Here is a 144,179-nt window from a genome sequence, read left to right as displayed (position 1 = left end):
ACCTAGAGCACACTTTTCCACATGACAGAGAACAGACAGCATCCAAGACTTCAGCTGAGTGTTAAAAGAGCAGCAGGCCACTTTCAGAAACACCCCACAGCAGCGCACATGCTGTGCTCGATGACACCACCGTCCGCTGTGGAATGTGCCACTCCAGGAGCACATATGCACAATGTGCAGTAAATCCTCTTGCTCCTCCTTGCACCTGTGACTTTGATGACCAGTACAGAAAGTCAAGCTTCATATTTTTCATAATAACTTCAAAATAAGCACGTGTGTCAGCTTAGCCAGCAAGCTACCTAGATATCTCCACCTCCTATCTCTGGCTTTCGATGAGCTGTCAGGAAATTCAGGATAGCAGTCAGTTCCCTCATTTCTAGCTAGAGCCTAAGGCCAGTTTTGCAGACACTCATTTAACCTCCCACTTTAAACCTCTTGCTGAGTGTGCCATGTTTTATATCATCAGCCACCTTTCCATAGCTATCATCTTAGCTCCCACAGCAAGAAAATTCAGCAGCTTTCCCAGCACAGGAGCCCTCTTGGAAGGTTTTCTGGACAAAGCGATACTAGAGGCCCACGACTCCCCCAACCCCTTATTCTCGTGTCCTTGCACCTATTCACACTTTCATATGCATCAAGCCAATTCACTGCCTTCTTTTCAAATCACCATCCAAATGCAAAGTCTCATCTGTTGCCTGAAAGGTTTTCAGATTATGTAACTGATAGAAAAAAAGCTTAATATTCCTCCAGTTTGTTTTGTCAATGTTACGTATAGCACGTGCTGTTATAAAAGAAACTGGGGAGTCAAAGCAAGCTTACAACTTGCTCCTTCAGGGGTTGTGGGTCCCCCAGGGCAAAGGAAAGACTGTGTCTCTCCTGAGAATAGCTGAATAAAGTAGACTTGGTTTCCAGAGGGTGGGATGGGTCCAGCTAACCCTGTAAGCACAAAGGGAAGCTGGCAGACTCCTGAGAGGAGCAGGAACTTGCCTACAGCAAAGACCTTAAAAAAAAAAAAAAAAAAAAAAAGGGCTTCAACATTTGTGAAAAGATGCAGAATAGTCAAAGGCTCCATAGACACTGCATGGAATTAGCTGCAACCTGAACAGTTACCAGTAACTATTAGACACAAAGCAAGACTGATGCAAGTGCATAGAATGTGACTGATTACAGAGACAATGGATAATAATTCTATCTGTCCCCAAAATTTTTAATGACATTTGGAAATTAGATGTCTGTTTCATCTTTGTTATTCCCGATTTTTTTAAGCAAAGCAAGCTGAAATACCTCTGTTGTTCTAATTCAGAGAGAATTTCCATATTGCTATCATAGGTTTATGAATATGTATATATATACAGCTGTTCATGCAAGCAAGAGCATGGAAAAACTTTACATCCAACTAAGAAAACTTTTTTCACAAAAGTGGAAAATTAAACTTTCAATCTTTGAACGACCCTTTTGGTTTTATTCTTTCTTCCCATCTCCATGTTATGACTAAGCAGAAAACGATGAAGGGTGATAGTAAAAAAAGAAAATAAGAAAGAAAAAAAATCAGGAAAGGAACAAAGCTTGCAAACTTGAAATCAAAACTCAAAAGTTCTACTGGTAATTCTTCTAAGTATAAGAATTCCTTTCTTCTTCAAGAAGTTTAGAGAAAAGTACATTGATTTATCTTAATTTTGAAAAACCTTCTCTATGTCTGAGTCTGAACTATTAGTACTATTATTATCGTGCTTGTTACACCACCAGATATCACCAAGGACTCCTCAGGTGTAAGTATACACACATGCACATACTTACTAACAAGACAGCATTTTTTTAGTATAACAGGGTGTGTGATCATTTATACCTAACTAATGCATGGTTTTGAAATTTACAGATTTTGAAAATGAAAGAGAACAAGAAGATTCTACAAAAAGCACATTGGTTTTGTACAAAAAAATTATAAAGAGTCAGTCACAGAATTCTTCATCCCTGAGATAAAAGTGCAATTTATAATACTTCCTCTGCTCTTTGCTCATACATACCATTTGCACTCTAGAGGACTGAACAATGTGATGAATTTTGAAATTAGAGACACCAGTACCTCTAATGTTTTTTAAACCTAAGCTTACTTTTTTGGCAGAAATATAAGATAGCCCCATTCCTCCTGATTAATGATCAAAAGACAGTTAGAGAAAGAATGTTGTTTTAAGTGCAAAGTCTAAACTTCATGGATTTACAGAATAACTTTTCCTGTCATTCTGGAGAAGAAAGGAAGTAAACCCAAGCCACTGAACTCTCTGGATTGCAGAGGCCTGCAATGATGACCAGAATCTCATCACTGGCTTGAAATGAACACCAGAATCATGATGAAATCACATATCCAACACGGACATTTTTGAAAGGGTGCTCTTTAGGTTAAGGCCAAAGCTCACAGGTATCACAGATAAACATCATTAACTATGAGGAAAAAAAATCCTCTATTTTCTCTCTAAAACTGTTCGTTCAACACCCAAGCAACAGACAGGCCTAGATGCATGCACTTGCTTCTTTTATGCTGTTGGGAATTTTGCCAGCATGTAGGATTAAACCACATTTCCATATCATACCCAGATGTGCAATCAAGAGAACATCCTAGAGCACCACCTCCACAGTCTGTGCTAGGAATCAAAGCCCTTCTTTATCCCACCCACCATTAACATCTCTTCATAATTTCATCAACTAGTGAAAAAGGGCAGCACTTATACTGAAATACTGCGCCAACTTACAGTCCTGATTAATTTAATGGGTATTGTGACTACAAGACCTGCCTCTAATTTACCATATTGTAAACTAACTGCTCAGAAGCAGTGCAAGTTTTCCCAGGCTTCAGCTACACTGTTTGAGATGATCCATTCCCTGCAGTAATTTCCACTAAGAAAAGGGAGGCGAAGGGATGCAGCTGTGCGGTGTCTGCCCATGTCTGACCCTGGGTCAGCAGTGAGCCATGCAGGCAGCAGCAATAGCCCAGGAGGTGCTGGAATCCCTCTTAACCTTCTGGAGGATTTTCACAGCGTCGCATTTTTGCGGTACGACTCTTCTCCCCCACCCCTGACAGCCCCATCCCTAGCATAGCTTGAGAACAATACACAAATGTGATTTCAATTAGGTCAATAACAAATTCATGAAGGTTCAGCCCTCACCATCTGTCCAAAGGGAGCAAGGCTCTGTTTGGTTTGGGGCTTGGGCTTTTTTCCCCTCCTCCCATCCTCCTCTCTTATGAATACTATTTGACAAAGCCATCTACATAACAGAGAGATTTAATGGGGCTTATGGCAAAAAACAAAAGAGCAAATTAAGGCAGTTCCACTATTAATTCCCACCACATTGGAGCATTACATAATTTATCACTTAACATGTACATAATTTAGCATGATTCAACATTCAAACACATTAAACAAAGACAGAAAGACAATAGTGAAAGCCTCCTAATAACTACTAATTCTTCCTTTAGAGGAGTTACGTCTGTCTGAAATAGCAGTCCCACTATAAACTTCAGTTTCAAAAATTTGGGTGCGCTTTGCATTAGAAGTGAAAAAATTGATCATTGCAGCTGAAGCCAGCATAACTAAACAGGAGGAATTTTAGTTTGTTACATGACTGTCTCAAAATCCTTACTTCCTCTACACATATCATCAGTAAATTTAGGTTTTAAAAGTAACGTAAATCTCAATATATCCTGTCAGATACTTACCTTGTGCTGCAAAGTGCTTTCCAGAGGAAAAGGTCATGCATAGGTCTACATGCCCCACCCTACAGATATTTTACATGTGGTAACTTCCACAACACTGTGTTTCTGAATTAACTTGGATGGTTTGTGGCCCTGGGCCTTCACCCAGAAAGTATGTTCAGACCTCATTTCTTCCATGAAGGGAAGAAAAAAAACCCAAAGGTGACATAAACCTGAATGCAGCAAGAAGTGTCAGTGCATACTTCTAGTGAGGTATGTAGGAAAGTGCTGAGATACAAATGTATAATAGATCCAAGTCCAAACACCTGGCACCAGGTGTGTTTTAGGATGCTTTGCAGAGCCTGGGCCATTACAGAAACTGCATCAAAAACATGTGGGTGAAGAGGGTGGGGAAGAAGATAGGAGGAGTAAGATCTTTTTTCTAACATACTGAAACAATTTATTGGAGCAGATTTAATCATTTCACTCATGTTGAAGGGAGTAAATTCATGCTAAACTTGCCACACTGAAGATAATGGAACAAGTCATGGGAAGGAAGAAGTTACTGAGTTAAAGAGCAACAAGGGAGAAAGCAGCAAAATTATTTGCTTTGTTTTAAGATACTCTGTAAGCTTATGTCATCACACTGAGATGCAGGGATGAGTAATTCATTCAGATCATGGATTTTCCACCCAGAATTTTTCTAGCTTTGCCTCAGTTGATACAAATTTAACAGTTCAACATCATGGTTTTCAAAGATATGGTGATTTCCTATATTAAGAAACTGCTTAACTTTTGTACTCGAAAATCTAGTATTTTTCTACATGTCAACCTAAACACAATTCATTTACCTATATTGCTCAATATCTGAAGCCTGAAAGGCATCTTTGCACACTGACATCGCTATCAAGAAAGTGGGAATATACCAGGCAATAGAACTCTTATAAATTATCTCCCATGTGTGGAAAAGTAAGTTGACATCACCTTTTCCCTTTCATCCCCTAAAATGATGGTTACACATAATCACAAATGGTGACAGATTAAGAAGGTGAAGGAGCAGGGAGAAGCAGAAATCAATTCTTTCACAAATAACTATGACATAAGAGGAGAGGCTGATTTTATTTCTAATTATATGATTAACCCCAAGTTGTAGTTATACCATTTGATGCGAACATAAGTGACAAAAAAAAAAAAAAAAAAAAAAGGTTTAAACAGAATTAGAAAAGATGGAATATCTAAAAGTATTCAGCATTGGTTGAAATGAGTATAAGGGAGCTTTAGTATGGGCTTCAAATGAGTCACAACTGGGTGAAAAATGGGTTTGAAAACTTGTTTCTAGATCTGTATTTCAGCAATTTAGTAAGAGTCAGGGACATCCATTCCAAAGTCTGCTCTAAAATCCATCTCCCTGACAATCCAGCACTGGTGAGTCATCCTGTTTTGGACGACTATGAGACTGAGCACCAGAAGAGCTGCAGCTCTGTGGTTTAGTAACCTATTCATGGATTGACCATTTCTGGCACTGTGGAAAGCAAAGACCAAAGGATGCAATCATAGCCTATCCCTCTAGTTACTGGCAGATCATGAAAATCTTACCCAGACCTGCCCAGGAAGAGGAAGCTGGTACCTCAAAGTTAACCTAATGCTTCCTTTGTGGGAATGGGAAACTCACCTCTGGTGTCTCTCACCAGTGCACTTATTCCACACTTACTCGATGACTACAGAAGATAACTTTGGACCTTCAGAGAAGCCTGCAGCCATAGCAATGCAAAAAGGTGTTCCTAAAAACCAAATTCACAGTTTCATCTTTAAGCTTTTCTAATTGACTGTTTCTCCCTCTGAACTCTTTACATACTGAATATTAACTAAGGAGTTGATTGATTTGAAAGGAGAGAAATATTTTTATTTTTAAATTTGTGTACTAGTGTCAATGGAAGTTTTATCTCTGAATTTAGAGAAAGCAGAACAATGATCATACTAAAACTTTAGGTATCTTAATCTCAGATCTCAGTGATATTTCATGTTCTGGCTACTGACAAACTTTATCAGACATGTCCGTCATTCATGGGTTCTACAGTCTGCAGATATCTTTTGTAATGAATAAACCTGTTTACATAAAGTGGAAGATAATTCAGTCCACGGCACCACTTGAGTGACACATTTATGACACCGTAAGAAATTGTTTCACTACATTTTTTTGTCAGATGAGATCCTTATGCACAAAAAAGCAAATTCAATTCAGCATTGTATTTGTTGGAAGGCACAGAAGTCTGAACAACACCTGCAGTACTTAGAGCAAGGCTAAGAGGAGAGGTCAAGTCTGATGCATTGGAGACAAGGCCAACAGTATATCTTTTCACAATTTTATTTCTTATCAGCAAAGTCAGCAGGGCTAAATCAGACAGTCTGTGGGATCAACATCCAATTTTCTAAGGGAATTTTGGAAGCTTCATAAGTTCTTATCTAAAATATTTAAGTCTGCTGAGCTTAAATCTAATGGCATTTGGATTGCATGATACATCTTCCTTCTGGTAAGGCCAGAAAGTTAAATTCTTCAGCAAAATGCTTTTTACACCATTTTTACCAAATGGAGAACACACAGATACATGAAAACATGAAACAGAGCTGCTCTCTCCTCAGATATTATTCAAATTATTCAAAGAGTTCAGCTAAGTTCACTGCAAGAAATGAATGAGGTTTTTTCTATAATTGCCCTTTTCTTTAAGATTAATTATACCATTACCATCCTCCATTTAATACTGTTTAATAAAATTGCCTACAAACAGAATTTGCTTATGTGGAAACAGATTTCAAATGACACTCAAAGACTGTGTTTTAAGAGTGCCTGACACCCAGAAGCTTCTGGAATGAAATTGAACATAAGTTTTTCAAAGGAAGATTAGCACTCAAAACAGCACTTTTTAAAAAACAAGCCATATTTGAGCCTTGCTGGAAGTCTGTCCTTGATTACAGAAACTCAGTAAGATCAGTTCTGAGAATGGAGACACATCACTGCTCGCAAAACACTTTGCTGCCTTACTGTATCAGGATTTGGCAAGAACAGCATATATTTTTCACTGTCAGTTTCAATCAGGACTAATCACAGCCAAGACTTTCAGTTAAGGTAAATCATGAATTTTTAATATTTAATAAAAACACTCCATTCCTATGAACCCATTATCTAATAAAAAATAGCTCTGCCTTCAGAGTAAGAAGATAAAGAAGAGGAGTTTAAACTTTAAAGGGAATAACAGAGTAAATTATTACATTCAAGGATTATGTCCTTAACTGGTGTAAATTGGCACAACTTCAACAGAGACCTGTTGATTAACATCCATACATGATCCTGTCTAACCTGTTTAGCACTCCTGTGGTACTAGCCTCAGAATATCTAACATTTGCTTTCAGCTGCCGGCAGGTACTCGTCAAAGAGATAATTCTTCACTTTAAGTTTTCCTTCCCTGTTTTGTACAAACTCAAAAAATCTATTTTCTTTTATTGTACTTTGGTTATATTTTCTCATTGAGGCTTTGAGACAGCAGCAGTGGAAACCGAAGCTGTCTGGTTAATCTGAGGTCAAATTTTGTGTAGGCAGCTGCAATCCAAACTTCCCCACCCTGCCCTACCACTAACCCAAACTGACCTGCTGGGACCACCCCCTCACTCCTACAACAACTCAGTCCACATTTCTACTTAGTGAACACAGACAGTTAGCTAAAATGCCAAAGTATCTATGTGTGAAAACATATACACTCACTGTCAGGTCTCTGACTTTTTCTGTTGGACAATAACCAAGACCACCAAATGCATCTGGCAGCCTGGAATCTACTGATGAAACAAGTCATTTAGTGCATGTACTTTGTCCTTGTGAACAAGTTACATTTTGAACTGAAGCATTGGTTTAAGGGAAAAAGAAAACGCACACACAGAGTCACCGCCACCCTGAAATCTCATGCATCTACAGCAAGGCTCCTAAACCCATCCTTAAATCTGTGACAACTGCAAAAATATTGGGCATCCTAAATTCACATCTACTGTATTCATGGCAAACTGCTGGGTGTTAAGCACTTACGTGAGTGACAAGCCACTGATTCAGAGATTCAAATATGGATTTAAAACTTGAATTTCATAGCTTATGTAAGTGATCAATCTGATAAATCTCCTTGACATATGGATATGATCTTCAGGAACTTTGAAAATCCGATCCTAGAAACCTGCAGTAAATTCTTTGTTCTGAACATTTATGTAGTTTTAACCCTTAAGCTCACAACCAAGGTCAACCTCATCGATTTCAGTGCTGTAGAGCCTTACAGAGTTCATTAGCTTTGGAGAGCTGACCACCTGAATAGTTAAGACAGATCAAGGGTGAGAGGAAGTTTTACCATCCTCATTTCACAGGTGGGAGACTGAAGCACAAGGAAGGGAAGAAGGAGCAGGAAAGAAGGGAAAGATGTAACTGATATGTTCAAGGCCACCCAGGAAGACTGTTGCAGAGTGAGAAAATTAATCCACATTTCTCACTCCACCCCCCTTTCCCTCCTCTTCTCTGCACACAAGGCCTCAGAGCTGCATGAGAGTTTACATGGGTCAGTGTTATTGCATATGGTGGTTACCAAGAGGAGCCCACATCTTCACAGGTGTAGAACAGCAGAACTCAATTTGCAGCTCTTGAATCAGTCCGGCAGAGAAAGGAACACTGTATGAACAAGCACTCACATCCTGCTCCCAAGGTTCAAGGAAGGAGACAGAGCTGGTAACTGAATCCTCAGTAAGGACCACAGTGAAGAATCCCAAGGAAGCATCGTAGCTGAGCACTACCTGATCAGCGCTGACTACTAAAGAACTGGGAGGAAAGGAGGTAGCCTAAATAAGTGCTTAAAGTCCAATTCTGCCAAATTTAGATAGAGAAAGCAGAACACAGACCAACATGAAGAGAGTGGAACTAAGAGCCAGAAAATGTAGGATCTAAGTCTAACTGGGCTGATGACTAGACGTGTTACTTTTGTGCAAGGCTTCCCCACCCCCCCCACACCCCGCCCCTTCTCATTGACTAGTTTCAAACTATAAATGCCTTAAAGCAAGGATTATGACTGCATCTGCCTTCATTTCACACTGACCTGTGGGCAGTCACTACATGAGTGTGAACCCTCTTACTACTCAGAAAGTTTACAATGCAATTCTGAAAGCTTTTTATGCCCATTATAGCTTATGCAGATAGAGGCTCAGTTTATTGTCTAAGCATTGCTTTTAAATAGGTTAAAAAAATCAACCACAAGGACAGGTGGGTTGGGAGGGAGAAGGGTCACTGAAGTACTTGCCATCCTCCTTTTCTTAAATCCTTTCAAATGAGAAAGAAGTTCTCCCCTGGTTGACAAAAAAAGAGCCCAAGCATAGGATGTCCCCAGTCACACACAGGCAGAGGCAGGTCCAGAAAGCAGCACCACAGGTAGGGCTCTGCTGGCATAAATGGACCTGGGTCTTGGTTGTGTAGGATCCCTGTACAGGGTAGACACACCCTGTGGGTCTGCATGATGAAGACCCAACAACTGGGGCTTTTAGGAATTAATATTAAGGGATTTTAAAACCCCTAGGAAAAGACCTGGCTTGACTGTCTCCCAACCAGCAAAACATGGCCCAGTGCGATGAATTTAAGACATCCCACCAAGCTTTAGGTAACACCTGTAGTGCCACTGATAGCCCAGTTGGCTGACAGTTCCTTGTCTCTGACATAAGCAAGGTTGGATTTCCTTTTAGATTTTTATAGGAAGCATTTGATACACACAGACCAGTAAAACCGAGAAGATCATTGGTTAGCTATAGTCTGGTTTCCAGGATGTACAGAACACTATATCCACCACTAGGCTTTAGTCTACACACCACAGACTGTATTTGTGAGAACCAAACATTGCATCCATTTCAGCATTCCTGTTCAGAGCAACAGTGTAATTTTGAAGCAGACTCATCAACTGACCCCACTGATCACATCCAGGCTTGCTTTAGTGTAGTTTAGTGTAGTTTAGTGTCCAAAACTCTGAAAAGTTTTGGACCACGGGTATGGGGATATATTCAGTCCAAAGTACAGCCCCCCTACCCAGCACTGACATACAGCAGAGGCTCAAGGGGATCAGCACTGACTGCTTTGAGCCACAGATACACACCTACTGCACCAGATTACTCACTAACAAAGCCAAAAAACCTTGGAAATTACTGAGAATTAATTGCTCTGTTTATGTGAGCATTTTAATAAGAAATAATTACCACAAGCAAAGAGATAAAAGTGAAAAGCAAACTATAGAAAAATTCCTGCAGTAAGAGCAACATGGAAACATGTGCAAATTGAAAATGCAGGAATCAATTCACAGCACACAGGTCTTGTCTGTACTACTACAAAAATTATTTTCACCAAGAAGATAGTCCTTTGAGAAGAGTTCTGTTCACAGAATTATTCTCACTCTGAAAAAAATTAGGTTGTAAGAGGACATGTTTCCTCCAGAAATATGAATTTCCATTTTTTTTGTGCTTCTTCAAAAATAGAAGAAACACTGAAAAATAGAAGTATGCCAAGTCAGCAGTTCAACAATTAAATTAAGTTTTCATTTTATCTAGATTGAATGTCACACTGCTTGAATTTTTGCTTTACTAACATTGCAAGTTTTTGTTCTGACTTACGGGCAAAATAGCCTTTAAGATAATAAACCTCTTGCAGAAGAAAGATTATCACCTACACTCTTAAACAAGAAACAGAGATTAAGTATTTTTACCTTATAGAGGTGTCAGCTGGTTCAAAACCTGGCAATAAGCACAAGATCCCCTCCACATACATTTTTCCACTATGTAATTGACCCAAAACCTGGAAAAAATCAAATAAATGCACACCTTAATTACCTCATCATTTTCCCAGCCAGCAGTTTGTCAATATTAACCCCTTAATAATAATTAGTCCCACAGAAAGCAACATTATGAGAAATTTTGACTTTCTACTGATGTCATAGTTATGAAGAAGGTATTTCAATTTCAGAAAAAATAAAAATAAAAAAATCTCAGCATCACACTCCATCAACACACTTTAGCCCAGGAGATGGGAGGGTTTGGCATCCTGTTGCCCAGTCATCCCGGATTTCATTGAATACTGTAAACATACTCATCATAAAAATCTCTATTTCAAAACTTGCCGGGTAGGGTACATATATGTGGTAGGACATGATAGCACTCTCGAGGTTTTCAGTCCAAGATGTTTACAGGCTGTAATAAAAACCAAAAGTTTCTTCCATTGCCCCAATCGATACACATTCCTTTTAACCCACTGGCAAATAGGAGATTGAGGAGAGATTCACAGTGATTAGTTAGTTTTTTTCCTGATAGTTTAATGGGATTCTAGGAGAGCCGTATTAGCCAGCAGAATACCAACACAGCCTTTTCACCAGTGAGAAGTTTGCACAGGTTTGGGGTTAACATAGATACACAAGTAATTCTAACACCACTCAATGGAAGGATACCTCTGCATTTTTAAGCTGAATGGGAGTTTCAAAACAGAAAAGAAACAGCAAACATTAGAACACCACCAACTTGATCTGAGTTAATATAACTGCCATGACATTATCCTGTTTCTCAGGAAGGGGAAAGAGTTATTTCTCTCAGGGTCCATTAATCTTCTTGGAAAGCCCAGTCCAGAGGTGACGAGGAGCAAAATGAGTAACACTCAGCTATATGAAGCAGAACATCCAGCCAAAATCTGCTTGCTTAGAGACAGATGGCAAATACAACCAGTGCTGTGAAACTACAGCTGCATGCCTGAGATCTCTCAGATCTATGTGTGTGATCATTAAAGATTTTCAAATTATCTAATAGAGCAGAGTCTCTTGGAGGTTTGGGTTTCCAGACTTTTGTTTTCTTTACAGAGGACAACATTAAACTTACCCAGAACAAAGTCAAAAGAAAACAGTTCTCAAGCTTTTCTATTTAGAAGTATTATGCACACACAAGCACTCTGAGTGGGCTTAATTTTCTCCTGTGAGTGCAATTTGCTTATGCTCTGTATCAGCAGGAACAGTTGAGAACAAATCATGTCAGGAAGGCTGAAGAGCTTTCACTCCACCTTTTCAGTTTGGACACCTGCCAGGTGTTCATCATCCTCTTCCTTCTCCATTTGCTCCAGAGGACAGCTATGGCTTTCCTTGGTACCCAAAGGCTCAGCACACGAACACCTACATGCCTGCATGTTTGGAGCACTCCATATGGAGTCTATGACCAGGTACCAAGTCTGTGGCAGATACACACATTGCTAGTCCGATCTCTCTAGCCAAGTGCAGATGCCAACATATTGTGTACAAGTGCAGAAAGTATACACTGGCAGGGCTCACAATAACAGTACTCCACTGAGACTGAGAAAGCATTTATCTTGTGCTTGTTCAGTAGTAGAGGGGATTTCTTATACTCTTCCCTAAATATAATTTGTCCTTCTCTTTTGATTTTTTTTTTTAGCTATCACAGAATCACAAAATGGTTTGGGTTGGAAGGGACCTTAAAGATCATCTAATCCCAGCCCCCCTGCCACAGGCAGGGACACCTTCCACTAGCCTAGGTTGCTCAAAGCTCCATCCAACTCAGCCTTGAACACTTGCAGGTAGGGGCAGCCACAGCTTCTCTGGGTAACGTCTTTCAACGTTCCCTTCCCTCCAGTGTGTCAACTGCACCACACAGCTCAGTGTTGTCGGCAAACTTGCTGAGGGTGCACTCGATCCCACTGTCCGTGCCACCAACAAAGATGTTAAACAGCGCTGTTAAATATCTGTCCTCCCAATATAGGCGGCTTATTCATCATTAGCAATACTGCAGACTGTTCAGACTGAAGTGAAGGAAGAGGTCACCCAGTGACACGCTGTATCTTACATCACTACCTCTTCCCAATACACATGAGCTCAGTCCTAGATGCCTGGCCAGCATTCAGTTCCCAAGGCTGGAGGACACCACCATAGTTCATTATTACAACTGGTATTAAAACCAAGTTGGCAAGAACCTGGCAATATACCAGGCTAGGACTGAACATTTGCTATTAGCACTCATCAAGTATCTCAGCAAGAAATTGCTCTCTAGAAAAAAAGCTTTACTCTTTTGGGGTGGGAGGTATCTGTTTTGGCAACATTTAATATCAGAAAGTCCAAATGTCTTATTTCAGTAGTATCCTCCTGACTTTTTATTTCATGGTATTTTTCCAGTAAGTCAAACCTAACTTTGGCTTTGCCTTTTAGTTGTACTAAACAAAGCAAAATTACTTATCCAAATTAAAAGTTTCTGCACTTCTGAATGAATATTTTTACTGAAACATGCTTGGCAAGAGTTAAAAAAAGTATTGATATAGAAGGATAATTTTTTTTTAAAAAAAGAGTCTATATTAACCACAGTATCAAAATCCCATTTTCTGTATAGCTAAGCATGTTTCTATTTCTTATTACTGGTTACAGGTGTGAGGTATTTTTTTTTATTTGTTTGCCTTAAAGTGCACAAAATCCTCATGAAGGCTGTTAGAGGTACGTTTTTAAAATGGCCCGAGACCCTAAAATACCACCACCAAAACCTTGCCTCAAAACATGTTCTGTATAAAATACTACAGACAAATGCAAATATGGACCTTGTTACCTGATTTGTGACTGTGATTAATTCTCTGAAGTCACAAGTATCCAGCCTGTAAGCCAAATTTTCCAGGTAGAAGCAGCATGCAAACAGTACAAAAACAGTAGTTCAGTCTGATATCTGGACAACTGATTTGTCAGCCTGAAAAAAATCAAAATAATTCATTTTCAAAGGATGATGACATCTAGCTCTGTGAAGTCCATTATAATCCTGCCATCTGATAGACTAGCAAACAAATAAACTGAGAGATATGTATATATACATTACCACAAACTAAAAAGGTGCTGAGTCAGTGAGTACCACACAATGAAAGTCTTGGGCAAGAAGTCCCTAGGAAAAGGTGTGTTTACTTCACAGAAAGAGAACAAGTATGCTAGATTGCAAAGAAACTTTTCTTTCTGGCTGTGATTGATAAAACTCATATGCATGCAAATGGAGGGAAAACAACAACAACAAAAACTTTTGCCAAGCTGCATTAACCTGTTTATTTAGAAAGCTCGTCTCCAGATTCAGAGCAACACTTCATTAGATAGCTCTGTTCTACAGAATTTCTTGACTATGTAAACTACAGACACCTTATCATATTGACTTGCAAAGTAAATCACTTGTATGTAAAGTTTATGCAAAGAAGAAAACCAATCCATGTCATTATTTTCTTCAGCCAATTACATCAAATACAAACAAACAAAGATATCACTTATGTGCAGAGAACAGACCGAAGCTGGTTTCACAGAGGAGTGACCGACTCCAGTAAATTAAATGCCATGGGCTTCAGAGGCTTCATCTGGTCCTAATTTTCAATCGGCAGTAAAATGATATGCTTTTTTCACTTTCATTGTAGCTTGTTTTCATCTAGTTTATGTTCCAAGATTCCTGTTTTTCAAGTTCTGATCTGTCACATTAAAAAAAATGGACTTGAAAAATGCACAATAGCCGACGTAGTGGCACCACTAAAGCAGCTGAGCTCCTGCATTCAGCTGACTGCAGAATCTCTCTTCCTTAAGCCAATAAAAGTTGGGAGCAGAGAGAGGTGTATGAGTTACACGGTGGACTCCACATAAGTGGAAATTACCTAACTGCTTTACCTTCCAGAAAGAGGGTGGAAACACCACCTCCTCCTCCAGTTCTCTGCAGGACCCATTTGCCTGAAGGACTGGACTCCCCTGCACTGTATTTTGGCCTCTCTGAGCTATGCCTAACATTTATGAACTGCAAAGTGTCTTTAGATCTATTCTGGGCTCTACCAACTGAGTAGGAGAGGAAAGGAAGAGAGAAAAATGAAGTTCTTAACACCACCATGCCTTCCTTCTCAACCACCTTCCCTAGTACCAGCCGCCTACAGGAATCAATTCACTAAAAGCTTGTGGAGAAGAGTCCATAACAGCAATTAACAACATACATTTGGAGTAACTCTAATGCCATGTACAACGTAAATGACAGTAATTTGCATAAGGACAGTTAGTCCTCTCATATAACCAAGAATGACAAGGCTTAGCCAACTTCCCAGACAAAACATTAATAGATGATAAGGCTATATGTGCTCAGGCTACAACTGTGGCACATGCTGAACTACAGCTGCAAAATGGAGCTTGAAGTCAACTGCAAAACCTTCCCAAGAAAGATAAATACATGGTGATTAGGCTGTGCTGAGCTCCATGCTGCTTCAGGATCATTATCATCAGTGCCAGAGGGAGATAGAGTTACATACTCACAGCACCATTTTTGACTGCAGCAGAGAAGTATTCCAAGGATCAATTTGTTACCCATAAAACGAAACCACAGTTTTACTGGTCCCATCCAGATTAAATTAGAACATTTCTAAAAGTTAATTTTGCAGATGTTTCCAAAGTACCCCATCTCTGTGCAACAGGCCAGCCATGAGGACACTCATCTGGAAGATAGTATACCAACATTTCCCAAGAGATCTAAACACTCTCCTGAACACCTGATTAATTGAAAAGTGTTCATTGAAATAGATGTATACAAACCATGTGCGCATATATTTCGTATGAAAGATTCCACTAAATCAAATAAACACTATTCTACTTCAGCTTTCCCACCTCCCTCTTAAAATAAGAGTCTAACTTCACATCCTCCAGCCTGAAATAACAAATAATTAAGAAAGCAGCTTGCAGCCCCTCAGACAGATTTCCCAGGGTAGGATTGCTCAGCTTCAGCACTCCCATCACAGCTTTGCCTCCCACCCTGTTTCTGTCTAAATCCTTCTGCCAAAATCTCTCTCACTGTCCCTTCATATATTTCTAGTTTTCTTTCTTCACTTGCGGGATCACATATCTGCAGCTCTCTCAAGACCCTGCAGGACCTTTCTTGGCTGGTGTAAATCAGAAGGAACTTCTATTATGAAAGTAACAGCAATTCCAGCCTACAACAGCAGAGACTTTGGCCTCTCCCTCAGCCCCTCTATCTCCATGTTCTTTTCATAAGCCCATGTCTCTCTTTCCCTATAGGAATTCAGTATCAGGACTCAGGTTTTCCTCATTCACCATAGATTTGATCCAGAACACACTGAAATTAACTGTGATGTTTGCAGCTAACTCTGTTTCCAAGAGCCATGTTTTGGTTCATTTACTCTGGCTACCTTTACACTCTTCATCACCAGACTATAATGGACAAGATAAGCTTCACAGAAAGATGCTGGCACACCTGCCCTTACTTGTAACTATCTATTAATTGGTACATTGAGACTGAAAAGAAAATCCAGGCCATGATACCTGGCACTAAGATAATCTTTCTACTGCCTCTAAAGGGATCTTCACTTTTTAAGAAGGTTCTCTTTCTCATCTAAAGATATGTCCTTCCCTTTATCTAAGTCTACAGGGATTTTCATGGGGACAACTTAATTTTTGAGGAGTTAGGCATTTGCCAAGGTCCCTTTAAAATACCAATGGTTGCTATAGGTTCACTTAATCCTGTTTTGTCTCAGCTCCCACAGCTAAAACTTTGATGTTCATTTTAATAGTAACTAAAGAGGCAAATCAAAAAGGCTTTTGCATCCCCAGTTTTCAATACTGCATGTAGACTGGAGTAGGACAAAAAAAAAAAAAAAAAATGTTACTTGAATTTTCCCAAGAATTCACAACATAAAACTGTAAGAATGAGTTGCCTCATCTTTAAGGGTGCAATGCATTAGCCATTTAGAAATACTTAGCTTTGTTTTTTTTCAAGGACTACCCTGTATATTGATGGGTACACCTACTTAAAGGTGTTAAGTTTTGTCTTTTAAAAAGGAATGCAAGAACAGCAGCTTCATTTGTACCATATTCTTCCTCTCTTGCATACAATCAGATGGGTAAAAGAGACAGGGGGTGGGGAAGAATTCCACAACATAATCATTTGGCAACTTACATTATTTTTTTTCAAAGGGCATTACAATACACTTCTCTCACTTGGGGAACTTCAAGAGAAGATAATTATTCTTGTCTGCCTTGTAATATATATTAAAAATGTTCAAATGTGGCTTTCCAGGGAATTCTGCCAAATATTTTTAGGCACCAGACCCAGCTTTACTTAATTTTATATTGCCTTCTTGGTCTATTATAAAATACCCTTCCATGCAGTTTGAATTTGGTAAAAAGGCTGAAGCATACTCATTTATATTAGAAACATAAAAATGCTTCTTTCCTTGAAATAGAGATCTATAATTCCTAATGTGACAGCCATTCAGCTGTACAGTAATTAAAGTGTCTCTACAGAGCTTAACACACATCAGTGAGTTTTTATTGCCACAAGAAACAAGCAGAAAGAGAGGGATGGTTTGGGGGTTTTGTTTTTGTTGTTTGGTTGGTTGTTTTTTTGGTTTGTTTTTTGTTTTTTTTTAGAAGACAACATACCAAGAACGGAGAGTAGCTTTAAACATTTCTGTTTTATAAGCACTTTATTAGTAGTATAACAGTAGCACCTTGAGACTCCGAAGACCATATATAATGCATGAGGCATTATAAAAGCTTCAGAAATGCAAATCCTAAACCTTTAAGTGATGTCATGAACTACAGTAAAGTATGGGATTACACTACAGGGTTTTGGGTTTGGGGTTTTTTGGTTTGGTTTTTTTTTAAAAAAAAAAAAAAAAAAGCAGCTATCTTCTGAGGTAACAATCATCTCTTATTATTAGCAATAATGTTTATTACAAGGGATAAAACAATGGCAGTGGGCAAACCAATCTGCTCCAAGGAGTTTACAGCCTAAGCAAACAAGAATGCCAAGCCTGGACACACAGACAGAGCTCATTATACAAGAGTAGAATATTCAGAGTTGGAAAAGATAAGCTAAGTAACAGGGAGGGAGGGATAAAACAGATGTGGAGTGAATTTGAAGAGACTATGGCCACAGTACCGCAAGGCAAATAAGTAGTCCAGAGCAGGCAGCCTCGGGACAAAGAGCAAGTGGGAAACAGAGAAGCACAGAGACTTGCTCTAAATCAATCACACTGCAGAGCAACTAGCAGCGAGAAGCCTGACCACAGACCCTCAATTTAACATCCACCCAGTGACTTCTGGTGTTTCACTTTTTAAAAATTCAAGTCTACCCTAATATAGCCCGGTGAGAAAGGCCAGGCAACCCTCATCCTGAACTTCTAAAGAGTCAGAAATTATTTACACAGCAAGATCAGGGTAAGGCCCACAGTGTTCCCATCAGTATGCTTTCTGGATATTTCACTGTCTTCCCCCCCAATCTTTTAAAAGCCAGCATTAGAAACTGTGGATAATTAGCACAAAATTCCATGTGAAATGTTGTATTTGTTTAAGTGTTTATTTTGGCTTCCTTAAACGGGCTGGAATCGAGTTCTTGTGCTCAGCCCCACCTTAGTTATATTTGTCCTGTTATGCACAACAAACTTGGAGCCACATTTAAATATGAAACGCTTTGAAACTATATTAATGCTATCTCTTTATCATTAATATACACACATTAACTCCCTTCACAACCGACCCCTAGGTGGATTGGTTGACCTAGCCAGTTTTAAAGACTATTTTTTCAGAGAGTAGCAACACTGTTTCGTTTTTCTCAGCTCTCCCTGATAATCAAAAGGAAGCCAGCCCAGACTGCACGCTGAAAATTGAAACAGCTGAGTGGACTCCTCCTACCTCCTCTCCTGCGTTTTCATCTTTTATGGTGGCAGGCTTAGTCTGCGCCAGACAAAGTCAGATTTCTTATATTCTTCAGTAACTTGGCTGTTCTTTTCCATAGATATTCCAACAGCAGATTAATGTCAAGGCATGCTGAGCCAAAGACATGAATCTCTGTGAAGATTTCAGTCAAGCAGGAATGCTGCTGGATAGTCTTTTTCACTGTTAAACCACAAGATTGCAACCGAACCTGGTCTTGTGTGTGCAAGTAAAGAGTAACTCTCACCAGTGTCAACTAACATGGGTGTATGGGAGGTCAAAAACAGGTCCCTTAAATAGTGTCTGAAGAAACACAGTTGCATAGGGAAGTGAAGTGTGTTCCCTCTTTAGCATGCAGCTGCATACGCCGCCCGCAGTTTCAAAGCGCTGGACTTCACAGACGCAAGGAAACAAACAACTGCTCCACTCCCAGCAAAGTCAAGGGCAGGAGATGCTGCCTCCCCAGTGCCCCAAGTACCATGCCTTTCCCCCCCTAGAAAGCACACCCAGAGACACTGTATGCAGTGCATGTACTCCAAGGATGGACACAGTCCACAAAAGGAACACCCGAACCCACAAGCAGGTGAAAAGCCTGCAGCATCCTCATTTAGGGCCTTGCATTGCTCAGGTACCACACCTAGTGAATTCCTTGGGTCAGGCCTGCAAGACACACAAAGGCTTGCATCCCTTAGGGCAGGATCAGCAGCCTGTGACACAAGGGCCCAAGCAGACATCACTATTTTGGATAGCAGACCCAAGGACGTCAGAGAGGAAGCAGTGGTTCAGGAGAATGCTCCCATTCCCACCAGCTCTAAACTCAGTGGGACACACTGGAAATAACATGTTGGCATGTTCTCACCCCTGGGAGGGGCAGCAGCTCCTGCTGCGTTTCCACCCTCATGCCTAGTCTCTAATATGGGAAGGAAAACACATTTCTGAGTCTCCCCTTGCCCCCTCAAAGCAATGATAATCTCTTGTTCAAACACTTCTGTAAGTCCTTCACAGACACAGATGAGGGAACAGAGCGGAATCTTCCCTCCTCGTGACAGGTACAGAGGAATAACACAAAGGGAGAATAACTAAAAAGAAGTAAAGATGGGCAAGTTAGACAAACACGAAGTTGTTCTTAACAGTTTCTTGCCTAGAGCACATGGGAATTAAGCAGTCATTCAGCCCCTGTTGCACCCTTTTGCAACAAAATCCCAATATCTCCTTTAAAGCGAGCAAAAGCCTGTTAACATCTAAGCATTCTTATCAAGGCCATTTACCTGGAATCATGTACACTGCACTAGCCCGACCATGTAGCAATACTTTGACCTCACTAGGCTGTATACAGTCTGCAGATCTGCTCACAATGTCACTCACAGGAGAACGCAGATCCCATTAAAAAGTCAGGGTCACAAGGATTCCCTGACTCCAGAAAGTCATCCCAAGCCCAGCAAGAAATCCAAGCTTTGGAAAAGGTACAGAAGACCATCTCCTTGCAGTTAGAGACCAAGCTGATGTCAGCCTGCTGATAGCCACTGCTCCAGGTCTACCCTAGCCTGCCTCGTCACAACTCAGCCCTCCAGCCATCACATAACCCATAACCCTACAATTTCTGGGTATCCACTTCAGTGCAAACCACACGAGGAAAAAAGAAGAAAACCAAACAACCACACACAAAACCACAAAATAATTAATCCTCAGCAACTCCAAACACAATACATACACGCTTTCAATTTCTCTCCCTCACAGGTCAGTGAAACTGTAAGATGTTTTCCATGTATACCAGCTGTGGAAACCATTGCCTCACATAGATGCATCTTAATACAACCTAGTTTTTCAATAAAATATCAAGCTAAAAACTACTAACCTAGAACAGCCTCTTTCCTGTGCCAGACTTGTTCCTAAAACACAACCCAAACCTCTTCTTAAAGGAGCAACTCTGGAGCAACTCGTCTTAGAGGAGCAACTTTTCCAGGAGAGAAAAGCCAAGTCTTCTGGCTTGTGCTCCTATGTAAACTGTTAGAAGCTCCAGGTTTTGCCTCTTTCCACTGACTGAGCCCCTCTGTCCCTCCCCAGTGGTTCCTGACAACTCTGTTTGCCAGTTTAGGGTTTAATTCATCTCAGTGCATCTCTTGAACCAAGACTCCACACATGGAGAAGCTGATGTGTGTCCAAGTTAGGCCGGTGTGTAAATCCAGATTGCCCCTTGGATTCTAGCAGTCTTTGTCATGTTTGCTGTTATGGTGACAAAAACTGCTAGATATTTGTGCTGCCTGCAGAAAACAGGTGTCAGCAGCTCCAAAACCATCACTCTGAGATGAAGGACAACACTTTGATCATTACTTGAACAGACAGACTTCAGTCTTCAGCAGTATATATCCATCTCCCATACTATTCCAGGAAAACAGAATCATCATTTGAGGGGAAATTACATGTACAGCCATGATTATACAAATGTACAAGCCTAAATGAGAATAAATCATAATTTTCTTCAGGAGAAAAGGTCAGTCTACCATTGAAGTAAACGATGTAGCTCTGTCAGCTGATAAGCAACTGATGGAAGAGATATAATGTTTTTTTCCAGAAGGAGATACTGGAATCCACTAGCAGTTAATCATTATTAACAGAAAGATATGAGTTAATTGTGTGATCAGGAAGGGGGAAAAGAACCTCCAAGCTGATATAGCTGAAACTATGGAATACTAATGCTTGACTAGTTCTGTGATCAGCTCACAAAAAATGTACAAAAATAAATAATCTATAAATTCATTTCTATGCAGTTGTGCATGGGGTCTGCAAGATGGATCAAAGGTTGACAGAGGTTTGCTCTCCCAAACGTTTGGAATCCAGGACTCCAAACAGTACAGCTTATGCTCTTCATCTACCAGCAGCTTATATTTCTAAAAAAAATATCAGAAAATTTAAATGCCAAACTGCAAACTTCTCAAAAGGCATTCTTAAAGAGCTAAAGTAGAATTGGATACCAATGTTTTGCAGTTAAAAGTGCTGGCACTTTATAAAGAGAAGCCTTTTGTTAGAGACAGGAAGTTTAGTTTATTGCCTGGTGTATACAGTTCGCCCACCACATTATTTTGGGCTATTTTCATTCCTCACACAGTAAAGAGGAAATTCTAAGAACATTTCATTGCTTTTCTTTGTTTGATGAACAGCAAAGGTTTGCAGTTTACTGACCACTGTATTTCTTTGCTAGTTTTGACATACAATTTCACTTCACATAGATCCTCTGGAGGATAAAACATTTGTTCTTTATAAAAATAGTTTGTTTCTGCCCCATTCATTTTAAGTCCATCTCTCACCCTCATCTTTTATTACTTCACAGAAAGAATTCTTAAATACCAAACTAGGAAAAAAAAACCATAAATTGACACCTTTTTTTTTTTCCCTATGAGCAAAACTTCAGGCTCAGAGTCTACCAACAGGCACACTATGAAAACTTCTCTTACCCTTGCCATTTCCCCAGATTTTTTTCAGTAGGAAACAATCTGAAGCAAAGTAATAACACCACAGCTATTGTACAGCACTATTACTTAATAGTAAAATTGCTATTCTGAAGGGCATTCATTTTCATCAAAATAGATACTGCATCTTACTGACTGTTACAATTCTGTTGTCTGCACAATGTGGTCCTGTGCAGCTGAAATTATATAGCAAAGAGCTAGAATACATGCCTGTTCATTTACTTTTTTACTATTCATCAATTCACAAGGTTATCCCAAATGATTTTATACCATTCTTGCCTAACAGAGAAAAAGGATTCCTCATAAAAGGCTTGGTTTCTAAAAAATGTTAAGCATTTAAACATTTATTAGAAACACTTTTAGTTCCTCATTAATCTGAAGATGAAGTATTATTGATTTACAATGAGCAATTCATCCGATATCCATCAGCAGCATATAAAAACAGAGTCTGAGAATTAAAAAATGGGTGATGCCTGTTTGGCAGCAGCTTGCTATGTCCTGCCAATGGCATAACCTGTCCAACTGGATGGGAAACAGCCCTGCTCTTTCTGTGTGTTCTGCATGCTTGACTGTGTATGTCCCACAGATCATACGCTAACCTACATTTATTTTTGTATTACAGGATCAGCAAGTATATATTAGATCAAGGCTTTGGGGACTTTACATATTGCTTAACCTCAGTCACCCAGGCTCTTAGTCACTTCAGTGAAGAGCATGGTAAAAATAGATAAATTGCACAGATAGATTGACACAGAGACATATACAGATCTGTGCACATAGACATATATATCCCTAGGGCCTGATGGAACAACTCCAGTTGAGTACAGTGAGCTTTGGATCAGGCCCAACATTACTATATGATACAGACTAACTGCCTCTGATCTTTGAAACCAGTTTTAAAGGGCTAATATAGAAGGTGAGCCTCCATTGTGTGACCCTGGTTTTCCACCAGTGTAACTCTATTGGCCTTAGTGGCATGTAAAACCAACGTAATGAAGTGGAGAATTATGCTCACATTATGTTTTTTAAGTAGCTTATTAACCTGCATATTACACCCTTTTTAGTGAGTTGGCAGCTGCGCAAAAGACTCTAAGGACCTAATTCACTCAAGCTGATATGACTCTTCCCACTGGCTTTGGGTCAGGGCCCTAGATTATTCTGAAAATTCTGGGGAGAGGATATTATAAAGTGGTACAGTAAAGGTAAAGGGTGTTAATGAAAGTCTCCTGAGGAGGTCATGGCTTTTATTAGTTTGGAGGAGCTTTACACGAGTTTAAAAAGTTTAAAAAAAAAAGATTTTAAAGTGTGCCAAATGTTTCTGAACATGATGATTTCTTCCTTGCTACCATTAAAAGAAGAATCAAACCCAAGCAAATTTCAGGATAGGAGGGAAAAAAAAAAAATAAATCTATTTTCCAGCGTAAATAGTTTTATTTACACTTTGTATTATGCAGTAAGTGTATGGGGTGGGGGTGGAAAGTAGGGGGCAGAGAGATAAGAGAGAAACATGTCTGTGCCACCCCCATCTCCTTTGCTATGTGCTTGGCCCTCAGGGTGAATCGCCTGCCAATGTTGCTTGCTCTTAACTCCTCTCTCACTCCTTTCAAGGTTGCCTACCTCTCAGGTGTGCCAGAGTCCCATCGCTCAGCCTTTAGGGCTGCACCTGCTTTTCCCCTCTCTGCTGCCATTGGCCATGCATGTCTCTTCTGGCGGCTTCCTGTCACAGCCAGCCCTACTGCCCGCCCCAGCTTCCCACACACATGCACTTAATGAGCAGGTAGAGTAATTGCTTTCATAACATTTTTCCCACAATGACATTTCTCAGTTTGCTCAGGCAGGATTTAGTGTTATTGTGCCAGTTCCTCGAGTCCTCTCTCAGCCCAAGATCCCTCAACACTATTAATAACAAAAATGGGTGCTTTGTCCAAGGAAGGACTACTGGACCCACAGCATAAAGGCCTGGAATCTATAGAGCTATCAAAGACTGGGTGCAAAACCCAGATCCTCCACAATCCCCTGCCACCTCTTTGCCCCTCAGCTTTTGCAGAAAGGAAATTAACAACAGAGATTTACCCTGCAGAAGAATTATGAGAGAAAATTTATTAAAGAGATGGTGGTGACCAAATTTCAGGTCTGCACAAGCACCTGAAACACAGCTAAAATGCAAAAGAGTCTAACTGAGAACTTTCTGAAATTATGCCAGTCCTTGGCCAGGGTTTAGAATCAAATCCTTCAAAAGAAGATAGGCCAAGTTTCATTCATCTGATATATCAGTATAAATGCGAAGGCCAAGGGGAAACTACGGATTTCAAATAAGATATACCCAGAGCCTGTAAAGCATAAAATATTGTTGTTATTGTCCAGACTTCTTTGCAATGGAGCCTGAAGATTCGGTGATGTTTATTTGACTTTTACCTTCTGGAATTGGGTCAGGGCCCTAAGTTACCGTGAGAAACCGATGAAGGGCTTCTTAAGTATGAAGAGGTGAAGTATGACAAATGAGTAATAATGAAGGTTTTAATTAGTATTGAAATGACTGTAGCTCCTGGAAACTCCCAACAGATGTCATGGTCCAAAAAAGCAGGCATGCACAGAGTAGGCAGATGTAGTTCTCCATAAAACTTGGAGAAGAGTGCAGGTGGGCTGAAGTTTATACAACAGATGAGAGTGAGAAAGTTAAAAATAAACCCCAAGTCTCAGGTACTACAGTGCTATATCCGTTGTAACACGCTGTCCAGTGTGTTCACCAATATTTCTTGTGACCATGTTTCTCTGATTTTTGTTCAGCAGTACCCAAACAACTTTTCTTTGACCATGGGTATGCTGCACAAGGATCAGGCAACATTCAGAAGTATACCTTGCAGAAACATTTTAAGAGCTAATAGCAGCTAGCCAGCAGCACAAGCAGCTCTTGGTAATATTTGGAATAATGTAACCTAGAGCAGTAGTAGGCAAGCAAAATCCAGCTTGGGACACTGCCCCTCACTGCTCTTCATATCTGAAACTAAAGTCAGCTCAAATTTTGCTACATTTGCTAAAATTTTCCTCCTGGAAGAAGAATAAGTTTGCACTGAAAATCTCCTCTTTTCTCAACCACTTTTCATTTTCTATTATTTTCTTCCATTTAATTTTTCCTATTACTTATTTTTTAAGATCTTAACTCCTTCATTAAAAAATGATATGCCAATAAACACACATCATTTTTCTTTCAAAGGATTATGAGAATCTACTACTCAATTATCATACCTCAGTAACTCACAATATTTTGCAAATGTTTAGAATTTCAACTGTATGATTTTGAGCAGAGATGAATTGAAGGAATAACTATCCACATTTTTTTTCCCAGAATATTTATCAGATTCACCAGAGGAAAATATTTTCAAAATTAAAAGATCCAGCCCAGAAATACCAAAATATTTCATTTAGCCATACTAATGGAAAAATGAAGTAATGAAATTTCAATATACTTTCATTTCAAAACACTACCTTTTGTTTCAAAATATCCTGAGAACAAAAATGAAGTGCAGGGTAAAGTCATACTGTAATCCAAAATATATATTTCATGTCATGCCAAAATATGCATGTAACTTGGGAGGTTTGCATTTTCTTGAAGGACAGAAAGTGTCTGCCTCAGTTCCTGTTTAATCAAATTATTTTCTAATAGTTTGATTCGGTTAGAAAAATACGAAGAAGAAACACATCAATTACTCCATCTCTACAAAAAATATTTCTTGTGATGCATCATGACTATAAGATGTCATATCCCCAGAAAGTGATGACACAAGAGTAGCAACTTTATGATTTCAAGAGCTAAAGAGGGACTTTGGTTCCACCCTGTATGATGTAACAAAGGGAAGCAAATCTACCCTAATTTACAGAAATGGAGTAGGCAACTTTGCTGAGGAGAAGTTATGCAGGATCCTACCTCTTTGCATAGTCTTTAACATTTTTTCTTTGCAAGACTACATGGTCGCCATATGCATGTATCTTTTTTTATGGAAATCTCAGAAAGGAAATCAAATCGCAGAAGCATCATGAGTGATACAGTCTCCTCGGCCACTTCAGAAAAGTAGTAAGCAACACAGTTTACTGATAGTTGTGAACCTTCTGTGGGTGCAGTGAGAGTATTGCACACAATAGACGAGTTCTGACAGCACCCACTTACAGGGTATTCTTATGTGGAGGTGATAAAAGTGAATTATTAGATGTTTCTATTAATAACAGTCAACGCTTGTTTTATATCACCAATGCCATCTAAATCATTGACCATACGCCCATTTTTTTAAATGAAGATACCCTTACGGGTGGAGAATTTTCTCTCTTTGTTATTTTATTGGACTGAAAAAACCCCCAATCCATTTCATATCAAAATACTTAACAAAACCCTTTACAGTTCTCAAGATGATGTCCTAAAAATCAGAGGGAAAAATTGCGCTCGGAATGCAAAACCCTCAATTGTTATATTTTGAAGTTTTCTTGATGATTCTTCAGGAGTGCAAATAAAATGTCCAAGAAATATTTCTTGATAACAACTCATGCTTGCAATTTTAGAATTCTCTGCAATTTTAGGTGAAATTTATCTTAATGAAAAAGTTCCTACACAAGCTTTTATACGTCAACATGTGAGTCCTGCTCCTTCCAGATATATGTCACTCTTTGCATGAGAAAAAGCAAAGCACAATGTGCTTAGCTGTACTGGTAACATACGAAGCAATTGGTGAATGAAAATGTTGTACTTCTGATTTGGTATTCTGAATCAACTGCTGCTATTACTCACTCACCCAATAATAACATTGCATCAGAGCCTTAGTGAAGACAAGAGGAAGGAATTTATCATTGAAAAGGTGAGTCTGAAACACTGCCAGTCCTCACAGAATTTTCTTGACTTGGTGATATACATACCATAACATGTCTCGACCATGCCACAGACAACTTTCCCTGTAACACAAACATCTAATCAGCGTCACCGGATTCTGTGACTTACGTCAATGTGACTACTTGTATGAATGCAGATTACTCATATGAATAAGGGATTGAGGCTTCAGTCAGCACACTGTCTGGAGACCCTGTTGATGCAAGACACAATGTGGAAGTGAAGCCATTAAAAAGTCAGCAGTGGGCTACATACAATTAGCACACTGGCATTTGAAATAGTATTGGATGGGGGGCAAAATTTTCCAGTTAGGGTGGGAAGGAAACACATTGTCTGTAATACAGCTGAGTTTCAACTATGAAAACACCAGGGTTTCTTGAAAATGACCCCTGGACTGTGCTGCTGCAGCAGGGTGAAGCTTAATGCAATGCAAAATTTGAATTGGCCATGATAATTACAAAGCAGGCCCAGAGGTCAGTTACGCTATTTTCACAAAAAAAAAGGATTATGCATTTTTCTAGTGGACCCAAGGTTTGGCATCAGGCTATTACTATTAAAATTATTATTAAGTTTGAACCTACAGGCCAAACCCAAGATCCGCTGTATTTATTTCTGCCTGTGGGAATCACTAGATTTTCTACAAGAGTTTTCAAACTAAATCAGAAGAAAAACTGGCTGAAGGAAATCTGTTGCAGAGCTATATACTGCATCTTTCCATTCCCATCTATTGAATCAGCCCAGATTTTTGTTTTAAGATGCATTTCCCAGTGGTACTGCACTGTTTCACAGGTCTGTGATTTAGGGAGTCTAATGAGCTCTTTGCTTCTAAATTATGCCCTGCTAAGAACTCCATTCCCTTTAGGCAGTAAATTCTGTAGGTAAAAGCATACTTCTTTTTCTGCACATTGTTGCTGTCCTACTAACCCTATCTTCCATCATAATAAGTAAAAAGGGATTCTGTAACAAACTAAGACAAACAGAATAAAGACTCCAGTTATCATAAAATTAAATCCTTAAATCCTGCTTAATCCTTGACCACAGAAACATAATCAGAAAAGAAAATGAAAATTCTTTACATATTGACTGGTACTGAAGCAAAACAACATCCTCTACTATTCTGTTTTTACTTTGAACAGCGTAACTTGGAGATATGTCAGTTCTTCGGCAATAGTAATAGAAGTGTGTTGGGTACTGTGTAACATGAGAATATACATTCCCTACTGCTAGTCTTATCTAGCATCCACTTTGTTTCTGTTAGCTCATTCGTTTCTCACAGGGAACACCAAAGAAGTGGTACTTGAACAGGATTCAGCAGCTGTGGACTCTAGACTTGGGCTCACGTTCACATTCATTGCCAATTACATTTTAAATTGAGACCCCGAGTGACCCAGTTTGCTTTCAGTGTTCTCAGCGGGTCTGCCAGAATATTTCCACTCTCCCACATTCATCTGAAATTCCCAAATGGCTCTCAAAGTTTGAGGCACTGGCAGCAGTCGATCCCTGACTGTCCACTGCGAGGGACAGGGCAGGCAGTAGCAGTGCAAGCGCTTTTCCCTATGCAGTATTTTCTCCTCTGCTCACTGAGAGACTCCAGCTTTCCCCACCAATGTTACGTGCATACCAGTGGGCCAGAACATGGGCACCAGCGTGCTCTAAGTTATTCTCCATGAGGACCAATGGTCTGTACCCCCAAAACATTTCTAATTTTTTTGTTGTGACTAAAAATGAACAGTTCCAGGCCTGAAAGCTAAGCAGTTTACTCACTATACCATGTAATTCTTTTATTTCCTGACTAATATAATCCATAAGGGCCACAATTTGTTAATTTTGCACTTAATCTTTTTTCCTTGTTTAGACTTATATTGCAGACGTAAATTTTACATAACAAACAGTGATGGGACCTTTGCTTTACTTCAAATATTCTGGATAAAAGTGTGTCTCAGCAAGGCGATTTTCTCTTACTATTATGAAGTTGAGAAACTTTTTTTTTCTTTTGGCAACATTAACTAATTACTTTAAAATGAAACAGACTAACCAGTTTCCTGTTCAGTGTTGACTATTCTTTTCATGATCTATAGCATTTTCTGCTATCGATTCTTCCTGCCTGCTGAAATCCTTTGCTTGCAAGACTGTGCATATGCAGGCAAGAATTGTAAGATTTGTCTATACAGTGCTTTTTCTATCTTAAACTAGCTGCTTGCCCATTAGGCAATTAGGGCAAACAGTAAATATTTGCAGCTTTGAACAAGCGTCTGGGGAGTAGCCATTATGGCTGTCTAAATTACCTCAAATTGATTGGCAATCAATTAACTTGAGGGAAAATTATCTAGCACAGAGTAGCCAAAGAGGAAGAACTGAACTCCCTAATGGCCCGAAGTGGTATAGTAGTCAACAATCACAACTACTCAGGAAAACAATGGGAATCAGACCTGCACAGTCTGCTGAAGCTTATTCAGCACTCAGCCTCTTACAGAGCTGGGCCAGCCTTTAACGTCTTTAAAATCCTTGTGACAATTTCAGATATTATGATACAGACATTTTTTTGAAAGATGAGTCAGTTCTTCTGTTGAGAGAGTTGCTAATAACATAAAGACCACAAGTTTCTGAGTCATGCATATGCATATGCAATAACGTTCTTTACCGGAAACATAGCATAGATGTATGCAGATAAAGCTAGATATAGCTGCAGACAAATGATGGCATGTGATGGTATAAAGGCTTCATTGGCAAACGTTTGAGAAAGCTGAATTGCTCACAATTAGTAAATTATGCAAAATGTCCTCGAGGAGTGATGATGCTATATATTTCAGAAAAATTGTTATACACTTACTTCAGACCTCTACTTTTTTCTTAACCTCTGCCTTTTAAGCCAAGTGGATACTTGACAGATAAGCAATGAAGTTCAAACTCTTCCTACCATAATCTCAGGGCTTGTTCCTGAACAATCACGATTCTTGAAAACTCCTCAAGCAACATCAGCAGATTGTTTATTTTTTTAAAAATTAGAAGTAAGTTTTAGAAATACTGGTACAATTTGGTGGCCAAAATAAGAAGAGATAATTCCACGAACAGCAAGTGCTCTTTGGATGAAAACGAATTGAAGAACACAGATTCTCCCTGAAGTCAGTTGCTGGAAAACCGAGTGGGCTCAGTGCTACTGTAAATCTCACAACCTAATTTTCAACATTGAAAAACCAACCATTTGCCAAAAATCTTTCTATAGACTTGCAGAGGATTAAGAATAATCACAGCCGTATTGTTAAGAGGGTTCCCATTAAATGCAATCAATTTGATTAGTTTATGTCTTAACCTCACCATCATTTTACCATCAGTTTTTATGTCCTGCAGATTCTAGATGCTGATAGGTCGTCTCAGTTCCCCATTTTTTCCATTACCAAGGTTTCATTATGCATGTTAAGCATGTTTCCATTTGCCTGAGGTACACCAGGGGCAGGGAAGCATTTTTCAAAGATAACTCATTTAATATTAAATGTCAAAATATTACTCACTTCTTTAGCAAGATCATGCAGCTGCAACCTGGAGAATTAATTTGGGATGGTGTCTCTGTGGAGTTCAGGGCGTTGGTCTAAGCATACCTTTTGCTAAACAAAAAAACATTGACTTATCCAGAATTTAAAACATTGTATGGAATGAACTAAAGGGCAATAATGAACAGCTAAACATATAAAGGAAGTGTTTTCTAAGCCAGAAACACTGCGATTAATTATGGATAAAACAACCAGGGGAACTTCTCATTACATAAAGTAATGAAATAAGTCCATTATCATGATAACAAAAAAGTGGAAATGACTGTAGGCTTTGTTTTGAAGATTATCACCATAGCATTTCCCTTCTGCACAAGCAATCAGGAATCCACTGAAGAAAAGAATCATGAATACCCTCAACTTTACAGAGAGAAAACGGATGTAGGAGGAAAAAAAAAAAAAAATGCTGGCTGGTTATACACCACTTGCTTTCTGTGTTTCATTGGAGGCAATTTACATTCATGTAAATCAGGTTACAGACAGCCCTTAAATGATATGACCAAGGATCTGTGTCAACAGAGTGAACCGTCACCTGATCTCTCTATCTCAGCTCTGAGAATCTGTAACAAAGCCTTCCTCTTCGTGGGAAGGCCGAAATTATACTCTGACTTCCAAGAAGAGAGGTTTCCCACTGCCTGCACGGGTAATTGTTTCAGGAGCAACAGACATTGTCCATCACTGAAATCTGTGCATATTTGTCAAAAGAATAAAAGAAATATAATAACTGATCAGTCCTTATGTGGACTTCATTGTTTATGTTGCTATTTGGGGGATGAAGCTTGAGTGTTATGGGTTTTATTTCTAATTTTTTTATTATGTATTTAGTGAATTCCTTTCTTCTGTATAGTATCAAACTAGGAAACAAATCTGGCTTGCTTTTTTTTTTTGGACTCGCATGCTTTTAGAGACCTTCTACACACAAAAGCTATTTCAGAGAAAAGGCAGAGAGAGAATTTAAAATAGAATAGCTTTACTGGTGAACAAAACCATATGCAGATTCTTTGATTTTATATCAAGAATGTCTGAAGTGATTGTCAGTCAGAAGCAGTACTTCTGCTTCCAAATTACATGCCTTCTTATCTTGAAAACTTTCAAAAGTTTTTAAACCCAAAATGACCAAGCTCTCCATATCTTAATACACATTTCACAGTAGGCAAAACACAGTCACCTTTACTGATTTGCTCCAGCTCATTCATTACAGAAGCCATATGAAAATTGCTTTACTAAAAAAGCATATGAAGAGAAGAGAAATTGAGTTATTCCATCTTTCTTAAAAATTACATTTGAATGTGATAACAGACACTTTTCTGGTTATAAAACAAGACAAAGCCAAAGCACTCTTTAAAATGATATGCCAACCCGTAAGCCTGAGAACCATTTTAGTCCCTCTTTTTACTTCTGTTATTTAGCAAAACAGTTAACTAGGTTTATTCACAGGACCTAAAGTTTCTTCCTTGAAATCCAAGACTTGAAGTAAAGCCTTTTTAAATGCTCTTCTCTTAAGTATTCTTTCTCTGTTCCCTGTAAGTGTCTTCTACCAGATCATCTTTCTGCTTGGCTTAGAGAGCCCTTTCCTTAACGCCACAATTTCCTCTCAGGACCTTTACTTTGAAAATTGTTGCCTTTGAGCCATCAGGTAATTTTTGGTGCCCCAAACCAGCCTTCAACGTGTTCTTTTAGGTTCCCATGTCTTTTTTTATTTCACCCTCTGCCTGCAAAGGAAAATAAACACCTCAAGAATGCTCTTGAGGTTTGCTCTACAGCTCCCCTCTAGTGTTGGCTACAAGCCAGACTTCTAGGTGGGGCCTTATAACCCCAGGATGAACTAAGAAATCTCCAGCTCTAGTAAGAAGAAGCTGGGAATGCAATAGTTGCTTCTAATTCAGAAAATGTCAAGTGAAAACAAAAATGGCTTTCTCATGGCTATATGCAAATCTGAGATTTGAAGCTATACCTAATAACTGCCCAGTGCCAGTTGCTGTAACTGACACAGTTCTACATGTTAAGATACTTAGAGAACACAGTGATAGATACAGTATAAATACATTGCTTTTCCCATAAAAATTAAAAATTTTGGGGTGCACTTCATGGCACAGAGACTAGTATACAAGAAATTAGTTTCCTGCTTCTGACAGGTCTTTGTTTTGTCCTTCCCCATGATTCGGCTCTCTGATTAGATGCCCCAAGCAAAAATGTTCAATTTCCAGAGAATCCCTTTTCCTAATACACAGTAATGATGAAATATAGACACTCCTCTAGTCCCTATGTAAAGACTAGGAAAGAAAGTGAGCAGGGAAGAACTGCTCTTAACCAAGTAGAAATATTTCCACAATCTCCTTTCCTCTGTCCAACTGGCAATGTTTTCATCTTTGTCCAAGCCACACAGATGCTTCTGTAGGAACTAATGGCAAAGTCTCTTAAATTGAGACACATCTGTTTAACTTCAGTAATAATATTAATGTAGTTTGGGGGCCTTCAAAGACAGGCATGCAGAGACAGTATTTGGTCTGAAGGGCTGGCTACCGAGCTCTGGGTATATAATCAGCCCAGCTTTCCAGAAAAAAGCTGCATTTCCCAAAAGTCAACACAATCAAAACAGATTCTCACTTTGAACTGGTTCAGTACTTTTCCATACTGATCTTTCACACAGTTTTGCAGGTCATACAAGCAGTTGGGAATATGCAACTCTTTGCTAGTTCCAACACTGTTAGGTGGCTGTTCATGTTGGCACTGCTCTTCTAGCTGACAAGGAATATCACCACACCCTATAAAATGCATTACACAGTACAATGATTATGCATGCTAAAGAAAGAATCATTGCTGCAGGAAAAAATAAGCCTTAATTATAGGTGAGCAGATAAATTCGTAATAGTGTCTCTCCATTTAAACTTTTATTTACTTCAAATTTTTAATGCATTTTTCTCATTAGGATTTTGAAATTTCTAAGTTTCTCTGACAAACGCTTCTTTACAGTACTTCAACATTCAGTAGCTGGTAATGACAAAAATTACCTGGGATAGATAGTGTTTGTTTCCAGACTGAATAATTTAAGAACAGCTCAGCTGCCCCACAGGATTTGACCCAGTCTGCTTGGCATCACGTAGTGTTTCTCAGAGTGGTCAGCATCAGATCTTCCTGAAGAATTGATAAGGTGTCAGTTGCTGCAACATGCAGTAATTTAATGCCCACAGAGGATTCGTCCTTGTCTTTACAGTCAGATATTGCCTTAAGCCTGGAAGATCAGTATTCTCTCTCTAATGTTGTGATGATCGATTCTAATGTTAGGGATTCCTTTTGTCCATATAAATAAGCAATCTGCATCTAAGCTGAACACTCTAAATGTGGAATATTAAAATCAAATGGGCATATTGGTTGGACTTCTGTTCAAATTTTTTAGTTTAGCATTTGTTCTTGATAAATATTTTCTCTGGTAAACCCTGGGCACTAAAGATTGTCATAAACCAAATACAGATGAATTGTGGGTACCACTCAACTGAAACTCAGTTTTGCACATGTAAACTAGTTTTTAATTTTTTTTAATTTTTTTTTTTTACAGATTGTCTAATAGCATTTTATTGTATTTATTTGGCTTTGTGATGTTTCACTGTTTGACACTTCATTGCAAATCAGACTATTGTATATCTGACAAGGTAGCTCCACTGAGGAGGATTTTGTTCCAGCCACCATTTTATGAAATCAAGAATTAACATGACTCCTCAGCTTTCACCAATTCATTGCTGTACACACCTTCATAAAGACTTTTTTTTGATTAATGAATACATGGTTTGGCCTGAAGTACTGTGATACTCTAATTGTGGTTTTTTGACACGTATTTATTTTTCTGTCATGTGTTACACAAGCCTTTTCTAATGTAATGGTTATTGCAGTCACAAAGATTGATAACTTAAGATGATAAAACAATTACTGGGATAAAAGTACCAGCTTTGCATTTTGCATATCTTAATAAAACTTCAGCATTCAAAGTACAAAATTACCTGGCAAAAGCCAAACTCTCCTTGCAATTCCATTATACAAATCACAGTTGTTAACTGCCCCACAAAAATGTGGTGGAGGGGTAAGTCTTCTGAGTAAAGGATTTCAGAAAATTCTGACACATCCAACCTTTTAATTAAAACTCTGCTCTTGTGACTCATGTCACTTTAAAATGTAGACGTATAACAAGATAGTGGGTATGCACTGATACTATGATTTACTCCAATTGCTGGCCAGACTTATCAGTTAAAACGATTTAAAACACATGGGATTTTTTCTTTTCTCAACCACGGACTAACAGGCAAAATCAAAATGGATTTAACCCCTCCACTTTCAGAGTTGCGTGGGATTTAGCCACACAGCTCTTGTTAAAGTCAACGGAAGTTCAAATCCATGGGTGTGGTATGGCACCCTTCCACATAACTCTCATAAAGCTGGAGGCTTTGTGTGTCTGTGGGGGTAAGATGGTGGGCAAAAACACCTTATCTAGTGGGAGTCACTGCCATTATGCTGACTTCAGTGGGGAATCAGACCTGATACTTTGGGTGGTTACAACCCAGCAAGTAGACAACTTGGTGGGCCAATATCCAAATGGTGATTTCCCTCCAAAAGTATGGAGCAAGTGGAGTTTATGCTGCTTTGGAGTAATCCACTCCTTGTAGTTGTTCTCAAAGCCAGGCCACCTGTAACACATTGTGCCAGCTATAACTTGTGAGTGACTTTAAAGGGCAGTCTCACATCGGGCTCATTGCTGTAGTCAATCCGCTGGTCACAAAGGCACAGACTGAAAGCTGTCAATGCTACCCCTTGATGGCAGCAACAATCAGAGATTCAGATGAACCTCTCAACTCTCAAGGCCGTTAATATAATGCAGGCAAAACTCATAAATTGCTGAGACCATTTAGTTTGTCAGATTGGGCATAACAGCTATTATGTTTATGCTCTACGAAAGATCTTCTTCTTTACATTTGAATACAACTCAAGGTGTTGGTTGTTGCTTTCTTAAAAGCCATGGATGGAATCCTGGGCCCATGGAAGAATATGGGAACATTGCCATGAGAGACTTCACCCCACATGCGGTTCTGGAAACATATACCTTCCTAAAACAAACTTTCCTAGAGGGCGAAGGCATTTTGAACTTTTTTAAAAGGCTTTCAGCAATGTTTCAACTTGTCCCAAGCTCTATTGCCTTTTGCATATTTTCTCAGTTTTGAAGACAGCTTGGGAAAGACTTCCAGGAACTGATATGTAAAAACAGGCTCTGACTTCTGCATTTCGGCATCTCCAGCAGCTCCTGCTGAGTTATCTGAGCACAGTTCTGGGCTCTGCCTCAAATCCTCTCTGTGACCTGGGGTAAAGTTGCTTACTCTCTCTCTTCCTCAGTTTTCCAATCTTAAAACACAGCTGATAATGCTTCCTTTCTTCTGTGTCATGTCCTGTCTATAGAGACCATCAGCTTCAAGAGAGGGTCTCTGCTACAAGGAGGTGTTTGTTCTGTGCGTACAACACAAGGCTGAGATCCCACTAAAGGCTCTAGGGGTACTGGGCTCTAGGCCAAGATTCGGATAAGCTTGGCTTTTGGTTCAAACAAAGGTTCTCTCTCCTCACAGGCCATCACATTCATTTATTTTGCCCTGTGGTGAAGTTAATGCTACATCTGTGATGTCACGGTTGTTTCCATGACAACAGGTTTATGACTTCAATGTGAAGTCAAATGGAAGGAGAAGCTCAGGGACATGAAGGAAAACTCTTATTCAAATCAGAAACATCTGACACAATAACAGGGAAGAGAAACGGCCAGGAAGGTACATTTCTTTTATTGTTATACATGTTTGTGGTTTCTTCTTAAGTTTTCAACAACGTGTACTTCTTCCATCACATGTTTTAATAGCTACTCTTCCACTTACATTCCTTTAGTTAAAGCTCTTTTATTTCTTCTTTTAAATAAAAAAATAAATGTAATACCATTTGTTTAACTAGTTAATGAATGCTTTTGCCTTTTTTCAATAAGGTTTAATTTAATAGGAGTAAATTTGGGCTTCAGTATATAGTCTTCCTTCTGATGCCAAATATGAATGATACTATTTCTGAACAAACAGGGGAACTGTTAAAACTGTGGCTTTCCATACTTAGCAGAATAGGCTTTCAAAGAAGAAAATAAAAAAAAACCACATCAAAGTTTTTTGAAACACGGATTTAAAAAAAAAAAAAAGATGCAAGAAGGCAAAGCTATTATGGAATAGAAATAAATATTGGGCAGGGTAATGTAAAGACTCAGAAGCTTTTCACTCCATGTTTTTCCCTTTGTTTTCTGTTTATTTTTTTCTTGAAAAGCAACCTCCTCAAATGCAGACGTCCCTCCATGGATTAAGGTGGGTACCAAAGTACCGACTGCAAAGTGGCACTGATGTGGCTCAGTGTTTGTCCAACATGGGAACATTCACAGGACACATCCCTTCTGTAGTCTCAGTAAGGAGTTCCCAGAAGCATCTAAAGGTAGAGATGATGCCTAAAGGAAGCCTGTGAAGTTTACCATCCATCCTTGTTAGCAAGTCTAAACACATAAATTAGTCAACTCAAAGACCCTTGAAAGCCACACTAAAAATTAGGATGGATAGCACTGCTTATGTTACATGTTGCAGTTTGATGTGCTGAAAGGACTTCATGGTTGCCAATAATAAAGCCATTAAAGTATCACTTGAAAAGTTTTCAGGTAGCTACCGTGCAACCAAAACTGACTGGGTTTAGCATGTCATGTCTCTACTACACTGTGTGGTTCACAGATCGTTGATTGAATTAGTTAATTAAGATAAATAGTTAATTAAGGCTGGAATTTTCAAAGAAGCCACAGGAATTAGGTAACCAAATTCAATGAGATTTGGGTACTTAACTCCCTTAGCCTCCTTTGAAAAGGCCAGCTATAAATGCTCACCTCTTCAGTTGCAATTATTTGTACTCACAGGACTATGAGTGCAGCTGTTTATAAATGCAGAAGCATGGCTGCAAAAGCAGACATGGCATGAGAACAGAGATTTGTCCACGCATAGCATAGTACATAAATGTATACAAGCGGTGGCCATACATTTAAGCTATCATTAAAGTGAAAATACCAGTACAGTTAGTAATATCTCTGAAGTTAGTAAGAGCTTCTTAAGTTTACCTAATTAAAATCAATTAGATATACACACTCAAATATACATGTGCACAAACTTATATATAAAAATATATATACATATGCATGTATAAAAGTATATGCACAAATATAAAAAGCCAGATGTGAACATGAGTGTACAGTTGTTTAGTTCTCTATGCATTTTTTCCTTGCAAAACAGTAAATTGTAATAGTATTTGCTACTGGGAAAAGGGGCAGCTAAGCTGCCATGGTAATGTCCATGATCTTATCAAAGTATATGAGGAAATAGCAGGTATATAATACAGGCAGTATGGAGGTAACTTTATTTAAGCAGTATAGAAGGAAGCACTGTAGCAGAAGTATCACCTAGAACAGGAACCATCTCATTAATTAAGAGGTGAAAATAACAACCTACAAATACTATAAAAAGACAACCCTTCAACAAAACCTGACATCATGTCTTTGTACTTGACTGCAGTGCAAAAGTACAAAAACAACAGGTCTATTTGGTAAAGGTGTTAATAACAAAAATATGACACAGCCATCCAATTCATCCTTGGTGCTGGCTCCCACTAAAGCCATTGGAGTTACCTAGGGGCACTCTGACATGAGCAGTTAAACCCTGACCCTACTGATGTGAATGACAAAATGCAGAGCCTACAGTTGCCTTCCCTGAACACAGCCCAGAGTTTTCATTGGTATGATTGCAGCCTCCCTCAAAGGCCAATGTCTTCACAATTACTGCAAATGGCAAAGTGTGTTTTGTCTAAATGAGACAAGTATTAGCTTCTTCTTTGGGGCCACTCCTGTTTAACACCTTTATTGATGATGTAGATGAGAGGATCAAGTGCACCCTCAGTCAGTTTGCAGATGACACCAAGTTGGGTGGGAGTGTTGATCTGCTCGAGGGTAGGGAGGCTCTGCAGAGAGACCTGGACAGGCTGGAGCGAGTTTCAATAAGGCCAAATGCTGGGTGCTGCACTTTGGCCACAACAACCACCCCCCTCCAGCAGCACTACAGGCTTGGGGAGGAGTGGCTGGAGAGCTGCCAGTCAGAGAGGGACCTGGGGGTGCTGATTGACAGCTGGATGAACATGAGCCAGCAGTGTGCCCAGGTGGCCAGCAGGGACAGACAGGGAAGTGATCTTACCCCTGTACTCGGCACTGGTGAGGCCACATCTCTATTATTGTGTTCAGTTTTGGGCCCCTCACTCCAAAAAGGCCATTGAATGACTCGAGCGTGTCCAGAGAAGGGCAACGAAGCTGGTGCAAGGTCTGATGGGGAGCGCCTGAGGGAACTGGGGGGGTTTAGTCTGGTAAAGAGGAGGCTGAGGGGAGACCTCATCACCCTCTACAGCTACCTGAAAGGAGGGTGCAGAGAGCTGGGGATGAGTCTCTTTAACCAAGTAATAAGCAATAGAACAAGAGGTAATGGCCTCAAGTTGTGTCAGGGAAGGTTTAGATTAGATATTAGGAATAATTTCTTTCCAGAACGGGTTGATAGACATTGGAATGGGCTGCCCAGGGAGGTGGTGGAGTCCCCATCCCTGGAGGGGTTTAAGAGTTGGGTCAACTTAGCACTGAGGGATCTGGTGGAGTTGGGAACCAGTGTGAGGTTAATGGTTGGACTGGATGATCTTCAAGGTCTTTTCCAACCAAGATGATTCTGTCATTCTTATCCAGGAACACACTTCCCAATGTCAGTAACCTTAGGCCTACAAATGCTGCTGGGACTACTCACTTGCTCAGAGATATACATGGGTTTAGGCACTTTGTTATGAAGGGAATCTCAAAAAGGACAATATATCCCAAGGCCAAAGAAGTGGGACTGAAGAGCATCCAGACAAATCCTGTTCATTAGTGGGCAACATTTTTTTCTGTTAAAAACTGCCAGGACTTTAATTCTATGTGTTCACAGCAAGAGTGCTGGCCCATAAACAAATCCAAAATATACAGAAGATCAATTTCTTGTAATAAGGAGGGTCAGTGAGTTTCCGTTAGAGTGAGTCATTGAGTTCTCCAAACCCTTAAGGTGTAGTAGAGCAAATGAGAATGAGGTTAGCTGAGGAATGCAAACAGATATACAGCACATATAGACCTTTAGCTTCACTCCAACGTCCATATGTGGCCATAAAATATAGCTTCTTAAATGTAAAATGTATGGATTTCCCTCTGCAACAAAGGCATAAAATATCTCACTCCCAAACAAGTATTTGAGCATATGAACATGATCTTTCACTTCATCTAGGACTACCCACCCAGTAAACCAAGCTGTATTCTTTCTGGGTGGCTCAGAGAATAGCATATTACAGTGGAAACACCCATTTATTTCATTTACTGCCATTTATAATATTTTCCACTATTTGCAGATAATGAATTCATCCACTTTTTGCCAAGATTATGCAGCCTGTTTTATAGCCAAAATTATCCAGAATCCTTCTAAAAATGTGTTACCCTTCATTTTCCATGATTGCCTAGTGGTTCTGCTGGAGCAGGACCAAGATCAACCATATTAACAATGCACAGCAATAACTAAACTGTCATGCTCCTACTCTCCTAGCAGCAGGAAGAGTGCCATCGAGCTGATCCCTGAAGAACACACAATTCAAGAGCATAACTCTTCAGGTTAATTAAAGCCATTAGATGAGAAATGAGGAATTACTTCTGGAGTTCTCTTCTCTACGCATTCTATAATGGCCTTCTCATAAAGGTAGATACGTTTCAGATTATCTGATATTTTCTTGGCGTCATTGACTCTTGAGTTCTCCAGAATAAATTGTATTTGTAAAATATAACACAACGGGGACCTACAATGTGTAACACGCCTGAACAGACCCAGCTCCTGACTCTGTAAAGACTGACACACATCTTTAGCATTACACACCACAAGTAGCCCTTTCAGATTCAACAGGGCCACAGACAGTGGGTAATACGAGTGCTCTGCGACCAAGCCCACGCATAGGGCACGGCGTAGCTGTACCAAGCCACAGGCAAGGCAAGAAGAAAAGAGAGGAAAGGGGCAAGTCCTTTGTGGGACGATATTTATTGGGTTAGTGGTGATTTCTTAGCAGACAACTTCCCGCTCCCTTCACTGGCTCGGCTGTGCTGGCATGCTATGGAGGGTGGAGCTGCAGCACCATTCACTCCCTGCTCTGTACGAAGGAAGAGGAGAAACAGGCCAGTCACATCTGCTCTTCCCTTGTGCAGGGTCTGGCAGTCTGAAAATCCCATGCAGGGGGGAAAGAGGGCTCCTTGCCATCACCAGGCTCAACAGCTGGGCCCAGCATGTAAAATGAAGCACATGCAAATCTTTGCAGGAATTCCTTAGTGCTCAGCCTGAGGGTTTGATCTTGGAGTCAACAAAATCTAGTTCAGGACCCTAAGTGTAAGAAGCAATCCCTGCCCAGAGGTTCCAGTGTTCAATGTTAGCAGTGATAACAGAAGTAATCAAACCAATAATTATAAACAAAGTCTAAACAAAACAAATTCACTTTCATTTTTTATCATTTTACACAGAAAGAAAATGAGTGCAATAAATATCTTAACAGCCAAATCGTCTTCATTTCTTAACATTATCATTATTTTCTTTGGCACCACTGGGAATATCTTAGCAGGAGCTAAGAGGAAGGAGAAACTCTGGCTCAGCAAGAGGCTCTGTAGCAGCCAAATCTGTTCTTCACCCAAATCACCATTGATCTGCAAGACTGAAGCTGAGCAGCTGGTACTGAACACGTTAATCAGCCACCATGTGTGACCTGAGAACCAGGAGAGGCAGGGGAGCCACACAGCAGGTTGAGTTACGGCCACTGGAACAAAAACAGGTTGTCATGATATAACTGAAGATTTCTTAGCACTGACAGCTGACAGCACTGCAATAAATATTAATACTCCAAACTCCTACTTGGATTCCCATAAATACTCCAGACTTTGCCAGGAACTCCTTTCCCTTTGGCCACTCCATTATTCAGCTTTACCATATGTAGCTGGTTGGGGTCTTTGTAATTTCTCCCTTCCTCTACATGCAGCACCCTGGAACCACCACTTTACCTCTTCCTATACAGCGCACACCACTGATATCACCCAATCTGGCCTGGTTTATACTTCTCCAGCCAACCCAAAACAAACAGATTTTCTCTTTTTTGGCTCCCTTTCAGCAACATCTTGAGGCCCTAATACTCATCCAGTTGATCTCAATGGAGCAGAATCTCAGCTGATTAGCTTTATTCAGATGGGTTTGTTTAATCTTAATCTCTCACCTTTTTTTTTTTTTTTTGAGGCTCTTTGATTCCCTTTCTGGTTCTTCTCAGGGTCTCCAAGTTTCAGGCACTTCTCTAAACACCCTCTAATGTTTTGACTTTTGATGGTTAAATTTAAACAAAACTTAAAAGCTTTTCCAACTATTTTTACTCATTCTCAGAGTAATTTATCAACCCCATAGAGAGCCTGGATTGCCCCTATATAAATGGATCGCCCTGTTCATGCATAGCTAATGTGTCACCTCCTTTATCTGACAAAGACAAGAGTCTGGCCCCTTCCTTCTGGGTAAAGCAGCTATTACAGAAGCCACTGAATCTTTCCTGCGCAAAACATCACCACTTCTACAATGCGTCCTGCCAGACCCATCACTAAGGTCACAACCAGTCCAACTCCAGGCCTTCGAGGCAGTTAAGTTGCCCTCAAGGATGCTTCAACATACTCTGGCTGCGAAGATAATCATCTTACTTGTCCTGGCCCAAGAGGCCCCGCATGGTTGACACTCCAGTCTGGACAGCTGTGTACCAACTCTTCCCATGCCAAAGGTGTATTTCCTTTCAAAGCCCAGCTGCAGGCTATATGAGCTATATGCATGCTGCTCCTCTTGTCTGTCCAGTTCCCCAGGCAAAAATTCTGACTTGCACTTCTTGCACTTACTGGAAACACAGAGGCATATGAGAAGGAAAAGTGTGGCCTCTCAAATCCTCTAAACATTGTCCAGCTGCCACTAAAAAGGTGCCCTGACTTGAGTTCATTTTTAAATTTTATTTTTTAACAGACAACTACTCTGTGCTTTTGTACAAAGCCATAGGAATTTTATTCTTGGACCAGTAGATAACCACAGCACATCTCTCCCAAGTTTCCAACCCCACAACCATTTTTCTTAATTTTGAAACTTTAAAGGAAGAATGTTGCTTTGGCTTCACAATTTTACACAACTTGTTAGAACCACGGGAGAATGTTACAATACCAAGCCACATGAAATGGAAACATTTGAACAGACCTTTGGGCTGGATCCCCTGCTTCCACCAAGCTGCTTTCAGCCCATGACTAAAGAGTGTCTGGCTTGGGTAAAAGACAGTTTTTTGTGACCTCGAGTCCTGGTGGCCAGCAAGAGTGGTTTGACCTCCCAGTGCAATTAAGAACAGCCTCAAACCTACTCAGAATTGTGTCCCTGACTCAGGACCTCCTGCAGACCTCCTGACAGCTACACGCTGTGCCGTACTCGGGGACCTGGGAGTTACCCCAGCTTGCTGACATGAACAGCTCTTTCCCAACACCTTTGGCAGGAGGCTCCTGAAGCTGGCTCTGCGAGTTTTGCTGCCAACATAGCAGTGCAAGGAGACCAGAACAGTTCCAAGGAACTGTTTCCCCTAAGAGGAAATGAAAAGAGAGACTGAAGCCACTGGCAAGCCATACATTAGACATTTTGGTTAAAAGCAGCTAGACTGCACTATTTTGCAGAAAGTTTTGCTCTTCTGCATGCATCGTACCCCTACAGTTCATTGCACCAGTTACAGACAACGCTTTTAGATCAGTCCTCCAAAATGGTACTTTTCTATCACAGATTTCCACATCACAACAGCACTTAAAATACAGTACAGGTATTTAAGTGCTATTCTATACCTGTAGACTAGCTGTCTCAGTCACTGCATTTCAGAAAGACACAGCCCAGTTATAAGAATGATATAGCAATGATGTGCATGGGAAAATGCATGGTTAGCAGGAGTCAAAAACAGAGATTCAAGAGAGATGGACTTCCATATGACAGGCCTGTACTGGGGTCTACATAACTCAGATCCTCTAACAGTGGAGTCTCTTTTGCGAGCACCGTATTCAGCCCTCAGCCACTGGAGGTATCCTATCTCGGGTTGATCATTCCTTAGACTGGGCTGCTCTGCCTCCCAGAGCAGGGCTAGATACTCCCTGGTCCCTCTTGCCTTCAGAATAGACAGCCACAACCCACAGTGATTAGGTCAGGAGCCCATGCCATTGTGCTAGGCACTAGTAAAACACAAATAGAACAGTATCTGCCCCAACAACCAGAAACCTACACTATTTAATGTAGGTAAAGTTTTAGTAGATCATACCACTGTACTGCCTCTCGTGTATATGGACAAGTGAAGCACACAGCAATTCTGTGACCTGCCCAGGGTTAAGGACCATCTCAAAGAGGTGTATTACACCCAGACCTATTAACATCTAGCCCACTGCCTTCTGCAGAAGGTCATTCTGCCTCCTGTTCAGAACACACAGTTCAATGTAAGTTGAGCTCATCCTATATCATCACTTAAAACAAAATAAAATCCCCAGATCCTGGATTTGAAAATCCTCTACAACATAAATGCTATAAATACAGAGAAAAGCCAAGAGCAGGAGCAGAATGTATTTATGAAACAGAGGCAAGGAAAGAGATACATGATTTAAACTGAGATGGAGAGCTGATGAACAGATAAAGGAAACTCTTTCCAGATGACTGGAGTTGTAAGAAGCCTCTTGCTCTGAAATTGGCCATACTGGAAAAAGAAGTTTTGGGGTGATAATTAGGCTTCATTAAGGTCCCAGAAAAAATCTCTTTGCAGCAGGTCAGAGATTCCTCTTATGGAGAGACAGACTGCTGGTGAGCTCTGAGAGGATGTTGAAAATTAAAAAGACCCTGCCTGTAAACTCAGGCTGCGCAGAGAGCCAACACAATCCAGCAGAATCGCTGCAACTCTTCTGGGAGTAGCCCAATAAAGTACTGATAGCCACGTAAAGGCGGTAGCTGCACAAACCTCACCATGGGATAAATGCCTGAGCACTTACTCAGCCATCCCAGGTGGGTTTTGCAGCCTTCGCTGAATCTGCATGGCCTCTGCTCTGCTGTGATCAGTATACCACTCTGACCAGTCCAAGGTGACCTCAGAAGTGTCCCTATGGCTTCAGCCACATCTATAAATCACAGCACAGAAGTTTCCAGTGATTTTGCAAATCACCCCCCCCAACAGTTATTTTGTCTTCCTTAGTTTTGCATGCTTGGAAATGGCTGAGAAAAAACTGCATCTTTTGAAATGGCTTTTAAGGGCTCTTTTTTGTCAAATTCCTCACCTGCTCTGTCAGGATGTTTTTTTAATGCCTTTCATATTTTCCATGAAAGACCATAAGCTCCCAAAGCCCCAGCATATCTGCCATCTCAGCGCTATCAGGAAAGAGCTGATGAGAATATAATTGTCAGTGATGATTACAAGTACTTTACAAACACAGGAAAGCATGTTCTGCATTAATTGCTAATCTATTTCAGCCAATTTGGCACCATGACAAATGCAACTGGTTGTATCTAACAAGACGGGGGATTGGGAATAATTCTGTTTCATTACAGTACGTCCAGGGAGAAGAATCAACCATTAATCCCAGGTGACTAGTTTCTTTATAAATATATTAGCAACATAATGGAGAGCTTTTTAATGAGATTATAACCACGCAAGCAGACTCCAAGCAGCTGCTCTGCTAGTCAAAGGGAACACGGCTGACAATAAGTTTTAAGAAACTGAATGAGGGGAAAATGGCAGACCTCGGGCGTGGCACACTTAAATGGCCTTGCTGCTTAAAAGGGATTGGATCATGTTGCACACATGAAAAGAAAATCAAATATGCTTAAAGCAATCTCTTTGGGCATGCTCATCACTACTTTCTCCCACTGATCCTCTGTCAAAAGCAGAGAAAATGGCCAAATCAAGGAGAACTCATCTTTTCATATATGAGGGGTAGATTTTCAAGCCAAAAAGACTTCACTCATACATTGAGTAACTGAGGGGTCATTGTCAAGGATGGCAGGGCCTATATCTTGTCACACAACCTTTGTGTTACTCTCTCTGCAGAGCTGAAATAATTCTTCATTCTGAATACAATTTAACAGCTCAATGCTGTAAACACATAAGTATGTAAGCATGTCTTTGAGTGTGTGTGTGTGTGCATGTGTATGGATAGGACTAGATGACGTTGGGGATTTGACTAGATGATCTTTATAAGACCCTTCCAACACAACACATTCTATGATTCTATATATGAATATATATATATAAGTCTATATAGAAAAGTACAGCCATAAGGCAGCCCCTGAGAATGACCCTGCAATGGTATGGGCAAGAGAAGAAACAAATCTCATTCTGAAATACCTCTCGATACATTTCTTCAGACTGTTAAAATCACAGGCCTAGATTCTGTCCATGATAATACCTGGGTTCCCTCTCTTATCATTACTTTAACTGAGAGGTATAAAGATGGTGTTGTAACGTTAAAGAATTTTTTTTTTTTTTTAAGTTGATGGAAGTAATGGAAGGCAATTGCATCTGTATAAATGGCACATACATCTTAAAACATAATGCTTATATATTTTTGTGAGTTATCACTTGTTTGCAGTTCAGTGGCTTGAAGCTGAGGCTAGGATTCATCTCTGCGACTTTGAAAGGAATACAGTATGGTATAATGCACATAACTCTTACAGAATACAAGCACTGCAGCATGTAGCTGCTTTAGCAAGGACAATTTAGGCAGCTTAACCTTAGCATAACAAAAATAATTTCTGAAGTCCAGATCTAATTTGCACGGCTCTGGAATTCTGTTACCAGGGTGGCAGAATGACCCGCGAGAGTATTTAAGCACTCATATAACACTAAATTACACCTTACCCCACTCTGAAGTGCTTTTGCTAGAATCAGCTGAAATGAAGGACACAGACTTACCTATCCTGACCAACACACACAGCCTGTCTGCAATCCACTGATACAAAATATCACTAGTGATTTCAATGGCTTGGCTTCAGACCCACATGATATTCTTGAACAGGTCTTAAACTTTGAGGGCTTGACCTCAGGATGCCCTGGAACCAGTCCAGGTGACACTGTGTTTTCTTTCAAATAGCAACATGGAGGACTGAGCTTGATCTCCTGTTCACCAAACACTGCTGAACCCATCACGGTGGCACAGGAAAGGTTTAAGATACATATACACGTACATACATTAGCAGGGATATCGAGGCATGTAAAAGTTTGACCGGCCCTCAGTTTTCACGGTTATGATGGTGAGCTACCAAGGTTCAGTAAATTTCATCCCACTGTGATGGATTCTGCAAGCATCAACAAATGCTGACGAGTACCTAACAGTACAATTTCCAACTGTATGAGTGCATCACCCTCCAGCCAAGTAACCTGAGTGTTCTCCTGCCTTTTCTGTATGACATTAATCACTGTTATGAAAGCTCCCCATCTCAGGTCTAGCTGGTGACAATACTTCTGAAGTACTCAGAACAGTAGATGTAATGTGATCCCCTGACACATTTACATTTTACTAATGATAAGCACTGGCTGTGATGCACTAAAAATACCATGACTGTGGGGAGAATTAAGGGTTTCTCTAGTGCCTGATTCAGGAGAGCAGTTAATGCTGTGATTAAGTCCATGGCTAGTCAGGACAAGACAGCTTATGCTTATAGAGGGCTAAGTATGTCCGGTAGTGCCATCCTGAATAACACCATCCTCCAGAATCAGATCTGTACCAAGGCTGTGGAAGGATATCCTTAAGGAGCTAAAAGCCACTACAGCCCTAGCTGTCTGGTAGTCAAAGGATAAGAAGTGCTTTTTGAACTGGCTTTATCATAAAATGTAGCAACCTGTGTAATTTTAAACCTGTAAAATGTTTAAAAATCTAAACCAGAAGACTACACTGCACACATTTCTCCTCCTACAGAAAGATGAAGAAACATGAACGTGAATAAACATGAAACACGATGAAGTTTGCATGAGACAGCTGTTAGGCACACTGAATAACACACCTCTGGCAGGACAGTCAGTGAGTAGTTATAGGTGCCTATCAAAATCCACACAAAACCACCCAACAAATGCTAGAATTAAAAATGAAGACTTGCAGGGAGACAGGGGCTTTGAACAGCACAGTATTTCAGATCAGCTTACTGAAAGCTTCAAAATATCACCAGCTTTCAGTCTGAAATGCGTCAGCAATCGTTTCATTTTTATCAAAACACAATTAGGCTGTGGTGAATGACAGCATAAATCTTACATAGGAAAGATACAGGATGAAAGACCACCAGGGTGGAATTTAACTGTAAACCTCTCCATAAAATTACATTTGAGTTCTGATCATGTACACAGGAACTCCTTTAAATGATCCAACAAGAATCTTAACTCACTGACTTCCAAAGTGTTACCAATTAAGTGGAAGAAACTTTAACAGTCAATTTTAATTACACTAAGAGATTCACCAATCAATTCCCGGCTCGAGCTGAAGTTTTTACTAGAGACAACTGGAACCAATTTACATGCTTTTATGTTGCGTCTAGACTTTAATAAATGGTCTAAGCACGGAGCAATTCTATGCCAGTATCAAACTAGTTTTCATGTATACTGAAAAACATACCAGCTTCTCTAAAATTCTCCAGTCTTTGCGTCTTGAAACACTCCCCTGAGAAATGATTGCAAAGGTTGTGGAGTATATTACATAAGCACCACTGTGGGGACTCTTACAATACATACCAAGATAGTGGTGGCACAGGTTGTGCTCCAGCTCATTGCTTTAATCTAACAGATGCAAAGTGTGCAGAGCCAGCTCTTCCTTTTCGTGTGAAATGGAATAGCTCTTCTGATTACATCATTGCCTTTGAGTATTAACCCAAGTCCTTTAGAGCAAAAAATATCTAAACAATATGAAAACACCCAGGACAGCTACAAATATCTAACTGATGGCCCAAAAAGGTAAATCTAGGCATAATATCAAACACTTAACACCCTTATCTTTCTATTCTGTCACCCCTTGTCTGTACCTCCTATGGTCCTGATTAAGATGTGGGCTACTGTGCTAAAGGACCTGAGCATCCAGTAAGTCCAGCAGAACTGATACAGAGTAAAATGAAGTACCTGGTTGCTAGATTGTTTAAAGATTGCAGAGCCTGCTGCAGCACTCACAATAGTACTCTAGCTATATGAGACTCACCACTACAGCATCACTTTGATCGTTCCTGTAGGTCATGGAATCACTCTGAAACCAAAACAGTCTTGTTAAAAAATTAAGTTGAATTACCATTTAGGGAGTTCTCTTGCTTTTTTTTTTTCTTTTTTTTTTTTTCTTCCCTCCCTTCCTTCTTTTTAAACATGCCTGTTGGGAGTGTGAAATTGTGTGCATTTATCACTACCCTGTTGAGCAAAGCTTGTTAAATTAAGAAAGACATATTTAATTAAATGGATTGATAAACATTCATATACTTGTATTTAGAAGGCACTGTATATAATTTACATTTTTAAAAACTGAGGCGTTGATTTGGTGATTCAGAGCCTCTTAAGATGTTTCCCACAAAATGATGTCAGACAAATAAACCTCCAGGGAGTTCTGCTTGCCAGAGGTCTGACAAAGTTGGGCCTCTTGTCTTCTGGAAGAAACACAAGGATTTACCTGCTGTATTTTACTGTATTTTAGGAGAAGGCAGCAAACAACTTCAGAAGTGCTGCACCAGCTTGGCTACCACCAGAGATAACAACCATGAAACCCAGAAAGAGTTGTTTTCCATTTTGCAGTAGCGTATAGCCTTCAGTGCAACAATGAGCAGAGGGTGCCCCATCTCACACGTCCCTCCTCCCACCAGCCTGCTGTGCGAAGAGCTCCAGGCTGTGGGGCCACATGCTAACCCACACCACGTGCACCTGCGTACAGGCTCGTGCATGCTCTGCAGGCTATTGGTTTGGGCAGCACATCTTGAGGATTGTTTGGAGCTATTCTAAACCTGCAACACAGAGAAGGGCTCTTCTGTTAAGTACAGTACGAATATACAGAAAAAGAAGTCTGCTTCAGGGACAGGACAGTGTGAGCAAACAGGACAAAAGGAAGGAAGGAAAAGGTTGCAACTAATAAATGATGTTACATGTCTAAGATCTGCCAACAGGACAGTAATAGAGCTCAGACCAGCCCCTGACAGCCTGGTTCTCCATTCTGTTCACAGGAGTGGTTTATCCAAGGTGTCACTCACAATTACTGCTAGAATGAGCAAAGCAGACATAGGCAGCTGAATTCTTGACTTGACAAAATATTCCTTGTTCTCAAGGATTAATTTTGCTGAATGGCAATAATATCTTGTAAAAATCAAATAAAAAACAAATGCACCACATGTTGCAGGATGCTGGAATTGCATGGGGTACTGTAAGCAATGCTTTTTGAAAAGACAGGGAATGTTATTCATCATAGTTGGTGGGCAATTTGGTCGCCTTTCAGGGGACTCACTCTAACATAGGATCCCTGACAACATAAAGAAGAACTGGTCAAAGCATTGTGCTTTTCAAAGTTGAAGGATTTTTTTTCTTTCTGTCTCCCTCAGAAGATGCAGCAAACTTTGGGACGTCACTATGATTTCTGTTGCTGAAAACAAATTACTAGGAATTAAAAATCTGTTTCTTGCACACTTACATTACACAGAATAATATACAGTGTAAAGATTCACAGACTTCTGAGTGAAAAAAAATCATCATGATCTTCAGATCTGACCTTCTGAATAACATAGGCCAAAGCACTTCACTCAGTGGTCACTGCCTCAAGCCCAGATCTTGTGGCTGAACTGTAGCAAGTCGTTCAGAAAGACATTCATCTTGATTTATGGGTACCAGTCTTGATGTGAGAATGCCACACAAAGCAGTTCCTGTCTTGAGCTTCATGCAAAGAATTGCAAAGTTAAGCTGGTTCATGGGTTTGAAATGCCTGCAATCCAGTAAGATTCTCTCTCCAATTCCAGGCGGAAATAGCATGTAGGTGGCTTATAAAACTTCCTTTCTACAATGACCCCAAATCTAAGCAAAAAGTCAGAATAATTTGTGTTGCTTCAAAGGCTCAGTTGTTACTGAGGCCAACAAGTTAGCCATGAAAAAAACCTATATTCAATTCTTCAATCTATGACATAGCTAAGATAAACATGGTGAAAGATTGTTATTGTTTACTCAAATTCTTTCTCTACTGAGAGAAATTGTAATACCATTGTTCAGTGCATTAATTGCTTACAGTTCTCATGCCACAGTTTTTAAATCCTAGGTGCTAATAACTACATTTTGTTCCCAGATGCATACACAGCCTTTCTTTACAGAAATTCCAAAACTAGTAGATGAAATACTGGTCCCAGTAAAGTTCAAAGGAATTTTGTCAGAGTCTGTAACCAGCAGGGCAGTCAAGCCCCTGTGGGAATAGTACCAATTCCAGTACCAGTTGAGGTGCCAGTTCCAGCACTCACTGAGGTGAGGAAATGATCCTTTTACTTGCATAAGGAAGTTTTCTGTTAAATGACCGTAACTCCCTGGCAAATACAATATTTGAAATGTGTCTATTTTTGTGTAGGGGAGGCTACATAAGTCTGCATCTCAGTACAGCTCAAGGGACCTGGTTGTTGCTGTGTATGGGCATGTGCCTGTGTCCAGTAACACAACTACTCACACTGCTATTTGTTGTTGTTACAGTGTAATATGAGGTGTAAAATACATTATGCTACACTGCATAAAACAGACTACTGCTACAAAGACATTAACGGCTCCTATTTTAATACCACCAACTGAAACAGGGACCTCATGATACAAGTATGTGACTGGCAAGTGCTTAATGGGCAGTACCCCATAAGACTTAAACCAAAACTGGACAAGCAAGGAAACAAGAAGACTGAGGAAGAGGAATTGATTTACTGATGGTCACACAGCAGATAGCTGCAAAAGTCAGGAACTGGACAAGACAGATCAGAGATTTAACTTAACCATCTACTATTTCCCAATAATTATTAGTCATTTCAATGCCAGAAAGTCACTGATTAAGTTACAAGGCCCTTCAGCCTCAATCAATAGCCGTTCCATTTCAACCTGGAGTGTACCTACCAAACAAACACACATAAGCCCCCTTTAAAATGCAAAGTGTTGGCTGAAGCTTCATGTTTACCCTTTCAAGTCATGTAAACCTGAGAATAAATCCACCTGTTGCCCTTTCTGCAGTGAGGTCACTAAAAAACCCTCCCTTTTATTTGCAAACAGCTTAGTGGCTATCAAAGAGCAGTCTCTAATAAACTTATTCCAAACAAAGATTAATTCCTGATTAATCACTGAGAAGGGTTAAATCAGCATTAAGGAAAATGCCAGCTACTGAAAAGTGAGATTTTTTTGTAGTAATTTATTACAACCTTCCATGCTGAGGCTAACTAGAATTGGACAAAAGCAGATTTAAAAAAAATGTGAAAAGTGAAAGGCCGTAAAAACTGAGAAAGTAAATAATACAGAACAAGATAGTCAGGGAATCGGGAAAGATAACAATAACGATATGACCAAACAAAGTATACATTTAGGTAATAACCTGGTAATGGGAGAAAGGAATAAAATTCAGCTCTATGAAAAGTCAGCTCTGAATAATTTGAAGAGAGCTGAACATTATCCTGTTGTTGGTTGTTTGTTTGGTTTTTTTTTTTAATTAACAGTGTATCAAATTTAAAGTAAAACAAATTTATCAACAATGATAAACCCATTTATTTTTCCTCAAAATATCCAGCACAATTTTCCTATGATTTACAAATCCATACACTAAAATAAACAGTTGCTAAGTGTTTCTTACTCTTAAGTTCTGCCTGTAAACAGTCTTACAATGGAGACAGTAATAATCTTCTATAGCTGTGCAGCATAGTGGCTTCACCGAAGGTCCTTCTAACATGTGTCTCAGAGAAATCCAAGATGAGCACTACATAATGAACCCTCTGCCATCTACACTGTAATAAATAACCAACAAGTTAGACAGAGGCTGGTGGAAGGTCAAATCCTCCTTCTTGTGCCTGCAGAGAGAGGAGAGCAGGAAGATGAGCCCTGTGCCACAGCTTCTCTCGGGGGACAAGGGGGCAGCACAGGCTGACCCACAATGCCGCAGAGGCAAGTGAGCAAGAAAGATGCTCAGCAGATTCTTGAGTTGCTGCATTATGGAGAAAGGAGGATGGAGTCCAGCTGGAGGTGGGAGGGCACACAGCTTTCTCCAGGCTAAAATCTTCTGGTTTGAGGGAGTGAAAATATATCCAAGGAAGTGGACGTTGAAAGAAGAAAGGCCTTCTTCCCAAATTCTCATGGGAAAGCCTAACTTCTCATTAGGCAACAGCCTGGAGGGAAACATTTTGACCTGGCCTTGCCCTAACCTGAGCTGGGCATGAAGTTCTTTTCTCTCCCTAGTCAAACATCAGAAATGCCACCTTTAATAAACCATAAGGACTATAAACCAGCACAGAATTTAATGAAAAACAAAAAGAACTGTTGCCCTAGTCCAACAGCCTTGGGCTAAACTTAAGTTACTTAAGTAACTCAATAGAATTATGCTTCTTGATCTTATTACTTAAGAAGAATCAAACTTTTTTAAAGTTAAAAAAACCCAACCAAACAACAAGAAAAACCAAAATGAGCAAGTGCAAACTAAATAAAAAGGGAAAAATGACCCAACACAAAAGCGTGGTCCCCATGTTTATCAGGAATCACGAGCTGAGCTCTGGGCCTTTTTGGTAAAAGCAGTTCCATGAGCAGCCCTTAGAGCTTCTCCATTGTGCTGCACTGCTGTAAACTGAATTGTTGGCTAACTACAAAATTTGCAAAGCCACTGAGACTTGGCTTTACTTGGCTCCTGTTTACATCGGTAAGAGTCTGACAATTAAATTCAATGGAAGGAAAGGTAAACTACAGAGTCTAGGGGTTTTTTTCCAGTATGCTCTCCTAAATAAGACTTGCTAACACAGTATAGACATTTATGGGATGTTGTTTGTTGAAGCAGTTGCAGTGACATGCTTGTGTTCTTTGTTATGAATTGACCATAATGATAAACACATCTGTGTTAGGCAGGGAATGTTATTTAAGGATTGGAGAATCATGACTTTTGCTTGAAGCATTTGCTCAAATGATGTGTTTTTCCCTGACTCTTTCTATTTTTAATAAGACAAGGCAAGACCAGGAAGGGGAAAGAGGGAGAGAGAGAGAAAGAGAGAAGAGGAGGGAGAGGAAGAAAAAGAGAGGACAAAAAAGAAAGAAAGAAAGTGCTAAAGAGAAAGACAGGAGCAAGAAAAAGAATGAAAAAGTAAAGAAAGGAAGCAAAGCAAGCAGCTGGTGCTGAAAGTGAGCAAGACTCTCTCTCATTTTCTTCTGTCTTTTAATAAATCTTTGTAGCAGCTTTGTGACAGGTCTCTGTTATCCATAATGCCCAAGCAAACAGCTTTTCTTTCAGCTTCTATTCAGTTGGCTGCCAGGGAAGCAGGACTGCAGGCAGGAAACTTCAGTGGCTCAGCCTGCTCCCCTGTAATTCAATTAGAAAAGCAAGCATGAAGTCAATATTCATTGCGCCAGGCCAGAACAGCACAGCACAATGAAATGATAATGAGAAAGTTCACAAAGGAGACGGGCTTAATGATAAGTTTTTAAAGAGGTGCTGCAGCGGGTGACCCTCTGTACAACTGGCAAACACACACGGGCATATGGGTCTTTACCCTCAGGGATTTACCCTCATCCCTTACCATCTGTATCCAGGGCAGACGGCCGATTGTGAATCCAAGGGAATCTCATGATATACTGTCTTAGGTTGCCCTATGCCGCTATTTTGCATCTCTGAAGGGAAAGAAGGCATGTTTCTTAAACACCCAGGCCCCACGGGAACACATACGAGTTGCTGGATCACAGGCAATGCAGTTCCAAGTGGCATGGAGCTGTGACTTCCAAGCCTAGAGGGGAGGTTGGGCCTGTGGCTCACAGACCAAAGAAATCATGAGAGAGAACTTCCAACACTTTGTGGAAGTGCAGAAGAACTGCACCCTTGTGGTTTCAGAGCAAGGCAGCACTCGGTCCCCACAACCGTGAGAACTTAAAACATTTGTGCTTTAAACTGATCAGTACTGGGTAAACCCTGGACCCAATTCTGAAGCTCCCGCTCGAAGAGATCTCCCACCGGAGAAGGTCTCTACATGATTTCCTTTCTTCTCCTTTTAGCACTTTGCTGGTGACACTAAAATATGTAGTTATTTATTTTGTAAACATCATTGTATTTAGTTTTAAAAATAATGAATGATTGAAGTAGTAATTAAAAAAACAGCACTGTGTGTACAAGCCCAGAGTTGCCTTGTTCTAATTTTGTTTGGGGATTCAACATTCCAGATATGACAGAATTTGTCCTTTTTAAAAACAACTTCTATGGTAAAGCCCTGGGCCCCTCACAGAGACTTGGGCCTCATTCTTTTTGGTGCAGTACAGAAAAAAACGAGTGGCCCCAACTCTAAGCAGGCAAACATGAGAAGCAGAAAGTTTTTCTTTTCTTCTCCTTTAACAAAAGGGAAACAGGGCACACAGGCCTTATATAAATTCCCTGAGGTCACACAGGGTGTCAGTGACAGAGTCACAAATTGAATTCAGATTCTTGAGCTCTCGGTCCCCATTTGTGTCATGTTTTAATGCAGAGCACCCCAAAGCTTTACCATAATTTTCAGAAATATGTTGTAATTTCCCTAAATTAATCTCTCATCCTAACATGCATTATCATTCCACATATCCCCATCATTGGTAACAACTGCTTAATATGCTGGTAAATAATGAATACAAGTCAACAGCTGTATATTTTCTCAGAATCAGGAGGTGTTTTTCAACATTGCTCATGATAACAGCCCATTTTTTACTTCAGAGCACAACAAAAAGGAAGTCAATTTTGTCATTCTTCCTGATTCAAAAAGCCTTCAACTGCTAATAATAGAAGTGGGTGGTGAACTGCTTCATCTGCAGTAGGAAGCTCTTCATGTCCTATTGGGCCAGTTCTTCAGCTGCTACAAACCCACACAGCTTCACTGAACGCAATTCAGCTTTGTCAAGTCACGCAAGCCAAGGGCAGATGTATTTGTTTCACTGCCCACTGAATCTCTTAAGACTGACCCAATCTCTGCATCTCGAGGGAGAATGAAGCACTGCCCACAACTGGAGCTATACCCAGGGATGTAACAGGTAGAACAGGCTGGCTGGATGCCTCTTACAGCCATTACTCTTCTCCAGAAACCCTCCATGGGGAAAACCAGATGTAAATACCAGGAACTACGAGCCTGTCCCAACACGCCATGCCAACATCCTGGACTAAACACCCACCCCTCTGGAATGTAACACAGGATAAGAGCAAAGTGTCTCAGAACGAGCTGCTTTCTTCCAACACTGACCAAGAGATGTTGTATGAAAAAATGGAAGAATTTTATCTCTAAAGCTGCACACACTTGTGACTGCTTCTGTGCTTCACAGTTTTCAACAGTTTTCTTGCCCTAACTGTAATCTGTTGGCTTTTTCCCCTATTTTGAAGGGTTATAGACCCTTGGTGGACATAAAACCCTTCTCCTGGCAAAAGGGATCAGATGCTGAACTGATGTACATTCATGTCTATATTGAATTATGGCAGCAAAGGGCTAGATCCCAGGATTTTTCCTTTTGGCTAATTAATCTCCAGTGCAAGCCTCTAAGTGACTAGAGAAAAAGGAGTAGGACAGCTGCATCTTCTGTATATATTTGTGCTCATTCTTACTATTCTATAAAAGGCCAGATGAGATAAGAAGTACTAGTCACTTTAGATGTCAACACAGAACATAACTATACTCTATTTTTTCACAGGTACATAAACCCCAATTTTCATAATTAAATGCAAATTTTGGGTCCTCTCCAAAGGCCCAAGATGTAAAACAGAGTCACCGCTGCTCAAAACAATTAAGAGGTCAAACGTTCCTGTGTAACTCCTGCATGTAGCTGTCAAAAGTGATCACAATAACTTCCCCTTTCTTATTTTAGAGGCAGCACTCTCACTCTTATGTAACGAAGACAAAATCTGTTGAGGTCAGGGATTCAGAGACACCAGCTTCATCCACTAAACAGCTTTTGCCTCTCAGTGACAGGCCCTGGGAAGTTCACAAGACACTGCAGGTATCTATCTCCCTTTAGTTATCACTTGTTCATGTCAGACCCTGTTAGTCTGCTTTGTGCTCTGTGCTTTGATGGGAGATGTCGTCTGCACAATGTCCTCAGCTGAGAATTGTTTTTTCCTGGAGACATTAATGCATGTAATTGGCACATGCTTTTCTGGAGTATTTCTGTCACCTTTCAAAGATAGAGACAATCAAATCTCTCCTCCACTCATCAAGGAAATGCTTAAAGCATCAAGTGGGGAATTCCAGACCAGTTCATAGCTGTTACTTTACATTTTCTCAAGCAGCAAGGAAACATGGGACAAGGACTGTCAGGGTGTTTATTTTGAGTTCCCTGGTGAGGAAAACATTTTACACTTATCCTGTATGGGTGAAACCTTCCTCCCCTCCTGGGGAAGTCAGGCTATCTCTGCTGTTCGTATACAGCTGCTGTGACTTGACCCATCCCCACTGAACACACATCATGGAGAGGCACTGAAGTCACTTATCCTAGATCAGGCTCTAACCTTCAAAAGGGTAAGGTAAAATAGAGCTCTCATCTCTAGCTAGGTCATAGTGCTCATTAGAGATGAGCTCAAAACTCATAAGCTCACTGCAAAGAAAAGAAAAGTACTAGAAAAAGACCAAAATCCTTCTCAAAGTTCTGCATCTCTAGCTCCTGCCATGCTGTTTTCAGTCCTGAACTAGGACATTTCAAAATGGAAGAATCGAGAAAAATACAGTCAAAAGGGAAAAAGGGGTCCTGTAATTAAGTGATTAGCCTGACCAGGGTTTAATTTCAAACATTGACATAAGATTGCTTTGTATCAATGGGCAGATGGAGCTATGGGCTCTCTTCACCATGCCTTTTTAAGAATAAATGAGAGATAATAACACTTTCCTCCAATTCTTTGTTTTGTTTGTCAGTGTTTAGAGGCAGATATTTTTTACTTGATCAGAAAGTAGCTTGCACAACAAGCCCTCTCATCTTCTGAGAGATCTCTGTGTTGTGATACACCTTTTATTTGTGCACTCCAGAACACGCCCAGATGACAAGGAATGCAATGCATCTCTATACAACATGTATCCTATCAGCAAAAAGGAGTGAATTCGGAGGTGGAGACGTGGATGATCTAGGTACAGGTCATAGCCAAAGACCTATAAAACTGCATGCTGAATTCAACCCAGCAGAAAAATTACAGAAACACAGAATGGAGGGTCTATTTATGTTATTAATAATAAAGGTACTGCAACCAGTGAGTCCAGAGCTACGCAATTACAAGGAGACATGCAGTGTACACAGTCAGGAATCCTTATCAGATTGTTTGGTCTATCTTTTCCATTTAAAAGTGATGTTTAAACTATGTTTATAGACAAAAGAATTGATCAATGAACCTGTCATTTGGTCATGAGTAACATGGAAAAAATTAATCAGGTGATGAAAATATTGCCATTTCTCCGTTTGGGGAATAAGTTGAAGATCTTTCAAAAGATTTTGTCAAAACTTTGGGGACACGTGCATCAGCAAAGTCAAATACTACATCTTTGAAAATTTCCCACAGGCAAACATCTCTGAAGATATTCAGAAATGAGATTTACCAAAGGTAAAATAGCTGGAAAAACCAAAACCAGAGATTTACTATTATTTAAGCTTTTCAGCTGCTCCCTAAGAAAATAAACTTGGAGTTAAACAAAAACTTCAGTGTTTTCCTACAAAATAAATAACAGTAACATTATACCCACTAAACAGGAATCAGCTGTATAAACAGTTTACCTGCCTCTGACAGCATTGACTAGAGAGAATTTCTGGGCAACGATATTCAAAGAAGGAATAACCCAAGTCATGGTAACCATTGTAACCGGATGCATAATAAATATGAAGTAGTAAGTAGGAGGGGAAAATACCTAAAAACTTCATCATCTTGACTAAGCATCTTCAAATATTATACTTGAAAAGGTGACAATCCCCATACTCTTCTCCTGCTTGTCACTTTAAGCTTGTCCAGTAATTGCCAGATTCAAAATCTAACTGTCTTCAACCAGCTAAACTCAGTTCAGTCATTTCTGAAACTTTGGTGTCTGATTTTCTACATTAAATCCCTTCACTCACAAATAGACAGATGGACAATGTATGTAATTTGAAAGCATTTTGCAGCTCGGAAACAAACCCCTATTTTTCTGTCATGTTGTCCCTCTGGATACTTTGCTTAATTTCAATGAGCTAAATGTGAAGAGCTCACAGGCCTCACACGGTCCAAGAAAGAGAAGAGAAAAAAATCATTTTCACAGTATCATTCTCTGCAAACTTGAACTACAACAACTCAGTGATCAAACAATCTGCAGTTGTGAACACTAAGAAATGGGAGGTTTTGAAATATGTCAGCATGGCAGAAATGTCTCTCCCTCTACTCTCACCCTTCCCACTAGCTCAGCATATGTAAACTTTTAGGTACTGCATGTTCAAGTTGTTCCCACAATATATAACAGAAAAATGTATGCTGTTGCGGAACAGAGGCATGTATAATAAATATTTTGTGTGCTCAAGAGCCTAGAAATAGATTGTAGGCTACATGTGTATTACAGACTTGTGTCAACAAAGCTAGAACCATCAGGTGCATGAAGAGAAATGATCCTGATGGACACAGCTGGGTTTCAGAAGCTGCTTCTACAGCCTTATTTATAGCAGCAAAACTATCCATGGTCTGGTTCAGCTCTTGACAAAAGGATATGTAACAGAGCTTTGCTAATGGGGCTGCATCCACAGTAGGAGCATATCAGCTGTAGAACACATGATATTTGCAACTGATACAAATCACCCAGCACAAACCTGGCATGAGATCTATGAACAGAAGTTGTATGTGGAGCGATTACACCCAGCACTTTCTAAGACAGTGCTCTCTGAAGAATGAAAAGGGCTTGATGCTACCTTGCCCCAAATTTTTGCTGTCATCCTCATCAAAGCAACCAAGACGAAAAGCCTTCCCTCTTCAGTCTTGGATACTGGTACATTTCACACTGTTTTGTGAACAGTTTTCTTCAGTAACCAAGTGCCTTGAAATAACAAACCTGAATCCTCTCAAACAATTTCAGCTTTATCACGCCTGTAGTCACTTTTATTTTAGAGGATTTGCAACAGGAACTGAATGCTGAATTGCTCTTTATGCTTCTTTGGACCAGATCCTCAGCTAATACAAACTAACTTAACACCCACAGATGTCACGAAATCTTCCCATATTTATACCAGCTGAAGATCCAGCTTTTGTTTGCCAATGAGGGTGTTGTTCCACAGTAATACTGTTTCTGGTCCAAGTAATTCCTAACGTTATTGTAATTTACAACACTACCAGGCACAAAAGGGAAAGAGCAACCACCATGAACAAATCTTTTCTGATTCTCTAGAATATGTGCATGTAGCTAATATTGTCAACAGAAAAAGTATAGGGATATGGCCATAAAAATATCTATAATTATCTTAACCTGCTGCTTTGGGACAGACTTCATTTTTCACTTCCCTCAGATGCTGTCCTGCCTCCCTCCTTACACCTCGAGTGCTGTCAGTTTCCTGTCAGCTTTACAGTATCAAGCGTGTGATCTCTCTGTTGGTACCCTGTTCAGTATCATTTAAGCTGGCCAGTCTGCAAGGCCACCAAGGTCAAGGAACTATCAGGAATAAGGTTTCTTAAGTGCAACGTGTGAGACACCATCTGACACTGTTTATAGATAGAGTTAGCCTCTTATTGACCACAGGATAGAAGTTAAAAGCATTGCTCTGGGAGTTCAAATGTGTTAACCTCTGAAGTGATGTTTGAATTAGGGTTATAAAGGGCCTAAAGTTTTGATCAGAGGCTCGGAGAATAAAAAGGATTTGGAAAAATTTTAGAGTAGGATCAGAGTAGCTACACTGAGTGTGCCAACTGCTATATTATTGTTGATTTAATTGAGTCCATCTATCAGGTCTGTGCATTATGTGATCCAGTTCCAAAGATGTTTCCCTGCTGCAGCTGACAAAATACAGACTATACACTTCAAATGCAGTTGTCGGTCTTTAAAACAGGCAGTTACAAAACACGTTGGCTGCTCTAGCAATCAATAATGGGAAGGGCAGCGTACGTTGGACTAACTCCCGAACAATTAAATGCTTGCCAGTGTAAAGTAAAAAACGACATGAGACCACGCCAAAAGCTTGTTCACTGTTTGGCAACTCACAGTATTACAAACACTGATGGTTTAATAATCGGGAAAAATTAACAAAGCTGGAAGAGCAGAAACATTTTCTGAGAAGTTTTCTGGTGAATACACTGAAGAGGTAACAAATACACCTTCCCTTGAATTGTATCCACATGCCACCTGGAATTCCTGATGCACTGTTTTCCTGGAAGTTGACTCAGAGAGGAGGAGGTGAGGTACCTGTCATGAATTGCACACACAAACTATGAAGACACCACACCACCTTCAGCAAAAGAAGCAATGCCTCTTACCCCAAAAGGAGGCACCTAACAGTTTAAATGTTTTGGAACACTGGACCTGCAGACTGTGAATGAGCAATTGAGCCCAGCCCTGAGAACAAGGGAAGGAAAGTGCCACATCAGGGTGCAGCAAGGGCCAGTCACTCCCTAAGGGACCAGAGGCTGAGCATGATGACACAGGCAGGGGACCAGCCAGTGAGGTGAGCAGGGCAGCTCCCAGGGGATAGGCCAGGGGCAGCCCGGTGCCCCGACCACCAGCCAAGTTCACAGAGAGCTGAGGCCAGCCTGGGCTATCAGACTGCAGGTTGGGCCTGGTGCAGCAGGGCCAGTGGCCAGGCAGGGCAGGGCTGTGACCCAGCTGGAGCGTGGCATCCCACGGCGTCACTGGGGCAATGAGTAACGGCCCCAGCTGGGCTGAACTGGAGCCCTGAGCCATGGGCAGGAATGTGAGCGGAAGCCCCAGGAGAGGCAGGCAGGCCCAATAAGGGCCATTAGTGCCATTTTTCCCTTAAGAATGTAACTGGTTTTCAGTATTAAATTATCTACCTTCCCATGACTTGGTGTCACCATAACAAAGTGTTAAATACGAGGACACTTTGAGCACTGTTGTTAATTTATCCACGTTTCTGATCTGTCTTACCAATACAAAAAAGAGACAGAAAGAGCAACAAAACTGCAGAGAAAGAGTGTTGAAAAGGTCCACGCTACATGCTCTCCCAATGATTATGCTTAGGAAGTATGGACTTGCTTTTACTACTCCACAGTCTTGCAACATGTTACTCCTCCAAAATAATAAGGCTCAGGCATCCATGCTTTGATTTATGGGTGGAAGGAGGGAGCCACTTAGGGGCTTACAGTCAACCTCCCCCTTGCTATTAATGCCAGATCATGTGGCATGTTTATTTGTCATCACATAACATGCAGGTACACGGCTGTTTCCCTCAACCTCTCCGTTCAGACAAGGGCTGGGCATAGCCCAGCTCTATTCCAGAAAGGATTGAGGGGGCTCCACAGCCAGACTGGATAGATGATGCCTCAGAGATCTCCTAGTCTTAGTCAATGGCTATTGCTCATGTGGCCAGAAACAGAGACTGTAACTGGCATTACAGAGTAGTCCTGAGTAGAAACAGGTCCTGTGAGCCATTCTGTTTTCTGGACTAAAAGCTACAGCCTTGTTGCAAATCTCCTCAGTCTTTCAGAGAGTGGAAAATATGGTAAATTTTGATATTAATTCTCTGAAACGTAACAGGAAATGTGATGTACTCAACTACTCTTGCTGCTTGCTACTGTGGTGTACCCTGCCCACAGTGGTGTTATAGGATATAAGATCCATACTCACCTTTTCTATCTCCATCAATTATCTGGGATAATAATATCTACATATTTTATAATGTCTCCACTGCATAGCTGAGGAAATAACCAAGCATAGGTAGCTATTAACCTTGCGTTAAAGGTCAGTTAGAATGCTTCCATTAGACACACACATATCTCTGAGCTGGACTTAACTTCAAAGATATTTCTCTTTCAAAAGATGGTGTAAGTACCTGGGACAATGAGCATTACTAGTAATCAAATATTCTGGTGCCCAAATTAACACAAAACAGGTTGGTTCCTTTGACTCTCCCCCTCTCCCCTTCCTCCATCCCCTACTTTCTCTCTTTTTCCCTTACTCTCTTCCATTCTTTATTTCTATGGGAGTAACTGGATATAGAAATACATATATATTAGTTTTTATGCTTCTGGTAAAACACAGTACTGTGTGATTTCTAGGCATGTTTAGAAAAAGATTAAACTAAGTTACCTAGCAAGTGTCAGTCTTAATACTCCAAAATATCATTTCAGAGTGCCGCAAAATACAGTTCCCTTTCTTTAACCCTGCAATAAAATGTGTCAAGTCTTTTTAGACCAGACCCGAAATAGTCCAAGTCCAAGGCTGCGCAACCCTTCCATCTGCTACTCAGATATCAGTAAAAGAACTGTCCTAGACAGCATGTGTAAACAAATTGTCAAAATGCAGTAATCTGTGGCACCAAAGTCTCAGTGTAGACAACAACCTCTGATTAATGAAAGAAAAAACTGATGTCAGCCAAATCAAGAAGTCCTAGACCTGGAGCTGACGCCATAGATATATCACAGAAAAATTCCCAGCCGACAATAAAGAAAGAAGGCAGTGACAGAGGGGTAAGTAGCATTTACTTCAGAAGTGTTACGAGGTAGATTCTTATGCATAGTCCTACAGTTGTTCAGGTGAGACATGCTAGGAGCATGGACTACCTAAGAAACTTTGACAATCTCACTAGAATATGAACACAGTGTTACTTAGGCATCTTCCTTTTTTCACTCTTGATTTTTTCTCCGAGGAAAAGGAAAGGCTGTTAGAAAATGAATACTGTAAGGGACATATTAGTCTGTAGCAGAAGATACAAAATGTTACTCAGTGCTTTATAAGGAAATGCACTGATGTGCAGTCTAACTCAAACTGCCTGTTGGCAAACAGTTTAACTGAAACCCTGGGAAAACCAGACCAACAATATGTGCCCTGTAGTAGAAAATCAAAATATAGTTCTAGAAGCTAATTCTGACCCCAAAAGCTTTTTTTGAGCTCTCTTATAATGCTAATAACTTTTTTCTAAGTCAGGATCACTTTAGGTGGAGGTACAATCAATCTGATCTGCAATTCGCAGTTATTCAGAGGACTTGCAATAGCTCACTGACGTTAAAATTGATAGTTTGGCTAAGTATTCCATCCTAGCAGGAATCAGCAAACATTTAGAAGAGAAACCTCGGATCCTGATTAATACCCTTTTGCAGAAATCATGTAAAAAAATCAGAAAGAAAAGTTTGGTCTTGAAAATTAATAAAAATGCAAGCATGACTTTCCATATTTTAAGAGCAGACTAAAACATAAGTTGGTTGACTTAAGGTAATATTTTAACCAGAAAGCACAAAAAAAAAAAGAAACATCCTAATTGACTGAAAATCCAGCTGTGGACTTAAAATAGAATTTTAAAAAGTCGCATTTTTCATGTTACTAAGTTCAGCACTGTCTAGTCTTTGAAGAAATGGATTGGCTCGACAGAGCTAGCTGGAACACTCAGCATTCACACGGGAACTCTCTTCTGCTGTCAGCTGGCCCAAAAGCATGGCTGTGAGACTTACCATATCCTGACTGCTAGCTATTAAACATATCTGCTAGGGCCACCTTCATGCTTGAAGGAGAGATTTAGAGACGGAACTTTTTGTGGGTGCTTTCTCCTGTTTAAAAACATCTCTGCTTTTACTGAAGAGATTTTCAAAGCTGAGAAAAGAATATGTGGGCTGGATCCATTCCATTTCAGTAGTAATTAAACTCTCTATTCTGAGAGGCCCAGTCTAACTCTTAATGAAACAAACAGCATAGCTCCCATTGGGTTCTAGAGAGGCAGGATCCAGTTCCATCTACTTAGGGTTCTTCACACGAATGCTTCCTAACCGTGATCAAGACAGTAGCAGATAGAAATCGAAGTAGAGCAAAGTGTTTGAAACTATTATCTCTAGCACAATGATTAATCTGTGCCACATTTTCCACTATCAGTCCCTCCACGGAAACTCCGAAAACCATATCCACTGTATGTTATATTAGCATTCTGTACTTAAACCAACCACTTCATTCACTGATTTCCATGTAACACCCACCTCGTAACCATATACCTTAAAATCTTGCAGTGCCAAGTGTGTCAGGGATCCTGAAATGAGTCCCTGCTAGCATTAACTTTTCCATCTTCCAGGCCTTTACCCTACCCACTGAACTCTCCCCCTATTTCCTTGCTGCCTCATGACTCACCACTGAACCATGCTGTGTGTGCAACGCAACCAAGCGATCTCTAGCTGCTGAGCCCCATAACCCTCCTCACTCAAAAGCAGGACAGTAGGACTGTTCTGAAATTCAACTGAACTCAACAGGGCTTCTGACTTCTCTTAGAACCAATACTGGTTGGAAAAAATGCTGATTTGGTAAAATCAAGACATTCCACAGAATCATTTTAACTTTTTTTTTTTTTTTTTTTAATGAAGGAAAAAAGAAATCAAGAAACGTTTCAACCTGAAACCTCTTTAATTTCCCAACAGCTCATCTATCCAGCACATTGACAGCTCATCAGGTGGAGAGGCATCCAGCATCTGCAGTTTATTACCCAGATGGAGCCAGGGGACATCAGGCTTCCAACTGATCACTGGAAAGCTCTGTAGTAAGATGAAGTATTTATCTCAATTTATAAGCTTCAGGGACAAGGTGCTTCAGAGAGTGAAAAATCAATGCAGCTGAACGGAAACTAGCAAATGCCAGGGCATTTGAGGGAGCTGGAGATTTGGCCCTTGTTTTGTAATATTTGATTGAAACAGACTTCCACATCCCAAATGCTACACTGCCAAAGTTGAACATCAACTGCGTGAGCAGCCATGTGGCAGGATGTGGAAAGCTACTTTGTGTTAATGATTCTATGCTTTGATCAATATTCTACAGTCTCCACATGAACAAGTTAGTGTTTCACAGAAGATAATGCAGTGGAAGCAACAAGTGTCAAATCACTAGGGCCCTGCCAGATTTCACACTGCTACAATCCTGTACTGCAAGCATTTGAAAGGCTGCCTGAAGCAAAATAATAGCAACTGCACAAAACATATGCAAAAGAATCTCACAGTTCTATGAAATGTAGCATTTAATTACATGGGTTCTTGCTGTTTGGAAGATAGAGAAGCAAAGAACTCTAATGAATACTCTTCAATAGGAAGTCAATTAGCCTATGGCTGTTGATATTGCATAAGGACTTGATCGTACATCTGACTCATTTGGTATTTTTTAAAGAATTAATGTTATATAAATGGCATGATTAAAGTCATTGCAGGGTGGTTTCTAGATGTAGGCTCCCTTCACAAACCATAAGCTTACTATGTGACCTATACCTGGCTATCTTTTCTATTTTTGTTTATTCAGTTGCCAAGAAAATCAACAGGCAATGCTTCCCTAATTGTCTGCACATACTTCTAGAAAGTTTTTCAAGCATTCTTCTCATTCAAGTCTTTCTACCTGCCTTCATTAAAATTCTGTGAACCTCTGCTGGGTAACTAGAGAGACCCGACCTTGAACAGCCTGTCCCATCTGTGATTACAAACCTGTGTTTCTCTCTTTGCCGGGACTTCACCGAAACACCCATTCATGGGGTGAAAGTACCAAACCTGAGCCCACAGTGAACACAGATCTATATAGACACCCTCTGCTTGCCCACCAATCACACATGTTTTTTCCCATTCATGATTTTTTTGAAATCCCAGAAACTGTTCTGGGTATCTGATCAGTTAGTCTTTACCTTCTTTTTTTTAAGAGGCCTGAAAGAGAATGAAGAATGTTGTAACATGAGACATAGTTCACTAACATGAGCATGGAAAAGATCTTTGGCACTGTCAAAACCACCTGTTAAAATGAATACATTTCACAAACCTTATCTCTCTTGATGGTATGAAAAGCTAAGCACTTTATCCCAAAGGTTTTCTCAGCTCTTTTTTTTTTTTTTCCCAGATCAGTTTCCAATTCTGGTATGTAAAGATGGCTTCAAACCATTTCTCTTTGTAAACTACCGCAGAATTTATTAGTTTGAAGACAGGAACTATTCCACTCCAGAAACCTCTCTGCTTGTGTGCTGTTGGAAATTGGAAAGGGTTAAATATCTGGGCAGTGGGGATTGTCCTACATAGGCCCACCAAGTCAGCAAAGCTCAGTTGGTTGTTTTTTTTTCACACAGGCAATACAGGAAGAGTCTGATAATTAGAAGAATAACAATGCAGTTACTCTCACAGCCTAGGAATAGAGAAGCCTACAAAGGCAGACATGAATTAACAGTTCAGAGCCAAAGTTCTTAATTCTAAAACTAGAAGACAGTTGGGGGAGAAGAGATATCTGTTTCCAGAACAAAAGGCCAAGAGGGACAGGATGGGGAAGCTCAGCTTGTTGCAATCCCTACCTGAGTTGCTACATTTGTTTTAGCCTGATACGATTTTTAGCTCTCTTTGGAAGAGGCATGCATTTGACACTGTGCTTGTTCTACTTACTGTCACTATGAAATGTTTTTTATTCCTTTGCAAAGGGAAAGCTCCGTCACTGGATCTGTCTACTCCTTCTCCCGTCTTCTCCCATTTTCTCCCATTTCTCCTTCCCTCTCCTCTGACCCTCAAAGCCAAGACACGAAGTTACATTTCTCTATTTCTTCCATCAGCTATTGTGGTATGAAAGTTCCACTAAGACATGGGCATGTTCCAAAAATAACACGCGAATAAGGACTTCTGTGTTTTTAAGACCTGACCCAAAATATTTATTTATCCAGAAGCTGAAATTCTCACGAGCAATGGGTAAAATTCTGAGGAGAGGAGATCTGCAGCAGGCAGGGACATAACACTGAATCTCAGGGCAACAAGTGCTATAACATAGGCAATGAAGGTTAAGGCATAAACCAAGCATCAGCAGAAATCTATATATTAACATAATTTCATAACTCACATCAGTCAATTTTATATTAGAAAGGAGGGAGAATGAAAGCATAGGTACACTTAAATAATAACAGGGATTCCTACAAATCCTGGAATGATTTACTACTGACAGTGCAGTAATGGATTGCTTATGGCAAACAGGAGATTCACAGTTTCCCAAGAGGCTTATTCCACCACTGCAGGATACAAATAATTCCCATTGACTTCAGTGACTTTCCTGCCGTGAAGGACTAGGAATTTACTGGCTTCAGTGGGAATAACTGAAGTACGAATAACTTGCATGAGGAAAATGAAACCCTAAAGAAACAAATTAAGAATGACTCTGTCTACTTCTTAAATCTATTTCAAATAATTCTCTTTATGTCAGCTGGAAAAAAACCCACACTCAACTCAAACTTACCCATCTATAGAAAATAAAAATTGTAGCAACTTCTATAAACAAATGTATATGCTCAGTGTAGAGCAGAAGTAGCAAGAAAAGCCATAAGAATCTGAAAGATTTCTCATGGAAGAAGTTCTTTGTAAAGTATTTTTCTCCCGAGCAGATTTCACCAGCTAACAGCCAAGATGCCTTCACCCTCCAGATGCACACAGGATTCCCTCCCTAACACCGTGTAGTCATCTCGCCATAATTGTGCACCTTGTTTCATTTACCAGTGAAGAGCAATTGCATTTTAAAAATCAAACCAAGTAATAGGTTCTACTTTTTGACTGTTGCGTGCTTAAATTTCCATCCTGCTCACCTGTACCACTTGTCTGACAGTGTATCTGGTGCAGAAGGAAGAAATGTCTTTCTTTGAGAACCATATTTGGAGAAAATTCATTGCTTTAAAGGAGACATAAGGGCTAATATTTAATCTGGTAGGACAGCAGATGGACAATCACACAGCTGTTGGCCTACCTAGTGAGAAGAATCACATTTCCACAACAGGAAAGTTCAAGAAACCAGTGATATGTGTATGTTTGGCAGCTAAGTAGGTGAGCAGAGGACTGTTGTAGATTTTTTACTGCCTCCTTGCAGACATCTAGCTGGGGTGACTCCTAATGACAGGAAACACGACCAGAGCATCTGCTCCCCTGTAACAATTTGTATGGAAGGAGACCCTACCACAGTCTCCACTGGAATGGCAGCAGTGAAGGAGTCACTCCTGGAAAGAGGAACTAATAAATTATGCTCAGACATCCTAGGAAGTCTCCCACTGATGTCAGTGACACTATGGGCATAAGTGAGGGAACATACCTGAAAAGGCTGGGCTTTTCAACAAGAAGAAAATACACACAGTACTCTTTGTATCCAAATCAGTAATTTTATATGTGATATAGCATTTAGTTTCAGCCGAGCTTTCCCAAGCTAATGCAGACTCACAAAACTGAGTAAAATATGGAAACATGCCCTTGTAAGTCACCTTTATGTAGCAGATAGGGATTATGCAATGCATTTGTTATTTTCAACTTTCCGTTTAAAACGTAAAAGTCTTTTGCTTTGACGAACTCTACTGCCCTTATTACGTTCCCAAAGATATCATTGTCAAGTGTCTCAGGTTGTACCAGAAATGTTAGATGATTTCTAGTCACATAGCCCTCAGTAAATGGAGGGGAGGATTGTATTATGGTAAAGTGCTTCAATACTACCGTGGAAAATCTACATACAGTTGGAAAGGAAATAGCATCTCCAGAGTATTCAGGACCACATAAGCTGGCAGAACAGTTTGGGGACATAGGCATTGCTCCATATATTTATTTTCATTTTAAGCAGAAACTAGGCCCTAAAAAAGCTAACAGTTCGTGCGGACACGAGGTTATGAGCAACGCATTTGCTTGAATTGGTTTGCCTTTGCTGTTGAAGAAAGTGTGGACAGCCTGTATGACTAAGTAATACAGGTTCTGCTAGAAGGGGATGGAGAAAAGATGCAGTTTTGTAAAGGATTTAGAAGGAAGCAGGGAAAAAATGGAGGCTTCGTTCTCTATTTACTATTTGTTAAAACACCTGCCATTCAGTCTATTCCTAAAGCTCAAAAAGAAGAGTATGCTTCCAGAGTATTTTCATGAGCCCTGGGGCCAGGCAAACTAATGTGGATGAGTCAAGAGCAACCACTACAGAGGAAACAACAGCAGGAATATGGAAATAATCTCAGACTTGGCTTTAGTGATTTAATAGGGAGACCCCACCTACACATTTAACAGGGTCAGAGCCATAACCTGAGGCTATAGGGTATTCAGATTCTTGATCATTCTATTACAGTAGGATGTATATTTCTAGTTAAACTCACAAACAATGCTGAATAGCTACTCGGAAGATTAACAGGACCTCCCACTTCATGGAAACAGTGACTGTTTACATAATATGTAATGACAGTAAATCATAACAAATCCTAGGAGAAAACTCCAGCGAGAGATAAAATAACATGACCTTCTGATGTTTCTTCTATTCTCAGTCTTACAATCCATGTCTTTATTCTCCCATCCAGTCAGGATTTCTTCATATGCTTAACTTTCAGCACATCAGTAGACCCCCAGGTTTCAACTAGTCTAATTAGGTGCAAAAAAATAAGTGCATGCCTAAGAGAATGCCCTTTTTTAACTTTTACTTATGCAGCACCTAACATGGTAGAGTGCCTCTCCATAGCTTGAACTTCCTACCACTGTGATATAAATAATACAACACGTTCCACTTTGCAAGGTTAAACAATTAACATTCTAAATACAGGGCTGGTATAAAGTAGCACCACTATTGATCTCCGTTACTGTGCTGAGCTAGACCAGCTGAGGATCAGACCCTGCCTAAGGTGGTGACCATTCTGCAATATGCAAAGGAACTAAGCAAACATACTTCTGTGGGGAAAAAATTTGCAACTGGACAACTGCTTTCTGAAACTCATCTGTCAGTTGAAATTAATTCCTGCATGAGAAATTCTTGTTCTATCATTTGCTGTATTATAATACAACATAGCTTTTGCAAGACAGACTTCATTACTTTCCCCTTGGGGACTCCTCCACTCTCTTTTTGTGCATGTGCACGTGAGCAGATCCATAATTGCACAACCAGAACTCAGATTTTCTGAAAATGAACCATTCTAATGCTTATATCCTGACAGGACAACCCTGGTAAAAAAAAAAAAAAACAAAAACAAAAACAACAAAAAACCCAACCACCTATTCTCTGCTAGAACAACAGAGTCGAGGCAAGAAAAAAATATTAAAAAGAAAATCTGTTTCTTTCCACATCTAGCACTAACTTGCGCTGCACTTGCATCAAGAAGCTAACAGGTCAGGCCTGAAAGCCAGTATGCTGGGTGCTGTAACCAACCTGTGAAAAAACAGACAGCCTGCTCCTGAAGCTTTCCACCAGAAGCACCTCAGTGCTGCATCACAATGGGTGACTTTAAGGGATTGCCTGTAGCATATGTGCAAGGCTTGGTGCAAAAGGGGGAGTGCAGGAGTGCAAATCCTTCACATCAGTGCTAGAAGGAGGTGATGCACAACCTGAGAGCCCTGTCTGCAGCCTTCTGCCAGCCCTTGCCAGTGGGCCAGGGTGTCTGACACAGACATGCTGGGGAGTCCTACAGAGTCTCCCCACATGGTCAGCAGTCAGGAGAGGGTTCTGGCTGCTCTTTTGGTGTTATTAGCGATTTAGTCATCCAACAAAGAAACAAAACTCAAAACAAGGACTCTCACATGTGAATTCACTCCACTTCAGCACTTGCCCAGCTCCCATTCATGTGGCAGCTAAAGATCTGGTGGAAAAGAACAGACTTTAATGACCATGCGTCCTTGTGCTCTGGAGTGTGGGCTACAGCAACTAATAATAGATGAAGGTTTACATGTTTTTCTTGTGTTTCTGCTGGGGCTGCTGTGTCATTAATTCAGCTTGTGCCGGGCTACTTATGTTAAACATTCCATTTGTGGCTTTCTCTAAATCTTAAATTTTGCATGTGACCACATGTAAATGTAAATGTGTATTTTTATGGTGCTGTAATCTCAGTGCTTTTAAATCCCAATTGCCTGAAGGCATACAGGGAGCTGAAGCAGAAAAGCTTGGTCAGTTTGTGATCATTTAGAGCCAGTTTATTTGCTCTTTCTGAGTGGATTCAGTTCCTGTAGAGGTTTTTGCCATTGGGGTAATAGACTAAAGATAAGATCTAGGAACCTAATTAACCCTACAGGGCCTGTGAACAAGGCTCATTAGAAAACAGTCAAACACATTTATATTTATATACCTTATTTACAGGAATTCATATCATACTTCTGAACAGCAGATATACATGCCACACACTCATACCTTTAACCACTGTAAAGCATTTCCTTAAATAAAGCTGAAAAAATGCACCAAATCTGAGCTCCAAGTCACCTGAATTATACATGTAAATAGTCTATAGTTTGAAAGACTAGCCGGTAATAAATGAAAGTCTTGCCTGCAGCACACTGCAAGCTATAGTGTCCTTTCACCTGCACCCAAAAAAAGGCGCCCATGTTCCACAAAACCAGCGTTACTGCAGCCCACATCCTGACCAGTAAGCACCACTGAAGCAATTTCTCTGGGGACTTTCCCATCTGTCCAAGGCAGTGACAATAAGATATATGTGATCACAGACATCTCTGACAAATTCTGGAAAGACTTCATAAGGAGTCAGAATAAGGTTATTAAAAACCTCATTCTGAGGTTATCTCTGTAAATACCCTGGGTCAGACAGTAGCAAAGCATGGGTTCTAGTACTCGGTGCCTATGAATATATATGTACTTTTCATACAGGTTCCAGTTATTTGAAACCAACAGTATCCTCCTCAATTCTGAATTCTCCTTCTTTCCTAACGCTTCATTCCTTGCACCCCCACCCCTCATCTCAGAGAGACCAGGAAAGCCAAGCGAAGAGAAATTTCTTTGGAAATATCTGACCCAATTTTCTACTCTGCAGAAAGGTATGGGAAAAAGAAATGTTTGTTCGTGAGCACAAATGCTAGTTCAAATCCACATCCTCAAAGTGCCAGCACTTGACACATCCCATTGATTGAGGACTTCAAGAGCCAACAGCCTGATGCCAGAGATTAGCCCCTGCCTCATATACGGGTGCATTAACTGAGTGCAGCTCTACATATATACCGTGTCCATAGGGGCTTAAAAGCCAGAAGAATTAGTCTTTCTTCTACTGACATCTTGAAGGGCAGCCTGGATTCAGAATTAGGTCTGGACAGTACCTAACTTTGTTGTAAGTCACTGCCTGACCAATGAGTAGGATGAATTATGCCACTGGGACTGAAATGTATCTTCAAATTAATCATTTGCTTAATGGTTTTCCTGGGGAAGACTGGGTTTAAATACAAATTTAAGGGCATTTTCTGCTGCAAGGCTTGTGGGAGTGAAGATCCTGTCACAGAGAGATTCTAACCAAGACAGATCTACATTGTGTCATAGAAATTTTAAAATCAAAGACATTATAAATTTAATGTATTTTATATTCTATATGTAGACACAACTGGTAAAAGCAACCAAACCTTTACCCTATAAGTTCTTCAGGAAAGGAATGAGTTTTGTTTGGGATTTATATGGCATTTAATACAGCAGGAACCAGTCTAGGACTGGGCAACTGCATTGTAATGCTATACAAGTTAATATAATTTTGTTTTTTAAAAAACCCTTAGCTTAAAATTCTGCTTCAAAGGCCTGAAATTAATATTTTATTACCCAGTTTAAAAGCATGCTGTTTAAAAAAGACAAAATCCCAACTGCTTCTATAAGCAGATTCATGATTTATATTGTGAATCACTTTGGCAAGAGTAGGAAAATCCCAAATCAAGTTACTCTTCAACCTGCACTAATAAATCCTGTGCTGACATGAATTCTTTTTTCAGTGCTTCATTTTCAAGGAGTCATGTGGTTTTTTAATAATCAGTCTTGTTTTTTCCTCTTCATCCTATTCAACATTAGCGATAACTGAAAAAAAACATCTCAGGCAACACACAGCAACTCAAATGCAGCACTGAGAAATATCTCTGCGAAATCAAGTTTAATGAGATATCAAAATATTACATCTGCAAGTCTTGGCTGCTGGACAGTACTCTGGAAAGCAAAGTCAGTTTCCCTCGTCCAGAGTAGTCAACATCATGTTCATTGGTCTAACATTTCACAAAATATTTTCCCACATTTTTCCAACTGCAGTTTGAAGGGTGTAGCTGACAACATAAATGTGCCCTAAGGTGAAAATCCCTAAACATTTCCCTTAGCGATCTTTTCGTCTGGACATTACCAATGCAGATGTCTGTAATCAAGAGATCTCTATGGATTTGCTAATTATTCCCTAGGCTTTTCCACTGGCAATAAAAATCCCATTTGTCGCAGCTTGTTTGCAGAACTGCTTCCATTTCTACAGTGGTGGCATTAATTAGCAAAAACCTGTGAAAATTGTTGGAGTTTATAGGTTCAGAAAAACCCACTAAGCATTGCTCCTAAATATTCCTATAAATTCAACCATGGCAACAAGTCCTGAAAGTCCAACTTTCTCAGTTGGAACAATTTTTCATGCTTGTAGCAATAAGTGGGAAATAATGGGGGTCTCAGATTCACATTAGGAAAGTTGCTTCTGTGACCTCTTCATGCAGATGGATGGTGAATTTCTCAGATAATAAATCAAAGTTTCCTGATGGTACAGTGGCATCTCTTGCTGGGGCCCGTAGAGCTGCTGGCTGCCCTCTATTCAAAGGCAGCAGGCCTCTACCCTGCAGGATGCTTTCTCTACAAATCCTTCAGTCACAATCAGGAGATATTAGGGCCTCTATAAACTGCCCAGGCATTTTGGGAAACAGCCAGCATCCTGCTGAGAAATGGACACATTTCAACTTCATTGACATCTGTCACATACAAAGAATAGAAAGTGATCAGGAAAAAAAGACACATTATGACTTTCCCATCAGCAGGGCCAGTTAAGTCTTTGTTCTTAAAAGATATTTAGAAGGTTCATCAGAGCTACCTTGCTTAATAGTATCTATACTAAGAGAATCTTACCTTTGGGTTTTAATGACCATAGAATGTTTCTCTGTTTCTTGATACTTCTTGCATTCAGCTAACTTTCCTGTAGGAATTTTAAACAACACAAAAAGAAAAATAAAAAAAAAATAGTTGTGATGCTAGTTTTTCCATGAAGTTTTTATTAACTTTCTTCCGAATAAGTCCCTGCAAGGAAAATGACACTGATTTTTATTATCAGAAATATATTTATTAAGTGACAATCTAACTCCCAGAATAGCAATGCATTCATTTTTTTGGAGTTAAAGCTTTTTCCCAAATGATCCTAAAATAAGCATGGGAAAGCAGTATTGTAAATACAGTAATGAACTTCAAGCAAATATACTTTTTTTTTTTCCCTCAATGTATTGCCTATATTAAACAGCATTTGAGGGATAAGGCTATCAATTATTGTGCTTATATAACATAAGGATAAAACTTAAGGTGATGCTCTCTTGCTATTTATAATCATTTTTTAAGTGTCTTAAACACAGATTGACAAAATTTCAACAGGAATTTTACACACACACACACACACACACACACACACACACCCCTGATGTGAGGTATATACACAACTACTTTTTCAGTTCCTTCTTCATGTAAGTATTTCCCTCAAAAAGCAATAGAATCCAGTAGGTAAAGGAACCTTGCATGAAAACCAGAAATTTCAGCCGTAGCTCTGACGTGCTATGGGACCATGGGCATACTTCTGGGATTCAGTCTCTTCAAAAGCTAATGATGCATAATGTAAGTGGCTTTAGATGGCATTGTGATACCTTATGAAATTTCAATTGCTTTTGCACCTAGTTGATATAATCTATTCATTCTGGGGTTTCTCTGTTCACTTCAGTAGTCAGTGTACTTCATGTAATGGTAACTGAAAACAAGATTTGGCCTGCTGTCTTCAGTCTTTTTACTAGTCCCGCCCGAGTCAACTAAATACAACAGTGAGGTGAACGAAGCAAGCAAGACTGGACCATATTTTATCAAAGACACCGTTGAGCTTGATCTGGCAGAAGTATGGGAGATAATGTACTTACCCAAATAAAAACTGGGGGAAAAAATCTCAACGTGCCTGCTGAGCTACAATGACAAAACCCTGGTACCACATGGGTGCCTGGGGAAAGGGATTTAACTGCTGGTGGCTGGACAAAGAAGAGCAGTGACAGGCCGGGATCATCAATCATTGAATGCTGACCATGGTATAATATTTGCAATTTAAGATTAGATGTAATATTAGATGAGTAAAGAATAAGGTGGGCTTAGAAATGGGCCCTGGTGAGGTTTACGGCAGACCACTAAGCCCAAAGCCAGCTGGTGCACTGGTTTCCCAAAGCAGCATGAGAGCCAGAATCATATAAATGAGTCACATTTGCTTAAAGCCATTGTAACAGAGCATGATGAAGGGCAACCTGGTAATGGAAAGCAGTGTGGATCCCTCCACTGGGTGACAGATTTTTAATAACCTTTTTTGCCCCTCTAGTTAAAGACTTTTTTCTAAAGGCTGAACCTGACTGAGCAAACTTAGCAGTCCTCAAAGTTTTAATGGAAAACACTAGTAAATTCTGTTGGGCAGAAAATGTGCTTTTCATGAAGAAAACCTCTTTGTTAAAAATTAACACACTGAAAGCATTAACATAGTGTTTAAAAGACTAGGCTCATTCCGAACACTTTAGAACTTTGGTTTAGAACGAAAAGTAACTACAACATTCCAGAAATAAGTTTTCATTCAGTCAGGAGTTTAACAGTTAAATACCTTTAAAGGTCCAAAGTTTAATGATTCAGACCCTGAAATGACTTTTAAAACTGCTTAATTCTACTAAAGCATGCAATTTTTTATAGCAAATGGACTTTTCTGAAATAAAGCTGCAACTTCCATCTTTCTTACTATGACTTCACAGACTGCCCACAGAATGTAGTTTACTTATAGGTACAGTTCTGGGTGTAAGTGAACACAGCATGAGGCTGATGGAGCTCAGTTCATCACTGTCAGTCCTACCTGTGCTCAGAGCACAGGTTTGGATCACAGGACAACCCAATGAAGTATTTAAGCATACACTTCATTTTCTAGGATACAAACAACGAAACCAAAGTCAAAGAGTCTGTTCGACTGCTTAAAACCACTCACAACCTCAAGTATTTGGTAGATGAGCCTGAAGCACTCCCTATCCTGCTGGATCAAGCTCTGATGTAAGGGCAAAGAGGTGCAAAACTGCAACACGGCCAACTCAAGTCAAAGGCAGCACTGAAGTAAGTCAGTGGTCTTCCCAGTTCATGCTAAAGCTACTCCATACAAAACATTCAAAATGTCAGTGCTTTAATTGTGTATTGACTCTATTTTCAAAAGGGGAAATTATTCCAAGTAATTCAAAAAGGATGTTTCTAATTTTGAACATATTTTAAATATTGCAAAACTGAGATTTTCAAAGTGTTGGTTTGTTTTCTGTTTATTTTCTAGATAAACTATAAGCTATTCTATATAAAAAATAAACTATTGTCCTTCTACTCCTATCAGACTTTTTCTGGATGGCTGCACCTTTTATAGGGCTATATCGAGGGCATTTTATCACCAAGATTTAAAACAATTTAGATATTCTGGAATATAGATATTCTAGAAGTGTCTTCAACAATCGGCCAGTATCTACATATACTAAAGAAGTGCATTCAATACTGACAGTCTGCACAGCTAAAGTCCTAAGGCAAACAGCAAAAATTCTGAAACACAGACATTTATGATTTTTAATTTTATATCATCAGGTTCTCTTTCTAGCATTATAATACAGCTTCAGAAATAACTTGACACTGTTGTTCCCATGTGCCCTGTATATAACAAAATGTCATCCTTCTTTTACCTATTGTCTTATTCCAAGGAGGGACTTCCGGGTTCTTGTTCTGTTTAGGAAAATCCTACAGAATGCTGAACACACCTTACTGTCATTCAAGCACATTTAAAAACTGTGTCTCTCCTCTCCCTGGATCAAACAATTTCCTCCATGTATACATGTTTAACATTTTAAAAATCCTTTCACACAAGAAAAAAAAAAAATCTGTCAATCTTTTCCCCAGGATTTTCTGAAGAAAACATGAATACTTCATATTCCTGTGCTGTAAAGGGAAAAATTCATTCATCCTCTGACATTCATCCTTTGCTGTTCCTGCAGAAGATAAGCTAATGACCCAAGATTTGCAAGGGGACTGCCCCATGCTGCGACTTCCAGCTTTGTAAAGGCCACATGGAAGCTTTCATTTGTCTCATTAACTTTCCCACTGTCCCAACCAGTTTATTATACAGTACTTTTCTCTTTCAACTTTTACAGTTCATATACCTCAGCAGGAGCCTGGGCACAATGACCCAGAACGCCCCTTCCAGTCCCAGGTTCCTATGAGATGCATGAAAACAAATCACAGATGTCCAAAGCAGTATTTTTAGAAACTTAGGTTAGATGAAGCACAACAATGGAACATAGAATTACCACAACAACCTTCAAGGTAATATGACAGACACAAACCATATTGTGTTCTATATAAACTATACATTTCCACTTGATTTTCTAAGGAAATGAGGCTTATGCAGTCATGCTGTCTGTCTGTTCATGTCTCCCCCAACAACTTTCAATGCAAGTTGTCAGGGGAGAAGCAAAAGAGTTGGAGATAATTATGTTCCTACAGGTCTTGTCATTGCACAGAGGAGACCTAAATCAGAGCCCCCAGCTGAGGAAAATCTCCTTGAAGGTGTGTGTAACCAGGACAGTGTGGGATCAATGGTTATTTGTCCAATCAGTACAAATCAGCTTATTTCTAGCCTTCGAATCAGTACATGCGTAGCTCCATGGCAGATGCTGCAGAAGCTGTCTTTTGCCCTTCTGGTCACGAAGTGGTTCTGGGAAGGATCTGGGGGTCTCATGAAGGTCTCTAAGGTGTGTGGGAGACAGAGGGTGTGGTTCCAAAGGAAACTGAGCTTCTGCTGCTCCTGGAACTGCTCCTTATATTCTTTTTCACAAAACAATCAGGATAGTTTCTGATTTTAATCCCTCAGTTGGACTATTTCTGCTCTGTCAGTTCTTCCACTGGCCTCAAAGGATAGGAATCCAGTGCATGGTCATTCAAGAATGCTTGGTCATACTACTGGCTGCATTTTTCATTTGAGATCGAGAAATTTATTACTGGGCTCAGGATTCCCTCAGACCTTTCAGTGACTCTTCTAGAGAGGGCAAGTCCCATTCTCTTAACCTTCCAGTAATTTATTAAACCATATGAGTCCCTACTGACATGCAAGGTTTGCTGTTTCTCACACTGAAGTTAAATCTCCCTAATTTTAAACTTTCACCACCCTTTGCTCGAGGGTGTCCTTTGGAACCAGTTCATCTTCCACAATACCTTCCTTCCCCTGCTCCCCGCCTTCTCTTTTTATTCCCACTTCACACACACTAATACTGTCATATTCAGAGGCGTTCTGAGACACCTGTTAAACCCATGCTAAGTGGAAAGCAAAATGAGAAGACACTCCTTGAAGCTGTACTGCTGACATGCATCATATGGAAAAGTTTTGTGAAAGTGGATGACTTCAGCATCCCGGGGAGCATTCTAAATCCTGTCACTGCACCTGAAAAAAAAAAAAAAAAAAAAAAAAAAAGTTAAATTAGTACATCTGGGTGCAAGAAAAATCACCCTGGAAAAAAGAACTAATGTTCTGAAAAACATCTGACATGGTTTCCAATCCGCTAATAAAGTCAAACAGAGCAGATAGTGCAGCAACTTGAGAACTGAGCAGAAGAAAAAAAAAGCTTTAATCTAAATGTACCTTGAAGTACAATACTTATGGATCCAGCAAGGCTGTCCTCTAGGTTAACAGCTGTTAAGTACTCACACACAGGGAAGAAGGACAGATTCATTGCATTTGAGATAAACAGAATACGGATGCCAAGTTGGGGAGTCTCTTAAAATTCAGTCAGTTCAGTCAATAAATTAAAGACTGCGGTGTTTTACACACTTGGGATGGAAAGCTTCCTCCCCTTCCAAGTTATCTGACACTTCTTTTGAGGAATTACAGTACTCAAAAAGGATTTCTAGAGATTGGGATTTTGAAAAAGGTTTATGCTTGCATTCTTTGATGAAAGCGAGGCATGTTGCTGGGGATGCAGTCATATTTTTTAAGGATTCACCAGCAGACCTTATATTTAGTAACTGTCTAACCATTCTGCCGACAGAGCATTACTCTTTAGAATTTGTTAAAATAGTGTTTTTCAAGAAGGACCAAGCAAAAACAAAACTGCAATCGGGACATCTGAACAAACAACACACCATCCTCCAAACCCAGTGCTATAACTCAGTTGCGCACTGTTGCTGAAGTCAGTCTGTTATTTGCACGGGGAATTGTGAGAATTCAGCTTTTTCTTTTTAATGAGTTATTGATTTTAGAAAATCACTCAAGGCAGAAAATCCATATATTAACAGGCTGGCTTCACATGCCAAGATGTGTTATTTTATAGCACTACTGAGAAAATTCAATACATAAAGTCCTTTCAGCTACTCTAGACAAAAGAGGTCGATGAGCCTCTTAGAGATCACCGCTTTACAGTACTGATCAATAAGGAAATACCTGAGAGACTCCTCCCTCGGAGGGATTAAGATGTTTACACTTTTTCAGTATGACAAAGACCTGAGGTACAGAACAAGGGGTTGAAATAGATACCCTATTTATTGTAGACCGAGCTCTTACAGAATTCCAGCAGATTTCTTTGTATAAGAAATTCCAGGTCTCGAAAACTAAGAGCTTGTGAGAATATAAAGGAATATACTTTTAAATTCAACAGGATGTTAAAGCAGATGTGCTTTTGAAGGGAAAAAAAGAAGAAAAGCAGAAGACACCAGAAAACAGAACTCCCTTAAAATAGTTGCAGCACACAAGCTATATCTCCAGTTCAGGAAAGCATCCTTATTCAGAAGAGGTGTTTATGCACACAGTCACATGTTGTCCATAAGAAGGATGGATTTCACTAATGTTTAAGTGTTGTCAGAGTTGGATTGGCAGCCTTCTATAAAATAAATGTGTTCAAATACATTTAGAGAATATTCCTGAATTTAGGAAATGCAACAGTAACAAAGTTCAAAGGGACTTTTGAGGAGGATTTTTTTGTATGGGCTCACTTGTTTTTTAAATACTCCCCCCAAAAATGAAAAAAAAGGTATAAATTTAATTCCTACTTCAACTATCTTCGGTGTTAAAGGTACTCACTTCCTCGTGGCTTGTTAACTGACACATATTTCCAAGTTAAACATTGATTTTCCTTTGCCTCCTTTCATTCCTATCTTGAGCAATCTCTCAGATTGTGGGATTACAAAAAGAGTACATACATATATCACTCATTTCGGGTTTCATGGACTTCGGAATCATTAGGTCTTTACACAGTAAACCTACAACAGTCAAGTCAGACTACATCTTTGGAGAATGCTATTGCTTTGAAACTGAAGTAGTTAAAGTGAGAAGAGGTGTGATCTGGCCCACTATCCAGCAGGAAATAGTTTTGCAGAGATAACCGGGTGGAATTCCACGGCATGCAAAATACATATGGTCATATTAGATAGTCTTGAGTTTCCTTCTCATCTAAAATACATTAATTTAGTCATGTTTCCTTGGTAAATGAAGGAGTAACTTTTGACGAGATGCAGATACAGCTGCATCTCCACTAAATTTCTGCTGTACCTCTTGAACTCAATATTGTCCCAACTTTGGACACTGTGATTTTACTGCTTTCTGTTTATGAAAGTAATCACAAAAATGAATAAAATAAGCACAACATCCTATGAAAAACATTAAAAAGTAAAATGTCAGTGGAGTAGACAAAGCCCAGAACAAAAATCTTCAGAATTTTGGGTCTGTTTTGCTACTTGCTCCCAAGAGCCAAGTTACTTGCTTTGGTTTTGTCTCTTTTATTTTTTTTTTTCTTAAAAGTAAGAGAAAAGCTGCCTGCTTGCTTTTCTCTGAAGCATATTGTAAAAATTAATTGATTTTTGTGCTAGCTTGGTTTATTTAGGTTACTCAAATGTAATAAGGTCCTCATATAGCAAAGCTCCTAAGCATATACTCCACAAACTATTGTACAGCCTTCTGTAGGAACAGAACACCTTGAACCTGACCTTCACAACTGTGATTTTTCATCTTGCTTTCTGTGCACTCGTTGAAGTTTCCCAGTGCATTTAGTTGTTCTTGTTAAAACAGATTTCTGCTTCTACACTAGCAATGAGACTAAGAGCAAACCTGCCCTTCAGCTTGGCTTCTCTCTGGACACAGCAGAGACTTTACTGATGGATTCAGGGAAAAGAAAGGCTTGTTGGACAGAGAATAAGGGAGATGAAGGGGGATTTCTGTTTCTTCTGCAATGAAAAGAGTAATGATATAGAGGGGCAGAAGAAAATGTTTGAGATACTACTCTGTGTCCATCAGGTTTAGGCAGGGGTCACCTACCCTGATTTCAAAGGAAAACAGCAAAAAGGAGCCCAGTGGCCATACAACATATGGAGTATGCATACTGCATTTAAATGCCTAAATGGCACATTTAAGGCTCATGGAAACTGTATCTTCAATAGGGTCTGACATCTGTCAAATCAGGCTCCAGCATTAAATGATGTTGGTATTAAGAGTGAAGGAGGCTCTTGGTTAGTCAGACTACTACCTCCCTTTATCTGGAGCACTTTCTGAGAACTGCATAATAATAGGGATAAAGTGAAGAAAGATAATATTCTGTGTGGAAGAAAGGAGAACTTAAATCCCACCAAAGTCCTTCAGAAAGACAGAGTAGACAAAGGAAGTTTAAGCAGTAACTTGCCTTCCTAGCCAACAAGAACATGGTCTCCTTTCAGGTGCTGGTTGATTCTGAAGCCATAGATGATTTATATGGTTTAGTTAACTCAGGCAGAGAAGGCAGACTGTTAAATGTGCAAGAGTTCTATGCTGAAACTGTACAGAAAAAAAAGATGGAAATATTCTGTTACTAATTGATAGCTGAAAACACAAGCTGGTATGAGAGTCAAGCTGATATTATAGAGCCGGGCGAAAAAAAAGAGAGAAATATTGTTAAAAGATTTAGGAATAACCCAACTAGAACTTGCCAAGAAAAGGAAGTCACTCTACCCAAACTGAATCTTAGTGTGCAGGGACAGTTCTGACAGATATGAGAGGCAACATACAGAAAGAGAGACCTGTGGCAAAAATGTCAGAGTCTGCAAAAAAAAGACACAGTATGTGAATAAGAGAAGCCAAGGCCATATCTGGTATTTGGAAAAAGATACCAGAACTGCAAAGGCTCACATCATTTTGGCATTTGCAAACTCTTGAAGGGAGGTACTGGAGAAAGTCCAGTACAAAGTCAATGGCCACTGCATGACTAGCTCAAGAAAAGGTTGTAGGGCATTAGATAATGCTGCAGAGGATCAACCGACTGCTGAGAAAATGGATTGCTTCATTCAAGTTGGACACAAATGTGCAAGACAGTTTGATCCCAGAAAAAGTAATATTTGTGCTACTTTGTCAATATGAGCCGTAAGTGTTAAAAACAGCCAACAAAACCTCAAAACTCTACTAAGAAAATGTAAACTAAGCATTGAGGTAGATAAACTAGAGATAGATATTGTGTAACAGAGAAAGTATCTGCAGTGGTAAAAATCATGCTCCTGGGTCTTCTTAAGAGTGTACATTCACTGCAAGGTTATGGGACGGAAACAAATTAAGACTTTGATGTCAACTTTCAGGGACAAGCAAATTCTATGAGTACACAAAACTCAGAGAGTCCAAACATGATATTTTACACTCCTGGGAAAGTGTCCCTGGAAGCTACTTTGAATAAGATTATTGTTTGAAAATAAGCAGAAGAGCCAAGAGCCAGTTCAATCATCAGTTCAGATTAAGGGGAAAAAATGAGTTCTTCAGCTGTGTATTGGCACCTCCATTCTCCCCCAACAACAACAACAACAACAAAAAACAAACAAAAAAACCCCAAACCAAAACCAACCAACCAACCAACAAAAAAAAAAAAAACCAACCAAAAAACAACCCTGAACCTTCAAATGTGCTCACTCAAGCAGTGTAAGAGATCAGAGATCCACTGGGAGAGTGGGGTGTGATATGAAGATAATGCTCAGTCGAAACATCCAATAATGATATGAGACAACGATGGCAGGGAAGAGACCCAAGGGAAAACCACAGTTAAAACCAGGAAAAACTGAAGGAGCAAGTTAGAGGTGTCAGAGCCAAGGTGTGACTGCAAACGTGAATCTGAATTCCCTTGGAAATTTCTAAGGTGGGTACCAGCACAGCCTTGACAGCTGGGATGCTGAGGTTGTTGAAGACTCACAGCTTGCTGTAGTAGCACAGAGCATCCTGAACACTGAATGAATATTATTAATTAATTAATAGATATTTAGGCCACACAAAATGCTGTATTAGGATAATATTTTGTAGGAAACTATCTTTACTGAATAATTTGCATAATTCATTGAGCAAGTTGGAATTTCATATGCCACACAGTCTCATATTAAGTGAAGCTGAGCCTGTCAGACACCTTGGCTCCAAGTAATTTCTGCATGGCAGAGGACTGGATGCTGCTCTTGCTTTTTACTTGTTTCTCAGTGATGAGAGTCCTCTGCCAAAACTTGCAAGGTTGTACCTGTATCAAGTTCATGGTGAATGAGGTAAGGTTCTGCTCACTCTGACGCAATCTGAAATAAATGGGATGGACAAGGGATCAGATTAAAGAAGTGGGTCAAATCTGTTGCTAGTGCCGCTCCACTGACGTCAATGGAACTAAGCTGATTTACACCAGCTGAGTATCTGTCCGGAGGTTTCAGTGTATTTAGACAAAATAAATGAAAATGCACATAAAAAGCTTGGAAGATCCCCTCATTCCTAAATAGAGTAAATAAATTACAAGAAAGCAGTTACTGTAGACATCACTCATTCCAAGTCAACAATGAACAGAAGAAAGGTCAGGCCACCCTAAATCTTTAACTGCCCCTTCCACTCCTGAATAAGAAAGAAACTGATAATTCAGCACAAAATCACCTTAACTCTGACCCAAAACAAATATCTTAGCAGTAACTGTTCCTGGAATAAACAGGTGCTGTTCTTTGCCTCATGAAACATTAACTTCAATCCATGTCAGGCAATCGAGCCTATGAAATAAAGTATAGCTTCTTCCCAGAACTGGGACATACCTTTACTGCTGAGAAAAGCAGTGTTTGTTGTCCACATACAGGAACACAAACACTTTCTGAAAACAAATCTACATGCATAGATAAATTTTCAGGTGTTCCGCAGACTTAAGTTCACACCTCCACATCCTTATCCTAATTTTAATACAATTTCCTTTGGAAAATGTCTTTATAATTGCTGTCCTTTTAAATAATGCTTTGAAAATATTGCAGTCAGATAGTATGTGTGTATTGGAATCCTTTGCAACTTTGTCCCTAATGAGGAAATATTTAGCTGTTGATAGTGTAAAAAAACCATAAGAAATGGAAAATCAGGCTTATTGTAATGAAATTAAAAATCATACATGTTTCTTTCCATCTAGGAAAAACAGGCTATATCCTCAAATTGTTGGAAATCAGTGTTGCCCTGCAGAAATTACATACCTTTGCCACTCACGCCAAGTGAGTCTTTGCTTTGGCACATTCATCATAACAAAAAATAAACTATGTCTCAGATATTTAAGGATAGTGATCTAGAAGGAGGAATTTCAGACAAGTTTAGATATACTTATTTTCACAAATGACACTAAACTGTATGCATTCTGTGCAAAAGCACTCTAATTTGTGTTTCCAATTTACTTCAACCTGAGCTGTTCTTAAGTACTTCTGTTCACACTGTTTTGACTTAAAGCACAGATGTTTCTGCTGAGGTGTTGAAGAGAGAGAGCTGGAGACTTTTATCATGTTTTAAAAGTCCGTCAGAAATCATACATTCAAGAAGGACATACAAAATTAATCTGGCATCTCCCAAGACTCTACTGCTTGTGTTTGCCACAAGAAACTTAGGTGTGTTTTACATATACGAACTCCCCCCAAAATATCTGCAGACTGAATAGATTTGTTTTATATTTATGTCATTGATTTTTTTTCCTCACAGAAAAATAACAATTTTCCACTTCTACACTTGAGCCTCAGTTCTGAGGTCTTACTGATGCCAGCCTTCTGCTGTGCTTGGACTCAGTCTACACCTGCTTTGTGCTACAGAGATCACAAGCAAGGATGCAAACCTGGGAAGGCTGACTTGCTAGTCTAATCTTTCCTCCTCTACATGCAATTATCAAAGCCTTCTTTCCTGATGTGCATTTGTGCACTAAACTCTCCTCTCCAAACATCTATCCTGGGTAGTTGTATGCAGAGTAAGTCTTGGGTTGAACTTATGCTGCCAGCATTCCTAAAATGCTACAGCAAAGCACAGAATTTGACCTATAGCACAGCAGAGGGAAAGTTCAAACACAAAATGAGATATTAATTCCACAATCTGAATTCCAATAAGCCATTTCCTTTTCCTAGCGTACCACAGAATCTGATCAGATAGGCAGTGACAGACAGAAACCTTGACAGTTTTTATTTTATTTTTTTATAACCCATAAAATTTTTTCAAGCCATTGTACAGATCTCAGGCTTCCCTTTGATCGGTCTTTGCAACAATGAGTCCGGGCCTTTGCCTAGGTATGATTCCTCAATCCCAACATATACAATGGAAGTGCCCTAGCCCACAGAAAGCCTCCTCATTAAGGCTCTAATCTGTTCCACTACATTCTTGCAAGACAGAATTATCCAGCTTTAAAGCATGCCTCAATAGTGAGCCGTAATAAGACTGATAGAAACAGCTTAAGTAATTGGATTGCTATATGGTATTGAATGTCTGACAACAAAAGATATCAATCTCTATTCTACTACTGAATCTTTGTTCCAGCAATGAATTCATTTAGTAATGCACTTGGAGGCTTGCAGTCCCTGCAGGAGAAATAACAGACTGCGGACACAAAAGCAGGACCATCTGATGAGCACAGAGAAAGCGACTGTGCCATTCCAAGAAGTTAATTACAGTGAACAAAAGCACAAGACTATGACTTGTTGACCATTACCATAATCACATTACTATAGTCTTCTTTTATTCCCAGTAGCAGAGGGTCTATTCTTTCTTTCCCTTTGGCACTCTGAATCATATTTGTGTTTTGTCACCTGAAATATATTGTAGAGCAGACCTCCCTCTAAAGATAGCTGGAAATGTCACACTTCTGTATTGATGCTGTTTCTTTCACAATTTATTCTTTCAAGGCTGATTTACAAATATTGTAAGTAGATTACTTTTTTTAAAAACTTTGAACAAAGACAACAGTTCCCAAGATTTTCTGCAAATGAAAATTTGTAAGAATGATTGTCTATGAAATCTTGTGCTTATGACATACGATACTCCTATGATTTATGTATATTATTGTAACTCTGACACGATCGAATTGTTCATGACATACTGTTTACACCCATGCCACTTTTGGAGCTAAACATATCCCACACTTGCATAGAAACTGAAAGAGGGTAGATTTAGACTAGATATAAGGAAAAATTTTTTTACAATGAGGGTGGTAAAACACTGGTACAGGTCACCCAGAGAGGTGATAGATGCCCCATCCCTGGAAATATTCAAGTCCAGGTTGGATGGGGCTCCGAGCAACCTGGTGTAGGTGAAGATGTCCCTGCTCACTGTAGGGGGGTTGGAACTTGATGATCTGTAAAGGTTCCTTCCAACACAAACCATCCTAGTATTCTGTGATATTTAACAGTGGTTTAAAACCTCGTTACTCCTGATTTACTCCACAGTAAAGTCCTTTTTAATAACATGTCACAAATATTGTGCATCAGACAAAAGCAAATTCTAAGACTTTTTAAATGGATGACTTGATGGAAATAGAACTAGAACCCAGTGTTTTACTATCTATTAGGCATAGTAACATTCCAGGGGGCTAGGATACCTAGAATCAAGGGAGCTGGGCGGCATCTGTGTCTGGGAAGACCATCAGCTTTCGATTCCATATGCCAGGGGACAAATTTTTAACTGGTGTACATCAGCCTAGCACAAAGTTAATATATCTGGTTCCAATAACTCCACACATTTCATTTCAAAATACAACCAAAATAAAATGTAGCTAGATCTCTTCTTCTTCAAAGTATCTTAAATGGCACAGTGAATTAGTTCCCAACCACTTAGAATTACTCAAATGGTGCTGTGCCAAAAACTGTATGAATTTATTTTTTAACACTATGAACAGCTTCAGTAGTGCAGTAAGTACTTCCCAGTTAGAAGGATGGTGAGAAATGGGATTGTTTCCAGTGGAAAAGACCAGATCAGTGTCCATTCCTCCCAGAAAGCTCCAGAAACAAGATCCCCAAGTGCTCTCTAAGAAAGAGAGAAATGAACAAAAACATGGGAGAATATCAAGATCACCAACTTTCTCTAGTCTTCAACCAGTGGCCAGGAAGAAAATGTGTTAGTAGAAGGAACCTGTCTGCAATCCATCTTGGATGGACTCACAGTTTCTGTAAAAAGGGGCCAATACTTCTGCTATTGAATTTAACATAAGGATTATGAATCAGCAGAATGTCTTTTAACTAACCAGCCAGGGTATCAGGAGTGCTGTCATAGGAGCAATGGAATTGCCAAGTGCTAATTGAACAATGGAGCTTCAAAAGAAGCTCTAGTCTATCCAAACCCTATGTGACCCATGGCTGCTCACAGAACACATTAGTCATTACAGCTCACATCCTACCTCAGTAGCAAACCTTCTCTGCCACAGTGCAGCTCCCAAATGAAGGACAGGGAGGTTTAGGGAAGGTTCTCCAGACCTCAGTTTACCAGTGTAATTTCTACTTCGCTAGAATGCATCTCACCCAAACCGATCCTTTTCACACCCCAAAAAAATCCCTTGTGAAGCAGCCAAACCCTGAAAAATTTCAACCAAAGCAGGACATGCTATTGAACAAGAAACCCTCCAGCAGAGCCCTGGGGAGTCCACTGGATGACCACAGGGCAGTCTGATGAAAATCACCCACCATTGACTGAAATCACTCTCTGTGGTACAGTCTGACACACCACAGCACATTTCCTGTCATACGCAACCCATATTCCAGCAACAGCCCCTCAACACCAAGAAACAAAAATACCCGTTGCTCCTGAAGCATCTCTCCCTTCCAGAATGGCAACGGGCTGCAGATCACTGGCCCCAGAACCCAGTGTTCAGAGGTGGAAACCAAGGCACCAAAGAGCAGTGCGGCTTCCTGGTTGGTTAAACCTGGAGAGGACCATGAGGTCTCTGCTCACCAGGCCTCTCTTCTTTCAGCTATGAATTCAGGAATCCCCAAGAAAGTTTTGTTTGATTTCTGACAGCTTCTAAATCCAGGCCTGACTTTTTAATAGCAGCACCATTGGTTTGGAAACACTAAGCAGTATAGACACTTCCCGATGTAGAGTAATGATTAAAATCAGCAGTGCTGTAGGCTCTCTTGAAACTTGCTGAAGATTTATTCTTTAAACAAGAGAATGATTTATTTCAACAATTATCTTCAGGCGGATTAAATTATGTGCTTTCAGGGCTCTTATTCACCACAAAATTAAGAACACTGGGTGCCAGCCATGGAAGCCCCATGATCCTTTGAGACTCGGCACTGATGGAGACTCATCCCAACCCAGGAGAAAGAGCTGTCTCTTTCCCATGGCCACAAAATGCCATCCCTGACCTTCTGCTTGGCTCCACCAATTGCACAAATCCTTTGGCTTCCCCCTACTTGACCTCCTGCAAGTTGCAATGGACATATAAGGCACATGGCTCCCCAGGACCACACTAGGCATGCTCTGGGTTGGTGTCATGACAGAAGAGTTAGGCTCTGAAAGGACTGACTGATTACAAGCCAGATGCCCCAAAGCAATAGCATTGCCTAAGACTATCTGAAAATGATCTAAACGCCCAAAGATTTTTCAAAGAAGCAGTAGCTTTCAGTGAGCTGGAAGTCTCCACCAGGAACACTGAAAGCAGGGTTTTTTTTTAAGAATAAAATCTACGAAAGCTTTTTCTGCATGTTACGAGGGAGGACCCTAACTTCAGCCAGCAGTCTATGAGTATATTTATCATCACGTAAGGCAACATTTTGGCTTTGATGAATCAGGCTGAAAGTTGAGAGGGAGAGAAGGTGTTGGTGAATTCTTGCTGATAAATAATCTCTTCTCCTCCAAGAACCTCAAACCCAAACTTAAATAAAGGGGTTCTTGCATCAAACAAAGTTTTGGAAAAATGACTCATGCATTTTCCCCATTGCTGGAACCCAGATCTCATACAGAAGAACCCTCAAATCTTGATTCTCCTTTTCCCTTCCCACTCCATTATTTCTATTTCCCTTGATTTCAGCTTTTGCTCCCTTTATGGTTTTACAGCTTTGACTCAGTAAACAAAAGCCAGTTGTTCTGTGTGTACTGGACTTGTTCCTGTTCTTTTCACCACAGACCAAGATCACTTTAAATGAGCCATTCACACTGCCTAATGCTCAGTGTCAGCAGCAAGACACTCTGAAATACGGAGAGTGCGAGCCTTCCTGAAACACGTACTCTAGAATTAAAGACACCCAAATGTGCAGGAAACATTAAAATTGTAACATGATAATCCTTTAGAAGACCACAGACCCTGAACCAACAGATTTTCAGTACCACCATGCTATGAGTCACTACCAATTTACCTCCAGCAGCAATATGAAAGATCATGCTCAGGCTGAAAAGTCATGCTCAGTGCTGCAGCTCTCCTGTAATGTAAATAATACTTTTATTTTCACTCAGCTGTAATTATTAAGTAGTAGCAGTAGAGCATGCCTACCTGGCTCAGCCAAGCCATTGTTTTCTTAGCAACAGAATTCATTACACTTCTCCGTTGATAAGTCTAAAGCCTAAAAATTAAGAGCCTTGGATGATATAAGTGTTGTTAAATCTTGTCTAGACAGTTGTTTATAACAGATGGACATTTAGTATAAATTCTATTATTTTCCTGTTACAATAGTGTTGCTACATAAGTTTCTTGTCTGAAATATTGAATCCATGGGAAGGAGAGAAGAGAGCAGAAACAAGAGTAGTCCAGAGACTGGCAAGTGAAGTGCCTAGAAGCTTAAAGAAACACCTGGAAAAAAAATAAGCTGAAACCACTAAGATTGTCATGGTGAAATAAAAATGAATTGAGAGTTACATAACAGATTAAACATACAGAAAGGGAGCCATATCCTCTTCAGCCTCTCTCATAACAAAAGACAAAGGTTCTGCCAATGAAGTAGAATGAAAATATTTAAAAGTGATTCAAGAAAAGGCTCAGTATGAATAATTAATCCATGGAACTCTGCCAAAAGAACAACTGGGAAGCCAAAAATGTGGCCTTTCAGAATGAATTAGTGTTATTTATGACAAGATACAACTACATGGTTATAAAGCCCTATGATTCTGAACCACCCAAACTACTAGCTAAAGGCTCAGAATATTTTTTTCCTTTAGGCAAATAATTAATTGCTTTCTAATTTCTTTATGTCTGGTACTGACCAGCACCCACAAATGTTATTGCACTGGATATCTTATCTGGTATGAGAGTTTGTGCTCCTCTATTGCTTTCCTTCTTATGTAACTGACTTCTCTATAATATAGTGATATTAATAGAGTTTTCCTTTTTTAAAACATCCTTTCAAGCTCAGAGTTGTTAGAAATCTCTTGAATGCTGGACTTTCATTGTGAAAGTGCTGCTTATATGAAAATTATTCTGATTATACCTTTTTGCTGACAAAAAGTCAATGACAATATTGAGTGAGAATGCAATTCTTGTGCTAACGTATGTAAGCATAACAGATAGGGTGAAGGAACCACACTGTAATAAAAGCAATAGCTATATTAACAATTGTGCAAAGCCAGCTGTTTCTAATGTTTAAGGATCTTCTTTACAGGCTTTTGAGCTTCTGGAAGTTTGTGGGTGATTGTTTATTTATTTTTGAAAAACCTTGAATTATAGACTAATCAGTTCTAATTGTGGTCAAAGTTATCAAATATTTAATCATGTTTTAGAGAGCTCTGTCGTGATGAAAAATGTGTAAAATAAAAATCCCACAGGTCCTTTTAGATCAGTTTTCAGGCTATGTTTATCAACATCAGAATGAAAGACTGCAGTCAATCCATGGGGCACACAGCAAGGTATTTCAGCAAAAGAATCTCAGACAATTGACGTCTTCAGTTTCATGTTAAAGTATATATTTCATTTCCTGCCTGGGTTGTTTTTGGGTAAGGTCTGGGCTAAGTGCTTATTCCTAAGCAGGCTTTCTTATGCACTTTAATTCACTTTTCTGTCCCAACTACTTAAACTCTGTTTTATAGACTAGGGATTGTCTCTTGATTAATATAATTGATCTCTGATACCAGTTATCAGTGCTAAGCACAACTATCATAATCATACAGGAAGCTGTCTCACAGGAATCAGCCTTTCACTCTTCATCTCTGTACAAGGCCTTCACCCAGGGATTTGTTGTTCTTAAAAAAAATCCAATTCCAATATGACTTTCCATATATCTGAGACCAGCTAAACACAGTGGGATGGTACAAAATGGGAGATTTTCTAGTAACTTTGAAATACTCTGTATGAAGTTATTCAGAAGTTGTCCAGACTGTTTTAGGACTGGTCTACTCCATACTTTTCATCATGGTCTCTTCAACCTTTCTGGAATCAGTGAACTTCCTCCCAAAACTCTGCAAGCCGAGCATCTTCTCCTATGGCAACCAAGCTCACCCAATTAGCCACTGGATGCAGGGTGCTAACTGAATTTCAGATCTGCTGGCCATCTATCTACCAAGAACAAAGGAGGTCAAAAAGGTAAATTTCTTCTGTACTTGGAAGGCATCACCTTGGGAATAAATTTTGCAGAAATCCTCCAGTAGCAAATTTCCCTTAGCAAAGCTAGCTTGGGCTCGGGGATAATTCTCTTTTAGCAAACCCCTCACTTTTTTTGCAACCTGAATTCACAAAAATAAAGACCACATTTGAGTAGAAAAACAGAAGTCGCTGTATGGACATACTCTTTTGAGAATGCCAGCTCTATTTTGCCAGCTCAGGTCTGACAGCTTTCCATTTTGTCACTTGGTGTGGATGGGTTGAAATAACTTAAAATCAAGCCATGCACAAACTTGTGTACAGCCACAAATCTTCCTAGTCACTTGCCATCAATGGCTGCAGTGCACTCACTCTGCCTCCAGCGCACCATAAGCAGTCTTTGGAAGGGAAACATCACGCTTAGAATCACAGCATAGTGAACTGTCAAGTCTTATTTCCCTCCTTAGTGGGTTAGCAAATGGGCTGACATTTTTTTTTTACAAGTATCTAACTTGTGAATTGATAGTGTTTACCCTTGGCTATTATTTTTAAGAAAGCCTACTCCGGCCACAGTACAAACATCCCTTTTGCCTCAGGCTGCCTCTTTGTTTAACAATCTGATATGTGGAGCCTATTGACTGGTCCACTGCTCACACAGAGATGAGCTTCCCTGGATATAGAGCTCAAACTTTCACTAGTCTCCATTCAGGCTAAAAGTGGCCAAGTTAAAAAAAACTTCAAAGAACTAGCAAACAATTCCAGAGTCCTAGAGAAATAAAGAATTGCTAGAGGAAATCTTCGTCTGGCGCAAAAAAGCCTCTACTGGTACAGTGTGAAAGCATTGTTTTCCACCTACCCCTTAGCTATCCCAGAGGCAGGCTTCAGAAGGGTAGCATTTCTACAGTAACCTGCCCTTCACACAATGAGCCAACATCTTTTTGTGCACAGCCAAGGGGAAGATGGGAAGGTGCGACGTATATCCGATGACCTGTACAGGATGGGTGCAGTGGGGCCTGCCCTTCCTGATGGCAGCCTGCTCTGGAAAGCAGAGAGAAAAGGGGCTGCTCTACATTTAAAAAAACAGAAAAAAAAAAAAAAAAAAAAAAAAAGAAGAAGAAAGAAACAGAACCTTTCCAACTACCAGGACAGTGTCAATCCAGTTTCTGTCCTGTCCTCACATCTATAGTACCCTGGGGAACCTGTTCTGCTCCAGCCCTAGGCAGTATGGACCAGTGTTTTCAAAAGCTTAGTGACTGAAGGATTAATAGATAGGGCCTGAGAGGTAAGAGGCACATTCAGTTCTACGTAAAGAAATGTGGCCCCTAAAGAAGTGATGCCTTCTCACTTGTTGGCCTAGATGAGATAAATTACTTTCTGCACAAGAAAAGAGTTGTTTCCTTCCAGAGGTGAGGTAGGTGCCACACATGCAGCTTCTTCAGCTGGAGAGGTACATGGAAGGAGCTAGCAGGACAAAAGAAACAGGGAGAGGTCTGCAGGACCCACAGGAGGGAACACAGTTATCCCAAAAATCCCAGTCTCTTCATGGCTGTTAGACAAAGGACCTTCCTCCTTTCTGCAAGGTCCTTCCTCTTGTATTGAGAATTCTGTGAATCAAAACCTTGAGGAGTTCAGGAATTATGTGCCCATTTACTTCATGAAGATGCATTCAAGAAAGGACCAGACAAGTCATTAAGCTAAAGAGTGACTTCAGTGCAACTGCCAAATCCCTATCAATTCAATTTTTACAAGCATTGATTATTGCAGCAACATATTTACTCAACCACAAGAAAAACAATGAGCTTAAAAATATTTAGCAATAACTTGCTTTTTATATTGTTTATTAAAACAGTTCTGAGGTAGATTTGTACTCTCATATATAACACACTAACCAAATGCATTCCAATTTAACCAGCTAATACCTGTATACATTCAGAATTCTTCTGTTCTGAAAGTATGAAAGTTAAACTACCTCAGCATTGAAAGTTTAGGTATGGAGGATGACTTGATGATGTGCTTTAACAGCATTATGGGCATGCAGTAAAACAAACATGTTTTGCCACAGATTTAGACAGAGGGAGGCTCACAGAAGCTAGTGAGAGAAGGAAAGTAAAAGATAAGATAGAGTGGTGAAAGGCAAAAGCTGGTATCAGTGAGATCTGGTGCTGAGTATGTCCCTTATATGTTACTTTGCAAATACAATGGACATGCAAAAACAGGCTGGAAAAAATCCTCTGAGGAGAAAAATCTATAGCCTTATATGCCCCTTTCAAGTATCTTCTTTAGCGATCTTGCCTTTGGTTTCAGTGTAATATGAACAGACCTATCTACTTACAAAAGCTCCCCTCTTCCCACCAGCCTTGTTTGTTATTTTATGTGTTTCTGCATCATTTGCAGAGCTTGCTTTGATCTACATTCCTCCTGGATGTGCGGTTTCCTTTTCAGCTACCAAAAGGAAAACTGTTTGGTTTGAGAATTTGCTTATTTTGAAGCTCCACTGGCCCAAAATACCTATTTTTAATCCAAATGAGCACAGCTCACTGCTTTCAGCTCTTCAGCACTGGTTGCCTTCCTTTCAGGAAAAACCCCTTTGAAACAGTAAGTGACCTCTTCATACTCTTAATAAAATTGCCAAACTGTAATCTTATCTAGCATAAATGAGAGCATTCTGTTTGCTACAGCTGAGTTTGTATATTTACACTCATGCATAATTTGATCCTTGAATTGCTTTTATTTTAGCACCATCCTGAAATGGCCAATATTTTGTTCCACATCTGACACCCAACAACATATGTCATGCTGATCTAAAACATCATCAGAACAGGTAGTTATGAATTCTCTATTTCTCTGATACAGACTCAATCTGTCTTTCCACTGATGGCAGAATTCCCGCTGCCTCCAAGGGCTGGCTGGGCTTTGGTGCATTTGTAATATGACTGTAAATCCGTCTGCATACAAGATGTGATGTTGAATGTGAAGTCTGAGCCATTTTAATCCTTCCTCCTTCCCCAAGAAGCACCACAATGCTACCACACTAGGAATAGTCCACAGACAAAACACAGTTCATAAATAACAGGTAAACAATCTTCAAATGAGAAGACAGAACACATCCTTGGAATGACTCTTTGACTGGGAAACAGGATATATTCTTCAAGGATCTTGCAGAAATAGTCCCAGAGGACAATTAGAGATTAGATCTTCTCTTCTATGGGGTTAGGCCACAGGAGTTAACTTGGGAAACATTTCAGATAAACAAAGTGCTAGCGAGAGGAAGGACACTGTTAAGATTTTGCTTCTGTGTCTACTAGACACGGGTCTCCATGTCAAGCTCCACATTAAGAACTTAGTTTCAAATGGTAACAGAGCATTAACTGACATCACCAGTATTGGAAAGGAGCAACCTCCTGTAATTCTGGAGACTAACTATTGTGGAATAGTCTTTATGAGATAGTCCAGAATTAGAGTATCCTGATCCACTGGACAATGGATCCGGACAAATGTGGCTAGTCAAGAAATACACAACTCCTTCTATAAGAGCCAGTGCAGGAGCTTGGAGATTTATGCTCTTTTCATCTGCAGCCTGGTGTACTACATGCAGTCAAAGGCAGACATGCTCTCTATGAATAATTTTTGGTTTAAGAAATATTGATGACGGAAATCTGTATTCGAGTTCATGTGCACACACAGACACCACCACATGTAGAGCTGCATAAGTAGTGGGGGAAACGGTGTTTCTACTTTGCAAGAAGAAAAACATTTCTCCTAAAAACACAGCTATGCCCACTTTACCAGAATAAATATTAAGAAAAGAGTTATCAAGGATAAGTTAACAGAAATGTCTAAGAATAGGTTCCCTTTTTCATGCAGATATGAATGAAAAAAGAAAATACGTGGAGCAATGTATCTCCCCACCCCCGTAAGCCTATATGAATTATGAAGAAGCTTTGCTGGAAGAGGAGACACATATATAGAAGATCCAGACTTCTAAGCTGCTCTGTATCCAACCTAAAACTAAGAGAATGGAAGCTGTCTCCTGCTAAGTGTACGTGGATGAGGCTATCGCAAATGCTAATGTAAAACATAGCGTTTTCTGTACACACTCGTTTGAAACACATTTCTCTATCTTTAAAATATAAGGCTTTAATGACAAGCATACATTAGAACACGCTGATGGTACTCTGTGTGGTTCATTCTGTGCAGCCAGGTTCTCTGTCTCAGAAAAGTGAAAAGATTAAAAGATCACAGAAGAGATTTAGTACCTGAAGGACCCAAAGTGTAGCACCAGTGGATGATCCAGGGAAACATCTGGCTTCTTTTTACTAAAGTCTCTAGAAACATATATAAATTGTAAACCTCAGATAAATAAGCTAAAAGCAGGAAACACCACGTGTTCCAGCTGGCGACACGTTACAAAAGCAGCACATGAGGGATACCCCGAAGCAGACCCCTACAAGCGAGCGGTGTCGGTCCCGCTGCCTGCAAGGCAGTGCTTCAGCTGCCCTGCCTGCCATCTTCTGCATTGTCAGGACCACAGCTTGCATCCCTAAGACTGGAAACTGATCCACTTCAGTGATTAGGCTGATCCAAGGACATAGACAGAAGAGCAGGATTTAATGGGCAGGCAGGCAGGAAAAGTCTTTTAACACTTTAGAAAACATTGACTTGGTGGAAGGAATTGGCTAGCTCAAGGGATTAGTAATGAGATACTGAGCCCCTTAGCTCTAGGTCACCACACTGAATCTGGTCCAGGTCAGTAGAAATCAAAAGCTGTTGCTGTTCGGTGGCCTTCAGAAAGCCCGTTGGTGGTCCTACCCCAGCTACTACTGGCACAACATCTGTACTGTCATTACCAATAACAGCTGGCAGCACCAGGAAAGGTTTAGGACTGGCATGGTACAGGAAAAGACTGAGCAGAGGAAGATGTCTCAGCAAACACACTAGGCTGGGACTCAAGCAAAATGAGAAAACAAGGTCCCTGATCTTGTAGAGATTTCCAGTGTGACTCGGTGCATGAGATTAAGGACCCCGTTCAAGAAAAATTTGTTTCCTCACCACTATGGTCTTCACAAGGCATTTGTGGCCTAAATGTCTCTGAAGGGCATAGCAATTGCTGAAGTTCAGATCCCCACCTTTAAAGTGGGAGCAGTTAGCTCACAGGGTTGCTGCAGGGAGATCCACAGTGAAGGGGTGATTAGATACAAAACAAGAAACCAAGACGGTGAGCCAACCCTTTCTACCTAAAACCAGTTCCCCTAACTCCAAAGCAAAGCATTTGCTGAGTATGCACAAGGCTCCCATTTGCAAGGCTCTGTGTTTAATGTGCTTAAAAAGAACAAATTCCCTTTATAGCAAAAAGTGCGCCCCAAAACCCCACGCATTTCCACGGCTGCCCAGCAGAGCAGCAGCAAAGAATCCAGCTGCTCTCAGCTTTTATCCCACCTAGGATGAAATTCTGATGTCTGTGTTGAGCAGGAGGTCAAATAGATTATCATAATAGTCCCTTCTGGCCTTAAAAACTATGAAATTGGAGAGTGAATCACAAGATATAGGTCACTGTTGAGGGCGGGATGGTAGGCGGCGTAGATCAGTGATGGGGTGTGATATGGCAGAGTAAATCCGATGTTCTTAGGCCACATGAAGCTGGGAAACTGACATTTTGCCTTCTTTGTTGCCCCTTTGGGACACCGAGAGAGATGCAGGTTATTATAATAATAAGCCCGGTCCACTCTCAATGCAGCCTAAGAATATTGGCTCTTACAGGAGTGAGTGCGTGAAGGATTGAGAAACACTAGGTATTTTGAAACTGGATTAAGTCTTTCAAAAGCTAATAGGTTTCCAATGATCTGTGGTGTTGCTGCTGCAGCTGCTCTAATTTGAGAATAAAAGAATGCAGGCTTTGTGCCTAGGGACCTGTTATTGATCTGAGCAAGGAGGATGGGAAGGAAGGGGGTAGAGGAGGGTTATCCTCCTTTCAGCTGGGGTGGGGGCATTCTTTTCAAAGTCACATTATCTGCTAGTAACAACAAAGCCTAACCCCATGACATGCTGCTCTATACAGGATTGCACTTGTTGAGAACTAAAAGCATTAGAGAAAAAAAACCTCCTCTGGCAACCTTGCGCAGCTAACTTCATTGAGGGCCCACGAGACTCAACAGATGGGTCTCGGGACTCCCTCATTAGGAAACGCGCCCATCCCTTTGCATCTGGTGCCCTGCTCTGCTCTGTGCCACACACTCATTAGCATCTCAGGCTCACAGATTCCTTAGCACGTGCTTCCAATAAATATTGGAAAGAAAGGAGGGGAGAGAAGCCACTGCTTGGAGCATCAAGATGAGAGATCACCCACTAGGCTGGGAAATCCTTCTACACACACACACACACACACACACTCTCCTGCAGCCCCAGAGGAGGGAGGACAATAAGAGGCAGCCAACCACAAATGGGCATTTAAAGGGACAGGTGTGGAATTGCTTCTATTCATCTTGTGGCAGATCCTCATTCGTTTCACTCTGCCACAGTAAATAAAAATCATCGTTACATATATAAAAAAACCCCCCAACAATTCAGGGCAACACACAGATTGGAGACCTGCGAGAGTCTGTGGCCCTTTTCAGACATGAAGTTGATGCACACTGGGTAATGCCATTACCTTCAAAGAAATTAATTGGTTCTAAGGGTCCAGTTCTAAAGCCAGGCTCTTTTTCTTTCAGGTCTTCACCAAGCATGTCTTGCTGCCCCAGTGCCACAGATTGGGGATGTCCTTCATCACACCTGGAGTGGTCTGTGACTCAGGGCTGACATCAGGAGCACTTGAAGGGAAAATCATCTCCCATGTGTTTGAAAACCTTGTGAGACAGAACAGCTGACAGGGAGTCAGGGACATAAAACATCCAGGTACTGTGGAAAGAGCAAAGAAAACCAGAAAAATTAGAGAAGCAGGGTGACAGGGCACTGTATCTTGCTCACACTCCCAAGAATAAGGCCTTTTATTTGCCGTCTCTCCATGATGCTCCTAGCCTATTCTTACTCCATTCCTTCTCATCCACTCTTGTTTCTGCTACCCTGCTAGTAGTTGAAGGCACTTGGATCACAGCTAACTCCAGAGTGGGACGGGGGGAGGCTCAAGAGATTAACTGCTGAAGCTGATACAGACCTTGTTCAAAACGCAGTGTTTCCACAGCAAAACTCCCAAATCAGAGCAGACTCAGACTCTTCCAAACGCTGCTGGCTCTAACATGCTGTCCTGTCACATCTCTTGATCGATCAACCAGTGACAGAAAAGCCCTCTGTGCACATCCAGGTAACATCTGCATGCCAGTGGCACTGTTGTAACATGCAGAATGGTCTAGGGGTTTTTGTAATTCCTGCGTATAGGATGGACACAGAGAAAGCCATTTTTAGTCCCTTTGCGTAGGACCTTCTCTTTATCTGTACTAGCAAGGATGCTAGCCACCCTCTGGGGCTTATTTTATCTAAAAATATTTAGTTGATACAAAAAGGTTCCTTCTGCCAGGGAGCAGGCAGTGCCAAGGGACTAGATAAACACAGGCCATTGGGCTAGTGTACAGACCCCTCACTCCCTGGAGAAACATTTCCCCAGGAGATGGTCACTCCCATCCACCCAACTCTGAGACTCAACTCACTGACCATCCCAGCAAATTCCTTAAGCATATCCCTAACTTAAAAGTTTTTTGTTCCTTGATTTAGGTACATCTATATTTGGCGCTGAATCAGGATTTCAGTAATCCTAACTTCTCTAAATGTTTCTTCATGCCAGATGAAGCAACTCCCTTTATATCCCCCATGCAGGACTAAGTAAACTCAAGGCCCAGAATATTAGATCAACCATGGAATAATGGCAGTCAAGGGCAAGAAGTCATGTAGTACAGCCAAATTTAAATTTGCTAATCACAGCTCTCTCCTCTTTAGTCATTTCCTTAGCTAAATGACACCCCTGTATACTTCAGTCTTGCACCCTTAGGATAATCTGTGATCGAGAACTTAGTGAACACATACTATCATATGCATTTAACAATGAAGAGAAAACAACCTACACGAAAAGAAAACTTCAGACATTTTGACGTTTTCATAACAAGAAAATGAAACTTGATCTGAGCACTTAATAAAATTGGCTAAAAGAAGCACCCTTGCAGAAAGCTGGGAGGAAAACCCTACTAGGAACTTTGAGCCGTCTTAAAAGCATCCATTGTTTATTGGAGCCAGGGCTCAGCCTCGGTTTCAGTGCAGCCTTTTCTACGATTGACAAGAATAGCTGAGGTTACTGCTTATCAAATGAAAGTGTCATCTTGTCTGTGACAGACGTGCCAGCGCTGCTCAGTGTCATAGTCTTTGCACCTACTGGAAGCTACTCTAGCTCGATAAGATGTATCCCTACTCAGATCTAAAACTGCAGTCTCAGCTCCCCTCCGTTTTTAGAAAGCGGCGATTTGAGATCAAACCACTGGTGTAGGGGAATCCCACCACTGGGGAGGATAACTGAAAGACAAAGCAATGGGGTTCACAGGTTAACGTGGAGGCATCCAATCCTTGAAGGGTTAACAGAGAAACAACAAGAAAGCGGGTTTCATATGCATATAAATAAAGGAAACTGAAGGAGAAACAGTACTATTCTCCAGAATGGAGTAAGGTCTCAATTTTAAGCTGTGACAGAAAGCAATAATGTTACGGATTCAGTTAATTACAGCTGGATAAAACTCAAAAGCTCTACAATAAATGTATTTTTTGGCTCTACAACTTTTAACCCTTTTGGGGACTTTACTGGTTCTCATTACAGTCGTTGCTCAGTACCCCACAGTCTTTATTTTCTATTGTTCTGAGAGCACCCTCTGAATTATGTCTAGTGCCTTCTTTTAATTCCAGGGAGATAAGGTACAGAAAAACTAAGGTGGGAATCACAAAGTCACAAAACACGCATATACAATATACACACTGGGTGTTTGAAATTTTAGCTCTCTTAAGCCACGTGCTCCAGGGAAAAAGGAAAGTAAGTGCTTGTAGCAGCAAACTGGATTTGAGTCACTAGTCCCTACAGCGTCTTCTTCTCCCAAATCTTTTGTTACATTTGCAAACCTTGCCTAGAGATACAGCTTGAAGAAATTGCCTGACTAAAGAACCGATGCTTTTACGAAAGTAGTCTCAGGTAAACTGTACTCTTTCTCCTAACCTCCACCACTTGCTCAACTTTCTCATCAGAGGTAGTTTTCTCTCCTGATCCATTTGTGAAATAGTCTAACTCGGGATGTGGCCTCCCCACAAAACGCTTTCTAATTAGTTTCTAAACACTAAATGATTGTTGGAAGTGCAATTCCCATTCCACACAGGTGATGAAAAGCTTTACAGGAGTTCAGTCTCACTTTGTAATTAGAGAAATTAGCTTTCTAAGTTTAGATCACTCAACTGTGCAAATGGGTTCATCTGCTGGAATGTGTTGCTCTGAAATGTGTGTCAGCCAAGCAGCACGGCACAGTCCCTATCTCTGCCTCCGCGACACTCGCCCAAGTGGGGAGGTTGGTTCCAGTACGGCAAGAGGAAAATAAAGTGTTATGGGTGTATTATGGGAAAGGCCTTATCTAAAAGCTCACTCATCCGTGATTGACTGTAGTGATACATTCTTCTCCTTGCAATAGGGAAGCTTAACTCCTAAGATAAAGGATTATCCAAGTGGATGAAATTTTCACTCTTTCACGCAGCTTGTCCATCCAGACTTGTATCTAAAACTGCAGCAATTTTAGAGGGTGGCTAATTTTGAGAAGCAAATCTACTTTTATAAAAACCTAGAGAAACAAAGGGCTCCTCCAGCCTCTTTGTCTGCTGTGAAACGAGGTCATCAAGCTTTATGAATTCTTTACCACTACAGATTCCACATTTCAAGAGATTCGTTTCTGGTAGCCCTTTCTACTGGTTTATTAAAGGCTGATGCAGGATCAGGCCCCCACAATTATGCAAGCATCTTGATCTGCATTACAGCGGTAAACAAAAGTTTAGTCACTGACTTGAAAACGAGATGGATCAGGTCCCTGAGCGAAGAATTTTTCCAGGGGCGCCATTCCAAGCTTACCTTCAGGTATCACAAATCTAAGGAAATCCTGTGGGATTGTTCACAGCCATGATTCAATGACTCACTGAGCTTTAAACGGAAATTACAACCTTCCTAACACAAAGAATTGACTTCATGACACCTGACCCCCGTAAGCCAGGCGCTCCCTCTAAAGGCTGCGATCCTCACCCTGCTGAAGTCCTGGGCATTCGCCCAGTGGCTTCAGTGAAGCGGGATCTGATTCTATATTAGGGAATTGATTCAGGCCCAAAGCGAGGTACTGTCTGTAGCACTGGACCTTGGCACACTAGATGTTTATACCAGCTTCTAATGTGGATGTAATCTAATTATGCCAGAATAGGAAGATTAGCAGGAAGTAACTTTACGCAATGTATAAAGCTGAGTGCCAGACATTGAAAAGTTCTTCACCGGCCTCAAAGGAAGACACGTCGGCTCTGCACCTCCCAAGACACAGACATATGCAAGCAGAGCATTGCAGCAGCAGTTTTACATGCACCGGGCTCAGGCTACTCAAATCAATGACACTTCAGGCCCCCTGCGCACATGCAGCAATTTGCACATTGCTGTATGTGTAAGAAAAGGGCACCTTAAAAAGATCCTCAGGCTGCGTAATGCACCCTGCTCAATCGGTTTTCAGTGCTGCTGAGCAGGGGCTAAAGACCGGGCCTTGAGAGCTCAGTGCAGAAAAGCAGGAGATTGGACTTCAAGGGTGAAATTCTGGCCTTAATAAGTTAAGGGGATTTCACTCCTGATTTCCACGGGGTCAAAATTTCCTTCAGAGCTGCGAGGGAGAGGGCTTGCAGTGCGCTTCTGCACAGGACTCGCACTCTGCCTCGGTTTACCTATCAGTAATACTTTGTGTCTCAAGACATTGGGAGGCTTAATTCATTAGTGCTGGCAAAGCATTTTAAGTTGCTGGACAAGTAATTCTGTTGAAGGGCAGCTACACTGCTGAGTCACAAGCACTGTGGGAACCAGAACTCTGGATTTCCTAAGCACTGGAGTCAAACAGGTGGAGTAACCTTCTGCAGAAAGGCCAACTCCAGACCTGCCCTAAAGGTACAGAGCATACCAGCAAGCAGCAGGGTATTTAAAGGCCCAGAGGAGCAGATGCGTGGCACTTGTGAATGAGTAACATTTAAATAGGCTGCGGAAGCTAACCAACACACACTGAAAAAATAAAAAAAAAAAAAAGGAGGCACTGGTTCTTGTATCACCAAACTGCAGCTGCTTTGTGGATAAAACACAATGAAGGTTTACCAGCCTAAGGAAAGTTAATGACTCCAAGGAGCAACCGATACTGTTAGAACTTCTGAGGCTGGAAGGGGAATTCGGCAACCGCGCAGCTCACAGGCATGCCAAAATTGCTGGTATGTAATCTAAGTTTTGAACTCAAAAATGGGAAGTGGTCTGCAGGAGTGTGATAAAAGTATGAGCACGGTTAGGGTTTGGGGCACAAACACCACCAGCTTCACAGCCTTAGACACCCCATAACAGGACAGACCTCACCACAGCCCAGAAAGAGCATGCTTCGGCCATAGGAAATGAAAACAAAGGGTATAAAACTAGGTCAGAAATCTTATTTTCCTCTATACCACTGACCCTGGCGTATAAAATAGACATTCACACATCTACAGCATTAGAACAGGGTGGAATAGGAGATAGGGACGTAAGAATAGCTGTTATGGGTCAGACTGAACGTCATGTAGGCCAGGTTCCTGTCTCCAGCGCCTCAGGAAGAAAGGGACAGTGATGCAGTGACGGTTCCCAGCACACTCGCCCAACTTCTAGATCAGCAGCTTGGGGACTTCCCGAGCCAGAGACAAAGTTAGGGGTGGTGGTTTGGGGTTTTGGTTTTGGGTTTTGTTTTTTTTTTTTTGGTTCAAGGCCTTTTGATGCATAGCTCGTCCTCTGGGAGCTGCTCTGAATGCTTTTGGCTACAGTGCAAAACTGTTGGGCTTCTCAGTGTCCTGTGGCAAGGAGTCTCACCTGGCTGCGTGTGTCCTCCCGAGAGGATGAGGCTGATAAACCCCAGCACGCACTGGGAAGCTGAGCAGGCGCGACGTGGGTCTCCAGCGCCGGGATCGGGCAAGCCTGAGGCAGCCTCTGAACTAATTCCCTGAACTAATCAGCCGGGAGCCGTCGCTGAGGGCTGAGCCCCGCTCCCAGCTCTTTCCCTCCTGAACCGCGCGGGTTTTCTTGACGGTAGGGACAACGAGCCCCCCGGGGGCGACGGCCACCCCGGCTTCCCTCAGGAGAGCCGCTGGCCCGCGCAGCGGCCACTACCTCAGAGACGGGGCCGCTCGTCCCTCCTTTCCCCTCGCCAAGCGAAAAAACCGCTGCCGGAGAGCGCCATCGCCTCAGCGGCCCCGCCGCGGTCCCTCAGGGGTGCCGCTCCGTAACGGCTGCGCTCCCTCAGGTAGCGCCGAGCGGGAAGGCGGGGCGGCAGCCGCCGGCCGAGGGCAGGGAGGAAAATTTTCACTCGCACAAGCGATCCCAGGAGGCTTCCTTTTTCCCTTCCATCAGCCCCGAGGAGGACGCGGTGCGGAGAGCGCCCGCACATTCCCCTCAGCGAGCGGCGGGCGGGAAAAGTCCCCGCGCTCTCCCCTCAGGCGAGGAGGAAGGCGTGCGCCCGCCTTGCCCGGGACGCGGCAGGTAGCCCGGGACGCACCTGCGACCCTCAGGGCGGGCTGAGGCCGGGGCCCGCCGCCTCCCTCAGGAGGAGCAGCCGCCGCTCGACTCTCCCCGCGCCGCCTTCTTCTTCTTCTTCTTCTTCCTCTTCTTCTTCTTCTTCCTCCTCCTCCTCCTCCTCCTCCTCCTCTTCTCCTGCCGGTACCTGCCTTCCCTCCTCCCGCCATTCCCCTCCCTCCCTTCTTCCCCCCCCCTCATGCATATGGATGGGCGCATGCGCGGGCGGGCGGCCTCCCCGCCTGCCGCCGTGGGCTAGATGAAGCCGAGCGGCGGCGGGGCTCCCAGACGGGCGGCCGGCTGCAGGGTGGTGTGTGTGTGCTGCATGTGCGTGTGTGTGGTGTGTGCGTGCGTGTGTGTGTGTGTGGTGTGTCTCGGGGGGGTGGGGTGGTGCTGGGGGGTTCGCCGCGCCTCCACCGCGCGGTGGCCGGCGACCTGAAAGGAATAAAAGGACCGGGATAATAATCGCAGTAATAAAAAAAAAAAGAAGAAAAAAAAAAGAAAAGGAGAGGGAGAAAAGAAAAGAGGGAGGCGAGAGAATAAGGAGAATAAAAGGAGGCTGGGCTGCTTTGCATTGAAGACCGGGGCGCTATTGAAAGCGCCTGAAAAGCGGCGTTGTTCGGCGCGGGTGCGCGCCGCGGCCGGCGCGGTATATTAGAGCGGGGCGGCGGCGGCGGCGGGCAGCAGCGGCGGCGCCTCCTCCTCCTCCTCTTCCTCCTCCTCCCTCCTCCTCCTCCTCCTCCCTCCTGGCCCTCCCCGTCCCGTCCCGGAGCGAGCGGCGGCGGCGGCCTGCAGGCGGGCGGGCGGGTAGGCAGGCAGCGCGGCGGCGGCATGCGTGCGCCCCGGCGGGCAGCCGCGGCGGCGTGCTCCCTCGGCCTCCTCCTCCTCGCCCTGCTGGGGCTGCGGGCAAAGGTACGTCCCTGGGTCTGCAACGGGAGAGGGGGGTAACCGCGAACCGGGCTATCGGGTCTACCGCGCTGAGCGGTTGTTGCCGGTGATTTTTTTTGACGCTTTTGCTGTGGAACGCGGCTCCCGCGGGGATGACGGTAGGTGGCTTTTTTTTAAGCAAAAAAAGCAACCAAAACCCTAAACTTTCAGCGAGGCACAAGGCGCTTTTGCAGAGCTCCTTCAGCCGGAGCGGAGTGACTGCTGCGAACTTTTTTTGCGGAGATAGCAAACGCAGAAGTCCTCCTTTGCAGCAAGACTTAATTCCCTGGGAATAGAAAACGCACTGACTGCAAACCGCTTGGTTTTTTTGCTTGTGGGTTTGTTGTTGGTTTTTTGTTTGTTTGTTTTTCCCGCGAAATTACTTTTTTCTTTTAAATTTTTCATATTTCTTTAAACCGGGGCTAATCGCGCTACTCCTTGGGGAGGGGTGGGGGGGGTGTGTGTGACTAATGAGCAAGGTCTGAATCTCAGCTGGGCAGCCTTGAGCGGGGAGGCTGTTTTCCCCGTTTCAACTGCACCTCGGAGTAGGCAGAGGGGTTGCCTTTCCAGGGTGCTTTAGCTACCTCGTTTTGTTGGGTTTGCCCTGGCGTGTTGCACTCTTGGTCCGGTTTAGTTATTTCCTAACGATTTAGAAGCCTTCCTCACACAGACAGTGTGTGTTGGAGTTGGCACCTACGGTTCTTTTTTAGCATTAATGGCAATGATGGGATGGGATGATTTATGAACCTTTTTCGTGGATGTGTGATAGGGAAAAGCTTGGAGTGGTTCCCACCCTTTTTCTCCTTTAATATTATGTGTGTGCTTCTTGAAAGCACGCTTAAAATGATTTTCTCCTGTCTGTAGAGTTGTTGTAGATCGCATTTGGGGGAAAAAGTGAGGTAACTGTCTGCTTCTTGTTTCTCTTTTTTTTTTTTTTTTTTTTTTTTTGTTTTGTTTTGTTTTTTTTGTTTTCTCCTCCGGTTCTTTCTTGGGATTAACAGGTGACTTTAGCGTCGGGACAGTTCGAGTTGGAGATCTTATCCATGCAAAATGTGAATGGTGAACTGCAAAATGGAAATTGCTGTGATGGCACCCGAAACCCAGGAGATAGAAAATGCACCAGAGACGAGTGTGATACCTATTTTAAAGTTTGCCTGAAGGAGTATCAATCGCGGGTCACTGCTGGCGGTCCTTGCAGCTTTGGATCCAAATCCACTCCTGTCATCGGAGGAAATACCTTCAATTTAAAGTACAGCCGGAATAATGAAAAGAACCGGATTGTTATCCCTTTCAGCTTTGCCTGGCCGGTGAGTTGCGTGGCCTCTTCTGGCTCTGCTTCTGTTGGACGGTGCTGTTTGAGATGGCCATAGTGAGCCCAGCTCTAACTTCTTGCTCAGGAGCCAAGGGACCAGGTCTGGGGAGGGAGCAGGCATCTTGGGAAAAGCGTCGGGAATCGGCAGCACAGAAATGAGTAAAATGTTGGTGGTGTTTTTGTTCCCTGGGGCTCACAATGCACAGCCTGTTAAATTTGAAAGTCAGATGTGCAGCGAGGGGGATCTAAATGGGTCAGGGAAGCAAACCCAGTATCTCTGCACTTTACAGCATGAATAAGTCTCTTGAGACTTAGAAGGTCAGAAGTTCATTTTTTTTTTCTTGGTGTGTTTTTTTTTTTTTTTTCCCCTAACCAGTGAAGTCTTGGGCTTAAGCCAAAAGAGCAGTGGGTTAGGGGCTGTAGAGGGATCCCGTGTGAAAAGTGTGTGTCATAGCTGGCCTCCTTCCCTGGAGCGTGTTTGGGAAGGCTTCCTGCTTCTCCCAAGGGGAAATCTCACTGCAGTGCTTGGTGTTGATGGGAGCCACTGCTGCTCTTGGTGAAGTAGTTGCCAGCCTCCCTGAGAAGCTTGCTATATTTTGAGGTACTTGTGGACCCTAGCAGCTAAAGACTGAGAAAAGCCTGGCCTTAGCTGTTGGTTCATTTCGCCCACTCCTCCCCACAGCACACCTTTTCCTGGCTACTTGTCTCTGTGGTCCAGAGATTCTGGCTTCCCTGTACTTCTGTGCAGAACTTGATAGCTCGGGGGAGGTGGGGCTCTCAGGCTCTTTACCAGCGTTGTCCACTCTAGCAAATACTGGTCAGCCTTGCAGAGCAGTGAGATGGAGGACTCAAGGCAACCCCTTGATTAGCCGAAGCCTGCTTTGTTGTTGGTCACGTAAAGAACACTCGCTTAGACGTCAGTGCAGCTTATTTCTTCTGGGGTGCTCAGAGGGTTGAAGCTTTGATACGTTCAGCTCTGTGGTGGAGTGCTCTACTTGCTCTATGGAAACTGAGGACCACCTTTGCAAAACAGCCATTGCCCAGGACAGACCCATAGTGGTGGGTTCCGGGGATGTAGGCTTTCTGGACATAGAAGAGTGCCATGGCCTTGGGTGGCAGGAGGTGCATTGTGTTGTGCCCAGCAGCGCTGTGTGCAGGCAAGCAAAAAAACTGAGGGCAACTGCTCTGGAGGGCTCTTATACACACACAACAGTCTGGCTTTTGAGGAGGCTCTCTGGGGTGCTGTGGTCAGAAAGCTGAAAGCTCCCAAATTTATGCTTCTGAAACTTATATTTAGAGATCACCTAGGAAACGGAACTGTTTTCTCCCCCCCTCCTCTTCTCCAGAGGCGCTGAGAAGGCAATTTCCCACCGACTGCCTTGGGATATGTTGATGCTCAGCAGTTTTGAAAATCCAGTCATCCTAACCTAGATGCCTAAGGTCATTTTTGTGAGGGGAGGAGGGCTCTTACGTGCATGCAGGGGAGGGGTGAATCTTGGTTTCCTATCCTCTGTCACTATCACTGCTGGCGAGGTGGAAGCATGCGTAGACTTTCCACTCCCTCCAAAGCTTGGCCCTTCCTAGGCAGATAAGAACTGGTTGCTGGGAGGGCCTGGACTTTTTTTTTTGGGGTGGGGGTGGAAAGCCCGCCCCAAAAGCATTCCTTCTCCAGTTGTAGTGTAGACACCCACTTTGTAGTCCTGCAGCCAAGTGCTGCAGCAGCCATGTGTTCTTGAAGTGTCCTGTGCTGCCTCCTACCTGCCTCCTCCGTCAGTTGTGACTTCTGGAGTATTGAGGGCTGCAGAGCCACGAGGGTGAAATCAAATCTGCGTTTTTAAGGAGATAGTATTACAAAGTACAATAGCAGAGTTAACAAAAGTATTCTCTGTTGGAAGTACAAGTCCTCCCTTTCTTTCTTTCTCTTTTCTTTCTTTTTTTTTTTCCTAACATGAAATGAGATAAAACTGTTATCAAATATGCCATCAAAGGGATAAAGGGCTTTGTAAAAATCTGAGGTATTTGAAGCTTTGCCAATGGCTGCAGTGCTTGTGTTGCAGATTTTGTCTTTTTTTCAGAAGCCAGGTTCATCAAAGATTTTTTTTTTTTTTTTAAACTAGCCCCCCTACCCTGCTCCCAGTAATTCAGGTGCCTTGAATCTGAAGATACGTGTATGTATATAAAAATGATGTGAAAACTGAACATGTTCCTCCTAACAGCTCCTCACTTCATAGAGTTGGGAAGGGAAATCTGTGCGTAGAGGGTGGGTTTGGAGGGCTGGGGACCCTGGGAGGAGTTTCTTAAGCTTGCCTGCATCTTAGTAAAAGAAATGCTTCTATTGTCCTGCTGAATCTAATTGAGCACTGGAATCCTAGAGCAGCAGCAGTAAAACCCCAACGCAGCATTTGAAATGTGTGAAACTTGATGACTTCAGACACTCTGGTTCCTAAGACTGGAATTTTTGGAATAAACTCTTGCATATTCCCATGCAGAAATGCACTTTTCGAGATTGTGATGGTAGTCTGTTTGCAATTATTAAGTCTGCCTCCCAGCTTTAACTTCCATAGGACACAGCTTTTATCCTAGCCATTGTGACTTTCAAATGGCATTTGAACAAAAGAATATCTAATGTGGCAAAGCTCTTATTTATACTAAAATTGTGTACACAAAACATTTTAGGCGTTTTGAAAGCTCTACAGATAAAGTAGTAAACTGAATTAGTCAACTCGAAACTGATGCTGGAATTTCAGAACATAAAAAAATTATTTAGGTGGGTAAATACTGTTGACTTTAGTAAAAGCATGAGACCAGTGTTGCATTTACCAATGTGGCTACTGGTGAGAGATGTCTTTGAATACATCCAACTGAAAATTGTGAGGAAGGTGGTAGGAGCCAGACAAACATGTTAATCATATTGCACTTAAAAATTCATGCTCATCTCTGAATATGTGTTGTGTTCTACTGTCTGAAGGAGGCTTTTCTTGGATGTTCCAGCTTCAGTCAGTAACATTAAGAAATCTTGTTGCCTTGACTACTTTTAAAAAAAAAAAAAATCTCTTCCCATGTCAAGCTGCCCCCTTATGCCGTTTGTGAAAAATAGTTACATTGCATTAAAGGCCTTTATTCATCATGCAGGAGAGGAAGAAGAGAGGATGGTTTTAAATGTATTGTTAGATCTGGCTTTGTGGTTGTAATGTCGATTTGCAGTGTCGGAGCCTTATTAATAACTTAGGTGGTTTGCTCTTGTCAGTTTGATATGTACCCCTGTGAGTAATGGCTGTGGAGATGGTGGGCCATAAATTAAGTGATGGGAGGTTTGAGTAAGTTGCTAGGAAACAGGCCAGCAGACCAGCATAAAAGAACTAGAGTGCATCAGAGAGCTGCCCCTGCAGTAGCTAGCAATTCTTCAGTAAACTGAAACAATAGTGATGATGATTAAAAAAAAAACCAACCAAAAAAAACAAAACACCAAACAAAACCACAACGCATAGGCTTGCTTCCTGTATTTCTTTTGAGACTTCAGTCACTTTCTTGACAGGCAAACTTGGCTTGTGAAGCCATATAGAAAAGTACGGAACAAAAGAATTTCCATGTTCCACTTGTCAAAGTCTGTCTCAACAAGTTTTGTTTCATGGTAGACACATGCTCTTCTTTGACATAAATCAAATCTCTTGCCTTTCTTAAAGAAGCCAAAGTGTGATTTGTGCTATAGCTTAAGGGAGCTGTGCATGAATTAACTAAGCAAATCTTAGCACTAAACTTTGCTTTTATGTAAAGAAAGATCTTTTGGGGGTTTGGCAAGACTGTGAGTAAGGAGGAGGTCAAACTTGGCAATTCCTTTGGTATGCATAGCTCCAGTTTCAAACGGCTTGTTTATCCTGAAATTATGATCCTTGTAATTATTTAATATTGGGGCCAATTGCATGAACACATCGGGGAAACTACTGAGGTGGAAAAAAAGCCTCCAGCATCTAAATGACTTCAGCACAAAATACAATTAAAAAGAGGTTTGAACATCTTATTTCAACCTTACTCAAAAAAATACAATAGTTAGCCTTTCCCCTCTTTAATGACAAATCTTACTGCTACTGGTTCCTGAAGACGTAAAATATGTTTTCTGGGTAGACACTGTTTTTCCTGGCTACAAAGAGGTAATAAAAGAACTTTAGTGTTTTTTAAGCTTCATGAACTTTTTCCCCCATCTTAACACAAGAGGCTTCCAAAATACTAATCTGCAGCTGATATTAAAGTAACAGCCTTTTGAATCTGAAAGAATCAAAAAGAATCAACTCTTTTTAAAAAACAAGCTCCTTTTAAAAAACAAACAAGCAACAAACCAAACAACAAAACACAACAGTAGGTCACAGCCATAAAACTAAGGCTTGTTTTTTGATTTTTGTTTCTCCTTCCTTGCAGTTAACTTTTTAAAAACTTGTAGAAGCAAATGTTAGATATTGTTCAAGCTTTTCTTAAAGAATGCCCAATAAGTCATCTTGGAGCACAGGCAGATCAGAAGACATTTTTATAACAAAATGCATATTAACCAAATCTCCACTGTGTCATTTATTGTTGACTAATAATTTACAAATAAATCTTTAGCACTCAAAGTGCAATGTTTTGCCTAGGATTACTATCCAAAACAGAGCCAAGAGTATTAAGTAACATCTGAAGTGTAATTAGCACCCACAAGGCTGGTTTTTTTCCCAGGACTGCAGAGAAGTGATGCATCCATTTGGAGGTTTTGGACTTTTTACATGGTCTTAAGAGTTATTTATGTTCCAGTCAGTTCAGAACTGCAGCTTCCTGTTAAATCCCTTTGAATGTATTACCATAATATATCTAAAAATAAATCCTTATCTTGTCTGCTCCCAGAATTTTGGTTCTTGTTATAATAAAGGCCTGCTCCAGTTTAGCTTCCGTGGCAGCTAGATTGGGCCTGGCATTGGAGCTTATTCCTAAACTTTCTCAGACTGCATACATCCAGCACTGTCAGCTTGTTTATGCAGCTGGAAAACTATGTGTTTGAAAATGAATTGCATAAAATTGATGCTTTATGCTTAAAATTCTAGTATACTCAAGGAAACATACCATTTCGTTGTGGACTGAAAGCTGGAATAGAAGTAAACTACTTCTGAAGCTAGTAGAGTTGGGCCTTTGCTAATGAAGTGAGGTGCCATACACGAGGCTTGCACTCATCATTATATGTGACACTTATTCCAGCTTCAGTTCTTAAGGCTGATGCCCTGCACTAGGTGCAGAAACCTTAAGCTACAGTTCATAAAAGTGTTTCTGTGTAGATAACACTAATGACATGATTGGGTTTGAAAATTCAAACTAAACTTGACTTTGCGTTTCTGCTGATGAATAAAAGTTCTCTGTGTTCATTGACACAGTCCTGATAATTTTACCTGGTAACCCATATGCCTGAACATGGGGAAAGATGTCAAAACTAGAAGCTGTTGCATTTGTTTCCTGTTAGTCTGTGAAGCTCATGGTTCTGTGGTAACTATTCTGCAGCATAAATTACACTCGTTATTCTTGTAGTATTCAAAAGAAACTGTAAAATGTGGATAGAAGTGGTTAAGTGGTTTGTAAATAGTCAAACATCCAGAGTCCTTTACCAGCTCAACCCAGTTCTTATGCACTTAGGTAAATAAGTAGAAAGGCTTCTTGTTCAGGCTTGCTCTGTGTGAACCTGACTGTTTTGCTTGGCTGGCTACTAGGTATTCTCTCTATTAACCTTGCCACCCTTTTGTAACTGGTGCATTTAATTATCACTAGGATGCTTTAAACAGGTAGGGGGACTGATAAGAGCGGGTAATCTGCTTGTTGGGGAAGGTTGAAAGCAACCATTGACATTCTGGCCTACCTGCTAGTCTCTGACAAGTGGGGCTCCATGAGAAAATAACTCCGTAACTAGATAAGGTGCTGATTAAAATGCTGTTGTCGTATGAAGCACACTGGTAGCTGAAATAACTTAAAATCATTAGTTTAAAAAGAAAGAAAAAAAAAAAGGGGGGGGGGAAGAAGATGCTATACTCTTCTCTTTTTTTTAAAGGAGGGGAGGAGGGAGGACCCCAAGTCTCCCCCCTCTATCCCAGTACATTGTTTGGTTAATGCATGCTAGTTTTATGATTGGAATACATTGTAGTTCGGCCACCCAGACAGAGGCATTGACTGCTAATATTAACCAAGAACAATAGCGTGGCCATACTGACTGCAGTGAGGATTACAGAACATAATGAGGCCTATCCAAAAATAATGCTAATACAGGACAAGCAACAGGAAGCAGCAGTAGACTCAGCATTGCTCGGCTCCCAGACAAACCATGGACTTACTTCACACAATGGCAACTTCAGCACATTATGTATTCACAGGATACTCATTATTCCAGCAGGCTTGCCAGATCAGAGATCAGCCTGGTTTACTGGATGCTTAAGCGTATGCATAGTTTGGATAGCGGTACTTTTGTGTCCTTCATCATTTGGCAGGAGGGTGGCAGTTGCATCGCAGAGAAGGTCTTGACTTCTGTTACTGACTTGGCTTGTGTCAAGGCAGAATGGGGAGTGGGGGTGGAAATCTCTCCTGGAAGCTGCTAATATAGCTAAATTTGTTTTTGTGTCTTCTCCTTTATGTGGCAATGAAGTGTTTACTGGCACTAACAGCAATGAAGGAGCTACTCAAAATGAGGACTAAAGGAACAGTGTGCTCTGTTTTCATGTGGGCATATTCTGATGAGGCTTCTGGCTGGGCTGCCCAGCTCTTGGCCGTGGACTCTGAGGCGTGAGATTGTTACAGCCTTGACTTTGTTAACAGATGCAGAGCTGAGAGTAATAGCTTCATAGGGTCTTGCCTTATCCTTACATAGGCTGACCCAAAGAAGATCTTCCCGATGATGTTGCATTTGACAAAGGGTTAAGAGGGTTAGGTTGTTTTCCTCCTTTTCCCAGACAGATCTGTATCTCCTCTGAGCGAGGAACCGCTTGCCTTCAGCTCCCTTGAAAAAATATTCTGTTGTCAGAGCTGGTTGGCTGGCTGTGGCGTGATGTTGTGACACATCTGTGTAGCATCATCGTGACTTGTCACGTGGCAACAGGGGTACCCAAGCAAGTGTTGCTGATGTTTAGAGGAAGAGCTTTTGTGACTAGCCTTCCCTCTGCTCGGAGATGCCCTCCTCCCTTGCCCTCGGGACCTTTGAAATATGCCTCAGTTTCTTTCTTCCCCATCTCACCCTCTCTCAGCTGAAGGGAGAGGGGATTGCTGGAGCTCTTGGCAATTTGCTGTGGCAGCGTGCCAGTCTCTTAACTTTCTGCCCGAGGAGGCAGGCAGGGTGCGAGCACCGTTCTCAAACTGGTCTCCACAGCTGTGCGTGGCTGGCAGAGCACGAGGAGAACGTTGCTGGGCTTAACCTGCTCTCCTTGTTTGGCAGAGGAGGAGCAGGCACAGCATCCAGAACGCCAACTTCCCACTGCATTTGTCTAGTCATGGTTTCACATGCTCAGCAAAGCTCTTGCATGGTTTAACCACAAGTATAGGAGGGAAAGAAGTTTGACTAGTTGCAACCCCTTTCAAAAAGGAGGCAGTCCTTTCACTAATGAGCCTGATATTTTAATCTTGCTCTGTCCTGCTGAATCGCAGAATGCCTTTAGCAGCCAAAGTACAAAACCACCTCTTTTGGGTGGATATCTGCATGAAGGGAGGGTAGAAGGTAATCAAGCTGAGAGCTTTAAACACCTTCTGCTTACCTGGAGCTGCTAGTGTTTCATTTAAATTACCAGAAAAGAGGTTGCCTCGCCCTTTGAGACCCTTAAAAGGGGCAGTTTCAGGGTCTTCAAAGTCTTTCTTGAGTTGTATTATCAATGGATCAAGACTAAATCCTGGTGTCTTATTGAGGAAAATGGCCCTTGCTTATTGGTGCTTTCTCAGTTTTTTGGAGTGTGAACTTAACCATTTCCATCCTCTCATGGCTTAACTCATAGGAGTTTTGCTTAAATTTGACTGTGCAGCCTTTCAGTCCTCTGGGCTGATCAGACTGTGGATGTTCTGCAAACTGTGCCGGCTTGCTGTTCCTTTCAAGCTGCCTTTCCTCTCGTGCCAGAATCCCTGCCTTCTGGTCAAGCTCAGGTTTACAGTGGCTAATTGGGTGTGACTCTGGAAAGTTCACTGCTGCCTTGTTGCCTAGGACATTGCTTTGATGGAATAAGGTGCATGATGTGGAATTCTCGTGTCTGGATGTATATATTTATTCAAAGATGGGCAGAGGTCATCTGTGGGCATGGGAAAACTTAAACCTCCATGCTGTAAGTAGTCATTCCTGAGATATCTGAATCGTTGATCTATAGAGTGGGGATGATATGCACTTTTAAAAAAAATCTCAACAGTGCAGTCTTTGCACAGAACTGGTTTCTTTTTTTGGGTGGGGGTGGGAATTGGCTGGAGGTATGTGATAGTTGGATTGTTGAAGGGGGCTTGCTACTGTTGTTGTGGGGCTGTGGGTGTCTGTGTGCCTTTTGTTTAGAAGTGTTCCATCTTGAACACAAAGTCCTGTCCTTTCTTTGCCTCGTGCTGAGAGGGACAGAGCCAAGAGATTAAACTGCCATTCTTTGTATCATCTCTTTTCAGGACAGGGATTCTTCATTTTAAATATTCAAATGAGGTGAGAGGAGGCACACAGAAACAAGGGAATTGCTAGGGTAGGTCTATTCCCCCTGCATTTTGTTTCCATCCAGTTAAGCAGAAGCGTCTCCTCTCTTTAAACAAACTCTGTTGGAAAGTGGTCACACAAGTATCTAGTACTTGTAGCACTTAAAGCTAGGATTCAGCCTTTCCTTTCCTTAAGGGCTAGGTGTGTTGGTAAACAGTCCTGAGAACCAACTGGGAACTGTTGCTATGAGTTTAGACAAAATATCTTCCAAAACAATTATGCAAGGCCAAAAGGAAAACATCCTTCACTTTATTGGAAGTAGTGCTCGTTGCCATAATTCATTCTCTAGACCATAATATTTTTTTCAAGCTTGCAGTGACATGTTGTGCTTGTGCTTCTCAATATTGGTAATTAAACCAGTGAGGAAGCACCCAAGATAGTGCAATCTGTAATATGGCTCAGGAGTTCTATTCTGTTTTTTGGGGGGTTTTGTGGTTTTTTACCTCTGACTTGTGTAAGAACTTCTTAAATCTGCTTTAAACAGCGTTAAATAATCATGTTGTATCGTGGTTTATTTTCAGAGGGTTTTTTAAGCTGGCAGACTGCATCTAGAATAGTAACAAACAACATGTAACTTTTATGAAATATTAACCAAAAATGGTTTGGGCCAGTGGAGCCTCTCAATAGAAGTTTGGGTGCATGTCTTGGCTTGCCCAGCTTTGCTTACTTTGGAAGCATTTTCCCACAGTTATCAGTGAATGAAATGGAATCCTAGTCTGCTTTGAATATGAAACATATTTAGGCTATATTGCAAGCCAGTGTCCATCACAAACTAGGTTTTCATTCAGAGGCTGCATGCTGTGTCCAGTCGTGAGAAAGCAGTCTGCTTCAACTCTTCCCCCCCCCCCCCCCCCCCCCTTTTCTTTTTCTCGAGGAATTCGAGGTCTGCCTTACGCTTGTGCCTTGTAGCAGCTTGCTCTCAGAACTGTATTTTGGTTTTGTTACAGAAAAGGTGTTAAGCACTGCAGACCACAAATGAGCAGACTGTGAGCGAGTACCGATACAATTAAGGAGGAATAAACCTTACGCTACACAGTTTGTATGGCAAAGTATCAAAACCCTTCATGGAGAGATTTTATTTGTTCTGTTATTGTTCTGCTCACCAGGAAGATCTTTACCTCATTTATAGTTATTATGATACTTTTTACTTTTAAAGTATTTTTTTTTTTTCTTATTTTTCCTCAGCGTTGTTGGTTTTTTTTAGGGGGGGTGTGTGTTTTGTTTTGGTTTTGAATCATTCTGTAAGTTTGGATATGGCTTGCTAAATGGCAGTTTTGAAAGATACAGCCTGGATAATAATACCTCAGAGTAGAGCTGGGGGAGGAGAAGACGTTTTAATGGCTCTTGTTCTCAAGTTAAGTTTGAAGATAAAGGTGGCTTAGATGTAATAGCTGGCAGCTTCCCAACCCATGGAGTCACTTCAGTTAGTTTATGCTTATGATTATTATTACTGGAGTGCTGGCGAGCTCATTGGCAGATTAGTGCATCTGTAAATGTGACACGGGGTGGATAGCGCGTCTTCCCTTTCCCTGCTCTTCCACATAGTCTGGTCTTAGCTTTTGTTTTACAATGCTTCTCTCTCACCCCACCCCCTTCCCATAGCCATCAGTTCTTCCCTCGGTTACCTGATACTTGTGGGAGCTGCGATGGCCCTCATGCAGACAAAGCTTTCAAAGGGGGTGCTGAAAAGCAAAGTCCCTAGAGATCGCGCTGTCAAGGCAGAGCACAGTAATCTTAGCAACACTTCTTGCTTTCAGGATGGTTGGGGGAAGGGACATCAAGACTGTTCTTCTGTAACAAAATTCTTTTGAAGCAGTTTTTGAGGGTGGGGGTTTGGTTCTGGTTTTTTGATGCGGCTCTGCCAGCCCGGTGTTTTCTGTCTCCCATGTGCAGTTCTTCCACATGTGCTTTATTGTGGCTACCGCATAGTGTCAAAGGCTGTACTTCCTGGTTAAGTACATAAGATGCATTAATGATGACAAAGATGAGCTATCCAAGGTGAAAGGTCTTTAAGTCACACTGGATAAGATAGCTTAGGGGGTTTCAGGAAGATCATGTTTGTCTCAAGTATAATCTATTACCTATTTATGTTTTCAAGTATTCCATTTTAGGGCAGAGGCCAGGAATTTTCCCTTTTAGTTAAAATTGTTGCTGGTGGAGGTGTTTTTTTTTTTTAAATGTCTTAGTCATGTGTGGCCTTGAAACTAACTCTTTTTTTCCTCTTTTGCAGAGATCCTACACACTGCTTGTGGAGGCATGGGATTACAATGATAACTCTACTAGTAAGTATTCATTCCGCTGGTTTATTTAGTTCGGACAGCTTGATTTCCTGTCCATTGAAAGGCCTTTAGTAGACTAACCAGTTTACTGTGAAGCAGAGCATGAGGAGAGGGAAAAGCTCTCCCCCAGACAATTCGGAGCCACTACTCCAGGCTCTGCAGCAGCCTGTCCCCCTCACGTTGCCTGTAGAGGGCGAGTAGCTCACTCACCTAAGCACCAGTGGTTTGATGCCTAAAAATAGATGCTGTTAATTCCCTCTTTCTCCTTAGGGAGAATAAAAGCCAAGGGGTTTCTTGAGGTTTTTCTGTTTGGATTATTACTTTTTTTAAAATTAGGAGTGGTATTCAGAAGCCTAACTCTTGTCCACTTGGGACCTCTCTGTAAACTACGTACTTCTCAAAACCAAACATGCTGCTTTAAAAAAAAAAAAAAAAATCTCCCTAAGACTTGGTATAGCTATCCATTTTATGACTGTAGATGAGAAACAGGAGTGACTACCAGCTCTTCCTTGGGAGTTGGATGTCTAGGGATTTATAGTGAGGGACTGAAAAATATTTACCAGACACCATCTGGTAGAGCTGGCTGCAAATCAAGGGTGGGAATCTTTTGCCTGGAATGTCTTTGGTTGGTTTCAGAAACTTTCTGCTAAGCTTTTCCTGCTGGCTAGAGGAAGCCACATAGAGTCTCTTGGCACATGAGCTGTTCTGCTTGCTGCCTACTGCTACTGAAGTAGGTGGGCAAAATTAGCTCTATTTTCAATCTAAAGCTCTAATAGTGTGTGGTAAAAGCCGCAGGAGAAAGTATGAATCTGAACTCATAAACCTTTTGTTGACACAACAAGCCTTTTCCTTCAACAAGGAAGCGGCAGTGCTATGGTCCATCTTACACAAATCTTAAAACCAGCTTTCTTGCAGTCTGCTCTGGAATGCCAGGTGACAGCCGCAAAGTAATGAAATGGACTTCATGCTTCACGGGAGAAAGGCCTTGTAAAAATGTGCACAGTGCTGTGGTTTTGTGTTTTAATCAGTGAAGAGCACACTGCTTGGGAATGGCTTTTGAGTCTGGGAACGTTTCCACACAGATCTGCTCTTTTAATATACACAGGATGTCCTATTAGTTCTTAGTTCCAGAATAGAAGTTGTCCCTTGCAGATAATTCATGGGATCTGTCAGTGGTAGCCACGGTTTGCTTTACAACCTGCCACACTCAACACTGTCGCAGTACCTGTGACTTCAGGCCCTACCCCAGCACAGTTGTGGAGTGCTGGCTGGGAGATTTCTTGGCTCTTGTCTACAAAGTGTTTTATGGAGGAACAGAAAATAGATTGCTGCTGGAGCAGCAGAGTCGTATTAAAAATGGAAGATTCCTGAATTCAAAATGAAGGTCTTGTTTACAGTAGGATCTGAGAGTTTTTTCAGACTGGGTCTCTGCCACTTTTACTATTATTAGAGCTCATCTTTTTTCATGAAACAACTGCATTTCCAAAGCTACACAATGAACCCTTTCTTTGCTTTCATGTTCTGGAAGTACAATTGTCTTCAGACAAAATTGCCTCATTTCTCAGCAGTGCATTTGACCAAGTGCAGACATGTTCTTACATATGTTCCTGATTTGCATTCCTGCTCCAGCTTTGCTGTCACATATCCATCTGTAGGTCACTTCAGTCACTGTACTGCACAAAGCTTTTCCTTTGTACCTCATCGCTTAGTCAGCTTTCCCATAGCTGAAGAATAAGTCTTGAAGAACTAGTTAAGGCAATCATTAGGACTAAACAATTATCATATAAAGTGATGAGTATTTTTTTGATGTCCAGGATTTTCTTTTGCCCTAATTACTGCTCAATTGTAAGGACTCTGTGACAGCTCAAAAAAAAAAGTGGGTTTAATAGGCTTTGTGTAACTCTTCCGTAGCTCTAGCATCCTCTGATCAATGTAGTCGTTAGGAGATCCTAGAGTGGATGCTTCCTTCCCCCCTCTACATTCCACTCCTCCTACGTTCCCCTTACCACATACTCTCTCTTGTCTCCCTTCCAAGAGTGGCTTGCAGTTAAATTCTGGCCATGTTGAAGTTGATGAGAATCATGCTTTGTTGGAGCCAAGATTCAGCTTAAATGGTTTTCTTACTCTGGTTCTTGTCTAGATGCCATCTTGCTACTGTCGCTTCATACATAAAGCTAATGGGGCTGACATTGCATCTCAAACTATGTCAAAGAGCTATTGTAAATTACTGGTATCAGTTGCATGTGAATTCCAGACGGGCATAAGAGACTTCAGCACAATGTAAACCAAGCCATAGCTGGAAGTTGTCTGAAACAAAGACTTTCAAAAATAACTGTGGTGTCCTTGGCCACCCAAAACGCCTAGAGAAGTCTGGGCTTTTGTTGTTGTTTGCTTCCTGGTGCTGCATAGTTATAATTTCCAGAAATTGGAGCACTGAAAAGCTAAGGTGGGCAGTCAAAATAGCTAATTGCCCGGTACCTAAAACCTTTGATACAGTTGCCAATGGAATACAAAGACAGACGAATAGCTTTGAAGCATAGCCACAAAAAGGGAATGAAACCAACAAACTTTGACGGCAAAGTGCAGAGTGGAAGCTCAAGATGTACGGAAAGCCTGTCTCTTCCACTTCATCAATTTCTAATTGGTTAATGTTTCCTCTAACCTTTCTATCAAAGCATGGGATTCCAAGTCAGATGATGTCAGAGGAGTTAGGAAGATCGCCTTTCTCTCAAGCCTGGCTGACTGCTGCTTTTTATTTACTTAACCTGTCTGCTGCTTTGGGATTGCTTCCTATAAAACTTAAAACATTGCCGGTGCTGGCTAAGAATGGAAGAGTTGTTGCAATGTCTTCCCTGAAGTCTGGGTCAGTGCACTTGTGTAAGGGCATACTGACAGGTGGGAATAGGGAAGGGTGGAGAAATTTTTGTACAAGAAGGAACATGCCAATACTTCATTGTGAAAACTCTGGGTGATGGCTAATGGAAAGGAATCATAAGTCTGTGAGATCCTACTTGAATTTAAATGCACGGTGGTAGCTTTATAATGTGTATCAAATGGAAGGCATTTTAGCCATGATCCAAAGTGAAATTGCAGCTGGTTTTCATCTGGGCCCTTTAAAAAAATTAGTTTATCCAGTGGACTAATAAGGATGTTTCCATTTGAGTTCAGCCTGTGGTTAAGGGCTCAAAAGAGCCGGTGGCTGGAGTGAGATCTTGTAGACATACAGCAAGGATGTGCTTCCTAATGAGCTGGCAGACAGGGGAAGGATAGAGCAGAGGCAAGAGGAAAGATCTCTTTTCCAAGGCGACTGTTTTTCTGGTGCCAAGGACTGAAATAGCTGTCAGTGGTATGTTCCCAATGGGGAACAGGAAAAGACTGGAAGAGCAGGAGTGAGAGTGTGTGTGTCGGAGGGGGGGGGCAGTTTGCAAAACTAAATTGAAAACTAAATTGTCGTTCCCCTTTTCTTCTGCCACTTAGAGGAGAAAAGGATAGAGTTGTTTTACTCACAAGAAACAGGATGTCTTTATGCATGGAGCTGGTATTTGGGGAAATGCATTTGCTTTCCAACTGTGCTGTAGATCGGGGTGTAATCTTGGCAAGTGCAGCAAAGCCATCTCCAGCATGCATGAGTGGAGCTCTAATCGCTTGACTAGCCCCATTCAAGGCAAACAGATATGCATCTGCTTAAGTACCTCTTAGAATTAGTCAGTAATCTTGTTGATGAGATCTAAGAGCCTTACACCTGCACAGTACAGGACATGATATTGCTCTGGATATACCAGTATGGAAAAGTCCTTAGGCATCTATGTTACTTGTCAATGGGATTTAAATTAATAAAGGCCTGCATGCATTGGAAAGTCTCACACATAGATGTGGGGTTGGGGGCTTAGTGCCAATGAATAATAAAAACTGATTTAAATGGAAAATACTCAGATCCAGAAATACCGGATCGTGAATGAGAAGTTGTTGCCCTTAATTTCACACTGTAAACACTTAATGGATGCCGTAGTCTCCAGCCAAGAATACCCCCCAAAATGGGTAAATGCTTACAGTGTCTGTGTATTGTCACTTTTCTGTGGTTGTGCAGCCAGTGCTTTGATTTGACTTTATTCAAAACTGCAGACAAGCAGGGAGGATCTAGTGGTGAATTGATCATGGATATCTGAGGCTTGAGAAGCCTGTTTGGAAGTTCTTTTTGAAATCTACAAAGCAAAGGTCCTTAGCAAGATATTTTAAAGTATTTTAGATTAAAAACTGCCCATGTGTCATCTCAAGCTTTATGTGGCAACCTCTTTAGTCTTCATCTCTGCCTTATGTTAAATCCCTGAACTTTCTTTTGTAATTGTTGGAAGAACAAGCTGAACATCAGTAACTTTTAATTATTAACACTCAGATGTGCCAGTACTTCACATGCTGCTTTCTAACACGTTATTGGCAAACTGCCCTTCTACCTAAAATTCTTCTGTCACTGGATTATGCTCCCATATACACAACAGCGTAGCCTGGTACTTATTTTCGGGTTTTGTACTATATCTGCAAGGATATTTTGGCTGTTTTATGATAAACTTTCGCTCAGCAGTCAAGTGCTTGCTAGCAGCAGGTCGTAAGGCAGTGTCAGATCATTTAAGTCACAAGACCTGGATTACAAAGTGAAATACTACAGATATATACAATGTTCCGAGCTAATGTTAAGTATTATTATTTCAAACCATAATTTAGACAGTTGTAGGGCTCTAAAATCCAGAAGACCTTTGCTGCAACTAAATGTCAAGTACAAAGTCTAAACTTTGAAATGCCCTGTAGAGAGAAGGGGGATCTATAGCACATCTAAGCGGTAATTTGAGTTCTCTGCTTTGAGCTCTGGTAGTCTTGAATTTTTAGTGTCAGCTAACAGCTGAAGAGAGAATTTCCACAGTATTTATCAGCCAAAACCTGGTGAGGTCACTGATGTCATCTGAATGCCAGAGTTGCTAGTTTTCAATTTAGTGTTTACCCCAGAGTCCTGGGAGCTGCAAACCTTTAGCAGTGCTTATGTTCAGATTGTAGACATTGCTTTATTAGGCTATTGTAGTATGATGTTTTTGTAAATATTCCAGTTAAAAACAAAACTAGTACCATGAATGGAGAAGCCTGGAAAACCACATTATGTACCAATCTGTTGGAGCTAGAAGTAAAAACAGCTGAGATTTTCTTTACTCACAAACTGTGTGATTCTTACTGGATGCCCTTACAGTGCGAAAGGGATAAGTGATTGGCAGTAACCTAACGGTCCCTTTTGATTTCAAGCTTTGTTCAGTTTGGTAATGTTGCATGTGTGTTTCAGTTAATGATTTGTAGCTCCAGGTCAGACTTATCTTACTCTCTAAACCAGAAAATTAATAAAACCAACTGGCTGCTTCGGAGAGTCTTGCCAGTGAAGCCAGAGAGCTGTGATGTGGGAGGTAATGATATCTAAAGGAAGCTTTAACTCTGACATCTCTTCTGACTTCTAGATCCCGATCGCATTATTGAGAAGGCATCCCACTCTGGCATGATCAACCCGAGCCGTCAGTGGCAGACTTTGAAGCATAACGCAGGAGTTGCCCACTTTGAGTACCAAATCCGTGTGACTTGTGCAGAACATTACTATGGCTTTGGCTGCAACAAGTTTTGTCGACCGAGAGATGACTTCTTCACTCACCATACCTGTGACCAGAATGGCAACAAAACCTGCTTGGAAGGCTGGATGGGACCAGAGTGCAACAAAGGTTTGTGACAAATACTCGACCTCTGGATGACTGGCAGGCTTGGGCAGGGTTTGAGTGCGTCGTATCTGGGTTGCAATTCAGTGTGGTCAGTTTGTGCAGACAACAGGGCTAAGGATCAATGGGACAGCTACTAACTCTTTACACAGAGAACTAAGGGCAGGGGAAGACTAGTTTCTGCCTTGTTTTAAAATCTCAGAGGTCTGACAAGTACTGGGCACTTAGCAGTTGTGTTCTTTCTCTGATTATCCCCATCTTTGCCCTTGGGAAGAAAACCCAGCCCACTGACTTCAATAGGAATTCTGCTGCTGACTTCAAAAAGGATTTCCCCTTTGGTGCAGAACTTCAAGACAAGCAGGAAGGAGAGACTTGTTTTAGAGCTGACCTGGCAAGTGTAAAAGCTTTGGTGTTTGAAAAGTCCCAGGCTGTTTGTTCTACCTGAGAAGATGTTTAACATGTTTATTAGGGAATGGCAACTTCCTAGGTATTTTCAGAAGGAGAAAGCAGGACTCTTGAGTAGGAACAAACTATCAGCAGGCCTTGCTGACTGAGTTTCCCTGTAATTTGAATTGACACTCAATATCCTCTCTGTTCAAAGATGATGGCTTAAAAGTAAATCTAGAGTAGTTAAAAGTTGCTTTGAGTTAGATGGAAAGCCAGGGTGAGTGGGCCATTTCACCTGTAAAAGACAGGGAAAGGAAACCTGTGGACTCAGAGTGACTTGAGCTCTCTGAGGCGAGATGGTTTCTGTTGCATGGAAAGAACTGAACAGCATGAGGTACAATTCCTCTGCAAAGCTAGCTGATAGATTTCCTATCACAGGGAGCCACCTACCTTGGTTTTTCCTTTCAGTAGACTTGATACGAGAGACTTGTTAAAACCTTGGATTTAGTAGGATTACAATGCTGGTTAAAGTTTAAAACATTCCCACGAGTGTGAAGATGCAGGAAGCAGGCATCATGCTGATACTCTCTTTTTTTTGTTTTAACAGCTATTTGTCGTCAGGGATGTAGCCCCAAGCATGGTTCTTGCACAGTTCCAGGAGAGTGCAGGTAAATGCTCCCTCTCCCTCCTTATTTCCCCCCACCTCCCCATCCCCAAATAATTAAACAAGTGATGCTAAACACAATAAGACTGGGGAGGAAGGATGGTTTTGGAATCATGTTTTTAACCAAGGCACATTATTCATGCTGACTTGCCCAGAATAAGGGGGGAGCAGGCTTTTTAATGCACTGATAATTTTAAGAAGCTTTTGGTTTGTGAAATGGTGGCACTGGGAGGGAAGGAGGGTACGGGATACATGGTGTGAATGTTGCCTAATGAGCACTAACTAATTGTTTCTGCATAAATAGTGCAAATGTTTTGTGGGCATGTTTTTTTGTTTTGTTTTTCCAACAGCCTGATTAATAGGCTTTTTCAACTACAAGCTTGAAGTACAGTGTGGCTTTTCTCTCCTCTTCTCCCTTTCACTGTTTCCCCCTTCCTCCCTCCCACCCCCTTGGTTTCTTCCATCAGTAGGCAAAAGTCAAGCATTCTTTAGAATGGGATTAGTTAAATCTCTGGGTTCCTTTACCATTGTGAGCCAGGCTCCAAGTGCTGAGAGGTTAATAGCTGGGATGAAATCTTGTCAGTAGGCTCTGATGAATACAGAATTCTGCTCCTGTGCTTTGAAGTCTCATTCTGTCCTGGCAAGGAGACAATGAAAAGCAGAGTTTATCCATAACCCAACAATTAAATATTTGGAATGCCTCAAAATACATGAAATACACTTACAGCACAGGGATGTTTTCTCCCATACTAATAGAGGGTTAATGGATATTAAATGTGGACGTTCTTTATCAACAAACGGGTTGTAAGTTGCTTCATGTAACCCTTTATCATATCTGTTTACACACGATAGGGAACGGAGGGCTTCTGAGGTTACAAAGTGGTGATACTGATCATGTGTAGAAAGGGTTAAAAGTAAAGCTTGGGTGTTCACGAATAAAACTTGGAAGTCTGAAGGAACAGAAAGTAATTTTCTACCTCACAAATCTATTGGTGGATTCTCTATTGCTGGAAACTTTTGCATGAAGCGGACTGCTTTTCTTTCTAGATAAGCTGTAGTTCAAACAAGAACTAAATCTGGGGTGTCTGACAGATGATATGATATATGAGAAGTCAGCCTAAGTAGCCACAGTGGTTCATTCTTTCTCTCTGTCCCATGTTTCCAAAACGAACGGGGAAAAAAAATTGCCAAGGAACATTCTGAAAGTAAGGTAGGAAGTAACTTCTCATTCTCCACAAGAGACATGGCAAAGTGAAAGTCAAGCTGCAGGATGGACCGTTGTAGGTTGCTCACTGATTTTTAATGTGTAGCAGCGCTGATATAAGCCGGTTAACCCCCAGAACACCAAATCTAAATCTTTTTTTAATTAAAAAAAGAAAAAAGCCTAGCAAGTAGTAGGAAGTACTGGGGGGGCCAGATGGCAAGAGGAGCATATCAGTCAAGGCTACCAGTGATTTGTGCTTCTGTCATCAGAATAAACATGCCTTGTAGGGGTTGCTGTCTCCTAGTCAGAACAACAGGCTTTGTTTCCAGATTTTTTTTTCTTTCCTTTCTCTTTCTAAGTCTCTTACCTCCCACTCACTGCCCAGACATGCACTAGTGCTCTTATTTACTTAAGGTGCAACTTTCCCACACTTGATTTGCATAGTCTTGAAACAATGCTGTCCTTCTGGTGTTTTCAGATAACTTCTGCTTGCCAAGTTAGACCAATATCTTTAAGGTGAACACAGAAACAAGATTTTATTTTCTTTTAAGTTTTGATGAGTCATATAGCCTGTATGTTACAAATGCAACAGAGGTTAAAAATAACATCCCAGCAGAAACTGCTCTGGGTTCTGGTACAATAGACAACTTGCAAACATTCTTAAAATATCCTTTTCCCTTTTGGTGAGAGTTACTTTCTTTAATGCAGGCCAGCCAACAAAACCATATTTACTCATGAATCACTATACAAGGAAAGTTAACTTCAGATTTCTCATGAGAAACTGCTGCATACGTATTACTAAACAAGAATTATTACCATGAAACTTTTTCTGGAATTGATATCTAACTTTGCTTTTAAATGCCCATAGCCTTACCCAATTTTGTTTGTTATACTTTGAGGCTGATGTTTGAAGAAAGTCGTAGCTTTGGCTCTAAAGTTCACGGCTTTTTTTGTGTGTTGTGTGTTTGTTCGGTGGGTTTTTTTTTTTTAATTACTTGCTTCTCTTTACACTTGCTTTAAAGAAAACAAAAAACCCCACCCCTTTGATTTGGCAAAAAGGAGTAAAACTCTCGATTTGGATACATAGTTTTGCAGGTGAGGTCCCTTGGTTTTGCTTGTGTGCAGGCTCACAGGCAAGTTGCTTTGAATGCAATACAAATTAAAAGGGTATGTTCCTAAATTTTGATCTCTGCATTCTTATTTTATTCCCTATATGGAAGGATTTTCCAAGAGCTACTTGGGAGAGGTTATTTTGCCTGATCTAGTTTTCTTTCATGTTCTTTGCACACAAAGACACGTAAGTTGGACTAGCTTTTTTTTAACACACAAACTAGTAAGAATTTCCCATTGACTTTGAATAGGCTGCTATTGAAATAGCTATTAAAAAAAAAGTTAATTAGGATGCAGTTTGTCACCTGAGATTTTTCGAAGGGAAGTCTGACTTAACCACTAGCTGTGTCTGTGATTACCCAATGGATAGATCCTTCTAGCTTTTTCCCATGAGAAGAAATTGCCTGTAGAAGAATGGTGGGGGGTTTTATAAATAGAAAGCTTAGCTGACTTCTGTACAAATGAGGTTTGTTTTCATAATTTAGTGACAGCTTAGTGCATAATTACTGCTGATCAATTACTCTCAGGACCTGTTAATGAAATACAGTACCTTATCAAGCCCTTGCTTTCCATTTTCAGCTTGTTTTCCTTGTTTCTATCTATAGATCCTCTTTAATTTGAAGAATCTTTGGTCTGCCTTGCTAGTGAGAACTAAATGAAAGCCAAAATGAGCTTTCACTTAAAGGGGCTTTACTTTAGAAGAACATCTTCCTTCTAAGTACAGAATTCAGGTAGCTCATTGATAGTGGCAATAAAAAATGTAGATAATAACTTCTTCTCCAGACATGATTTAAAAGTTTCTCAGAATTTGATATGTTTTAGTTGCTCCCTGAAAACAGGTTAGCATAAATGAAACTCTGAACCACACTGACAACTGATCTTCTTTGAACACATGTAAACTCCTGATGTGTGCTGTTTTCTTTCATCCCTTCCTGTGGCCCAGTCCATACTTGCTGTGTGTCTAGTCCAGACTAAGGTTGGCTTCCAACAGAGCAGAGAACTCCTGATGCTTTGCAGAGGGCTCAGAGTTGCTGTTGATGGTTTTGTTTGTCTTCCTACAAACCCCAGTGTGGCTGAAATGCCTGGAACCTTGTATTCATGCAGATCTCTGGATAACTATTGTTTCCATTGACTTTCCTCCCTCCCCTCAATTTATAAAGCACCCTGTCAAAGTCCAGAGATTGATTTGTAGTGCACACCCACCCTCTCCGCCACATTTGTATGAGGCTCCAAAAGAGTATTATTGTACTGAATGGCCTCATGCTGGTTCTCTCAGAACAGTTATTCTTTTGTCAGAAGACCGGCTACAGAGACCTTGGCAAAACTACGAAAATGTTTATTTACAAGAAACCATCAAACAAACCTTGAATAGCTTCTCTCCTCCCCTCATCCTGCCCTTATCCCCCACCTCCCGGGTCTTTTTCCAAGCTTTGGAGTTCCACGCTCGCATCTACGCAATTCTAGCAGATTTTTGGTTTGTTTCGCTGTTCTGATTATCTTTTTTTTCTTTTCCCTTTTTAAACGAAGGTGTCAGTATGGATGGCAAGGACAGTACTGTGATAAGTGCATTCCACACCCAGGATGTGTCCATGGCACTTGCATTGAACCATGGCAATGCCTCTGTGAAACCAACTGGGGTGGTCAGCTCTGTGACAAAGGTATGCTAATCTTGCAGAGAGCCAAGTGCAACACTTGAATTTTATCACCAGCAGACTTAGTGAGGAGAGGGTGCATGCCAGATCAAGCCTCCTGAAACACGGTGGGAGGGTTTTGTCCTTCAGCTACTCAGCATCCTCTCCTCTGCTGTTCTGGCGTTGTTAGCATATGTGCTTAACTTCTCTCTGTCCTACTCTCCTGTGTGGATGTATTCTGTAAAGACTCTAGAATAATGGAACAAAGCATGCATGTGGTGATGTTTCCATTCTTTTTTGCAGTTGTGGCTTTAATATTCCTCACCTCTTGCAGATCTGAACTACTGTGGAACCCACCCACCCTGCTTGAACGGGGGTACCTGCAGCAACACTGGCCCTGATAAATACCAGTGTTCCTGCCCTGAGGGCTACTCGGGACAGAACTGTGAAATTGGTGAGTGTCTGGTGCAGCTGCTGAGCTGCCACTTGGCAGTTAATTCTTGCCAGCTTTTAGTAGCTGGTTTGGGATATGTTTTATGAGGCTGGGGAAAAGTCAATTTATGATACAAATTATGATGTCAGGGCTAGCTACAAAGATCCAGACTTGCTTGTTCATGCTTCCTCCTGAACAGCTGGCATCTCTGAACGTCAACCTTCTGCTCACCAGAGAGATCACTAGAATTTATCTTGTCTGGCTCAAACTCAGACAGGTCCAAGTCAGCGTGGTGATGAGTTTAGGGCGGAAGGTGGCTCCCTGTTGGCTAGTAGCTTTTTAATTCACAGGAGTGCGATACATCAAGCATAACGATGGTGTAGCCCGGAGTAGGAGCGTGTGAAGGGAGCAGGGGGTGGCTTCTGGGGATGTTTCTGTAGTCCCCACCGTGACGTACTTGTGTTCCGGCACAGCGGAGCACGCCTGCCTCTCTGATCCTTGTCACAACGGAGGGAGCTGCTTAGAGACCTCTACGGGATTTGAATGTGTCTGTGCACCTGGCTGGGCTGGACCAACTTGCACTGATAGTAAGTCCTTTCAAAAGTGAAATAAAAAATAGGCTGGTTTGGTGGTTTAGATCAGCCTTTCTAATCCCTGATAAACTTACAAGGCAGCCTACTTAACCTTTCCCAGCTTTAGTGCTGGTTCTTGGCAGCCGTTTATACCACGGTGCGCTCTCTTCTCCTTTGCTTGTACCAAAGTTTTTTGTTAAATGCCAGGGGAAAGAAGGGCCAACGGCTTCTTGAAAGAAGCAGAACGCTGAAGTTTTACAGCATTCTGGCAAGCTGTTTAAAATGCCGTTTAGAGAGACTTGCTGGATCAAAATCTGACTTCTACATGCAAAAAGGCCGCGGGTGTAAACCTCTTCCCTTGTGTTTGAACCCCCTGTCACGCTACTGTTATTTTTAAAGGAGACTTTTGCTGAAATTCCAAGTAGAGGTCCTGTTGTCTTGCTGTTCCTCTGGGCAAATCCCAGTAGCAGCAACCATTTATCAAATTTGTCAGTGAGTGACATCGCCTGTTTGGTAACAGAGCTAAGCCTCTCCTCGCTCTGCCTTACAGATATTGATGATTGTTCTCCAAATCCCTGCGGTCATGGAGGAACTTGCCAAGATCTAGTTGATGGATTTAAGTGTATTTGCCCGCCTCAGTGGATGGGCAAAACATGCCAGCTAGGTGAGAACTGCTTTTCTCTTCATCCAGTGTTGCTCTGCGGTGGGGGGGGGAGACAAATTCAAAAGGGACTGTAGTCCAGCAGGCAAGGGCAGCCGTGCCCTTTGCATTAGGCAAAGGTTTATGGTTCCAAAGCCTGCAGGTGTATTCTGGTGCATTGAGAACATTGCAGGCCTGGGGTCTAGGACAGCCCTAAAGCCTCGACTGTCTGTCTTCTGAGGGTGTTTTGCTGATGCGTGCTGGCAGCCGAAGGAAATGGTTAACTAAGGCAGAGAGGCTGCTTTAAACGGTAAATGAACCGGAATGGGGAGGGTGTGTGTGCCTGCCTCCCGGTCCCGCCCCCACGTGCATTGCTTCCTTCACCCTGAGAAAGTCCCTGTAGCTCTTCGGCCCGTGTCAACCCCTTCGGACCGAGGAGTTTGCAGCTGTGTTCCAAAACGGGGCTGATCTCACCAAGAAGGAGCTGTCTGCATTCTTAACACACTAATCCCAGTGACCAGGCTGCAGCACTCCTCCTTCAGAATGCTCAGCTGAGTTGTGGAGGGAAAGCTGCTCTTAATGAGTGGCTGAGTAATCATCAAATAATTAGCGTAGCCTGTATGTTCTAATTGCAGAGAAATTGAAAGAGACTTCAGAGACTGCTGTATGATTGACTTTTGTTCATTCCAGTCACGCTAATCCATGCTGTATATTACAAGTTCCTCTTAGATCTGAATGAAGTGCTGATTATTTCTGTGAAAACCAGCCATAAGATTTTTATTTTTTCTTTTTGCCTTCTCCCCCTGCCCTACAAGCCTTGCATTTGACCATTAACACTGTTTTTTCAGATGCCAATGAATGTGAGGGCAAACCCTGTGTCAATGCCAATTCCTGCAGGAACCTGATTGGCAGCTACTATTGTGATTGCATTACTGGCTGGTCTGGCCACAACTGTGATATAAGTAAGTGTCTGTATCCTTGGGTTTGTCAAAAACCAGTTGAGTGTGTGTGTATGTCACTGAGTTTGAGCTCAGATTTAAACATCGGGCAGAGTCCCAGCGGTTGATGTTTTTAGAAAGGGAGTAGTTGGTGTGGAATGAAAATACACAATTTTATCAAGCTCATTAGTCCATAACATAGCTATATTCTGATAAAGTGGCTAAAACAATGATGTGAAGTTTCACTGCCTCTAGTAGAAGAATCGTGAAAGGTCCCCACCCATTATAATAACCTTATCTCAAGGAAGGCATGCAGGAAACTTGACAAAAGTTTTATCGAGCTCCAGTTTTAGAGAGACTTGAACCCTGTATCTCATGTAAATATATTTTTGCCTTCTAACCACGCTAATTTTATTACAGATATTAATGACTGTCGTGGACAATGTCAGAATGGAGGATCCTGTCGGGTGAGCCATTCTTGTTTTCTTTTGGTTTCCCTGAGACTTCAACAGTAACTAAAACACTTGAGTCTAAACACAAATAGTGTGGAAAAGAGCAATTAGCCGGTATAAATTGTCATTTCTTTGAGCTGGAGGGAAGGTCTGTGTCATGCTACAGCATGTTGGCTATGTCTGTAGAACAGCAAGGGCAGAAAAATGTAACTGTAATAAATGACTCATTTTCACTGCTGCTGTCACCAGTGAATGGGCTGGTTGTTGTGCAAACTACCTGCTGTAAGTGTAGAGACTCCACTTCAAAATGTGGATTAATGTATCCTGCCTGGAAACCAAGAATGTAAGCCAGTGTTGGATGGGGGTGTTTTGTGTGTTTAATTTTTCCCCCTAAATATTCTTGCCTTGTTTGGATATAAAGAATCTTTTTACTTTTTTTTTTTTTCTCTCTTTTAATAAGGATATGTCAAGAGGGAGGGAAAAAAAACCTTAACGCTGAACTTTTTTTATTCCTTCCCAGGACTTGGTTAATGGTTATCGGTGTATCTGTTCACCTGGCTATGCAGGAGATCACTGTGAGAAAGACATCAATGAATGTGCAAGTAACCCTTGCATGAATGGGGGTCACTGCCAGGATGAAATCAATGGATTCCAATGTCTGTGTCCCGCTGGTTTCTCAGGAAACCTCTGTCAGGTAAGAAGCGTGGGTGAAAGGCAGGCCCTTAGCCAGTCACGTTTCTTCCAGCACTCTGGATCTCTACACAGAATGCCTTGCATCCAGCGAACCATGGTATAAACTTGTACTTGATACCGCTGTCAGCCTGCCAAGAAAGTGCTTGATTAATATATATTGGGGGGGGGGGGGGGGGGGGGGGGGAGAGAAACCATCAGAAACCCCCGACAGGCTGCTGAGGATTCTTTTTGTTAAATGGAGTGCAAGCGTTTGCACATCAGGTTTGGTTGCCCACTAACTATTAACTTTCAGTGGCTGTTTAATATCAAGAGTGCTGTCTGCTAAAATAGTTGCAAGTCTAACTAAACTCTGGACATTCTGAACAGTTCATTGAGGCAGCAGATAAAAAGGTCAGATTCCACAATGTCTGCCTGTTGTAGTGCGGGAAAGCTATGATAAAGCAGCTGTTTCACTTGGCCTTCCCCCCTCTTTTTTTATTCCTCCCCCATTTTCCTCTCTCTGTGCTACTTACAGCTGGACATAGATTATTGTGAGCCAAATCCTTGCCAGAATGGCGCCCAGTGCTTCAACCTTGCTATGGACTATTTCTGTAACTGCCCTGAAGATTACGAAGGGAAGAACTGCTCCCACCTGAAAGATCACTGCCGCACGACTCCTTGTGAAGGTTTGTGTCATCTTGCAGGTGAATGAGAACCATGGGCAATAGTTTTTGCCCCTTCCCTGGCTGGAGCCGTAACGCAGCTCCACTGGGATGGTCGCTGGGTGTAGCACACGTGTAGAAGGGCTGAATTTTGCCCTGTGCCTTATGCCTCTCTCAGGAAGATGAGTAGTATTTGTAAATACCAGCCATTTGAAAGACAGCATTATGTCAACATGGACAGAAAACACACATAGCAAATAGCCTGCTTTGCTGAATTTATTCTGGGCCACGGATGTGGTCCAGCAATCTTCAGATAAGATGCTGTGATTATGTTAGGCACAAGCAGTGGGTATAGTTCTTTGATTTTTAAAGCAGCAAGTGTATTTGTGAGCGTTCGGTTTATGGTTGGACTCGATTATGTTGGAAAAGGCCTTTAAGATCAAGGATCCTACAATACATATGTCTTTTAAACATCCATCGTTGGGAATTAGAATGTTGCTCTTAGCTTAAGAAAGCAGGTAGAATGGGCAATCCTCATGCAGGTCTCTGCTTTTTCTACAGTAATTGACAGCTGTACTGTGGCAGTAGCTTCTAACAGCACGCCAGAAGGGGTTCGTTATATTTCTTCAAATGTCTGTGGTCCTCACGGAAAATGCAAGAGCCAAGCAGGTGGAAAATTCACCTGTGAATGCAACAAAGGATTCACTGGCACCTACTGTCATGAGAGTAAGAGCTAAAAAGAGAATATATTTTACTGTCCTCTACTCTTTTTGGAAGAAGATTCCATCCTTTCCTCCCAGACTGTTTTAAGGTTTGATCTTGTAACACAGTGAACCTTGGAACTGCTTTAAATTTTCATATCCCGCTTGGGTGAGGCAGATTGGAATTTGCTAGGCCTTGGGGAAAGTTCACAGTAATGAACCTTCTGGCCTTGAATTGTATGTTTTTAGAAACCTTATGTATACAAGGTCTGAGGTAGTTAATAGTGGAGTTTAACATGGACCTTAAGGACCCCTGATTTTTCTTTGGTTTTAATAGTAATTGAGTGACAGGCTCATCATTTTATGCCCTGTTTTTCAGCTATTTCTCATTTTCTTTATAACCCTTTATCTCAAAAGGGTCTTAGAAATGGGAGTAGCACCAAGTAGTCTGCAATAAGATGATGACCTCTAGTAGCTGTACTTCTAGCTGATTTTTTTTTTTCTCCCTCTCCTCCAAACTGTTGCAGATATTAATGACTGCGAGAGCAACCCTTGTAAAAATGGTGGCACTTGTATCGATGGCATCAACTCCTACAAATGTATTTGTAGTGATGGATGGGAAGGAACATATTGTGAAACAAGTAAGTTAACCATTCTTCAGCTCACAGAAGGATGTCTTGGGTGGGGGGGGGGAACATCAGGAAGGAATGGCTAGTGCTGTCTTTAAGAGTGACCAACTGGCACCAAATCAACGGAAAGTTTGCTCCAAAGGCCACACAGGACAAGGTGGCCTCTTTTCCCCTGAGTTCCAGGCTTTTGTATCAGAACTAAACCCAAGTTACAGAGCTGGACTGGGAGTAGAACCTGGCTCTCCTACCATTTGGTTTTCTGCTCTACCCTTTGGATGACTTCCTGTAAGAAACCCTTAGCATTAGTACGCTGCTTTAGCAAAGACATACCTGTGTTTCACATTTGTGTTTAGTCGGTCTCGGGAGTAGAGGAGGAGTGAGCACTCCCCTCCTATCCTCTGACTGATAGGATAGTTTATGTAATAGGCCTTTTCACTTCTTGTTTAACTAAAACAAGATGACAAATGAAATGAAAGCAAACTGGAGGAATGTGGTGGCATAGTCTTCATCTCTGTGACAGGGCTTAAAGCTTTAAAATACTGTTTCAAGTGTTTAAACACAGGCCAAAACTAGGGATGGGACATGCACCTTTCAAGCATTAAGTGTTTGTCAATTCCATAAGCACTGCTTAGCTTGTTTTCTTTTCTTAACGTATCTAGATATTAATGACTGCAGTAAAAACCCTTGCCACAATGGAGGAACTTGCCGAGACTTGGTCAACGACTTCTTCTGTGAATGCAAAAATGGGTGGAAAGGAAAAACTTGCCACTCCCGTAAGTTCAGCATTTACAAACCAAAACAGGCGTGCTCTGTTAGGCTGCTTAAACTTGTTGCATTCCCTTAAGAAAGCACCGGGTGTTAAGGATCCTTTGGGTTCTTCGCAGGTGACAGCCAGTGCGATGAGGCAACGTGCAACAACGGAGGAACATGTTATGACGAGGGGGACACGTTCAAGTGCATGTGTCCTGCAGGATGGGAAGGAGCCACTTGTAACATAGGTAAGGACCCAGCCCAATCCCCAGGGAGCAGAGGCAGTGCTGGGTCCGTGACCTCGGACCTTTCTCTTGGCCCGGTTTCGACAGCTTTCTAACTGCTTAACGGCAAATCCTGCTTCTGTTTACAGCACGGAACAGCAGCTGCCTGCCAAACCCCTGTCACAACGGTGGTACCTGTGTTGTCAGCGGGGATTCGTTTACTTGTGTCTGCAAGGAGGGCTGGGAAGGACCCACGTGTACCCAGAGTAAGTTGTCTCTGCTTGAACTTTTCCAGAGTGTTGCGTGATGAGAACATTAGCTCATCCTGTCGCCCTTGGAGTCCAGATTGAAACCAGAAGGGAAAGCTTGTTTGATGTAGGCTTTAGCATCACCTGAATCTTTGTTTTAATGACTTTATGTGATAGAGCCTTGACCTGGGCATGAGAAAGTTGCAAAAGAGCTAAGTGGAGACAGATGTTGTCTTGTTTTCTCCTGCATTCTTTTTCTACGAGCAGCTCTGTCTGCTTCCACTTTTTTTTTCTTTCCCCTGTTAGATTCTTTACAAGGATCTCTTCCTGTGTACATGTGTTCCACAATGTAGTTAACAAATTTTGTGGTAGAAGCCTGGAATCAATTTAGTAGAGAATTTCAGCATATTTTTGTAAAAGTTGAGCTAAGTGTAACTTGGGCATTAGGGGAAGTTTGATCCTTCTTTACTGACAGTGGAGTTGTATTAGCCAAAGGCTGCACATTTAATGTTGTCTCTCTTTGCTTTGCAGACACAAATGACTGCAGTCCTCATCCTTGGTGAGTTTAATATGTTTATCTTTCATACTTTGGGTTTTTTTTATATTTTAGAATTCTAGATTCTTTTTATCTGTTGCAGGTTTTTAATTTATATAACAACTTTTCTTTATTAGTTATAATAGTGGCACTTGTGTGGATGGAGACAACTGGTACCGCTGTGAATGTGCTCCAGGCTTTGCAGGCCCCGACTGCAGGATCAGTAAGTGTTTCACTGACACTCTACCTTGATTTTTTTTTTTATTTTTTTTTTTTCTTGCTTGAATCTTGTGGTGAGACAATAATCTTAATTGAGTTAAGTGGTAGATCAGATTGACAGGTGTCCTGTTTTCTGTATCCGTACCCACACCTGTAGCAGATGTGGGGAGAGCAGGAACGGCACTGAAAAAAAAGAAATCTTAAATGAAAAAAATCTTAAAGTCGGTTCAGCCAAGCAAGCAAAATGCCCTTCAGGATAGTCTTCCCTGTTAGAATGTGTTTGTGTGGCAGAGGTTTCTGCTTGAGACAAAAGCGTGCCAGCCAAAAACCTTGTCAATTAATAATCCGCCTACATGCCCTGAGGTGATGTATGCACTTCCCTGTAATTTAATAATAATTACAGGTAGGAGGACACTTAACACTTTTTTTTTAATAACAGCCATGGAAATAGAAGTTTCATAGCAGCTATACAACTGGAAGGGGGTTTAACGCTGTCACCGGTTGAAGAGTCTAGGAGGGGGGGACAAAGCTGGAGTATGTCAAAGGAGAGGAAGTATGTGTGTGTGTGAGGAGGAATGTGTCCTTGCCCTTGAAAAGCTGAAGTAGCCATAGGGTCAGGTTTTGATCTCTGCTAGTGCCACACAGCGAGAACTTCAAAGAACATGCTCTGAGATTACACCAGTGCTGCTAATAAGAACCTATCTCCGAGTAGACACTAGAAAATGTACATGAAGCTCCAGCAGGCAAATCTCTTTTCTGACAAAATAAAAGGATATTTAGACTGTCTATTAGGAAGTATTTCTTTCCAGAAGGGGTTATTGGGCGTTGGAATGGGCTGCCCAGGGCAGGGGTGGAGTCCCCATCCCTGGAGGGGTTGAAGAGTCAGGTTGACCCAGCACTGAGGGATCTGGTGGAGTTGGGAACTGTCAGTGTGAGGTTAATGGTTGGACTTGGATGATCTTCAAGGTCTTTTCCAACCCAGATGATTCTGTGATACTATCGATAGCTTTTATTTTTTCTCCTTCCCATTGCAGATATCAATGAATGCCAGTCTTCACCCTGTGCCTTTGGAGCTACGTGCATAGACGAAATTAACGGCTACCGTTGCATTTGCCCACCGGGTCGGAGTGGTCCAGGATGCCAAGAAGGTATTCCAGCAGCCATGGCTGTGTATATACATCTATATACATAATATACGTGTAGCAAGAGCTGTGTAACTGTGCAGTACCAAGTTTGGGGTTCTTGGGGGGGTTATTTGTTGTTATTTGAAAGCAAGTATATTCTTTTACTGAGGAAGGAAACTTAGTGGTAAGATGAACCCTTAGGAAAGGGGTTTTTTCACTTGTTTTTTTCCCTGTTTTGAAGTTTATAATTCCATTCAATCTCCCTTCAGTTACAGGAAGGCCTTGCATTACCAGTGTTCGAGTAATGCCAGATGGGGCCAAGTGGGATGATGACTGTAATACCTGCCAGTGTCTCAACGGAAAAGTCACCTGTTCTAAGGTACAGCCGTGCTGTGGTTCAGGTTATGCTGTCTCCCGCCCCATAACCAGCAGTTCCTTACCCATGTTGATTCTCTCCTAGGTTTGGTGTGGTCCTCGACCTTGTGTCATACATACCAAAGGTCAGAGTGAATGCCCGGCTGGACACGCCTGCGTTCCTGTCAAAGATGACCACTGCTTCACACACCCCTGCGCAGCCGTGGGGGAGTGCTGGCCTTCCAACCAACAGCCTGTGAAGACCAAATGCAATTCTGATTCTTACTACCAGGAGAACTGTGCCAACATCACCTTCACCTTCAATAAAGAGATGATGGCACCTGTAAGTAGCAGGAAGTAGCTCGCTGTGCTGTGGCACATGCATGCCTGTTTGCCAGAGCATAAAACCACTTTTTGGACTGGTAAAAGTACAGTAAAAGCTGACACTCCCTTATTATTAAAGAAAACAGAAGGTATAGAAAGATTAATACAGACTTCTACCCAAAGTGCTTTGCGTCCACAGAAAAACAAAAGCTGGTTTGGAGGGGATTTCCCCCTCCTCTTCCCTTGAGAACTCTTACTCCAGAGGAGAAAAAAAAAAATCTTGTATCTATGTGTTTGTGTGCATATGTATTGGAAAAAAAGTCCAACACCTTTATTTTTTTGTGTCCTCCAGGGACTTACCACGGAGCACATTTGCAGTGAATTGAGGAATCTGAATATTCTGAAGAATGTTTCTGTTGAATATTCCATCTATATTACCTGTGAGCCTTCACACTTGGCAAATAATGAAATACATGTTGCGATTGTAAGTATTCCTGGAATATTTTAAAATGTCTTGGTAGTTAATTGCTTGGATATGCGTGCAACATGTGGATTTCATAAAAATCATAATTCCTGGCTTTGTCAGCACTTCTCATGGTTTAGTTTCCATCCCAATTCCCTTTAATAACAGGGAAGAAATCTGGGTTCCATGTGCGTACCTGAGAGCTACCATCTGGTGGCAACTGTAACAGGGGCATTAAAACTGTTATGCTCTTAGTGTGCTGCTTTTTTGGGGGTCTTTTGACTGTCTTTAAAAAAAGATGGGGACAAAAGTCCTGTGTTATTAGTTTCTGCTTATAGCTGGGCTTTTTGTTTGCTCCTGTTTTTGTGTTTTAAGTATTAAAAGTCCTGTGAGCCAGCTGATTGTGAAAGTTTATAAAGAGCAGGTTACCCACTGAAATGCTGGGGCTTCAACCCCAAGCCCCAAATTAAGGTTGACATATGGGTGATTCCCACAGCCCTTCACAAAGGGGTGGTGAGTTTCCCTTTAGGCTTCCCTCCAGGGAGAGCCATTAGGTAAAGGAGCCCCAGGTGTCCCGCATTAAGTAAGCAGAGGTCCGGTGTCCCACTTCAGGATAAAAGCTGGGACCACTTGCAGGAAGGGGCAGTGTCTGTCTGTGAGGTGGATGCACTGTGCAGAGTTTCCTGTTGGGGAAGGACCTCCTGCCTCCCTGGGACTGGGCTCCAGTCAGCTCTGGCTTTTGTAAACGTGGGCTGTGTAGAGATTCAGTGTGTGGCTTCCTTGGTCTTATGTATTTGGTTTGACTTGGTTGTCTCCTGTCCCTTCTATGGGAAACTGCATTTCACCATTTATTCCACCCATTGTTGGTCGTGTGGTGTCGTTGGGGTCAGTAGGATTGATGTTGATTTATGTATAATCTGATTGACTTATACCCCCAGCACTCACCCATGTACTGACCCTTTTGTATCAAATACAATTTGGTTATTAGTTCATCTTTATGCTGGCTGTGTCCTTTATGCTAGGCCTAATAATTGGCAAAACACCCACACATCTGATCTGGCATTTGGGATTAATTGTCTGACTTCCTCTGTAGTCTGCAGAAGATATAGGGGAAGATGAAAACCCAATCAAAGACATCACAGATAAGATTATTGACCTTGTCAGTAAGCGCGATGGTAACAACACGCTAATTGCTGCAGTGGCAGAAGTCAGAGTACAGCGGCGACCAGTTAAAAACAAAACAGGTGAGTTGGCTTGGTTTTTTTTTTTTCCTTGTCTCCAAAAACTCACACGCTTGCCCTGGCTAGAGCAGCCCTTCAGAGCGAGGGAAGTTTGTCTTGCTTCTGAAAGTTGTAGCAAGTCTGAGAATCTCTGCCTCTTGGCCCTGCTGTTAACTGGGAAAAAGAAGGAGGTTTCACACCAGGGTCTTGTTACTTTAAAAAAAAATGAGTTCTCCAGTGGTTCTGGGCGTTAAGAGGAAGGCAGGCATTTGCCCCAGGGGCAATTGGTCAGCACTCCTGAGTCCTAAACTCCTTTTAAACCTCTTGTGTTCTAAAACAGCCAAGATTATGTTACGGTCTGGACCCCGGTGGAAAAAAATCAAGGCTTAAGAACTGAGATTTCCTTTTGTAGAAAGCTGAGACTGGAATGCTTGGTGTGCAGCAGGGTTAACTGGTCTCGTATCTCTTCCAGATTTCTTGGTGCCCTTACTGAGCTCAGTCCTAACAGTAGCCTGGATCTGTTGCCTGGTAACCGTTTTTTACTGGTGCATCCGAAAGCGCAGAAAGCAGAGCAGCCACACTCACACGGCCTCCGATGACAACACTACCAACAACGTCAGGGAGCAGCTGAATCAAATAAAAAACCCCATTGAGAAACACGGAGCAAATACTGTCCCAATCAAAGACTATGAAAACAAAAACTCTAAAATCGCCAAAATAAGGACACACAACTCGGAGGTGGAGGAAGACGACATGGACAAACACCAGCAGAAGGCCCGATTTGCCAAGCAGCCAGCCTACACTTTGGTAGACAGAGATGAAAAGCCCCCCAACAGCACACCCACCAAACACCCAAACTGGACAAACAAACAAGACAACAGAGACTTGGAAAGTGCACAAAGCCTAAACCGCATGGAGTACATCGTATAGCAGACAGCGGGGTGCTGCCACGCAGGGCCTTTACACGGCGTTCTAAAGGCACTCAAGAGCTTGTAGTTCTTAAACTGTTGTGTAATATTTGAGTCTAAGGCTATTATTTACTTAGAATCCCTGTGTTAATTTAAGTTTTGACAAGCTGGCTTACACTGGCAATGATAGTTGCTGTGGTTGGCTGGAATACCAAGTGCTGCATTTCACATCTATGCAAAACTAGTCAAAAGTGCCCTCCTGTAAATTCAGCTGTAGCTGACACATCATGGAAACGTTTCATAAGGTATTACATAGCCTTATTACTCTTCCTTAGTGTTAATTTTTTTTTTTCTGCCAGATGTCCCGATTTATACAGTTTCTTTAGAATAATACATTTTATTTATATTTATTGAATTTGAGTTTTTTGTATATTGGTTTTATGGTGACGTACAACTAGTTCTGTATTTGAAAGTGCCTTTGCAGCTTGGAACCACAGCAACTATCAAAAATAAGTTTATTATTTATTTTTTTATTGTATTTTTGTTGGGGGTGGGTGGGGGGAACTTGTCAGCAGTTGCTGGTAAATGAAGAATTTAAAGAGGAAAATGTGTCAAAAATAGAAGTTTGTATAGATATGTAAATAATTCTTTTTTTATTAATCACTGTGTATATTTGATTTATTAACTTAATAATCAAGAGCCTTAAAATATCATTCCTTTTTATTTATATGTATGTGTTTAGAGTTGAAGGTTTTTGATAGCATTGTAAGCTTGTGGCTTCTCTATTTTGAATTTATTTTCTTGTTACATGTTGCCTATATGCCAAAACTAAGGTGTTCTAAAATAGTTTTATTTTTAATAGGATGGGCTTTCATGCCTTGATGCTGGTTTTTGTACAATGTCAAATGTTTGAAACACCTTCCATAGTATCACTTTAAGACTATTTGTAAGTACTGACTGAGGCAGTTTAGACAATTAGACTAGAAATTTTTTTTGCTGCTTTAGACTTGAAAAATGAGTGACAGGCAGATAATCTGCTAAGAAGCAGTTTAAGGGAACAAAACTGAGCTTATTACTTTATGTAGATGAAATGTGAGTGGTTGCATGTAATTAAAATATCAAATTAGTGTGTGAAGTTGGAAACACAGCAATCTTATTTTGTAAATTCTAATTTTTTTTCTCACCATGAATATGTAATACTGAACCACTTGTAGATTTGAATTTTTTTGTAATCTACTGCATTTAGGGAGTATTCTAATAAGCTAGTTGTTGAATACTTGAACAGTAGAATGTCCAGTAAGATCACTGTGTAGGTTTGCCATAGATTACACTGCCCGCCTTAACAAGTGAGGAAATCAAAGTGCTATTACGACATTTAAGATCAAAAGGCTTATAAACATAGTAATCTCGGTGGTTAACCATTGAGATCATGAAGATACCTTGTATTGTGATATTAGTGTTATATGAAAATGCATCTTTGATGTGTTGTTCCTGGCAATAAATCTTGAAAAGTAATATTTATTAAATTTTTTGTATGAAAACATAAAAGAGCGTGGAGATTATTGAGCTGGGAGGCACTCCCAACTAAGTTAGTTGTGCAAAACCAGGGGCAGGTGCTGGTTTACGTTTCCAAGACCAGACACTGATTTCAGTGGAGTCAGTCAGATTTTTGTTAGATGATTACACATTTCCCTCTGGCTTTGAACCAGGCTGAGGGGGTTTAAAAGCAGCAGGTCCCTTGTACTCAGTGTCTTCTGGCTCATGTACCTCCATGTACTTCTGGGAGGAGGAGGAGGTGACTGGAATTGTGCAACACATTTACTTTGCATGGGCCAGTGAACTATCACCAGATAGTAACCAAATCAAAGTAGCTAGGCAAGATCCAAATTGCTGACCAGGATGGGAAAGGATCCATAGATTATTCTGATTTTGAATGGGCAGAAAGTGCTTTGTAAAGCATAAAATAAACTCTTGAAATATTCAACATGTGGCTTCTCATGCTTAACTAATGCCACCCCTCCCACCTCTGAGGGACTGCATGTGGGAGTAGGGGTGAGCTGGCTGAGAGTTGCTCTTATTTTAGCACATTTTCCTGAGGAAGCTGCAAGTTTGTTTTGGGAAGGGGCTAGTACAAATCTGAAGGAACAATTGACAGTGTGAAACAAACATAATTGAAAAATAATATAAAATAAGGTCAGGCTGTTGCTTGTACTTCAGCTTAAACCAACCCACCACAAGGTTAGGCCTTTTCATCCATATTTGTTTGTAGTAAATACTTTATATAAAGATTGCTGCAATATGAGTACAATGGACACTTAAATCTGATAGCAAGACATACTCTGTTCTGTACCTTCTTTACAGCTGTCTAAAAAAAAAAATTGATAAAATCTATTTAGTGTTACTTTTTATTTCAAACTTGCTTTAAAAGGAGCTTTCTAGCTTGTCACTGTACTGCCATCAAAGGGGGACTGCCTTACTCTTCGAAATCACATGCCACATAACTTAAGCACCAGAGAATCAGCAGTTTACTGCCTCCTGAATGGGACTTCATGATTAGCTTCATCTCACCACTTCAATAACTCCTCATCAAACATCCCATGAGCATTTATTTCCCTTTGTTCCCTGACTTCTACAATCTGCAATAAAGCAAACACATCGTATCTAAAAAAAGCCACTTAAAGAGAAGCGAATCTTCTACCCGCCTCAGAAGTACAAAGTGAGGCTGTGAACTGAGTGCATTTCCCTACTTTTAATGTTGAATTGGCCATCTTCCTGATGGCTCCTGCTCACATCAGTCTCAAAGTCAATGATGCAGAAACCAACTGCTTCGTTAAGTGACAAACATTTGTACCTGGAGTTGTGGGAA

At 41.2% G+C, this 144,179-nt stretch overlaps 1 protein-coding gene and 1 long non-coding RNA gene across 2 annotated transcripts; one reads left to right on the top strand and one right to left on the bottom strand.

Moving 5' to 3' along the window:
- Positions 1–78,514: 78,514 nt before the first annotated feature.
- LOC141970446 (uncharacterized) lies at positions 78,515–105,402 on the bottom strand. Its single transcript, XR_012635188.1, has 3 exons — positions 105,273–105,402; positions 99,173–99,420; positions 78,515–79,229 (listed from the first exon to the last, which is right to left on the bottom strand). It is a non-coding gene; the product is annotated as an uncharacterized LOC141970446 (long non-coding RNA).
- Positions 105,403–105,529: 127 nt separating this feature from the next.
- Positions 105,530–143,671, top strand: JAG1 (jagged canonical Notch ligand 1). Its single transcript, XM_074916333.1, has 26 exons — positions 105,530–106,201; positions 107,218–107,523; positions 118,460–118,511; positions 124,001–124,255; positions 125,244–125,304; positions 129,142–129,272; positions 129,580–129,699; positions 130,152–130,265; positions 130,801–130,914; positions 131,739–131,852; positions 132,249–132,295; positions 132,801–132,974; positions 133,488–133,638; positions 134,176–134,340; positions 134,843–134,956; positions 135,604–135,717; positions 135,829–135,942; positions 136,068–136,184; positions 136,698–136,725; positions 136,839–136,924; positions 137,955–138,068; positions 138,314–138,423; positions 138,505–138,741; positions 139,075–139,206; positions 140,279–140,429; positions 140,878–143,671. The coding sequence occupies exons 1-26, from the start codon at positions 106,121–106,123 to the stop codon at positions 141,333–141,335; spliced, it is 3,660 nt and encodes a 1,219-aa protein (XP_074772434.1). The 5' UTR covers positions 105,530–106,120; the 3' UTR covers positions 141,336–143,671.
- Positions 143,672–144,179: the final 508 nt, after the last annotated feature.

This window comes from Athene noctua, chromosome 1, assembly GCF_965140245.1.
Source record: "Athene noctua chromosome 1, bAthNoc1.hap1.1, whole genome shotgun sequence".
NCBI lineage: Eukaryota > Metazoa > Chordata > Aves > Strigiformes > Strigidae > Athene > Athene noctua.
The sequence above is the reverse complement of the archived record's forward strand: the minus strand, read 5'-3'. Positions and strand labels throughout refer to the sequence as shown.

Excerpts from the sequence above, each read along its gene's own strand:
- JAG1 (XM_074916333.1), top strand. The coding sequence starts at position 106,121 with ATGCGTGCGCCCCGGCGGGCAGCCGCGGCGGCGTGCTCCCTCGGCCTC. Across the intron at positions 106,202-107,217 it reads TGCTGGGGCTGCGGGCAAAG|GTGACTTTAGCGTCGGGACA; the intron begins GTACGTCCCTGG and ends TGGGATTAACAG. Across the intron at positions 107,524-118,459 it reads CTTTCAGCTTTGCCTGGCCG|AGATCCTACACACTGCTTGT; the intron begins GTGAGTTGCGTG and ends CCTCTTTTGCAG.